Source organism: Amblyomma mixtum, chromosome 9 (assembly GCF_055824585.1).
Source record: "Amblyomma mixtum isolate Tamu chromosome 9, ASM5582458v1, whole genome shotgun sequence".
NCBI classification, from domain to species: Eukaryota; Metazoa; Arthropoda; class Arachnida; order Ixodida; family Ixodidae; genus Amblyomma; species Amblyomma mixtum.
Window position 1 is genome coordinate 91,008,471 of NC_143020.1, and position 144,179 is coordinate 91,152,649.

The following is a 144,179-nucleotide window of genomic DNA, read 5'->3' on the forward strand; positions in this document are numbered from 1 at the left end:
GCCTTTCCTTTCCCACTTGTGACACAAATCAGACGGAAGCCAATGTATTCAGAAAAGGCAGTGGAGAGAAAAACTTCTTGCCGAGGGATTAAGGGAATGCGTTATAGAAAACATTGAACTATGAACGGGATACAATGTAGAGAAAATGCTTACCAAAATACACAAGAGAAGGAAGTTTTACCCACGAAGGTTGGCACAAACTTTCGAGCGCAAAATATTAACTATAAAAAGTCGATTTTACGTTTTTATTTGCAAGAATTGATTCTTGTTTGGAGGCGGATGCATGCTTTGGGGACACAATGCTGGTTTCATTCTAAAAAAAATAATAAACAGGCTGAACAAGGTACGTGTTTCCAGTAAATTCAATCCGGCCGTTTTTTTTGAGCGTACCTCAGAAGCGATCCATTCCTTTTTAGCCCCAATGAAAACTTGAAAGAAAGAAAACAATCAGTGCAGAAAGAAATAGAAACGTTATAAAATAGAATGTTCGGCTTATCATGTCTCGCATGATCCCATTGCTCATGCTGGGCTGCAAGTTGCGCAATATTTATTCGGCGAGCCTCTCCAAGTAAAGCAGCAAAAAGAGTCATGCCGGATCTCTTTTCGTTGTCACGCAACTTTGACCTCACCGAGTATTGAATTTCATCAGCCATTTATTTCCGGCTTTTGATAAAGACATATTAAAATATGCTAGCGCAAAAGACAACGACAAAAAAGGCGAAAACCGTACTCCGCCACCGTTCAACATTAACATAAATATTATTTGCGAAAGACGAGTATTATATTTGAAATATCGCACCTGGGGCGCGGTTAAAAGTCCCCTACACTCAAAATCACAAAGAAAACAAAGGCACGATGCAGAGTAGTGCAGATAAGTAAATAGACTGTTGTGTAAGGCAATAGACGGCTTGTTGACAGATGCTCCTTGCGGCTTGTTTATTTCGTATGCCTGAAATATCTCCCTGGACCACTGATCGCTGTGGCGAAATACTGCAGCTGTTTTCTCGAACATACGGCAGAAACCGCCGATTCGGCATTAGATCGCTAAAAGGGGGCCCACTTTTTCCGTCAAAGCATACTGCCACGGTTTTAACCGTGTCCTTACGCAAAGTCCGGTCTGGCCGATTGCACACACGTGTCCGCCCGAAAAGTGAAGGCAATAGACGGCCCCTGAAGTGCATGAAACGAATCTAATGGCGGGTTTTGCCCTACAGCTATGCGCTGCATGATTTCTTTTTGCTGCCCACTTGCGAACGGCGGAGCGAATACTGATCAGCTAATGTAGAGACGAAAATAAAACGGCGGACCAGTTACGCGAGGCATTTTTTTTTGCAGTATGATGAACAACCCGACTGCATGTGGGATGACCGCTAGTTTTTTTTTTTTTAGCACTCATTCTTCTTCTAGGTTAGTACACTTAATTTTCGATATGTAGTTTTTCGCACGCAGAACAGATTGTGTTCTCCAGATAGCCCGGATCTTTCAATTTGCTGTGGGGCTTTAAGGCTGTATTGGACAGTGGGCTCGCGCAGTTTTGGAAGCGGGGCTCCGAGCTACTTAACAGTAATCACGTTCTTTAGAATCTCATAACCACCTCTTGGAAATCTTGGCATTTAGGAGTGTTGGGTTCGTAAAGCAAACTGGTGGGGTTTGAGGGAAAGTTGGACATGTGGTCTACGAACCGAAAAACATAGCTACGCATTAAAAGCTGCCTCGTAGTGCGGGGTCGACGGTTTATATTAGTGTTCCCATAAGCTGATTGGTACGCCCTCCGGGGTTTGCAAACGGACTGAAGAAAAAAATCACCCAAAGCACGGCTGCAAGGCAAAAAAGCCGTCCCATTCGAACCATGCAGGTCGAAAGTAGTAGCATTTTTGTTTTGCGTGGACACGTGTGCGTCGTCCAAAGCAGCCTTTGCGGAAACACACTGTTTAACAAGCATAAGTATACCTCGACCGCAAACGTAGACTCCCAAAATAGGAACGCTGTCTCGGAGCTGCGAATACTGCCATATGTTTGACAAAACAGCAGTATTATTTCGGCACATGGACGAGATGTCCAGAGAGATTGTTGAAGCGTGCAAAAACAAGAACCACTAAGATATTTGTGTCCGCAAACCATCTATTGTCTTAAAGGACAGTAACTTTATGTATCAGGGCCAGTGCGCCACGTGCCTTCCTCTCGGTCGTTAGTTGGTCTTTCTTGGGCTTTAACCAGCGCGCAGTTCCGATTATTCCCAAATGGTACTCGTAGTTTAAAAAAATCTTTCAGTTCATATTTCGATGCCAGCGCATAACGGTTTTATTCTTGCAGTTACATAATGCGCTACCCACGTTTCAGTACGCACCGCAGCTATTGAGACTAACTATACCTTCTCGTCAATTTTAACAATGCGCTGCGGTCGGATGGCGCCACCTACACGTTAGATCGGGAGGTCCGGGATCTCTTCTCACATAGGAACGAAAAATCCATCTCCGGGAATCTTTTGCCGTTTCCGCGAAATAGGGAGAATTTCTTCAGTTAAGTGGAATGGACGTACATTATAGGTTAGGAACAAGGCGTCTTGATTCCATTTTTGTTTTAGTTAAGCCCTTGAGTTATGGTTTATATGCGCTGTAGGTTCTGAAAGCATTATTCACTACGCTATTTTCTGCTAGATTATAGGTTAGTAAAAGAAATACGCCGCTCAGCATTTCGATTTCGTTTTGAGCAGATTGGATGTAGTTGCCTTATATATTTTTATCGATGACAGTATTTCAAGATGTCTTTAGGTTGCTGTCTTTCTTAGGCCGCAAGCATACTTTCTGGTAATAGACGATAACTGCCATGTTATACCGTTAAGGTCATCAGGGAGGGTTTAACTAAGTAGTACCTTTATTTCCGGTTAGAGGAAGTGCAAGAGAGGGAAGCGAGAAATACAAATATGTTTGGAAATTGGGAGGTTATCCTGCATGTCAAGGAAATGAAGGCTTAAACATAGTGTAGGCGCATTATCTTGCTATCATAACTCTAAACTCTACTTCGTACCAAAGTTAAGCTGAATATAAAGAAAAAATACCCACTCTAAAAAAGGTAAGTGCGTAACATTTCTCATTTTATCTTATTGCGTCTTTATTTGGACTGTAAATACGCTACCACAATTTTTCGTCTATCTTTGATGATGTTTTGGATAAATAACACGCAAGTGGCAACACTATTATTCGAGTGTTAAATCTACGGTGCCGTGAACGCAAGCTTGAAGCGGCGCTTTGCATATTTCAATATCCTCTCGGTGCGCTACACAGTAAAAGAGCCTGCCGTAAAACAACGAGGCATTGCCTAGGATTGGGAAGGCCAGCAGCTCTCATCTCTCAAAGTCGCTTATTTTTCCAACTAGCATGGATCGCTCTTTGACCGGTTTTGGGATTGTGGCTTGTCCCCTAGTGTGGAACGGAGGCCAGTAGTGTCGTTCTTAAAAAAACTCGTTCCTGCTCGAAATTTGAATGCTGCTATATCAGCTGAGTTCTTGACATTATCATCGCCTTTCCACGCCCTCCAATTATGTGGTGGACTTTTAGTGGAGGAGAGCTCTGGACTCAGTTTTGTCTCTTTCATTGCTCGCCTTTCAATGCAAAGAGATTTACCGATATTCGAATGAAATGTGCAGTCAGAATAGTTTATTCTTAGCATCTCTAGCGAGAGAAAACATGAAGGGCTTCTATGTCAAGCTCGTATTCGGGTCGCGAGTTGGAAGCGCGCTGTACTGTAATCAAGTTTGAAGTGTAGGCACAGATGCAGCCCTTCACTCTGTTTTTTTGTGCTTCTTGATTTATAGAAAACTAACCTAGATTTCTCGAAGTTCTGCGGCGAACCCAGTGTGTCACTGCAAGTGAAGGATAGAAATAAGGTACATGAAGTCCTCAAGGAATAATTTACTACTCCGCACTGTTTGATTCGTTATACCGACAATATTGCTGACTTATTCCGCATGCATTGTGGAAGGCTACAGTAAGCTGGAGATTTGGGGAGAAGAGCTTCCAGCTTAACATCCCTGCCAGTGTGTGACACTGCGTGCCGGGAACTGGTGTGGCGCTATGATCCTGTTATCAACTGTGCTTCCACGATTACACCGCTTTATTTTGAAATCGATATGTTCACGTATGGCTAAATACATATTAAGCAAACAAGGGAAGGGGAGAGGGGCGCGTTATAAATATGACAGAAGCCAACAGCCGCAGAAATCAAGGGGCACAGGGCATTTTTTAAAAATTTATTTATTTATTTTGTGGTGTTGATCAGTTTAGAATATTACTGAATATGTTATCGCTTAATGCTAATTGGTTAGAAAAGCAGAATAAAAAACAACCACATGCCGCCGGTGGGATCCGAACCCACGACCTCCGAATTACGCGTCCGGTGCTCTACCTCTGAGCTACGGCGACGGCTGTCGAATCTTCTGCTTTCGGAGGTATTTATGTTTACAAGTAACCTAACCTTGAGAGTGTTCATCAGCGCCATCGGATCCCACCGGCGGCATGTGGTTGTTTTTTGTTCTGCTTTCTAGCCAATTTGCTTTAAGCGATAACATATTCAGTAATATTCTAAACTGATCAACACCACAAAATAAATAAATAAATTTAAAAAAATCCCCTGTGCCCCTTGGTTTCTGCGGCTGTTGGCTTCTGTCATATTTATAACGAGCCCCTCTCCCCTTTCCTTGTTTGCTTAATTGCTTAGCGAGGGCCTCGGTTCTGGCAGCCTTGATGCCATAGGAAGCATAAGAGGGTTCTCACGCAGCTTCCGCCCTTTCCGTTCGATGACGTTCTACGTCACACCTGCGGTAACTCAGGACGTTCTACGTCCGCCGCTTATGAACGTGGGTGGCGCTGATGAACCCTCTCAAGGTTAGGTTACTTGTAAACATAAATACCTCTGAAAGCAGAAGATTTGACCGCCGTCGCCGTAGCTCAGAGGTAGAGCACCGGACGCGTAATTCGGAGGTCGTGGGTTCGGATCCCACCGGCGGCATGTGGTTGTTTTTATGCGAAGCATACTACTTTAGCTACCACTTCAGCCCTTCACCGTGGTTATGCGCCTCCAAATCACGTGATACATGACGTCACACCACGTGACACGATGACGTCAGGACAGTAGAGAAACGGGGGCCCACCTCGCGCCGTCGCTGTGGTTGTGCGCCTCCAAATCACGTGATACATGACGTCACACCACGTGACACGATGACGTCACAACAGTGGAAAAACGGGGGCCCACCTCGCGCCGTCGCTGTGGTTGTGCGCCTCTAAAACATGTGATACATGACGTCACACCACGTGACACGATGACGTCACGAGAGTGGAGAAACGGGGGCCCACCTAGCGCCGTCGCTGTGGTTGTGCGCCTCCAAATTACGCGACACGATGATGCTTCGCATTCTCCAGGCTTAACCAAGTTAAGCCTCAGCCATTTTTTCTTCTGCTTTCTAACCAATTTGCTTTAAGCGATAACATATTCAGTAATATTCTAAAGTGATCAACACCACAAAATAAATAAATAAATTTAAAAAAAATCCCCTGTGCCCCTTGGTTTCTGCGGCTGTTGGCTTCTGTCATAAATACATATTAGCAATTCCCGGTCAAAAATTTGGCGCTCACCCTACCTTCAGAGGCTGTTTTATAGCTACTGTCCACACTTGGAGTAAGTTAGTACTTTGGGCTGCCTGATGCATCTGAAGAACTCTAACACGTAGCGCCAGTCGTAATCAATATGCACCCTTCAAAGACAGTAGGCCAGCGTGAGAGATTTGAGACTGCTGAATGTAAGGGACACGTATATCAGGCACACCTGAGTAACCCGATCTCATGAAATCTATTTTCATCGGTGGCTCTTATCGTAGCGACCAACCAATATAGCGCTGCATCTCAGTAGCTAGCATGTGAATCGAGGTTTTTTTCGCGGCAAAAATTTTTGGTGAAATTCTTTCCGTCGTAGTATCAAAATGAGAAAGCTAGAATGTGCACAAAAACTGGAAAGTTCTTGAGCCGAAGTTAGTTAAGGTCTTCTACCTTCTTAACTGGATGACAGCTTTTAATGGGAGAAGAACTTGGTTTTATCTTCGTTGAGAAGTTCACTTGAAAATAGTTTAACAAGATGAAAGCGTATCATAGTATCAAAATGAGAAAGCTAGAGTGTGCACATAACCTAGAAAGTTCTTGAGCCGAAGTGAGTGAAGATCTTCTAGCTTCTTAACTGGATGCCAGTTTTCAAAGGAAGAACTTGGTTGGTTTTATCTTCGTTGAGAAGTTCACTTGAAAATAGTTTAAGAAGATGAAACGGACTCTTGTTTTTCTAGAACGTCGACTGGTTTACTGGAATAAAATCGAATCCTAAAAAGCAAGCAGAATGTTCTTAAAGAAAAAAGTGGCAGCGTATACAAAAATGGCCACACATCGGAAGCTTCTTAAAGGTAAGAGGATGAATTTGTTGCAAAAGAACGGATCCCGTCTTTGCACATTGTTTCGGAGTTTCATAGAATGAAAAACATTTACCTCGAACTTCTCAATGATCATATGGTAAGACACAGATGTGGATTATTTTGCCAACCAATACGCTGATATTGCACAATTTTATGAAAATCAAGGAAGTTTGCAGTTACTGGCAGCATAGAGATTTCAATGCGATAGATATAGGGCCGCACGTTGCTGAAAAGGCGGTGTCGTTGGGCGTGAACTAAAATCCGCAAAAAATCCTCACAGAAAGCCTAAGCACCAGATAGGCCACGGATGTCATGTAATCTTCTGACATCAACACAATCTGCCCACCGGATTTTGAGCAAATGGCCCATCGTGACAGGTGGCAGTTAAATTAATGATTTTTCGCGATAGGTTGCTCGCGAAAAGCAAGCTGAGTCTCAAGAGCCTCACCTGTGGCAGCACTTGCCATTGCCACTAATTTCGCATATATGGGCATTCACCCACCGATGCAATCGCGTCATAGAGTTAAGTAGGAGTTCAAGTTTCCGTTACAATTTCTTAAACTTTATTTCTGAATTCATGGGCAACATTGATGAAAAGACCAATCTGTTAGTCAGTATAGTACAAGCACATGGTGCAGTGACACACGCTGAGAAAAAATCAAGCAAAATAACAACAAACAAAATAGTCAAAATCTCTCTAGAAACACGAGAAGAAGTTTCTGCAGGGTAATCGTAATCTCTAGAAGACGGAATTAAAATGTGCACTAGCGAAAGAGGCGCTACTCTAGCGCTCAGCAAAACGTCGTAGTTGAACCGGACGGCCAGACAAATACGTAAAATTAGGTCAGGTTATCGTTTTCTTGCATGTTAACGTGCAGAAAGATTTAAAATGCACTTAGTTTATAGGAATTCACATACGAAAGAGCAAAAAAAAAATGACCACGTTGAAAAGGGATTTACAGGAATCTCTTTGAAGTTTCAGTTAAATTGGTTTATGGAAATTTGCGAGGCACGTGGGCTTTAAGGAGAGTATCGCAGACAGGAGCATAGAAACACAACAAAATATGCAAAGATAAGAAAACCAAATCAAATCAGTGCTACTGGCGATTCCAAAAGGCCTTCAGCGAGATATCTTCTTCATTCAGGAAAAAATGACTTGAAGCTCCTGCGCACATCTCCGTTTAGCTCATAGCCCACGCTCTGAACCAGTTCCTAGACAACTTGGTATGGATGGCGGCATCTGCAAATCCCGAATTTAATTCGCAGTGCGCTGGACATTATGCAGTTTTTTTTTCGAAATTTGCATTGGGTGAGCTTTTCAGGGGGTCCAGGTGCTTGTTCCCGGTCTCTTCTGCATATAATTGGAGGAAACGACCAATGCTTACCGAAGATAAGAGTGATTCAAAGCACTGCAGAAATCTGTTGTTTCTTCTGATTCTGCAAAAAAAAAAAAGAAAAGCTATCGAGGCGCGAGCCAGTTACATAACGTTGCCTCCACGTAGTCTCACGTTTTTTTTTGTTTTTTTTGCTGAAGATGGCAAAGGGAAGCGTGCGCCAAAAGATACCCAGCTGGCAATTTATTTTTGGCAGAGTGGTTGTTTTGGCGTGTTGGTGAGGTTGGTATTTTTGGGCTATCAGGAAGCAAACAACGCTGAGTGCTCTGAAAAGTTTGTATATTTAAAACCTTGCCGCTTCTTTCCTTGCGCGTTGATATGGGGGACTACTAGGCGCCCTATAATGAGTGTTTACGAGCTTCTAACCCCTCCAAACTTTGAGCTTGCTCGGACAAGAGCATTTCGAAAAGCTTGGTTGCAGTCCAAAATTAAGAAAGGGCAGTATGACACACAGACGTTAGAATCAGAGCTGCAGAAAAGGTTCTGGTTAGGTACAATGGCAAGACGCAGGTCGTGCGAGAGGTCCGAGTTGCTTTTTCTGTACCACTGAAAGCTTTCGATGCGGTTCATTTGAGAACAGCAAAAACTGATTATTTTGCTGGCTGCCTCTACCTCTTGCAATATGCATACTTTTCCGTGCACTTATCCTCACACATTTTATGTCTGAACTTTTTCAAATTGCTTTGATTAAATTTCTCTCGTAAACTTGTTGAGTGCCGTGCATCTTCGTTTGTCGTTACTATTGTTCTTTGGCCAAAACGTCATTTACGAGGACTGCGCTTGGGCAATCACCGTCTCCTCCTTCGCATGTCCTTTTTTACGGATATGAATAAATTAGAACCACACCCTGTTTTCTTCATGAGCGCTAGCGACATAAGGATCGCTAGCGACATAGGATTTGTGTCCACAATGTTTCTGAACCTGTTTCGATGTGTGCGACTCCAGTACGGCGTGTTTTTGCCACTATGTTGAGGACAAGACGTGTTAGCTTTTGCACAGGCATGAACAGGCTAAACTAAATCACGGATTGAAGACCAGGTACTCTTAATGGCTATATGAAGCACCGAGTTCTTGAATTATCAGGAAAATAAGGTTTATAGGTTTGAGGGGTTTAACGTCCCAAAGCGACTCACGCTATGAGGGACGCCGTAGTGGAGGGCTCCGGAAATTTCGAACACCTGGGGTACTTTAACGTGCACTGACATCGCGAAGTACACGGGCCTCCTGGATTTCACCTGCATCGAAATTCAACCACTGCGGCCGGCATCGAACCCGGGTCGGGAAGGGTTCGATCCCGGCGCGGAGGTCGAATTACGATGAAGGCAAAATTCTAGAGGCCCTTGTACTGTGCGACGTCAGTGCAAGCTAAAGTATTCCAGGGGGTCGAAATTTCCGGAGCTCTTCACTACCGCGTCCCTGAGAGCCTGAGTCGCTTTGAGACGTTAAACCCCTATAAACCTATAAACCTTAACTTCCTGATGATTCAAGAACTCGGTGCTTCATATAGCCATAAAGAGTATCGGATCTTCGATCTATGATTTAGTTTAGCCTGTCTATGACTCGACAAACGCTAACATGTCCGGCCCTCAACGTGCTGGCCCAAAAAAACGGCCTACTAGAGTCGCACATATCGGAACAAGTTGTGGAACATTTTGGACAAAAATTCTATTCCTAGAAAATTCACCGCGCAGGTATACGGCGGCAAGAAATTCTTGCCTGCGCCACATTGCGAGTGAAATAATAATCTGCTGTAACGCTTGCTACCTTTAGCCTTACGCCACCCTTTAACCTTACGCCACCCGCAGGGATTCATCTGTATTGTTTCCTGCAAATAAAAAGTCAATTCAATTCAAGTCACTTCGGAAAAGTTTGCTATATAATCAGAACATAATTTACAAACCGCCAGAAGCTTCCGCTCTATCCACTCGCCGAGGCACAAGATTATTCCTTCAGTTTTGCTCGGCGGGCATCGATGCCACGAAGATCTTTTACCCTGTTATTGACAGTTCTACGCTAATCGACGTGGGCAGCTTCAACAAGGGCGCTCCTTGTTCAGTTATTCAGCAGCGTCGAGTAGTGACGCGATCTACGAGCGCAGAGTGCGTTCGGACGGCTGCACATTCGAGGTGACGTCGAGGTGCTCGCAAAGAGTGCCAGTTCTGGTCTCATCGGTGGCGCTGCTAACTCAACACGACATCGCCGCCTCATGAAAAAGGTTCAATACGGTGGGACGGGATGCTTCTACATGGTCTGCCTCCGCATAATAGCTTTCCCTGTAAAATGCATACTAGGGCGAAGAGGGCTGTTCCCGCTGCTCATCTGATGTCAAAGCTCTCGCCAGTAGCATGTTAAGGCTGACATTTGCACACCAACCGGCCGTTAGTACAAGGTTACCACGATGTCGAAGGCGTTAGCGTGCCGGGTGGAGCGTGTCCTTCATCTCAGCTACGGTACATTCCCAGAGGCAGCCTTTCATTGTAATCTTCGTAAGTGAGCCTCAATCAAGTTCCCTCCTCGAGCGCCAGGTTCAGATAGCCCCGGGAAACTATCTTCGCCGTAACCAGAGCCATATATTGAGTGTGGTGTTTCCTTCATCTTGCCTTCCGGAGAGCACGTAAGTAGATTCTCACGTTGATGCTGCTGCTAACGCTGGCCATCTCCAAAGAGCTTTTTTGCCAGGAGTGTGAATGGGAGAAGGCATGAGTGAAGGAGCCGTGCAGGCTTGTCCCGTGGTGGCCACGTAACCGTGGTGGACAGTAACGGAGGCTGTAGCTGGCCGGTGGGAATGTCAAGGGTGATAGGGGAGGAATGGAAAGGGGTGAGCATGTCCGTGTAATGAGCCACCCGGTCGGTAGTGCTTCATCTCTATTATCCATAATGTTCAAGAGTATACTTAGTGCTCCGAAGGGCCTGGCAGTGAGGCACCGCGCGTTGAAACCTGCGGCGCGGCTACGTTCGAAGTTGGTCGATGAGTGCCGGTGCGGGCATGTAACGCCGGCGGCATTGTTTCGTTGTCCATCTCTGCTATCTTTGTTATTTAATCTCTGGACCTCGCGGCCACTGACGGCTCAGCGCATAAGACTGTGCGACACATGAGCTTCCGTGCATGTGCGTTTTTCTTTGTCCGATTACAAGTGACTGCTCTCAAGGCCGACAGGACAGCGCATGTTCGGACGGTGCATCTCCAAGTGAAATTAGTGCGCTCTCGATTGTGGCGGTGGCGTTTGATAAGCAGAGAGCCAGGAGCTGACAGAAGAGTTCAGAGTGAGCGCTGTTGCGGTACGGTAAGGCCGGACGTGGGCAGCAGAATTTCGACGACCGTCCTCGGAGACGCTGAGAAGAACTGTACAGCGCCTAGGCATGCGCCGTCTTTCTTGGTCTTGCCGTGAAGGTTCACTGACGGCTAGTACTGAGACGAGGCCGGCTTCGGTAACTGGCTTGAGCGGCTGCGACCAAAGCAGCCCCATCGCTTTATCACAATGAACTTTATTCAATGAAAGGTTGCAATTTAAAATTTCCGCAATGTTGCCCGCAATGTAGGATGGAGTTACGTGCATTGCATTGCTAGTTTGCTGAAATTGCTGTTTCGTACCTTGGCAGAGTCGTCTGCCCCGATTAAATTGACATTTGACTTGTCGGACGGTATCATAGCTCATGGACATAATTAAACAGAAGGCGGGTCCTTTGGCTCTTTTCCAAAGGAACACACCGGTGTGAGTGCACGAGGCCCAGCGAAGGGAAGATGCTTGGAGCCTTAGTTTAATCTGAGTGATGACACAGCGTTGCGGCTTTCTACTATCTTATTATTCTACCCGGAAGAAAGACAAAACACAATAGAAGCAGACAAGAAAACCAGACCAACACAACTTTTTCCGCCTGGCCAGGCTATGCAGTTTGAACCACCCTTAGATATTTGCATCGAATATGCTGGCCAACCTAACTGAACGCGACTTATCGCTATTTACCGTTTCCGAAGATACTCGAAGGAAAGCCGTGCGAAAGCTCATCTAACTGCAGCGCAAAGTCTGCTGCTGAGAACTGCGCTGATTGGGCGACGAACTTTGAAGCGAAAACTACACTCCAGGAATACATGTAGGCAGATTGTCAGCGGAGAAGAGAGAGTTGCTAGGAGTGTCCTCACTGATGCCGGACGCACTGGCCATACACATTTTCGATTAATATTTTTGAATATGTGAGTGTAAAACCCTCACTTATACATACGCCTCTCAATCTGTAGATCTCCGTGTTTGACTACCGGCTTACCTCTCCACCTTTTCCTCCTTAAAATTCCTTTCTCTCTCTCTCTCTCCGTCTTTGAACTACAGACTTCTTAGGAAAAAAGTGTGCACTGACTGTTGTCTCCAGTACACGAGTGCTGGAGCTGTGCTTAAGAAAGAAACAAAGAACTGCTTGCCCCTGATGCATCCGCCTAGAAACATGCATATGCAGTAAGCTGTATTAAATTACGTCTTCCCACCAGTTTTAAACAGTGAAATTTCTAAAAAGATGTGAACTGTTGTCGTATAGAGGCGGTGCTATAAATCCTGAAATATTTCACAGCCTTTTGTGCGCAGGGAGAAATACACTGCCGTTTTCTCAGAACCTTTAGCCGGCTATGAAACGAGCAATATTGCTTGCGGAAGAATGCGTAGCCTTCATACTGTGAACACTCGCACTATACAGATGAATAGCCGCCGCGGTGGCTTAGCGGTTATGGTGCTCGGCTGCTGACCCGAAAGACGCGGGTTCGATCCCGGCCGCGGCGGTTGAATTTCTTTGGAGGAGAAATTCTAGAGGCCCGTGTACTGTGCGATGTCAGTGCACGTTAAAGAACCCCAGGTGGTCGAAATTTCCGGAGCCCTCCACTACGGCGTCTCTCATAGCCTTAGTCGCTTTGGGACGTTAAACCCCATAAACCAAACCATAAACCAAACCTATACAGATGAATGAAGCCGGAAACAGAGCCCTAAATCTTTGAAACACATTTCCCGCGCAGACAATTACGAATTGTTCGGCAGCGGTGTTTTCAAATCAGTGGCAGAAAATTACGTTCCAAGCGCGTTCGGTAAGCTGTTTACACATCTCTCGATCAGTTTACATCTCTTTATCACTGTTTACTCATCTCTCTATCTGCCCGAAATTTAGTTTCTTCCCACGCAATCAGCATGGTGCTTGGAAATGTAGCTGCAGAATACCTGGGGTACGTATTATGACAAATAAGGTAATCGGGATTCACAGAAAAAGTAGGACACACGGTCGCAGGACAAATGTCATACAGTTGTGAAACAAAAACCGGTTAGAAGATTTTGGTCGCTATTCGCATACACCAACCTGTGCAGGAAGACTGTGACGGCAGCTCCCTCTGAACCGCATGCTGCGTTGTCATCGGTGATCAGCAAGTAAGACGCTTTTGTCGCGGTAATAACAGTAGGACTTTCTAAACATCCCGCAGGGACTAGCTGAACTCCACAGTGGACTGACTGATTGAAACCTTGAAAAGAAGGACCATGCCCTTAGCATGCAGATCGCACTGTGCGCCTGAGTACGGCCAGCACCTAGACAAGAAATATGGAATGCAGCGCCTTCTAAGCCCTCAAAAGCCGGCGTCTAACTTTTACTGCCCGGTTTCTCCCTCAAATATCTTTAATATACTGTGCCGTAGAGCTGTTCCAAGGTTTAGTACACTTCTTTCCGTACTGACTTGAAGCAGTGAAATAGTTTAGCTAGGAACGCGGAGTGTTAGGCGAATGAAAGACTGATTAGGAAGCTACTGCATCACATTCGAGTGTAGGCTGGGAAGTTTGTCTTGAACATGAAGCATGTAGTTCTTAAGCAGGAAGTTGGTCTGTGCTAAAGATGGCTGTTTGAATGTGCTTCTTGCGCAAGTCATGCAGTGCTGTCGCGCCAGTTTTGCTTTACTGGAAGATGTGTATGGTGAGACCGAGTTTTCCGTTCTTGAGCAGCAGTTCGCTGATCGTGCGGTAGCTTTTTTTTATTTCCGGAAATATCTGAAAAGCGAACACATTAATCATGGCTTGCAATTTTTTTTAAGAACCTGATTCGACGTATTGGACGGTGAACTTTACGGCGGGTTAATAATTACGAACGCGGGCAAGAGTCCCTCTCTGATACCTCGCGTGCAGGACATCCACGCTGTGCCTGCACAGACGGAAAGATCACACAAATGCTTTAAATTATTGTGGCAAATAACAGACTGACACATGAATTTATTACGACACGCAGGAGTGTCGGCCAGGAACATGTGTAAGTCATTATTCACAAGTAGCTTGCCATGCGCAGGGTGGTTGACTGGGGGGAGGGGGGGGGGTTGTTAAAAACTTAGCAAAGAACCAAGGACGCCAAAGCGCGAATCCGGATCAGGCAGATTTGTAAACGCATTCAATAAAGTGGAATGATTTCTTGAGCAGACTTGGGACCTAAAATGAAAGGCGCTGTCATTACTTTAATTGTGTAACAAAAGAAGCTTTGTGGTATTAGATGCACAAAGCGTCTACTCGTCCAAAAAGTGTTCGATGTCGACAATCTGTTGCTAAAGTCATGACACAAGTTTTTACGAGCTCATTGGAGAATATACTCATCGATTTCGTGCCATAATGGCCGATCGTTTACGCGGACGACTTCTTGCATCAACTGCAGCACCTGTGGCAGACAGCCGAGCTGAAACGACATGGGACAGTGGGAAACAGTGTGCTGTTACTGCACAAGGGACCACGCACAGTGCTACTTTTCTCGCCACATATTGCACATACTTCGTGACTCTGGCTTGGAGCTTGCCTAACATCCTCCGTATTCGACCGACTCGGCACCTTCAGACTACTAAATGTTTGATATTATGAAGGCTACGCGAAGAGCAAGCATTCCCCCAGTGGTGATGTGTTCATGGATTTTCGGTCTGGATAAATGCAATCGATCAAAATTTTGGTATGGGCTAGTCGGTGGCTCATCTTCAGGAAAGTAATATACAGCGCCAAAAACAGCGACAGAAGAGAAGACACAAACAACAGGACTGGCGCTGATGGCTCGCCGCCCAGGAACCACAATTTTTCACATGGGGTTGGGTAAGTTAGAGCTGCGCAGACATAAATATATTAAAGTTTGGGGAGACTAATAATAAAGGCCACAAAACTTCAGACTGATGGTCACAAATTTCCAGCTGATCCTTGTATGGAGTCCGGATCGTAAGCAGATTCAAAAACGAAGTCTAACCCAGGGACAGTATTTGCAGCGGCATACACAAAAGGAGAAAGGAGGGAATGTTAAACGCGCACCTAGTGACCTTTCAAAACGTTCACTAATGGCCGTTGGTAATGCTGCGCATGAAGCCAGTTGGAAGATGTCGCGTGTACCACGGGCTCGAATGTCGCCACATGCAGAGCCCAAAGCGAAGCCCAACGACCGGCTCGGAGCACTATTTCGCCAGCAATCCTGAAAAAGGCAAGGTGCGTCTGAAGTCTCTGGTACAAGCAAAAATAAAATAAATCTTGCCGTGATTGGGCTCCGTGTCCGCTTCGGGGCATGCAGATAGCTTCGCTGGCTCGTACACGAAAACACTATGGTATCGCCGCAGAATATCGCGACTCGAGTCAAATGGTGACTCCAGGGGTGACAGGGACACTTGTTAATAACGAAATTAACACAAGGATAACGAAATTTCTGTCCCATTTTGCGTCAGTTATCTCTAGCGGCCTCAGTTGAGTTGACACTTCTATGCAAAAAGCACTGCGACAAGGTAATATTAGAAAGTTGAGTTAAAAGGATTTATAGTGTCTGTCAGCCCTGCTTCACAGCAGCCGAAACGCGGAGCAAGAACGCATATTTTCTACAACAAAGAGGTAATTATAGTCGAGGGTTTGACGGCATACCGTCTGGTCAGGAATCATGGTGATGAGGATTGCTGGTCACTGGCCAAAGTCAATAAAGATGGAAAGACGTTTCGGGAGCGCTACGGCTCCCTTGTTCACTATGAAGCAATCGGCGCACGGATCCATCCTTTTGTAGCACTCAGTAGCGTTTTTAATGATTTGGCACAGATAGGATGTAGAGTCCCGTCATTCCTGTTTAGTGTGTTAGACGATGTCTCTATGATAAGCTACTCAAGATTCTGTCGTGCTGATGTGTTCTTTTCTGCTGTCAATATCTTTACTTGATCTCAGTTAATCTCGTGGCCGGATTCTTGCACATGCTCGGCGATGGCGTTAGATGTTGCTTTCTGGTTTCGGACGTCGTTCTGGTGCTCTCTCAGGCGTCTCCTAAAGTCCTTTGTCTCACCAATATATATTTATGAGCAATCGGCGCAGTCAATTTCATACACTACGCCTGGAAACCTTTCACGAGGGAGCCTGTCCTTCACATTCCCCAGTTCTGTTCGTACCTTGCCAGCGGGGACGTGCGCGATGTTGACACCATGCTTGCGGAAAATACGTGCAAGCGCTTCGCTAATTCCCGCAACGTATGGGACAGCAGCACGTTTTTCTTTTGATTTTTCTGTGCTCTCGATTTCTTCGGAGGCGGGCTGATTCGCTGGCATTCTTCTTTCGGTGTTCCTGATGAAGGAAAGAGGATAGCCGTTTCTTCCCAGATTGGATCCTATTATTTTCATTTCGCTCTTTAGATTGCCATCTTTACTGCAGACGGCTATCCTCTTTCCTTCATCAGGAACACCGAAAGAAGAATGCCAGCGAATCAGCCCGCCTCCGAAGAAATCGAGAGCACAGAAAAATCAAAAGAAAAACGTGCTGCTGTCCCATACGTTGCGGGAATTAGCGAAGCGCTTGCACGTATTTTCCGCAAGCATGGTGTCAACATCGCGCACGTCCCCGCTGGCAAGGTACGAACAGAACTCGGGAATGTGAAGGACAGGCTCCCTCGTGAAAGGTTTCCAGGCGTAGTGTATGAAATTGACTGCGCCGATTGCTCATAAATATATATTGGTGAGACAAAGGACTTTAGGAGACGCCTGAGAGAGCACCAGAACGACGTCCGAAACCAGAAAGCAACATCTAACGCCATCGCCGAGCATGTGCAAGAATCCGGCCACGAGATTAACTGAGATCAAGTAAAGATATTGACAACAGAAAAGAACACATCAGCACGACAGAATCTTGAGTAGCTTATCATAGAGACATCGTCTAACACACTAAACAGGAATGACGGTACTCTACATCCTATCTATGCTAAATCATTAAAAACGCTACTGAGTGCTACAAAAGGATGGATCCGTGCGCCGATTGCTTCATAGTGAACAAGGGAGCCGTAGCGCTCCCGAAATTTCTTTCCATCTTTATTGACTTTGGCCAGTGACCAGCAATCCTCATCAAAGAGGTAATTAACAAGCCATATATTAGTAAAGAGAGCTGGAAATTGTTGTAAGCTACAGCGGGTATAAGCATTGCGAATTATTTGTAAGGAAGCCATATGGACCTATAGCGAGCATGTTCTTCCGGTTTTTAGTGTCCCGTGCTTAAGATTAAAATTTAGTGCAATATATTTGCTATATATATATACAGTGCTTAATATACGAACGTGCATACGTAGCAGTTGGCAGGAAAGAATCGTATATATCGTTTTGCCCGCGAGAAAAAGAGCTAGTTCCAGTGCATTTGTTAATCTTCTAGTAAACCGCGCTCAAGGTATCTATGACAACTTGAGCGGCTACCTGATCCTTTGGGACGGAACAAAGCTGCATGTGACAGGATTATAGAAGTTTGGTCTTCGTATGAGGTTATCTGCTTGGTCTTTTATCTTTCTCCTACCCTTTTGCAGTACTTACGGTGCTGTAAGAAAATGCGAATGTATTAAGTTTCAAATTTCAAGCTCAGGTGCTGTATTCCATCTATAATCATGGTTTTATCGGCACATTTGCGCTGCCGCTGTTTTGTCTTTGCAAATACCTCCTACTTTTGACAATAATTATGATCCACAAACAAAACTGCGCCGTACTGAAGGGAACGCATGAAGCTTGCAGTTCTCAAAGATACACCCACCCTGCTCTAACCTCCACCACCCAGCGTCGGCATCACCAGCTTCCCGTTCGTGAAATCATATTTGCTTCGGTAGAACTAATTGAGCGGCTGTGATATCGAAAGGAAATAAAGTGCGAAACAACTGCATCAGCAAAAAGTTGAGATATAGAATGTAACGTTTGCAGCAGTAGATAACGCATCATTTTCATCGGTTATGCGTCTACGCGTTGACATGTGCTTCTCAACTATTTCGCCAAATATAGCGCAAAAAATGCAGGTCATTGCTGCTATTAACAAATTGCGTTTCCTTTTATTTCCACCTTTCGAATACAGCTTGTAATAACTAAGCCTGACAAATGGAGTAGTGTATTCTGCGGTGAACGATGTAGGGTACGTTAGTTTTGTAGCACCTCTACACCACCATTTTTTGTTTGCAGGCGAAAAGTTTCACCTTGGTTAGCTAGGCCACCGAATACAAGCAGAAAATTATCCTCGTGCACTTTTCTCATCGACAGAATCTGATATTTCGTGCGATGTTTCAATGTGAAGAAAGCAGAAGCGTTTTTATATTATCGAGTGATTGACAAAGTTTTTCTTTTGTTCGAAAAACGGTGATTTTTGATCCCGGTTAAAGGCGGCCACAAAATTTTGAAAAATCTATCCATTTTTTAGAAGATTTTAAGTATATTTTTGTATAAGAAGTTCAACGTTCCATAGCACCATGTGCTATGAGGGACGCACTGGTGGAGGGCCCCAGATAACTATCGATCACCTGAGCCAATTTAAGATCGCCTGACATGAGACAGTACACGGACGCCTTGCGTTTGGCATTCATCAAAATGGGGCCGCTGCCGCCGGAATCGAACCAACAACCTCGGGCTCAGGAGCCGGGTGCGCTAACCACTGATCTACCGCGGCCGAGGCTGAAACGGTTTGTCTCTGTTCAAACCCGAAAACGGAAATGAAGACACTGATTTGTGCCCCACCAGTTTCTTAAAGGCAATTTCACATTAAACTGAAGACGCGGGCCCACCCCTTCACAAAGGCAAGCCCTGCCAAGCATTTTCGCGATCAAAAGTCAGTGTAGTATATATATTTTTTTTTCTGTTGCCTGGCACTTCCCCCAGAGGTGGGACAACTTTAGCAATGAAATCTTTTCTGTAGTCATGAAGATACAGTGAAAATTTACTTACGTGAGTAAGGACCTGTCAGTATAGATTCGTACTAGAGTTGAAAGGAACTGAATATTTCTCTGAAATAAAGTGGCGTCCGTTTCCATGGCTTTATTACATTGCAGTTTGCGTAGAAGATCAATTATTGGAAGAAAGACAATCGGAGGAATTGTGGTTTGACGACGGGAATGTATTATCATTTAGTCGAGAAGGCGTATTGTTCTCTTTTATGGCTAAAAATGAGGAGACAAAAGTGGACATTAAGAAAAAAATTGGCGGGGGCTTAGCTTTGGTTAAGCCTGGTAGGTTGCGAAAGCGAAAGCGCGGCGCCTCCAACTGAAGGAACGCAGTGCGCGCGTCTACATGTCACGCGTGGCTACCGGCTGCCACTGCGCGACGACTGAAAGCGTCTTGGAACGCAGTGCGCCGCGTCTACAGGTCACGCGTGGCTACCGGCCGACGCTGCGCGACGACTGAAAGCGTCTTGGAACGCAGCGCACAGCGTCTACACGTCACGCGTGGCTACCGGCCCGGCCGCCGCTGCACGACGACTCAAAGCGCCTTCGGTAATTTTTTCATATTTTGTTTTATTGCAAAAGCAATACTGCTCACAGTTTGAGCCCTTCAGCGTAGCCCGGCCTTTAGCGTGACCTTAGACGTGACGTCATACTAGCTGCGAAAAACCAGGGCCCCAGCTCGGCTCGTCAGTGTAGAGCGGCGGTAGACACGGCGGGTGGTGAGCCTCTCGCTTCTCCCGCTAGGAGCGCTGCGGTCGGAGTGACGTCATACTATTTGTATAAACAGAGCTCCAGCTCGTGCCGTCGGCGCAAGGTGGTGACGAGGCGCGGCTTTGGCCACTTATCTGTTTTTTTTTTTTTTTGAGCCAGCGTCCGCTTCGGCGGACGCGGTTGTTGCTACGACGCGCGTCGTTACTTTTCTTTTTCTCTTTCCTCTGATCTTTTATCTTTCCTCTATCTGCACGTGGCAGCGGTGGTGGCTCAGCTGGAGCCAGTTGGGCAGGCCCGTGCACTTTCCTTTTCATCCTTCTCTCAGTCGCAACAACAACAACGTCGGCGCAGAGCGGCGGTAGACACGGCGGATGCGGGCTGAAGAAACGAATGAAGTTGCTTTCGCAATTTTCGGGCTTAACCAAGCTGAGCATGTGCCAATTTTTTGATGCTGTTACGACTGAGAGAAAGAAAACACAATCTACAGCTGGTATGACGTCACAGCAGCAGTAGCGCCACAGGTGCGCAGGGCGGTAAACACACCGTAACTGCAGTCGGGCTATCTGAAGGAGCGAGTTGGTCGCCCATATTCCCTCCGCTAAAGGTCAAACGTAACTGCGGCCGGGCCACGCGACGGCTTTAAAGTGCGAGTAGTATTGCTTTCGCAATAAAAACGGACAGGCACCAGGGAAGGAGCACAAAGAAAAATCTATCGTCTGCTGCCGTAGTTTACGATCCATCGGGTCTTTCGGATGAACGGCGCTGTGTACTGCAAACTTTTGCAACTGATGGTACAGCCGTAGCCTCCGGCATATTGCAACTTAGAGAATGTAGCCCAGCACTTAGGACAACACTGAAAGGCTTCCAAATAAAAACATTTTTATTGGCTCGACTTGCGCCCGCAAACAACTGAACTACTGGGCTGCGACGATAGAAAAAAGCGTGCTCTGAGGTAATAAAAGGACGGCTCCCCGTCGCTCTCGTCTGCGTTGACTTTAACGCAGAGGAACAAAATTGAACCTAAGGGGTTGAAAGACTGCAATAATATCAAACAACGTAAAAGCACGTGTGTCTGCTCCGCCGTGCAAACACTGCACCTAATGATGGTCGCATCTGTTTAGAAAAAAATTTATTTACATATGTACACATGCCAAGGTTACCAGATACATGGACGTTTACAAAAACACGCATCTATCGTCTTAAACACGACGACGAAGCGGAGTGCCCGCGGTGGCCGAATTTCGATGAAGGCGTAATTCTAGAGGCCCGTGTACCGTGCGATGTCAGTGCAGGTTAAAGAACCCCAGGCGGTCGAAATTTTCGGAGCCCTTCCCTGCGGCGTCCATCATAGCCTGAGTTGCTTTGGAACGTTAAACCCCAATAAACCAAACCGAAGCGGAGTGCCGGGGGCTTTCAGAATAAAGAAAGGAACAATATAAAGATTGGTACGGATATTACTTTGTGTTTTGTCTTTCACCCTAGTATATACCAACTTGCCATTCTTTCCTCTCACTGCAAAAGCTACGATACCTTCAGCCGGATTTTTTTGTGCGTTCCTCCTTTCGCTGGTACTCTTTCAGCTAGTTTACATTTTGTGGGAAATTGCACCACCTACGCCATCAAATACTGTCTTTGTAGAGTACCCGATACGTAGAGTACCCCATGCGGGTTTCGTTCGGCGTCATAAATCTCGCAATACCTTGTCGCATCTTTCCTCTCATGGTTTTTTTCATCAGTCAAGGGATGCTCTCGAGACTGCCGCTTCACTATAAAAAAAAATTACTGTTTAAGTTTGTTGTAGTAGACGGCTTTCTTCACAACGCCCTGTCAATAAGTGATAGGTTAGGTACAGTGACCTCAGGAGTCGTAAGCTTACTTCATATTGAAAATATAATACGATCTAGTTCACAGTTTTGTTCTTTAGGTGATGTGAGTGCGTATGCTCCGTCTTTTCTTCGCATGCAATTCTGCTTAGAGCAAGCCAGGAGTTACACTATTAACATTTTGTTTCAGCGATGCCTTTTGGTTCTTTCTCTTTTGTTATTGTAATTAACCGCCAAGCTGAGAAAGACTACTTCCTTCGACTTTTGGCTCGAAAGAGGGCATACGCTAATCAACCTTTCTGGCTGTATTAGTGTGCCGTTTCTTTATTTCTGTCTTTGATTTAACCAGTGCACTCACTACACTTACGCCATCTTGGATGCATATTATTGAAAAGGTGAGCCCGTCGTAACGTCACCTACCTTCTTATTTCCCCAAATATATTTATGTTATGCGTTCCCATATATGTCTGATGTTTTAGGCTGCCGGTGCTCTTCATTGTCAAGTTTTTATGGTTGCATTTTTCTGTATCCTGAGCATTCACCCTTAATTCGAAGGAGTTCTTTAGTGAAAGCTACAGTTGCCATTACTTAAGTATTTATGGCGTATCTTCTAACGTACCGCTATCGGAACTTAGGTGAAGAAAAATTTCTACAGCTGCTATGCATTTCTATGGAAGGACACAAAGGTATCTGCCATTGAATTCATGTCGAAGTAAAAAAAGTAAGCACAAATGCCCTGACATTCAGTTACAAATACTGTTGAATTTTTATTTGATTGTAAATCGTCTCATTTAGACTTTACCTTAATATTCTTATGGCATAGTGGAAAGCTGTACTGCATCCACAACCTCTATTTTAATTTATAAACTGCCCTAACTATACTTTACTATTAGTTTGTTTTATACAGTCATATGGACTTTGTACTCTATCGCAGTTAACGCTTAACATGTCAACAGGCTGTATTTTTTATCGGCCCCGAGCGAAGTGGAGCAAATTATCGCAGATTTTGACTTCATTATTGTCCGCAACTGTAGATCCGAATGTCAAATCCTGACATGATTAGAAAATTTCGAGCACAAGGTGCATCCTGCTTCGAAATTTCACATGACATCCTTTTTTGTGAGAATTGTTACCATTCGACGTTTCTTTTCGACTAGGCTTTGTTGATCACCCATGATGAGTAAGCCTAATCCAAAACTTGCGCACTCAAGCCTTAGAAGAAGTGATTTGAGTACTGTGCTTTTAGGAAGTTGTTCACTCGAGCTAATGAATTTAATACCGCTTCATCTAGAACGAAACACTCGGATAGTTCTATAAGTTAGGTGGCGAAATGCTGACATTTGCATTGAAACATTCAAACAACAAGGTCTTTTCGGAAATTTATATGTCCTCAATCGCCTAGAAATTGGCATAGGCTTACGAGTTTTTTCAATGAAATGAAAATAATTTGCGCAGAATGGTTCATTTTCTTATGAGGGACAAAATTATTTACTTATTAATTTCTAACTTGCTATGAAAAAATAGCCATCGCGAAAATCGACAGGCGAATCAAAAAAGATATTCTTTAGCTCGTCTCATAGATGGAGTTAGGTTTATGCCATTTATGTTCTCTAAGCCGCTCATGAAATATCAGGGACGTCGTTGCATGTGGAGGCTTAAGGATTAATGTGTCCTGACCCTGGTTCATTAACGTGGACTGACCTCGAACAGCACTCGGGCGTTCTTTGGATTTCTTCACAATTTAAATTATTCCCTGCCCCACCCAGCCAACGAATGCCACTGAATACATATCCGCCACATCCTCCCCGACCAATCAGCATCCCATTTGTTGTGAGGTCCGTGCACTAGGTTCTTGTTCAAAAAAGGCAGGAACATTGTCTTGCCCTTTGAAGCACGTGAATTAAATTTCGTCAACAGAGACCTGTTTATTACTGCAACGGTAGCCAAGTGGTTTGAGCATCAGCCTCGTTCGCAAGAGGTGCGGCGTCCGAATCCCAGTGCCGTCGGGCACCCATTGGCGATACAATCGGTAAATTTTTCCGATGGCCAAGCGGGTTTTCGGTTTCTTTTATTTATTTATTTATTTATTAGTACCTCACAGGCCCCGAAGAGCATTGGGTGAGGGGGGCAAATCGAAAAAAAGGGATATACAGATGGAAAAAACCGTAATATCCGTTTGGGAAAAACCGTTTGGGTGAAATACCTGCAAAAACGGTATTTCACCCATAGTTGTGTGGGTAAAAAGATCTTGTGCAATGGCGCCTATCGCTCAAAGCTGCACTTGCACTAATAAAGCTCATCACCATGATCAGAATACTATCTTAGTAGAGCGGTCCACCTGTGCCGTGTAGTGCAAGACGTCTTGAAATGTCTCGAGATAAAACGTAAGCACTGTATGCGTAAATAATTTTAAATGGTTCTTAAGTGGCCATAGTTGCTGTTTCATTGAAAGAAATCAGATAAAAAGCCATTATCAGCATCTCGTTTTGTCCAAAGTACGAGTTGTACCTTAGGAACAAAAACCAGCTAATGGGTTTCTTTTAACATTGCAAAGTTAAAAAAATATTTACCTGTTGCCCAAAACGAAACTGTCACTGAGTTTTGTGGTGTTGTCTCTCCGTCCCTTAAAAAATATTTTTAGACAATTTGTAAAGATTCATCAAGATTTCAAATGGACGCAGCACTTAAAATTCATAGAAAAATGCAGCATCACATTTCTCATGTGTGACGCTTGCCACGCAGCGATTAGCTGGAGAGCACACACTGCACCAATATCAAGATCAGCCATGCCTTCTTTTAGTGCGACCCGGACTACTCATACAGATAGCAAGGTCGTATTTCTCAATTCCAGTATATTGCTTCTGGCGAGGGATCGTAGTGTTGATGCAGTCGAGGGAGGAATCATGGAATGAATATGCAGCGCCTACTCCCGGCAATGATGTTGACATCGCGCCGGGTGTGACCTATATCTGTCAGCAAATAACGTGACACTCGTAGACTTCCTCTGATTGTTCACGAATTGATGAAGGCTACGTGGCTAGCCGGCTACGTGGAAAGATTTCGTAACGCTTCCACCACGTAATGCAAAGCGGAATTCGGAGTTCTATGAAAGCCTGTCTGGCGATTGATTTTCATACTGCGTGGAAAAATAAGGAAGATGCATTGTCGTTTCGGTGCCTCCATCGGTGCCGTATTCAGACTGAGAGAAAATAATTGAGGGGCTGTTGCGAAGTATTAAGATGGCGCACGGAAGGGATAGTTATTCCTGACAGATTACAGCAGGCCCGATTTATCACTTTGGTCGCGGCTTGCCCTTGAAAAGACGCGGAGATAAATGTTTTCTTTCGCAACATGCCCTGCATCCCGGAAAACGGTATGGTGTACTCTTTGCTTCTTCTTTGATAGTGTGTTGGAAGCAGGATTCCTTTTCTTCCCACTACGTCGGTGTTCCTTGAAACGTCTTTCGAAATATCCTGCCTCAACATCAATCGCACTGTTGAAGTCTTTGCCGGAATGTTGCAAGTGACACTGCGGTACCTTGACACCGTAATCGGGTTCCTAAAGCGTAAACGGCACTCTTTTTGTTAGAAAAAAAGCAGCATCCGCTTAGAAGGACAGATAAAAATAAAAAAGATGCACTGGCGCCAGAAGAGTGCTATTAATTTCAACCAGAGATATTGTAGCGCCATTCAACGAAACGAAAAAGGATTCTGATCTAATCTGATCTAAAAAAGATGTAATAAAGGACGTCTTATAAGGCGCTGCGCAACGAATAACCAGCAGTACAGTCCGGATCGAGACCAGCAGAAGCGATCAATCCAGAGCACGCACGACCGTCGGAGCGTTCAGCGCTTGTCGTCGTTCTTGCTTAAGTGCCAGCCGCTGAAGGTTCCAAAGCCTAAGGCCTGTCTTACAACTATTTATCCTTGTCGTAGTCCTATTACCTCCAGCGTCTCGACTTTTGCATATACCTTCTGCAGTAATTGCATTTATTGAAGCAGGGAGCCTGAACAATAAGTTTATATTGTAGCGAAAGCTACATCGGCCACGAACTTGCGATTTCGCTGTGGCGGTTCTCCGAGGAGGCACAGAGACCGACCTTGAGCCGTTGCCTAGCAACCGCCGCAGCTGGCGGGCGCCGCTAAAGCCCCTCAATAATTTGAAAGTAGCGACACTCTCCTCCACTCCGGCGTTTTCCTCCTCGAATATCCTCGCCCACCGGCTGCGCGCGCTGCACACGGCACGCTTTTTTGGGCGTCGCTCGCTCGCCGTCTGCGCAATTGTCTGGCACATGCGCGCGCTCTTAAGTTCGCGCTTTTTCCACGCTCTGTTATTGAATAAAAACGCGAGAAAGACATGCGACACGCGTGACTACCACGAGCCACATAAATTAGCGTCTCGTACGCGCAATGAAAGTGCCAATTACGAGCGCTTGCGGCACGAACAAAACCACTTTCTGCATACATCTCACATTCTTTTTGACTTTTCAGTACCGTAAGTCTCAACACGGCATAGTATATGAAGCATAATATTTACAATATATTTGAACATTCCTGAATATTTTCAGCATGTTTAGTTAAATGTATATTCACTTCGAACTAATTTTCGCGCAAGTACAGTTTATGAAGTTGTTCACGAGTGGAGTTTCAGAAGTGGGATAGTTGCTGGGAACAAGCTGGGGCATTTGCTTCGATGGCCGTTCTAAAATTTTTCATTAAGGTTCAGACTGAGTTTGGCACCGCGCAGTGCACATGCAACGGCTTAATCGTTTTTGTAGTTGAGAATTTTCGCGGTGGCTTAAAAACGAATATGAACTTTTCATATAAGCATGAAACGACTTCAGCTCCCGCTGTCGGCGACTTTGAGGTGATGTCGAGCCGAAGCTGAGAGCCAAAGATCCGCGCACCGATTTTCCATCATCCAAGGAAAGTGTCCGCACCCCAAAATTTGGCCCTCTCGACCACCGAAATTTGACCTTGTCCGAATTTCATCAAAATTGGTGTCAAGCCTAATTTTAATGTGACCAATTCAATGGTGAGCTCCAAAATTAGGTGGGCTATCCCCAAAATTTGTCCCTCTGGACCCCATAAATTTGACATCCATATTTGACCAACATTGGGGTCCAACCTAATTTGACTATGGGAAACTCAGTGTTGGCTTCGAAATTTAGGTAGACCGCCCCCAAAGATTGGCACACTTGGGAATTTTCCGCCCACATTCTATTCCTTTTTAAATCCGCTTAAAGAGATGTTTCGTTGGGAAAGAAAAAACTGATAGCAACGACCGTTACAAAACCCAAGAGAAAGTTATAGGGTCTTAGCAATTTGGTCAGCCACAGTCAAGGCTATCCTAAAGCAAGTGCTTGAATAATATAATTATGCCTTGAGTATAAATACAGTCACAATATGACACACAGTTTTTCAGATGCAATGTTTATTACAGATGAGTCGTGTAGTTTTACGCCGAAAATATACATAAAAACCACGAATAAGCCAGCTGTGGACATCTGTCACCCGTTGGGTGCAGTTCTCAAAAGAAAACACAGAAAACAAAAACATAATTAGGGAAATGAAACAGCTCAGATGTAGGCCTATAGTTTTTGAGCGGACGATGCATTCAACAAAAGGCTACGCGGCGATGCTCAACTGAAGCAAATGATCGCAAACTGCAGAAATGAATATACAAAAAAGGCATGCATTCGATATTTACAATACTTGAGTAGATTCAGGCAACGATGGAAAGCACTGAAGTTATTAAAAAATGAATTATTTATGTGAATGCAATGAGGTCTTTTCCGAGAATGTGGCATTGATAATCTCACCTGGGAGAAGCGTAACGGTTCAGCAAAACAACAAATAAGCATATATCGTTAGACAAGTTGCATTCATAAAAAAAAATCTAGGCTAAATCTCGCTCGGGACACGCGCCGCATTACTGCGATGTGTACCATTACCAGAGATGCGAAAGATTTACCGCAGCGCGGATACCGCTGCACGCATACCAACACTTTTGCTTCCACACTTGCTAACACATGCACACACATTGTATGCATCAGCCGCCGCTATTATAGCACGTTGAGCGGAACCATGAAGTGACAACAATAACACGCATAATGGCGCAAAATGATCAGTGAATTAAGTGAAGTTGTTGGCTTTGTGATGCGCATGCATGCAGTTTCAGTATACACAGTCGCTTGGAAGAAATGCACAGTTGCTCGCAGAGGTGCGCAGTCTTCGTCGGGGTAAAGTTCTTGCGGCCGATGTTGTGCAGCCTCTTTTTTCTTCTAATGCTGTCTTTCTTGCCGCTCGGAATCGCGAAAAGAACAAAGGCTTTTTCACGCTGGCTTGTGCACTGATATGCGCAGCAACTCGGCATAGCGCTGCTCTAAAAGAGCGCGAATGACGCGAAGTGCAAGCGCGCAATGCCAGGGAGCTCGGTCGTAGCAGCAGCGGCTGGCCAAAAAATGGCGCCGACGAAAAATGAAAACACAAAAAGAGCGAACTTTCCGCGCGCTTTTCCCGGAGACCGCCCGCGGAGCCAATCAACGTTGAGCAAAGCGCCGATGGGAGAGGTGAGACAGGAGGATCGGCGAGGGTGTGCGGCGCGGCGGCATAGTTCACAGAAAGACGCTACTTTCAAATTACCGAAGGGCTTTAGGCGCCGCACGCTCGCCGCGCCATCTGGCATGACGTCACACCGCGTGCCTCACTGCGGAGCCGCCGCCGTCATTTGGTATGACGTCACACCGCTTGCCTCGTCGTTGCGCTTGCCTCCGCTCGCTTCGCCCAAGGCTAACCAAACTATGACTTAGCTTTCGCTACGTATGTCCTGGCACAGCCGAGCTAAGCCAGTGTGCATTTTTTAACATATTTTCGATAACCAGGGCTGTCTTATCAAAATGTTTTGAGGCACAGTGTCACATTGCTCTTTTGTGAAGGAAAAAGGGGCGCTATGTTGGACTATCTGAAATCATTGAGCAACTTCAGGGCTCCCGTTTTGTGAGAAACATTAGGGAATAAGTTGGGAAAAATTGGTTAAACGAAAAATAGTTTACTGTCCATGGCCTTTCGAGATTGCATGCATTTGTCGTAACCATTAGGTTGAAACAGTTCTTGCTTATATAATTTGTTGGTTTCTTCCAGATAGGGAATTGGCATCATTGAGCACGTGCACTGGCTTTAATTTGCCCAAGAAAATATAGTGAAGCTCATTCTTCACTACAAGTATTGCGTTTCGGTTTACACGAACTCTCCATCGGAAGCTTTAAGAATATAATTAGGGAGAAAAAAAGCGTTTTCCTTCCGAAAATATTGTGAAGCTCCTGCTGCTGTAAAAAAAGTTAAACTGCAGGATGAAGCGGGTATCTCATTTCGATGTACAGAAAATGAACTCTCGCAAGTAAAAGCAGTTTTGAAGACCGTGTACACGACAATACCTGGCTTTTCATTCGGCAAACACTTCCCTTTTCTAAGCCTACCAAGCCCTTTTCTCATCTCTCAGAAGGGTCTAAATAATTATGCTGAAAGGTGACACCAATTATCGAGGCACAGAAACAAGTCTTCTCAAAACATCAGCGAGCGGACTGAAGCTTCCTTTTGTTTCCACAGTTCAACTTAGAGCTCCGACGCGCTTGTCCCACATGGTCTTCTGGGGTGAGCTGCACGAGAGACCACGACAATTATGAGCCACACTCCTGTACGTAATCAAAAGTTGTCAGCCGCTCAGCATGGCAGCAATGATGAAAGGAAGCAACATAGATATTGTGACTACACTGCCATGGTCAAACAGATTCGGCCTGCCACAAATACAATCAGCATCTCTACTGAATCGAGGTCAACTGTCTTTATAGCACTAGTTGGGAATCACGGCCTTTCAGTTCGTCTTCCTCACAACTTGCACTAGAGGTACAAAATGAACCAAATATCAGTGGTAGTGAGTTCGCTACATAACAAGTTCCGAAATATGAATGGGCGAACGATCGCTTAAAAGGCGCCGTTCACGAGAAAATTTTGGGTGGTTTTATCGGTGTTGGCGTTGTGAGCGAAAAATCGCAAGTAGTGCCCTTGTAGGTGGTCCTGCGACAGCAACCTTAGAGGCAGGTGGGCCAGCTAGGTCACGTGACCTTGTGGCGTCAGCACATCTGGCCACCAGGTAGTTGTGCAACTGTCCACCATTGCATGTGGTCGTTAAACTAGTGATTGGTCGCTAGGGAAGAGCAACCCGGGCCGCGTAATGCCCACCGCTAGGAGCCGCTGCCATCACTGGGCAGTGGCGCATCGCTTAACCACTGAACCACTGCACCAAGAGGGGCATAGGGACTACCAGAGACATATAAATGTAAAGTAGAGAATGACCTTCTGCATATATGGCGGAACTTAAGGCCCATAAGGCGTAGCTTAGTTGTCCTCTCCAATGTTTTGACAATCTCTTGTAACTCTGAAAATTTAATAGAGCAATGCAGGGGAAATTGTTTCTTAATTCTTTCATAATTGCGGGTTAAACGGCTGTCACTTCAGTCTGTGAGTAAGAAAGATGTTGTTATGAAATGCATTCAGAAAATACAGTAGCGAAAACTTACGAAAGTTTCTTGCCTGCGACGGAAATAGCCAATTAATTCTCAGAAGCTAACGACGAGCATCTATAAAAAGTGACCTCGGTATTAAGAGCATTGGGGGCTCTTCGATTAATGCAGAATATTGCGCATGATTTCCCTTCTAAGTAATAGGAGTTGGTGGATGGCAAGCAATAAACACAAACCTAATAACGTGAATAGAGCGATTATTATAGGAAGTATGCAGAATATGAGCTGCTGGTCACCAATTCCAGTCACGACACTTTTGTTTTGCGTTGATGAATAGCATTAAGTTTTGCTTATCTCAATTATAAGAGCTCTTGGCCACGCAATTTCGCCATTTTGTCTCAACACTTTTATCTGCTTTTATAAGGACGATTTAATTTTGATAACTCTAAATATGTTAACAACCTGAGCGGACCGCTCACTTTGTGCTTGGCGCTGTTTGGCCTGATATGCCCTTGCGCCATTAAAACCCACCATCATCATCATCAATTGTAAACATTTCTTTCTAACTGTTGGAATCCGCGCTTAAAATACCCAGAGAGGTTTCTATGCTCTCTGGGAAGATTGAGTGTAAATATAACCGTATTTGTGTGGTAGAAAAAAAAAAAGACATTGGAAGTTATTTCCTCATAGCTGGCATGAGAATGCAAAGGATGCGTTAGCTGAATTCCGGAACTGACCTTCACATGACTTAAAGCGACGTCCCCTCCCCCCCCCCCCCCCCCAAAAAAAAAAAAAAAAAAAAAAACGAACGGAAAAGGCCACGACAGGAAACAAGCGAAGTCGCTTTAGGGGCCACACCCAGGGCATCGGCATAAGGTACATGAGGGCATAAGGTACACTAATGGCCACGGCCTGCAAAGTGCCGAGAACTATGTGTGAAATGCCTCACTCAAGCATGCTGCTAATAGCATTCTGTGCCGATAATGGCTCAAAGAGGTTAGGCATTCATACTTAGCAGCGCAAAAAAAAAAACGTGGACCAAAGCGAACAAGGAGACACAACACAAGCGCAGCTTGTGTTGTGGAATGTCGCGTGCATTGAAGTGTCGCGGAATGTCGCGTACATTCCGCGGAATGGCGCGTACAGCGTCATGTCCCTCTCTCTGCTTCGTCCCCGTTAGCGCGGTTTTTAGCCTCAGATCGCGTACATTGTTCCCGCCAACGCTCATTAGGATAAGAGTTGTAGCTGTTTTCCAAAAAATACTGCTTCAAACTTTGCGCAATATATAACATGACGGGCTTCTGTCCCGACCTGGGAACCAGCGCTAAACACAAAAGTTCAGGGGGCGCTTTGACTGCCTAAAGTGCGCGGAGGCGAAAGCGTTTTCAGCACCACTTTGCCTCTGTGGCACTGGTAACGTCGCTACTGGATGACATCACACATAATTAAGTACTAATTACTATGAAATGACAAATTACTAAATAATTGAAATTACTGAGTAATGACTAAAACTAATTACTGCTAATTAATGACGCTAAGCTTCGCTTTAGGAGTGGAATGCGACAGCTTTTGTAGCGCGGCCAGGGAGTCCACGTAACACCACCACCCGATCGGCGCGATGCCTTGCTCTTTGAACGCAACGCTTTTTGAGGAAAGGAAACGGCGCAGTAATTCTCGGTCATCTCGGTGGACACCTGAACCGCACCGTACAGGAAGGGAGAAAGTCGGAGTGAAAGAAAAAAGAGAAAGAGGGGCCGTAATGAAGAAAAAGAAAATTGTATTTGAGAAAAGGAAAATACGCAGTAACTGTCTCACATATCTCGGTGGACACCCGTCATCCGTTTGTAGAGGAAGGGAGGAAGTGGGAGTGAAAGAAGAGAGGCCGTAACGAAGCAAATGAAAACTGTATTTGAGCAAAGGAAATTACGCAGTAACTGTCTCTCATATCTCGGTGGACACCCGTCATCCGTTTGTAGAGGAAGGGAGGAAGTGGGAGTAAAAGAAGAAAGAGGGGCCGTAACGAAGCAAATGAAAATTGTATTTGAAGAGAGGAAATTACGCAGTAACTGTCTCACATATCTCGGTGGACACCCGTCATCCGTTTGTAGAGGAAGGGAGGAAGTGGGAGTGAAACAAGAGAGGCCGTAACGAAGCAAATGAAAACTGTATTTGAGCAAAGGAAATTACGCAGTAACTGTCTCTCATATCTCGGTGGACACCCGTCATCCGTTTATAGAGGAAGGGAGGAAGTGGGAGTAAAAGAAGAAAGAGGGGCCGTAAGGAAGCAAATGAAAATTGTATTTGAAGAGAGGAAATTACGCAGTAACTGTCTCACATATCTCGGTGGACACCCGTCGTCTGTTTGTAGAGGAAGGGAGGAAGTGGGAGTGAAAGAAGAAAGAGAGGCCGTAATGAAGCAAATGAAAATTGTATTTGAGGAAAGGAAAATACGCAGTAACTGTCCATCCTATCTCGGTGGACACCCGTCAAAAGCGTAACACCTCTGCTGACAAGCTTGTGCTGACAGCTTTCTGTCGACAACAATGGGGCTTTCGCCTTAAAAAGAAGATAGCGCCAAGCAGTGACATTATTTTGGGTGGAAAAAACAGCGCGAAAGGGACGGAAGACAAAGATGAAGGAAACCACACGGACGAGCGCTGACATTATACACAAATAGGAATTCTCGGCTGTGATCACCTTACAGCGAATCGCTGCTGATGTCCGGAGAATGCGTCGAGTGCTGTATACTTTGCTTCAGCCTAGACACACTGCGTTCTTTCGTTATTCACTGTGTACTTAGAAACGGTCTTGTCACGGGAAGAAGAATGAAAGGGGCATTCAAGACTCATTTGGAAGCAGGCCCGTTTTACTAGGACTTGATTATGGTCGTTTATGATGGTTTATGGAAAATGACGCTTCCTGAAATTTTCTTGGAGATCAGAAGTTCTTCGAAGGGAAAAGGAAGGGAAAACTTTATTTTCACTAATGGTTTTTCCTGCGGTTTGGGGGCATCTTCAGAGACGTCTTGGTTCTACCCCCAGGAGCCTTCTCTGTCGAAGTCGTCCGCCTCTAATCAGTGTTCGGCTGCCCTCAGTCCAGGGCTCCGCTGGCCACTGCCGCCCGTTCAGCTCGCTGTACCAGACCTTGTTGGTCTTCACAGCGGTCGCTGGACAGCAGAGTCTCCCACTGCTCCGCACTCGGGTTTTGTAATTTGGGGACCGCGTGTATGTTTTGGCAGGCCCATGTGAAGTGGTATAGAGTAGGTTTTTCGTCGAACCAGGGACATTTGTCCGCGTATATCGTAGGGTGCATTTTGTTTAGTATATGTAGGTTTGGGAAAGAGCCTGTTTGTAATTGTCTCCAAGTGACAGCTTCCTCTCTGCTGAGAGATTCGAAGGACATTTTAGACCAGCAAATTTTGCACACGCTTTCAAGGTCGCAACAACTGATTTATGGCGTTGTTTTTTAAAAAAAATCAGTGTGCTGCAGTGGCAGTGCTTCTTTTGAAACAGTACAGAGTGCGCACATTCTTTTTAAGCCCTTAAGTTTGGGCATATAGCCACAACCAGTGAGGGTTCGAGATTGAATTCAGCGCTATAATATGGGAGCATGCGGTGGCAGTAACTCACCAATATTTGAAACAACCACGAAGACCTTAATTTTTCTACCTCGTGCTGTAGAAAAAGCAGTCGATGATTTACGGCGTCATTTCAGTAGATTGAGGCCGTTCGGTGCAGAGAACATTTGCTGCCTCGCTTCGTTAGAGCGAATATGAATTGCTTTCGAGTTGTGTTATAACAGCTTACGGCTACAGCCTGTTCGGAGTTTTTCGTGGTAAAACTATCGAACGAGCCACGTCTCGGTAGGGTAATTTCTAGCTCGCGATTACTTTACAAGATCGCGAGTGAAACGTTCCGGAGATGGGCACTGAGAACTATTTGCTTCTGTGCTCAAGGAAAATAGCTAAGGTTTTAGTAGTATCATGTTAAATAAAATAGCATAAAGTTGTCAGTAGCCCGCAGCTTCTTACCGCGAAACGTCAGGAGCCTGAGTAGCAAAAACGATGGCGTCTTTGTTGGCGTCCGTTTCCGGAGTCTTTTGTCGGTGTCGGCGCCGGTGTCGTTGACCACGAGCCACCAAGATTGCAGGTAGAACAACTAGGTCCCATGAACTGGTGACGTTATCACAATCTGCCTATCGGATTATCTGAGCAAAGAGTACACCGTGGCAGGGGGAGGTAAAATTAAGGATTTGTTTCGAGAGGTTGCTCAGGAAGAGAAACCTGGGGAGCAGATTAAGTAGAAAATCGCAGTTGTTATCGTAAAACACAATAGCACTAACTAATCTCAAGCAATCGATAACAGCCCTTCAAAAATACATTTCCTTGAAGATTATCGCTACAGAGGGACGTTTTATTTTGGGGGGCTATTTCGATAAGCGCTTCACTGCCATGTTTACCTAAAGCACAGTTTTTAGCTTGACGAATCCGTGCGTGATTGCTGGTTGCGCTCCGTCGGCAATCAGATTTCATGGACATGTTACTTGAAGCAATTCTGTGGCAATGCTGCTAAGGTACGAGCAATTGTACACGTAAGAGTAGAACCGCACCAAAAACGTAGCGGAATATTCTTACAGAGGAAGAAGCGCATGCTTCCGACATAGTATATCTCATACTCTCAAAAAGGTTAAGGCTGTGGCTTACATAGGAAAGAGAGAAATCAGGCGAGCGTTTGGAAGAATTTTATTACCCTCCAAAATAAAGGAGAGAGAGAGAGAGAAAAACTTTGTTATGTCAAGTGTGTTTAGACCCCCTTGGGTCTCTGGACTACCGCACGGTCCCACTCTACGTCGGAACGTTCATGTGGTGTTTGTTCATGACGTCGGCACCCCGAAGCGCCGCAGCAAGCTGCGATGGCGGGTCCAGAGACGAGAGCACGACCTCCCAGTCCTCCCAACGTGATTGTGCGGGCTGTCCCTGCGGGGGAGGATCAGCAGGGCAGCCGAAAAGGATGTGGGAGAGTGTGGCGTGATGGTCACCGCACAGGGAGCATGCAGGGGAGGTGCCACAGTAGTGAGATAGCAGCTTAGGGGATGAGAGAGAGAGCGGGTCTGGAGGCGTCTCCAGAGGGTCTGTTGGGAATGGGTAAGAGAGGGATGTGGAGGAGGGTAAGACCGAAGGTCCAAGCTTGACATTGGCGTGAGCTCTGCAAAGGTGTGCGCCCGTTCTCACGGTCCAAAATAAAAGAATGCATGAATGATTCAGAAATTTTATTGCTCCATAGGTCTTGGTTACCTTGATGGGCAGAGCCAATAGTCCAAGGCTTTGTGGCTGCTGCGAGGATACAGGTCGGGTCTGTTAGTCAGCATTCATCTTCCAGGTGATTCCTAGAGAAAGATGCCTCCGACTGCTCCGTTGTAGGGCTTTATGTGCAAGGTGGTGCCGTTACTTGTTGGCATCCCCATTAAGGGTGGACAGGTCTTCGCGCCAAGAGCACGTTTCCCAGTGTTGGGTGGGATGAATTTTGTTCAAAATAACGTGGTTTTAGAACGACCTGTGGAATCAGTTTGGAAATAAACAGATTTGAAAAAAAAAGTGAAGAAAATAGTTTGGAAGCCGGGCACTAAGGCATCCCCTCGTTCTTTGGCTGACGTTAGAGACTAACCCGTGCTGATAATTAAGCAATCAAATGTTTGACGGCCGCTGTATATCTTCTGCTGAGATCTATGGACTTGACTTGAAGTCTTAATCCCCTTAGGGCAGTTAAGTGGCTATTAAGGTTCTCCGTTATATATGAGAAAACTAACGTACAACCATACATAAACGGCACAAAACAATGTCTTGCTTAGGCTGCCGCGATGTTTCAGCAACACTTCCATCGTTGCCATCGGTACACAGACGTTGTGATGTCCCATACTCTCGTTCAGTTCCGTGCAATTAACAACCCAGCGACAAATTGAGAGCCCATCTTTTAAAACTGAACTTCCAGTTGCGTTTTTGTCGGCCGGCTCCATCGTTTAACATCCGTTGCAATTATTTAATGCCAATAGCAGCTCGTTCTACAAGTACAGCTCTATGAATAAGCATTTGCGTTATGTTTGCTTTTAAACCTACTGACAGCGCAGCCAAAAAGCTCAGGCCACACTCTGAGCTGGCTTTTTGACCGCGCAGAAATACCATATTATATCCCAAAAGAAAACAGTAATTCGATCGGAAAAAAATAATATTTAAAAAATAAAACAACCACAAGCTGCTTTCTGAAATAAACACTGAATCGCTGTTCTCAGATTTCTGAACAATTATAAATCGCAAAGTAGAAGCTTTGTTTTTAACTACTCTCGCGGACGCGCAGAACATACAGACGCTACTTACCAAGCCGGTCCGATTTACAGAGAGCAGTGCGTGAAGTAAAAAGTTTTAAACTGTGCGGGAGTGGAACGAAATAGGCTTTTGGTATGCAGACTGAAGGAGACCATGGAGACATCGCCATGTTTTCTCCCCTTTAATGATGCTTTAATGGTGACGGGTATGCAGCACCTTCAAATGTTCATAGTAAAGATGTGAGCGAATAAATGTGGCCGACTGCAGGCCCCACGAGAGATGACGATACTGTTTCTTTAAGGTTCTATACAACTGCCCTTTTTGCGACATCTATTTCGTTAGAAAGTACCCCGAGAATCAACTTTTTCGGAAAACCACATTTTGCTCAGGATAATTATACCAGTAACGCAGGTACCGACTGAAGATTACAAAGAATCCTGTTTGCTGCAAATTATCCTGATGTCAGTTCAAATTGGCGCCAGTGCAAGTTCAAACGTCATTTCTCCCATTTTTGAATTTGTGTATTTGGTAATTAGACGTGACAAACCATAATCCTTAAATCCGAATGATGCTTGGAGTGCTCAGTTATTCCATCCAATTAAGAAAATTCATCTAACTAGAAAGAAACCTGCTTCCTGTCCGATTTTCGACCGAATCTTCCGAGTGTACCGACATGACCATATTTCTCATGAAAATTGTGCCGGAGTGTATTGGGAACAATGTTCTCCAAAAAACCCCGTCCAGACAGGCAATTCATAACCGCCGATGTGTGGTTGCTATATGATCGAGGCCAGTAGGACCAAAGCTAAGGAAGCCACAGGAGAATTCTTCGCACTTCGCTACAAACGATACCTCTTTTTCGTACCTTTGGGATGAACCACCAGCTCTTCTGTCGGTCCATTCGGAAAGTAATGGTGGTGTCCCTCAGTTTTTTTTGAAGAGCGAAGCCCGGAATTCAGTTTCTGACAATGAACAGTTCCTATATAGCACTAGCTGGCCCCATGGCTTGTGAACCGCCTCGTAGAATTTCTTGGCGGTTAATTGTGTTCCTGTTGATGCTTTTAGGCACGTCTTATATTTTCTTATTTTGATTACAAATACAGCAACCACTTCGTTTCGGACGGATGAAGGAGTGGTTACGACAGTAAAAAAAATGAAAACCGATGAAAGAACAAGGAAAATTAGCATAGACACTAATAAATGCAAGATAATTCATCATTACGAGGGTGTCAGTGTTATAATGGGGCAAAATTTATTGCAACTAACATCTTCTTTGAAACGCTCGACCAGAGTGGGAATCCAGAATAGTGGTGGGAAGGTTACTCCAGTAAGCAAAGGCTGAAGGCAAAACCCACATTCGCAGAAGCATTCCAGGGGTTGATGAGGTCTTTTGATCTCAGGGACGATAGAATCCTGACATTCGCGTGAGATAGAGTCCTTACCTCCTTCTCCGAGGCACCTGTAGTCTGGCGGACAGTTGATGGAAACGAGAAATATTTATGTGCAATTCCGACTGCTGACCGTTTTCCTCGCGATCGTTGGAAGGCGTTGCGAGCGAATAAAAGGCAGGCGGAAAAGGTCTGACTACCAAGGCAAGGCGGCCTCCTCAAACCAACTTCGTCCGTGTCAGATGTGCACGCAGCTCGCATCAGATGAAGCGAGAATTGCATTGGGTTGCTCGCAATACCATTTTTTCTCCATGAAATAAGCATACTTGAAACACGCCATGCTACTCGCGTACACTTCGCAAGCCAGGAACTCATTTTCCAGCCGGGTCCATTTTGCAAAGAGGAGATTCGTTGTTCTGTCACGCAATTTAGATAGCGGGGGAAGATGGAAGCGCTTGCGGTTTTCCATCGTGGTTGCGTGTGCAAACCGTAATGGAACGGAGGAGCCCTCGGATACAGTCGGCGCTCTGAAAAGGTAGGATCTGAGTGTCCGCGGCCAGTTGCAAATCCTGAAACGAAATGAGTTTAGCTCCCGCGCTACCGTTTCCCTGTCGCGAGATTCGAGGCTGGTAGAAAGGTGAAAACTGTCATTAGAGGCTTATGCAGCGTAACTAGACCCACCGAAACTTCTTTTTTTTTCTGATGCCCCTCAACGTTTTTTTAAATGCATTCAGAAATCGTCTGAAAATAACTAAAAGAAATATGCTATACCAAAGTAGATCTAAAGATAGGCAAATTCAAGTGCTGGACACATGCACGTGATGTTCCACCTGCCTGTTATTTCCCGAATGGTAGAGCTGCCACGACGGCAACTACGCACAACCACGATTTGTATGCGTGGTCGGACATGAAAAAGGGCAGCGTTGAAAGCCCTTAGGTTTTTGTGCCTTAACGCTACTACCCACACTGAATTATTCTTTATTTAGATTCTTAATGGCACTGCCAACTTATTTCAGGTTGGATATTTTAGAAAAAGGAGAGTGAAAGATAAGATAAAGACATGGCATTTTAAACAAATTCACATGCTCCGGGTGAAATGTTTGCAAGCCAGAAGTAGCGCACCCTATTCAAATTTCCGCATTTATAGACTTCAAGAATGGGGAACATGAGGCACTTAATGTTCGCCTCATGTATATATGCAAACAACCGAATACAAAATTTCTAGCTTTAACAGGTGACGCGATGACATCTTACTGCTTGCAGTTGTCAGACTAGCATTTCGGTTCACTGCAGTGACATTTCGTGTTTCTTGAGATAAGGAAAATCACGGACACGCGATCATTTCGTTGACATTGTTGTCATCTGTTGTTTATCTACGAAAATAGATTAAAAAATGAAGTAAAATGTTTTTGCTGGCCGAAGCACCCACGCAGCACTAAGACAGCCTCGCAGTGCACTCACAGTGAGAAATCTCTCGCATTTCGCGAGAACTGCCTCAATCTTTGCCTGTATTGTTTACAAATGAACCTAATCTGCGCACTTGTGAGCGTATTTATTTCACAAGAGAGAAATCTGTAAATGTGGATGTGCCACAACCCGCAGATAGACGCAGATAAGGTACCCACGTTATATTAACCCTATTTGTGAAAAAAATGAAAATTTTATGGCCTGAGTAGTATATACTCTCAAAAAAATTCTATTAGCAGTTCTTTCGTCTCGCTGTGGCCGCATTTATATAAGGGCGAAATTCATATACATTCTTGTTGTGATACTCTTCGGCATTTTGCTTAAGTGCTTATGGCTGAACCCAACAGAAATATCTTTAGTATGCACACTTCAAAGGTGAAGCCTTGGTACAACTCACTCAGTCCCCATGAACCATTAGAATTCCGCCGAAAAAGCGATCTGAAAGCGTCCTACACAACAGTTTCTTCCAAACTTTCTAATTTTGCACAACTCGACAATGCCAGTTGTGGTGTCGAATTTGTACTTCCTCACCAAATGTTCACTGCTAAATTCATTCAACTCCAGTCTCCGCCGAACGCATGCATCCCATCTCTGAGCAGTTTCACAGCAATTGTTACATGATACAAGAGCTTCTAAGTGCTTAGGTGCTTTAGCTGTGCTTCTATTGGTTCCAATACATTGTAGCGCAGCAAAAGACAAGGACACAAGAGACGAGAGACGAACACCACGAGCGCTAAATTCCAACAATTTTTATTCCAATAAAATTTGTTGGCATAGGTGCACTTTTGTTCATCTGCCGCCTCGGACGTAGTGATTGTCAAGCACTGACTGAGAACTGCTAACAGCGAAAAGGTTAGAGGTTACTGTTCCTCAATTTCCGCTCAAAGTATATCTAGCCGCTTACTTATAAGTAATCTACAGCCACCGCGGTGGCTCAGTGGTTATCCGCTTACTTACAAGTAATCCACGGCCGCCGCGGTGGCTCAGTGGCTATGGCACTCGGCTGCTGACCCGAAATACGCGGGTTCGATCCCGGCCACGGCGGTCGAATTTCGATGCAGGCGAAATGCTAGAGGCTGGTGTACTGTGAAATGTCAGTGCACGTTAAAGAACCGCAGGCGGTCGAAATTTCCGGAGCCCTCCGTACGACATCCCTCATATCTTTAGTCGATTTGGGACGCTAAACCCACATAAACCATAAACAAGTAATCCATGAGCGGGCCTGTGGAGGGAGACATTAAAGTGGAAAGTGGAAAAAAGTGGAGACATAATGCCAAGTGGAAAAAAAACAAATGTATTAAGAGTTCAAAAGCGTAGCTTTTTGGGCTTATTGGTGCACAATCATAGCGAGAGAATATAGCGCAGAGTAGGACAGGACACAAGAAGACACAAACAGCACAAGCGCTGTACTACTAGCATACAGCATTACTAGTAGGGCAATTCGCGCGCGTCGCTGCATTACTTGTCCTTTCGGGCCAGTGTGCCGTACGTCTGGCTCCATTACTTAAAGAGCTCAGTTTTTTCTCATAATGACGTCAATGTAAGGTACCATGTTCCCGTTCCTAAGCCAGAAAAGTTGCTATCGCTTCTGATTTTCGCGAAGTAAAAAAGCTTAATGGGTATCTCTACACTTCAAATACCGCTGCAGCTGCTCTATTCCGTGCTGAATATTTAAACGATTTTCGCAGACATACATTATTGAAATGGGCTGCCTGTGGAAGATAAAAAAAAATTTTCGTGCCCTGTGCACCCAGCGTGTCGTAAATGAGACCTGCTGCAAGTTAGAAAAAAAGGCAGGAGCGTTCGTCTTGAATGTAAGAAGTGAGAATAATGGCGAGTAACTTTCCTGTTTATTTTCCCGCTTATACTGTGAACGAAATCCTATACCCGGGTTACTTCCGGGTATTTGCTCTTATAAGAGCTGCATCTGAATCATTTTACAGCACCCAGAGAGCAACGCAGTAAGCAATATGGAAATGTCAAGAAAAGCTCTCAGCCAGATATTTAATTTGGCTGACACAGCCCTATGAAACCGGATTCTTGATGAACTGGTATAAACAGTAAAAAGCCAATATATGTGTTTCGCGGATTGTGCTTTCGCGGGGCAAAATGTTTTTTTTTTTTCGTTTTCCCATTCTCGCTTGAAGACAGACGAGTGAAGAAATGAGATCCTGCTATGCGGGAAACTGATCTCTAATTGTACCAAGTGTGCTCGATTGCTCTGGGCCATGCGGATGTTTCGGGAATAACGGAAATTTTGTAGCTGCCTGTGACGTACTCGGTTGGTTTTAAGCCAAGACAAGATGCGTTGGCACATTAAAGAAGAAGAAGGAAAAGAGTGTGATGTTTTTTTTTTGTTTTTAAATGCGAGATTAATGTTTCCATCCCTGTTAGGGGCGACAAAAACTGCGTCATTCCGAAACCAAAACTGAAATAAAAACTTCATTAGTACAATGTGATAGCACATATTAGTGGATTTTAAGGACTATGAAATTAGGTGATATCAGGTTATGAACGCAAAATAGTGATTCACAAAAAACGCCTCGGCATCTTGCAAGCGAGCTTCAGTCGCACAAATAATTTCAGCTATGAAGTATAATTCATTTTATTGCGAAAGCAATACTGCTTGCACTTCCAGCCCGTCGCGTAGCGAGCCCGGTAGCTACCAAGCGCGGCCTAACTCTTGCTCCTGCCACGCGCGGCGCGCTTAGCGGTCTTACGTCACAGCTGCAAGAGCGAGGCATGTTTATCAACAAGAAAGGCAACAACACCAATACCATAAAGAAATTAGCCACATATGCAGACCAAGTGGTAGGCATATTCAGGAGGGTAGCGGTAAAAGGGCGAGGACTAGAAGAAAGGAATCTCCTGAGAATGTCGCAGGCGTACGTAATAAGTCGAATCTGCTACGCGACGCCGTACCTAAACATGAACAAGGCAGAAATAGAGAAGGTAGATAGAATATTGAGGAAATGCGCCAAGCGAGCTCTGGGACTTCCGATATCTACGTCGACGGAGCGGCTTGAAAAAATGGGGGTACACAACAGATGGGTTGAGCTGGCAGAGGGGGTGAGGATATCCCAATTAGAACGGCTCGGCAAGTCTGAAACGGGCAGGACAATACTCGAATGGGTAGGAATCCGGCCAGAAAGTAGCACGCACAAGATGGTAAACATCCCGGCAGGAATCAGGGCCAAGATATGCGTCCCACCTATGCCGCGGAACATGCACCCCGTGTATAACAAGGAAAGACGAGAACATAGGGCTAAGGCCTACGAGAGGAAGATGAAGGAGCGACCGGCAGACCAGGTGGCGTACGTAGACGCGGCGTGCGGACAGCACGGGGCGGCTGTATCCGCTGTGGTCGACGGGGCAGGAGTACCAACGGTAGCGGCTTCGAGCCGCACGAGAGATGCCAATGCGGCGGAAGAGTTGGCGATAGCGCTCGCTTGCGTCGGTACCAAGGCCACGACGATTTTAAGTGACAGCAAAACTGCAGTAAGAAACTTCGCGAAAGGAAGAATCTCGGAAGAGGCCAAACACGTCCTCGAGGCGAGGCCGATAGAACGTAACATAGAGATAATATGGATCCCAGCGCATGAGTCTATTGCAGGAAATGAGGCTGCACACGAGCTTGCCCGAGCTCTCTATCACCGGGCGGCCGCAGAGCAGCCCTCCCGCATAGACATGAAAGATAGCCTAATTTCATACCATGAGATCAAGGAACATTATAAGCTGAGCAGGAGGGTCTATCCGCCGCCCGACCGTTCCCTCGCAAAAGAGGAGGCAATTGCGTGGAGAAGATTGCAAGGGGGGAATCATATAAGCCCCTTCTGGGTATACATAACAATCTCCAAAGAGGAGAAAGACCAATATTGTATAATGTGCGGGGAGAGGGGCACTCTCGACCATGTCATATGGGAATGTGCTGGAAGCCCGGGCGCCGAGCAAAATATAGAAGATAGAGAAGCCTGGGAGACCTTGCTGCGGAGCGAGGACCCCGCTAAGCAGCAACAAGCCATCCGCCTGGCGGCTGAGGCCGTGAAGAGACAATGTGTCTTCACCAGACCTTAGTTTGCGAGGCTCCTAAGTAGGGCTCCCTTAGGCCTGCGTGCCGGGGGGTCCAAAAAGGAGTCTCATTTCGGTGGAAATAAACGTTTTGATGATGATGATGATGGGCTCCAACTCGCGCAGTCGCGTAGCGAGGCCGCAGCTATCAAGCGCGGCCTAACTCCCGCTCCTGCCACGCGCGGCGCGCTTAGCGGTCTGACGTCACAGCTGCAAGAGCGGGGCTCCAACTCGCGCCGTCGTGTAGCGAGGCCGCAGCTATCAAGCGCGGCCTAACTCCCGCTCCTGCCACGCGCGGCGCGCTTAGCGGTCGGTTCGGGTGTCCACTGAGATGACAGAGAATTACTGCGCCATTTTCTTTCCTCAAAAATCGGTGCGTTCAAAGGGCAAGGCATAGCGGATTAATTCTCTGTCATCTAGGGGGACACCCGAACCACAGGAAGGAAGGAACGCCACCACCCGTTCGGCGCGATGCCTTGCCCTTTGAACGCAACGCTTTTTGAGGAGAGAAAATTCTCTGCCATCCCGGTGAACCCCCGAACCGCACCGTACAGGAAGGGAGGAAGTGGGAATGAAAGAATAGGGAAGCTTAGTATTAAGGGCTTTGCGTAATTGCGTGCATAGCGGAATAGCGGCTTCAGAGTGCGCATGCGCAGAACGCTAATGGGGAAATAGCGTTAGCGTACGCACGCAATTTTCAGAATTTAGCGTTGCGGCAGTTGCGGCTTTTGCGCCCTTAGTGTGGAAACATGGCGGCGTCCTTTCAAGCGACAGCCGCCCGCTTCAGCCGATTCGGCAGCTCTTGCAATTCCGGTCGGCATGTTTACCGGCAACTACTGGTGTTTTTGCTTTTCGCTATGACTTACCTTGCTTCGACGGTAAAGTTTAAGCTGCATTTCAGCCCAGTTTTTGAGATACGCTCTCGATTCTGGAGCGCGCAAGCCTAATGGAACCTCAAGCTGCACTGCTACCGTCTGCAACGGCCCGAAACGCAGCAGAAACCTAGCAAAAACGTCTGGAACGAGACAAAAATAGATTTGGAGGTTTGTAGCGGTGTTTTATGTACCTAAATTATGTAAAAAGAGTTTATAATAAATTTACAAAAGTTTTTTGAACATTAGACGTCATGTGATGCCAAATAATCTTGCTCCAACAGCGTGTAGTTAACACTGCCTTTACTAGATGGCGCCACAGTTTTACGTTTTTATTTAATTTTATTTCAATTTTGAGGTCATTTTGCAGACGAAAATGAACGCTGCACTAAAAATTAGTTTAAAAAACACGGAAATATACTTTGCCAAGTTAGCGGCTAATGTCGACCATTTTAGAAGGACCGTTGGCATCCATGTCAAGCAGATGGCGTTTAGCGTTTTCAAAACGCTACACTAAAACTGTCTGTGGGGATAAGTTGCTTGCGGCACGCTAACGTAATTTCCCTTAGGTCCGCTATCACGCTAACGCTATACTAAAACTCTCTAATCATCCGTTAGCGTGAGCCGCTCGTTTTGGCGACCGAGGCACGCACAAATCTCCCAGCACATGGGGGCCCTCGTGTGGTGAGCATAATGCCATGTAAAACAAATGGGTAAAACTTTCATAAATAAGCTTTACTAAGAGCACTACAAAGACACACCACCAGGCAAACCAGGCGCAGCCAGGGCTTTTGCTTTCGTAACTTACCGGGCTTAACCAAGCTAAGCCTATGCCAAATTTTTTGCACATCGGATTCATCATTCATCTTTCTGTTTCCGGATGAAAAGAATTTCGCATCTTTAATACTGGAATTCGCGGAAAGCGGCACACTCGCAAAAATTCTGCGATACAATTTGTTCTCTCGCTTAGCCCTTTACCTTTTTATAATTTGTAAATGTCTTTCTGTGATATCAAATGTAGGGCTAGATTGCAATTGCCGTGGAGTATTCGAGTATAAAGAAGTTGGCGCTGATGGAATGGGAAGAAGAGAAATGAAAAATTGAGGTATAATGTCGTCCTTCCTTCCACCCGACAAATTCGATTACTTCTGAAATTGCCTACAACAAGCAATTTCTCCTGTTTACAACGGCGAGAGGTGGGACTAGGAATGACGAGACCGTAAACAAAGGCTCGTACATAATAACTCTGAGTCCAAAAACTTCTCACCTTTCTACAATGTTTTTGGCATGGGAGCCAAAGTGCGCTTATCGCCAGCTGTGAACAACCTGCTGCTACCCACGCGCTCTAAGTAGCGCACTTTCGAATGCCCTCACATATATAACAAGGCGTCTAGCAGCCACGCGCAAATATCTTGTGCCTCAACTTTGTAAAGTTGTATGAGCATCTGTTTCGTCCACAGTAGTGACGAAATAGGAAACTAGACGTCAAGGCGTCTTCGAGAGAGGGTACGGTTGTAACGTCTGGTACTGTTGATAAAAGGTCCGCTGACACGCACACCGCGTTACATAAGCCGTGAAGAAATACGGCTGCAGTGGAATAGAGGAGGAACTCGATTGGAAACTGACTCAACATATCTGTAAGTTAAATTCTACGCTGAAACCGCCGAGGGCATATGCTACAAAGGACTAATTGCAGGTAATGCTTCGAGAGAGAAATGGTTGCCAGCTTTGCTGAACTGAATATAAGTTTTGCGAGATCATTGTGGCAATTTATTTGGGTGGCGAAATTCGGTGATTTCCAGGCACGATAACATCTTTCCTGGAGAACGCTGCAGGCTCTTATGACCTTATGCACGCGAGTACGGATTAGGAACGGCAGCCTTTTTACATCAGTTGAAAATTTTCACGCTTGTGGGGGAGAGACTAAAAAAATGGGCAGACGATTACAATAATCGCTAACGTGAGATTTGAGCGGAGCTCTTCAGACACCACCTCCCAACGCTGACAGGTGGCGTGTTACACCCCAAGGGGCACTGAAACTGCCCTGGACGCCCCATGGATGTCCTGGACATCCACAGAACATCTAAGGAAGTTTCAGTACCCATTGGGACTGCTTGCCAGCCTCTGGGATCCTCTCGGGGAAGCCACCTTCCAAGAAGCTTTTCGCTCTGCTACTTGGACAACCGGTTACGTCGGCTACGACATTGGAATGGGCGCCTAAGAGCTGCTGCCTGAAATATATGGCAAAACAATGCTCAAAGCAATGCCAAGAATATCTCAGCAAAACGTTCAAGCCATTGTTCAGCGAGTGCAGAGCTTAAGGTAGTAATAAATAACGATACACGCGTCACATAACAGTATTTATGATTCGTTAGAAGGGAACTGAGTGCGATAGCCCAACACCAGTTAATTTTCCGGATATGAAAATGGCGTTCCTAGATGAGTATATGCCTTGTCGTCGTCGTGAAAAAAAAATGGGTTGCAAGTTACCACTGTGCCCTGCCTCTCTCAGGTCCATGTCTTTGTTGAGGAAAAATTTTCGTCAGAATAAAAATGACAGGTGATCAGAGCGCAAATCTGACGTAAATGTGTACCTTTAGAATCTCGTTCACCTTCGGATAGTGCTATATGTCATCATATTTTTATTCTTCATCATTATGCACACATAGCTTTTTCAGTTGCTTTACACTTGTATGCTTTTACTTGTTCTCCACTCGCGAGCAGGATATCCGGTCTGTCGCTGGCATGCTCTTAGGGGGCTGGTATTTGGCTCGCTGGCCAAGCAGCATGGGTAATAATCCCAATATTGCAAATGGATGCCTTCACACTGGTGCTTTGTAGCGCCTACCTTTGCCAATACCTTTCCAATATTGGGCCAATTACCTGTGCATTTAGGGTGGGCCCTTCACACGTTATCGGCGCTTTGTACGCTGCATGTCGAAGGCGCAGCTTCCACGAGAGCTACTCACAAGCACCTTACGCCGCCAAAGTAAAGTATCAAGGGAAGCTCGCACACAGCCTCTGCAACGAAAGAGTTGCATTCGGCGAGCGCGCACCGCTCTGATATCTCCGCTCCTCTTCTTGGTTAACCTCCATCTCACCCTCCAGCTTGCACGGTAGCCAACCTTCTGGCTGCACCCGGGGTAACCACGCTAGGTAGCGCATTCCTCAGCAAGCGTCAGAACGTCTCTCTCCACGACAGCCGCCCTAGTTGTTCTTCCCTGGACATGCACCTTCCGTCCTCTCCCTCGTCTCACTTAGTAGTGGAAAGGAGGATCCCTCTCTCCACTTTGCTACGCGCCTACCGTGGCTTCGGAAAACATAGCCGACGACACTTTTTCCGAACTGGGTCCTCTATTGGTGAGCATTATTACTGTTACGGGGCTCTGATGTTTACAAACTCTTTTAAAGTGATAGCATTAAGGAACTCGTGTCACGGAAAAACCGGTCTTTTTGTCGTCGCTAAGGTAAGCGCAATTGACTGTGAGCTAAAAAATCCGATAAAAATTCCCACACAGTAACTAGGGGCAGGTGGGCCACCTAGGTAAGGTGACCGTGTGGGGCCATCTCAACCTTCCCCAGTGTATTGTGAGTAAAGTGCCCACCGGGGCAGGTGGCAGTTAAATCATTGATTGGTCGCGAAGGGTTGCTCTGGTCGAGTAATCTGGGTCGCACGAAGCTCACCGGGGGCATCACCTGCTAATGCAGGGCAGTGGCGCTTCGCTTAAACGCTGCACCACTATGCCAGGAGTGATATGAATGAATGGTAAATACAGATAGACCGATTGCGCATATAAGGGCATTAACCCAGTAATGCTATAGCCTCAAACCGTGTAGACGGAGTTTAAGATTCCCCTCCAATTTTTTTTAGGAATAGTCTTTTGCTTTTTGCACGCCAGCTTTTTGCTTAGACACAGTACCTGCTTATGGAATATGCTGTAGTAAGCGGATTCTTGCTTTTAAATGTGAAGTATACAAGAATTTCATTTCAGGTAAAAAAAAAACTGTCTAGAGGTTACATACTACGCTTTTATGCACAATGTTTACCTAGGGAGACGAGTTCAAAGCAATGCTTGCCTCCTCCTGTTACGATGCGATGTTCAGCGCCAAAACAATTTGCAATGTACAGCGTGTTCCTAGAAACCTCGGGCAAGCAGTGTACTGTAAAAAGCAGCCCACAAGCGAAGCTTTAAAAAAAGATATACGACCAGAGGGTGGTGTATAACTGCAGGCACAACCTCACGAAAAAAGCAAAAACAATAACGTGCTCTCCATGTCTGGCGTATGCTAGAAGGACTAAATGCAAACAATGGCAAATTAATTTAGATTACTGTTTCTGGGGTTCCACACACCAAGCAAGTCTTAAAATAAAAGGAATGCCGGAATGAAGAGCCGAAACATAAATTCACGCTCATGGAGTTCCTCCCATCATATATTAATACACTGGAGTGTTTTTCCATGCCAAATGTGCATACCAGACTTCTGCTTAAACCTCATATTTAGAAAAATATATCTACCTTTGGCCGCGTGACTGAAGTTTATTTCAGGAAATATTTAAGTGATGTATAACCTTGCTGCAAGACAGCGTCCCACATCTGCAATTATGTATGAAAGTAGGTTTATGTGAAACCAAAAAATTGATACGTCGTTTATTATAAAACGTTGCAACTGGGCAGGAGCACTTGTTGAGAACAACAATTAGTTGCGCTGTACAGCAAGAAAAAAATTTCTTCTCTAGGAATTACATTACTACCCGCGAAAAGGATAGAAAAGTCCTGGCACATGACCTTTTTCTTTTATTAGCGATGAAGTGCTAGATAGAAGTTTAACTGGTTGGTAAGCATATTCCAGAAGATAGAGAAATCAGACGAAAAAATGACGACACAGTTGGCATGAAAACAGAATTACTCCCGTCCTGCATTAACCACACACTATTCTGTACTTTCAAGCTGCTGAGGTTATCATGAGAGAGCCAGTCGTCAAGTCACAGCAAGTAGCTACGAAATTCAACTCAAGACCCTGTTGCTGCGACGGGTATTTCAGTCGATAGAAGAAGATCAGGTCCCAAAATTCCGCAATAATAATCGTTTTGAAGAGACAAGCCTATATTTTGCGCTTTTAAACAGGGTTCTCAGATTATACAAATAAATCTCAAGACATGCGAAGTTTCCTTTTTGGTGGCAATGCCCCAGTGCAAACTTAGCCCTTTCCTATCAGGGAAGCGGAACTCCAGGTTTCACGTGCGCGATACAAACCTGGATGGCATGACTGTAATGACCACTTATCAAGAGCATCCGCACTCCGTACCATTAAGGTAAAGTAAGCCTACCACTTTGCGCAGCTTGAAATTTATGAAGACCGGTACCATTACATCACAATGGGATGAAAAAGACCACCATTAGGGGCGTATCGTCGTATCTGCTTAATACGCGCCGGCTGAATTCGTTGGGTTTATTATTCTACACGTTCCATTTCTTTGGTTACTGCTTTACTATACTATTACAAGACGTCATCAGGCGGTCGCGGGCTTTTCTTCTCAGATCGGATTCTATTATTTTCATTTCGCTCTTTAGATTGCCATCTTTACTGCAGATGGCTATCCTCTTTCCTTCATCAGAAACGGCTATCCTCTTTCCTTCATCAGGAACACCGAAAGAATCAGCGAATCAGCCTGCCTCCGAAGAAATTGAGAGCACAGAAAAACCAAAAGAAAAACGAGCTGCTGTCCCATACGTAGCGGGAATTAGCGAAGCGCTTGCACGTATTTTCCGCAAGCATGGTGTCAACATCGCGCACGTCCCCGCTGCAAGGTACGAACAGAACTGGTGAATGTGAAGGACAGGCTCCCGCGTGAAAGGTTTCCAGGCGTAGTGTATGAAATTGACTGCGCCGATTGCTCATCAACATATATTGGTGAGACAAAGGACTTTAGGAGACGCCTGAGAGAGCACCAGAACGACGTCCGAAACCAGAAAGTAACATCTAACGCCATCGCCGAGCATGTGCAAGAATCCGGCCACGAAATTAACTGGAATCAAGTAAAGATATTGACAACAGAAAAGAACACATCAGCACGGCAGAATCTTGAGTAGCTTATCATATAGACATCGTCTAACACACTAAACAGGAATGACGGTACTCTACATCCTATCTATGCTAAATGATTAAAAACGCTACTGAGTGCTGCAAAAGGACGGATCCGTGCGCCGATTGCTTCATAGTGAACAAGGGAGCCGTAGCGCTCCCGAAACGTCTTTCCATCTTTATTGACTTTGGCCAGTGACCAGCAATCCTCATCAAAGAGGTAATTAGCAAGCCATATATTAGTAAAGAGAGCTGGAAATTGCTGTAAGCTACCGCGGGTATAAGCATTGCGAATTATTTGTAAGGAAGCCATATGGACCTACAGCGAGCATGTTCTTCCGGTTTTTAGTGTCCCGTGCTTAAGATTAAAATTTAGTGCAATATATTTGCTATATATATACAGTGCTTAATAATCAAACGTGCATACGTAGCAGTTGGCAGGAAAGAATCGTATATATAGTTTTGCCCGCGAGGAAAAGAGCCAGTTCCAGTGCATTTGTTAATCTTCTAGTACACCGCACTCAAGGTATCTATGACAACTTGAGCGGCTACCTGAGCCTTTGGGACGGAACAAAGCTGCGTGTGACAGGATTATAGAAGTTTGGTGTTCGTATGAGGTTATCTGCTTGGTATTTTATCTTTCTTCTACCCTTTTGCAGTACTTACGGTGCTGTAAGAAAATGCGAATGTATTAAGTTTCAAATTTCAGCTCAGGCGCTGTATTCCTTCTATAATCATGGTTTTATCGGCACATTTGCGCTGCCGTTATTTTGTCTTTGCAAATACCTCCTACTTTTGACAATAATTATGATCCACAAACAATACAGCGCCGTACTGAAGGGAACGCATGAAGCTTGCAGTTCTCAAAGGCACACCCACCCTGCTCTAACCTCCACCACCCAGCGTCGGCATCACCAGCTTCCCGTTCGTGAAATCATATTTGGTTTGGTAGAACTAATTGAGCGGCTGTGATATCGAAAGGAAATAAGTGCGAAACAACATCATCATCATCATCATCATCAGCCTGACTACACCCACTGCAGGGCAAAGGCCTCTCCCATGTCTCTCCAATTAACCCTGTCCTTTGTCAGTTGCCGCCACTGTATCCCTGCAAACTTCTTAATCTCATCCGCCCACCTAACTTTCTGCCGTCCCCTGCTACGTTTGCTTTCTCTTGGAATCCACTCCGTTACCCTTAAGGACCAGCGGTTATCTTGCCTTCGCATTACATGCCCTGCCCAAGCCCATTTCTCCCTCTTGATTTCAACTAAGATGTCATTAACCCGCGTTTGTTCCCTCACCCACTCCGCCCTCTTCCGATCTCTTAACGTTACACCTATCATTTTCCTTTCCATAGCTCGCTGCGTTGTTCTTAACTTAAGCTGAACCCTCTTTGTTAGCCTCCACGTTTCTGCCCCATAGGTGAGTACCGGTAGGATACAGCTGTTGTATACTTTTCTCTTCAGGGATATTGGTAAGCTACCATTCATGATCTGAGAGAACCTACCATATTCGCTCCACCCCATTCGTATTCTTCTAGTTATTTCCCTCTCATGATCCGGATCTGCGGTCACTACCTGCCCTAAGTAGACATATTCTCTTACTTCTTCCAGCACCTCGCTACCAATTGCGAACTGCTGTTCCCTTGCTAGGCTGTTGAACATTACTATGGTTTTCTGCATGTTAATTCTTAGCCCCACCGTTCTGCTCTGCCTGTCTGCATCAGCAAAAAGTTGAGATAAAGAATGTAACGTTTGCAGCAGTAGATAACGCATCATTTTCATCGGTTAATGTGTCTAAGCGTTGACATGTGCTTCTCAAGTATTTCGCCAAATATAGCTAAAAAAATCCAGGTAATTGCTGCAATTAACATGTTGCGTTCCCTTTTATTTCCACCTTTCGAATACAGCTTGTAATAACTAAGCCTGACAAATGGAATTGTGAATTCTGCGGTGAACGATGTAGGGTACGTTAGTTTTGTAGCACCTCTACACCACCATTTTTTGCAGGCGAAAAATTTCACCTTGGTTAGCTAGGCCACCGAATACAAGCAGAAAATTATCCTCGTGCACTTTTCTCATCGACAGAATTTGATATTTCGTGCGATGTTTCAATGTGAAGAAAGCAGAAGCGGTTTTATATTATCGAGTGATTGACAAAGTTTTTCTTTTGTTCGAAAAACGGTGATTTTTGATCCCGGTTAAGGTGGCCACAAAATTTTGAAAGATCTAGCAATTTTGTAGGAGATTTTAAGTATATTTTTGTATAAGAAGTTCAACGTTCCATAGCACCATGTGCTATGAGGGCCGCGCTAGTGGAGGGCTCCAGATAACTATCGATCACCTGAGCCAATTTAAGATCGCCTGACATGAGACAGTACACGGACGCCTTGCGTTTGGCATTCATCAAAATGGGGCCGCTGCCGCCGGAATCGAACCAACAACCTCGGGCTCAGGAGCCGGGTGCGCTAGCCACTGATCTACCGCGGCCGATGCTGAAACGGTTTGTCTCTGTTCAAACCCGAAAACGGAAATGAAGACACTGATTTGTGCCCCACCAGTTTCTTAAAGGGAATTTCACATTAAACTGAAGACGCGGGCCCACCCCTTCACAAAGGCAAGCCCTGCCAAGCATTTTCGCGATCAAAAGTCAGTGTAGTATATATCTTTTTTTTTTCTGTTGTCTGGCACTTCCCCCAGAGGTGGGACAACTTTAGCAATGGAATCTTTTCTGTAGTCATGAAGATGCAGTGAAAATTTACTTACGTGAGTAAGGACCTGTCAGTACAGATTCGTACTAGAGTTGAAAGGAACTGAGTATTAAGGCGTAAGCCTTTAATGTCTCATCGTTGTAAGCAGCAGTTGTCGACAGAAAATGTCACGCTTTTCAATTGGTGGAAACGGTCGTGACGTCACAGTGCGCGCATTTCAAACGGGGCCAATTGCACTTCGGCTAGTAACCATACAACCAATTGAAGGGATCGTATAGTGATGCTCGAAGAGGGACTGAGCTTAGTTAATTGCTTAATTACCCAATTAGCCTACCTAGCTTTACTAGTCAGGCCATATAACTAAATAAAATCGATTAAGAAATTGGTCGAGCTCAGGAATCGAACCCCGGTCTTCGGCGTGAGAGACGAGCACGCTATCCTCTGCGCCATGCCAGCTCGATGGTTCGGAATGAACAAAGGCGCGTCTAGTGAATACGGTGTCTTCACTCACTCTCATCCTCCTCCATTCCCTTCCGTCGAGGTTTAGGTGCCCACCGACAAATCAGAGACAGATACATTTCCTTTCCTCAAAAAACAATTTACCGATGAGTGAGGCGTAGAACCGAATGGTCGATGGCGTTCTATGGACTCCTTGGCAGCGTTGCAAGACGCTGTCGCGTTCCACTCTTAGGGGCGAAGCTTAACATCTTAACCACACATCAGTGACCACACTTTAGGTCAAATAAGTGCCCCCCTGAATTTTGACGGGTGTCCACCGAGATATGTGAGACAGTTACTGCGTAATTTCCTTTCCTCAAATGCAATTTTCATTTTCTTCATTACGGCTCCTCTTTATCTATCTTCTTTCACTTCCACCTCCCTTCCTCTACGGTGCGGTTCAGGTGTCCACCGAGATTACAGAGAATTACTGCGCCATTTCCTTTCCTCAAAAAGCGTTGCGTTCAAAGGGCAAGGCATCGCGCCGAACGGGTGGTGGCGTTCCATGGACTCCCTGGCAGCGCTACACCGCGCTGTCGCGTTCCACACCTAAAGGCGAAGCTTAAGCGACATTAATTAGCAGTTAATTAGTATTCAGACATTAATCAGTAATTAAAAATTACTTAGTGATTTGCCATCACTTAGTAATTAGTACTCAAATATATGTGACGCCACCAGTGCCACAGAAACAGCGAAGGTGGTGCGGAAAACGCTTAAGCCTCTACCCACTTTAGACAGTCAAAGTGCCCCCTGAATTATTTCTCTGAAATAAAGTGGCGTCCGTTTCCATGGCTTTATTACATTGCAGTTCGCGTAGAAGACCAATTATTGGAAGAAAGACAATCGGAGGAATTGTGGTTCGACGCCTTGAATGTAATATCATTTAGTCGAGAAGGCGTATTGTTCTCTTTTATGGCTAAAAATGAGGAGACAAAAGCGGACATTAAGAAAAAAATTGGCGGGGGCTTAGCTTTGGTTAAGCCTGGTAGGTTGCGAAAGCAAAAGCGCGGCGCCTCCAACTGAAGGAACGCAGTGCGCCGCGTCTACATGTCACGCGTGGCTACCGGCTGCCACTGCGCGACGACTGAAAGCGTCTTGGAACGCAGTGCGCCGCGTCTACAGGTCACGCGTGGCTACCGGCCGACGCTGCGCGACGACTGAAAGCGTCTTGGAACGCAGTGCACAGCGTCTACACGTCACGCGTGGCTATCGGCCCGGCCGCCGCTGCACGACGACTCAAAGCGCCTTCGGTAATTTTTTTATATTTTATTTTATTGCAAAAGCAATACTGCTCACAGTTTGAGCCCTTCAGCGTAGCCCGGCCTTTAGCGTGGCCTTAGACGTGACGTCATACTAGCTGCGAAAAACCAGGGCCCCAGCTCGGCTCGTCAGTGTAGAGCGGCGGTAGACACGGCGGGTGGTGAGCCTCTCGCTTCTCCCGCTAGGAGCGCTGCGGTCGGAGTGACGTCATACTGTTTGTATAAACAGAGCTCCAGCTCGTGCCGTCGGCACAAGGTGGTGACGAGGCGCGGCTTTGGCCACTTATCTGTTTTTTTTGAGCCAGCGTCCGCTTCGGCGGACGCGGTTGTTGCTGCGACGCGCGTCGTTACTTTTCTTTTTCTCTTTCCTCTGATCTTTTATCTCTCCTTCATCTGCACGTGGCAGCGGTGGTGGCTCAGCTGGAGCCAGTTGGCAGGCCCGTGCACTTTACTTTTCATCCTTCTCTCAGTCGCAACAACAACAACGTCGGCGCAGAGCGGCGGTAGACACGGCGGATGCGGGCTGAAGAAACGAATGAAGTTGCTTTCGCAATTTTCGGGCTTAACCAAGCTGAGCCTGTGCCAATTTTTTGATGCTGTTACGACTGAGAGAAAGAAAACACAATTTACAGCTGGTATGACGTCACAGCGGCAGTAGCGCCACAGGTGCGCAGGGCGGTAAACACACCGCAACTGCAGTCGGGCTATCTGAAGGAGCGAGTTGGTCGCCCATATTCACTCCGCTAAAGGTCAAACGTAACTGCGGCCGGGTCACGCGAAGGCTTTAAAGTGCGAGTAGTATTGCTTTCGCAATAAAAACCGACAGGCACCAGGGAAGGAGCACAAAGAAAAATCTATCATCTGCTGCCGTAGTTTACGATCCATCGGGTCTTTCGGATGAACGGCGCTGTGTACTGCAAAATTTTGCAACTGATGGTACAGCCGTAGCCTCCGGCATATTGCAACTTAGAGAATGTAGCCCAGCACTTAGGACAACACTGAAAGGCTTCCAAATAAAAACTTTTTTATTGGCTCGACTTGCGCCCGCAAACAACTGAACTACTGGGCTGCGACGATAGAAAAAAGCGTGCTCGGAGGTAATAAAAGGACGGATCCCCGTCGCTCTCGTCTACGTTGACTTTAACGCAGAGGAACAAAATTGAACCTAAGGGGTTGAAAGACTGCAATAATCTCAAACAACGTAAAAGCACGTGTGTCTGCTCCGCCGTGCAAACACTGCACCTAATGATGGTCGCATCTGTTTAGAAAAAAATTTATTTACATATGTACACATGCCAAGGTTACCAGATACATGGACATTTACAAAAACACGCATCTATCGTCTTAAACACGACGACGAAGCGGAGTGCCCGCGGTGGCCGAATTTCGATGAAGGCGTAATTCTAGAGGCCCGTGTACCGTGCGATGTCAGTGCAGGTTAAAGAACCCCAGGCGGTCGAAATTTTCGGAGCCCTTCCCTACGGCGTCCATCATAGCCTGAGTTGCTTTGGGACGTTAAACCCCAATAAACCAAACCGAAGCGGAGTGCCGGGGGCTTTCAGAATAAAGAAAGGAACAATATAAAGATTGGTACGGATATTACTTTGTGTTTTGTCTTTCACCCTAGTATATACCAACTTGCCATTCTTTCCTCTCACTGCAAAAGCTACGATACCTTCAGCCGGATTTTTTTGTGCGTTCCTCCTTTCGCTGGTACTCTTTCAGCTAGTTTACATTTTGTGGGAAATTGCACCACCTACGCCATCAAATACTGTCTTTGTCAATACGTAGAGTACCCCATGCGGGTTTCGTTCGGCGTCATAAATCTCGCAATACCTTGTCGCATCTTTCCTCTCATGGTTTTTTTCATCAGTCAAGGGATGCTCTCGAGACTGCCGCTTCACTATAAAAAAAAATTACTGTTTAAGTTTGTTGGAGTAGACGGCTTTCTTCACAACGCCCTGTCAATAAGTGATAGGTTAGGTACAGTGACCTCAGGAGTCGTAAGCTTACTTCATATTGAAAATATAATACGATCTAGTTCACAGTTTTGTTCTTTAGGTGATGTGAGTGCGTATGCTCCGTCTTTTCTTCGCATGCAATTCTGCTTAGAGCAAGCCAGGAGTTACACTATTAACATTTTGTTTCAGCGACGCCTTTTGGTTCTTTCTCTTTTGTTATTGTAATTAACCGCCAAGCTGAGAAAGACTACTACCTTCGACTTTTGACTCGAAAGAGGGCATACGCTAATCAACCTTTCTGGCTGTATTAGTGTGCCGTTTCTTTATTTCTGTCTTTGATTTAACCAGTGCACTCACTACACTTACGCCATCTTGGATGCATATTATTGAAAAGGTGAGCCCGTCGTAACGTCACCTACCTTCTTATTTCCCCAAATATATTGATGTTATGCGTTCCCATATATGTCTGATGTTTTAGGCTGCCGGTGCTCTTCATTGTCAAGTTTTTATGGTTGCATTTTTCTGTATCCTGAGCATTCACCCTTAATTCGAAGGAGTTCTTTAGTGAAAGCTACAGTTGCCATTACTTAAGTATTTATGGCGTATCTTCTAACGTACCGCTATCGGAACTTAGATGAAGAAAAATTTCTACAGCTCCTATGCATTTCTATGGAAGGGCACAAAGGTATCTGCCACTGAATTCATGTCGAAGTAAAAAAAGTAAGCACAAATGCCCTGACATTCAGTTACAAATACTGTTGAATTTTTATTTGATTGTAAATCGTCTCATTTAGACTTTACCTTAATATTATTATGGCATAGTGGAAAGCTGTACTGCATCCACAACCTCTATTTTAATTTATAAACTGCCCTAACTATACTTTACTATTAGTTTGTTTTATACAGTTATATGGACTTTGTACTCTATCGCAGTTAACGCTTAACATGTCAACAGGCTGTATTTTTTATCGGCCCCGAGCGAAGTGGAGCAAATTATCGCAGATTTTGACTTCATTATTGTCCGCAACTGTAGATCCGAATGTCAAATCCTGACATGATTAGAAAATTTCGAGCACAAGGTGCATCCTGCTTCGAAATTTCACATGACATCCTTTTTTGTGAGAATTGTTACCATTCGACGTTGCTTTTCGACTAGGCTTTGTTGATCACCCATGATGAGTAAGCCTAATCCAAAACTTGCGCACTCAAGCCTTAGAAGAAGTGATTTGAGTACTGTGCCTTTAGGAAGTTGTTCACTCGAGCTAATGAATTTAATACCGCTTCATCTAGAACGAAACACTCGGATAGTTCTATAAGTTAGGTGGCGAAATGCTGACATTTGCATTGAAACATTCAAACAACAAGGTCTTTTCGGAAATTTATATGTCCTCAATCGCCTAGAAATTGGTATAGGCTTACGAGTTTTTTCAATGAAATGAAAATAATTTGCGCAGAATGGTTCATTTTCTTATGAGGGACAAAATTATTTACTTATTAATTTCTAACTTGCTATGCAAAAATAGCCATCGCGAAAATCGACAGGCGAATCAAAAAAGATATTCTTTAGATCGTCTCATAGATGGAGTTAGGTTTATGCCATTTATGTTCTCTAAGCCGCTCATGAAATATCAGCGACGTCGTTGAGGAGGCTTAAGGATTAATGTGACCCGACTCTGGTTCATTAACGTGGACTGACCTCGAACAGCACTCGGGCGTTCTTTGGATTTCTTCCCAATTTAAATTCTTCCCTGCCCCACCCAGCCAACGAATGCCACTGAATACATATCCGCCACATCCTCCCCGACCAATCAGCATCCCATTTGTTGTGAGGTCCGTGCACTCGGTTCTTGTTCAAAAAAGGCAGAAACATTGTCTTGCCCTTTGAAGAACGTGAATTAAATTTCGTCAACAGAGACCTGTTTATTACTGCAACGGTAGCCAAGTGGTTTGAGCATCAGCCTCGTTCGCAAGAGGTGCGGCGTCCGAATCCCAGTGCCGTTGGGCACCCATTGGCGATACAATCGGTAAATTTTTCCCATGGCCAAGCGTGTTTTCGGTTTCTTTTGGGTGAAATACCTGTAAAAACGGTATTTCACCCATAGTTGTGTGGGTAAAAAGATCTTGTGCAATGGCGCCTGTCGCTCAAAGCTGCACTTGCACTAATAAAGCTCATCACCATGATCAGAACACTATCTTAGTAGAGCGGTCCACCTGTGCCGTGTAGTGCAAGACGTCTTGAAATGTCTCGAGATAAAACGTAAGCACTGTATGCGTAAATAATTTTAAATGGTTCTTAAGTGGCCATAGTTGCTGTTTCATTGAAAGAAATCAGATAAAAAGCCATTATCAGCATCTCGTTTTGTCCAAAGTACGAGTTGTACCTTAGGTACGAAAACCAGCTAATGGGTTTCTTTTAACATTGCAAAGTTAAAAAAAATATTTACCTGTTGCCCAAAACGAAACTGTCACTGAGTTCTATGGTGTTGTCTCTCCGTCCCTTAAAAAATATTTTTAGACAATTTGTAAAGATTCGTCAAGATTTCAAATGGACGCAGCACTTAAAATTCATAGAAAAATGCAGCATCACATTTCTCATGTGTGACGCTTGCCACGCAGCGATTAGCTGGAGAGCACACACTGCACCAATATCAAGATCAGCCATGCCTTCTTTTAGTGCGACCCGGACTACTCATACAGATAGCAAGGTCGTATTTCTAAATTCCAGTATATTGCTTCTGGCGAGGGATCGTAGTGTTGATGCAGTCGAGGGAGGAATCATGGAATGAATATGCAGCGCCTACTCCCGGCAATGATGTTGACATCGCGCCGGGTGTGACCTATATCTGTCAGCAAATAACGTGACACTCGTAGACTTCCTCTGATTGTTCACGAATTGATGCAGGCTACGTGGCTAGCCGGCTACGTGGAAAGATTTCGCAACGCTTCCACCACGTAATGCAAAGCGGAATTCGGAGTTCTATGAAAGCCTGTCTGGCGATTGATTTTCATACTGCGTGGAAAAATAAGGAAGATGCATTGTCGTTTCGGTGCCTCCATGGGTGCCGTATTCAGACTAAGAGAAAATAATTGAGGGGCTGTTGCGAAGTGTTAAGATGGCGCGCGGAAGGGATAGTTATTCCTGACAGATTACAGCAGGCCCGATTTATCACTTTGGTCGCGGCTTGCCCTTGAAAAGACGCGGAGATAAATGTTTTCTTTCGCAACATGCCCGGAATCCCGGAAAACGGTATGGTGTACTCTTTGCTTCTTCTTTGATAGTGTGTTGGAAGCAGGATTCCTTTTCTTCCCACTACGTCGGTGTTCCTTGAAACGTCTTTCGAAATATCCTGCCTCAACATCAATCGCACTGTTGAAGTCTTTGCCGGAATGTTGCAAGTGACACCGCGGTACCTTGACACCGTAATCGGGTTCCTAAAGCGTAAACGGCACTCTTTTTGTTAGAAAAAAAGCAGCATCCGCTTAGAAGGACAAATAATAATAAAAAAGATGCACTGGCGCCAGAAGAGTGCTATTAATTTCAACCAGAGATATTGTAGCGCCGTTCAACGAAACGAAAAAGGATTCTGATGTAATCTGATCTAAAAAAGATGTAATAAAGGACGTCTCATAAGGCGCTGCGCAACGAATAACCAGCAGTACAGTCCGGATTGAGACCAGCAGAAGCGATCAATCCAGAGCACGCACGACCGTCGGAGCGTTCAGCGCTTGTCGTCGTTCTTGCTTAAGTGCCAGCCGCTGAAGGTTCCAAAGCCTAAGGCCTGTCTTGCAACTATTTATCCTTGTCGTAGTCCTATTACCTCCAGCGTCTCGACTTTTGCATATACCTTCTGCAGTAATTGCATTTATTGAAGCAGGGAGCCTGAACAATAAGTTTATATTGTAGCGAAAGCTACATCGGCCACGAACTTGCGATTTCGCTGTGGCGGTTCTCCGAGGAGGCACAGAGACCGACCTTGAGCCGTTGCCTAGCAACCGCCGCAGCTGGCGGGCGCCGCTAAAGCCCCTCAATAATTTGAAAGTAGCGACACTCTCCTCCACTCCGGCGTTTTCGTCCTCGAATATCCTCGCCCGCCGGCTGCGCGCGCTGCACACGGCACGCTTTTTTGGGCGTCGCTCGCTCGCCGTCTGCGCAGTTGTCTGGCACATGCGCGCGCTCTTAAGTTCGCGCTTTTTCCACGCTCTGTTATTGAATAAAAACGCGAGAAAGACATGCGACACGCGTGACTACCACGAGCCACATAAATTAGCGTCTCGTACGCGCAATGAAAGTGCCAATTACGAGCGCTTGCGGCACGAACAAAACCACTTTCTGCATACATCTCACATTCTTTTTGACTTTTCAGTACCGTAAGTCTCAACACGGCATAGTATATGAAGCATAATATTTACAATATATTTGAACATTCCTGAATATTTTCAGCATGTTTAGTTAAATGTATATTCACTTCGAACTAATTATCGCGGAAGTACAGTTTATGAAGTTGTTCACGAGTGGAGTTTCAGAAGTGGGATAGTTGCTGGGAACAAGCTGGGGCATTTGCTTCGATGGCCGTTCTAAAATTTTTCATTAAGGTTCAGACTGAGTTTGGCACCGCGCAGTGCACATGCAACGGCTTAATCGTTTTTGTAGTTGAGAATTTTCGCGGTGGCTTAAAAACGAATATGAACTTTTCATATAAGCATGAAACGACTTCAGCTCCCGCTTTCGGCGACCTTGAGGTGATGTCGAGCCGAAGATGAGAGCCAAAGATCCGCGCACCGATTTTCCGTCATCCAAGGAAAGTGTCCGCACCCCAAAATTTGGCCCTCTCAACCAGCGAAATTTGACCTTGTCCGAATTTCATCAAAATTGGTGTCAAGCCTAATTTTAATGTGACCAATTCAATGGTGAGCTCCAAAATTAGGTGGGCTATCCCCAAAATTTGTCCCTCTGGACCCCATAAATTTGACATCCATATTTGACCAACATTGGGGTCCAACCTAATTTGACTATGGGAAACTCAGTGTTGGCTTCGAAATTTAGGTAGACCACCCCCAAAGTTTGGCACACTTGGGCATTTTCCGCCCACATTCTATTCCTTTTTAAATCCGCTTAAAGAGATGTTTTGTTAGGAAAGAAAAAAAACTGATAGCAACGACCGTGACAAAACCCAAGAGAAAGTTATAGGGTCTTAGCAATTTGGTCAGCCACAGTCAAGGCTATCCTAAAGCAAGTGCTTGAATAATATAATTATGCCTTGAGTATAAATACAGTCACAATATGACACACAGTTTTTCAGATGCAATGTTTATTACAGATGAGTCGTGTAGTTTTACGCCGAAAATATACATAAAAACCACGAATAAGCCAGCTGTGGACATCTGTCACCCGTTGGGTGCAGTTCTCAAAACAAAACACAGAAAACAAAAACATAATTAGGGAAATGAAACAGCTCAGATGTAGGCCTATAGTTTTTGAGCGGACGATGTATTCAACAAAAGGCTACGCGGCGATGCTCAACTGAAGCAAATGATCGCAAACTGTAGAAATGAATATACAAAAATGGCATGCATTGGATATTTACAATCTTGAGTAGATTCAGGCAACGATGGAAAGCACTGAAGTTATTAAAAAATGAATTATTTATTTGAATGCAATGAGGTCTTTTCCGAGAATGTGGCATTGATAATCTAACCTGGTAGAAGCGTAACGGTTCAGCAAAACAACAAATAAGCATATATCGTTAGACAAGTTGCATTCATAAAAAAAAATCTAGGCTAAATCTCGCTCGGGACACGCGCCGCATTACTGCGATGTGTACCATTACCAGAGATGCGAAAAATTTACCGCAGCGCGGATACCGCTGCACGCATACCAACACTTTTGCTTCCACACTTGCTAACACATGCACACACATTGTATGCATCAGCCGCCGCTATTATAGCACGTTGAGCGGAACAACAATGAAGTGACAACAATAACACGCATAATGGCGCAAAATGATCAGTGAATTAAGTGAAGTTGTTGGCTTTGTGATGCGCATGCATGCAGTTTCAGTATACACAGTCGCTTGGAAGAAATGCACAGTTGCTCGCAGAGGTGGGCAGTCTTCGTCGGGGAAAAGTTCTTGCGGCCGATGTTGTGCAGCCTTTTTTCTTCTAATGCTGTCTTTCTTGCCGCTCGGAATCGCGAAAAGAACAAAGGCTTTTTCACGCTGGCTTGTGCACTGATATGCGCAGCAACTCGGCATAGCGCTGCTCTAAAAGAGCGCGAATGACGCGAAGTGCAAGCGCGCAATGCCAGGGAGCTCGGTCGTAGCAGCAGCGGCTGGCCAAAAAATGGCGCCGACGAAAAATGAAAACACAAAAAGAGCGAACTTTCCGCGCGCTTTTCCCGGAGACCGCCCGCGGAGCCAATCAACGTTGAGCAAAGCGCCGATGGGAGAGGTGAGACAGGAGGATCGGCGAGGGTGCGCGGCGCGGCGGCATAGTTCACAGAAAGATGCTACTTTCAAATTATCGAGGGGCTTTAGGCGCCGCACGCTCGCCGCGCCATCTGGCATGACGTCACACCGCGTGCCTCACTGCGGAGCCGCCGCCGTCATTTGGTATGACGTCACACCGCTTGCTTCGTCGTTGCGCTTGCCTCCGCTCGCTTCGCCCAAGGCGAGCGCCACCGTGATCGGCTGTGCGCACACCGAGCTCCAGCAAAATCACGTCTACGTCCAGGTTCCTGACCTCGGATCGCCACCAACCGTTCTACAGGAGCGCTACTTCATCGCCTGTACGCCTGGTAACCAAAATTCCAAGCGTTCTGCGCCGTTTTTTGGCACATCAGCATCTGGCTGGCCGCCCACGCCGGGCGCGCTAAGCCAAGCCTACATCTGCACCGCCGGGGCAACGCCCCCCGCGCTCGCCAGCATGCTCGCAGCCGGAACGGCGGGGAGCTCGCCTAGCCAGTCAGCAGCCCAGGCGCTGAATCACAAGCACTGTGCTCCCGCGGCGCCCCGGCAAGCCACCGCAGCCACGATCGTCATGAAATTTGCGAACCACCTCAACCTCGGCAACACTTTATTCCCTGTGCTCTGTCGGTCCGTCATGGATTCCGCCCGCCTAACCAAGACTGAACGTGACAATACCTACATCAAACTCCGCACCTCGCAAAACATCCTGGCCATCGATACCCACCGCCCAGCCGCTGCGGACAAGCTGCTCCAACTCAAGCAAGTTTCACTGAACAACATACAGTACGAAGTCACCTCGTACGTAGCTAACGACCCCCTTAACGCCCGTGGTGTTATACACGGCATCACCATGGACTTTACCGAAGACGACTTTGCCGCTAACCTTCGTGTTGACGGCACCCGACTCCTAAGCGCCCGCCGTCTCGGACGTACCAACACACTTCTGCTCACCGTCGAAGGGCCCCGTCTACCACGCTATGCCGTCTTCTACAGCGGAGTGTACCGCGTCTACCCGCAAAAGCCGCACAGCAAACAATGCACGCATTGTCACGCCATAGGACACCGTGCCGACGTCTGTCCTAACAAGCCTAGCCTTGTTCGGTGCTCGATTTGCAGCCAACCGTTTCCTCCTGACCAAGACCCAACGACTATCCCACACGAATGTGAACCACACTGCTGGAACTGCAAGGGCGACCACACACCGTCTCATCCTGAATGCCCCGCAAGGAAAGACGCCGACGCTGCAGTCCTAAAGTGGCACCGCGCCCAACGACGCCATCGCGCCCGCGCCGCCCCTCCACCCCCTAAAGCCGACGCGACCATCTGGCCGCCCCTGCCTACCTCGAACCGCTACGAGGCCCTTCAGCTCTCCTGCAGCAGCAGCAGCAACAGCCCGGGGCACGAGACCGCGCAAAGAAGTCAATCTCGAACCAAGCCCTCTGCCAAGCGGCCACCGTCCACCACTTCTGGTGCGGCAACCAGCACCTCCACCTCCTCTACTAAACCGCAAGCTTCCGTGATGCAGTCACAGACTCCACCAAGTCACCAGGTGAGCGGTCCATCTCCCACATCCATCGCACCCCCTCCCCCGTCCTTCCAAAACCGGTTTTACTCACGCCCCTCCACACCTACTCCACTTTCACCCCTCCCTACCGACAACGCTATTGCTCTCATACAGCAATCCCTTGCTCCCGTCCTATTGGCCTTACAACAACTGACGGCTCGCGTCGAGCAACTAGAGCACCATCTCCTCTCCCTCGCGTCCTCTGCCCCACCCTCTCCCGACGCAGACTCCAATGCTCCCCCTCGAAAGCGCGCAAGCGCCCCTCTAGTGCCTAACCTCGACACAATGGAGGAAGACCGGCATGATGAGTGATATCATGCGACACACATCCCCACCCCAAAACCCTCTAATTATTTGGCAGTGGAACTGCCGCGGTTTTCGTCGCAAGAAAAATGCCCTCTTGCAACACATGCAGATTACTGGCGTTAACCCAGACGTCATCGCACTGCAGGAAACGCACGGTGCCTTTTCTCTGCCAGGTTACGACCATTTTACTCAGCCAAGTATAGTCATGAAGAGAAAAGGGCATCAAACGCCCCCTCCTCCGCCGACTTTGACGGTTACATACATACGGCGCACGATACCCACCATTCAGGAAGATACATCCCACCTCAACTCCGGGACGAAAGAGCATGTCCTGACACACTCCACCTATCAGGGTCACCGTATCACGATTTTAAACTGCTACTGGACTCCCTCCGACTCCAAAACCAGCATCCCACCTTTGCATACGGCCCTTCCTGCATCTAATGTCCCTACTACTTTCGTCCTTCTTGGTGACTTCAACTGCCCACACCCTGCATGGGGATACGACCGTACTTCAGCCTCCGGACGAAAACTCGACCGCTTCGCCAGTATTCATCACCTCACCCTCCTGAATGACACGTTCATGCCTACACGTCTAGGATGTGGAGCACAATCCGACACAAACCCCGACCTCGCATGGATTCGCAGCGATCTCCGCGCTTCTTGGAGTAATACGGGTGACACGATGGGGAGTGATCACTGTATTCTTCAGATAACGCTCACGTCCCAGCGACCCTCCAGACCACCCGGAACACATCTACCTCCCACTATGCTCGTAGACTGGCCAAAGGCTCGGCCGGCCCTCGACTCCTTATCAGTCTCACTCGAGGACCCCGAAAAATGGTGTAGCGCCATTATGGAGACCGTCTCCCAACACACCAAACATATCCACCGATCTCCCGACTATCCATACATTGACACACACCTACTTGGGCTATGGAAACAACGTCGCCGGGCCATAAAAGCTTGGCGCAACTGTAGATCTAGCCACGCATTGAAAAGAAAAGTTGCTGAACTAACGCAAGCAGCCCAAGAATACGCTGACCAACTAGCCACGAACAACTGGCTTCAGCTCTGTGATGACATGGTCGAGAGACTCCACACTCCAAAAGTCTGGCACATTATGCGCACCCTACTTGGACAGGGTAAACCTCGTAACACACTTCAAAAGCTACAGTTGGCCCTCTCCGTCTCACAAGAAGAGCTGGTTGAGCAAATCCGAAATCAATTTTACCCATCCTCTACTTCTCCTGCCAGCTCCCCGTCATACCCTTACACCGAAGAAGAAGCAGACGAACAAGGAATGAATTCCGACTTTACATTCGCCGAACTTCAGGCTGCTCTACGCTCCCTTAAGCGAAACACAGCACCCGGCCCAGATAAAGTTACCTATGGTATACTCCGTAATCTCCCCGATTCAAAACTAGACGAACTTATTCAGATTATTAATACTGTTTGGCGCTCCGGGAAAATTCCCGCTGCATGGAAAGAGGCACACGTAATTATGATTCCGAAACCAGGAAAATCCTCTGCGCTCATCACTAACCTCCGACCTATATCCATGACTTCTTGCCTAGGGAAGCTGATGGAGAAGATGGCCCGTACCCGCCTCGAATGGCACCCGCATACCAATCGCTGTCTTGCTCCCACTATGGTCGGATTCCGCGCCCACGTATGCACACAAGACATTGGACGGCAAATCTATGAGGATTTGTACGCCTTCCCAAGCAGCGCACAGCTTCGAGTTTTGACCGGCGTGGATATCAAAAAGGCTTTTGATAATGTCGCCCACTCCGCAATTCTCACCAACCTGGCAGACACTCGCCCTGGGGTCCGCATGTTCAACTACATCAAAGACTTTCTTACAGACAGGACCCTCCGAATCATTGGCCCCGACGGCACACCTTCCGCCCCCTTTCCCCTCACCGCAGGTACACCACAGGGATCCATTCTTTCACCTATGCTTTTCAACTTGGCAATGAAAGAACTGCCCCGAAAACTCGCTGAAATTCCTGGCCTACGCCACGCTATATATGCGGATGATATCTCTCTCTGGTCTACCACAGGAAACGCCGGGGAACTAGAATCCACTTTGCAGCAAGGCCTCGACGTCGTTCAGGAGCATGCACGCCGCATAGGTATGAGTTGTTCCGCCGAAAAGTCGGAATACATCGTGGTTTCTAACGCTCCTCAAAAAAACGCTTCTTCCTACCGCGAACTCATTCAACTCTCTCTCGCGCAAACCCCTATTCCCCGACGGAGCCACATCAAGATCCTTGGCTTCACTTTTCAACAAGATGGCAAGTGCAACGTGTGGCTTAGCCAACTCCTGCAACAACTGAACCAAATTCGCCACATGCTGTCCCGCATATCTCGTCAAAAGCGTGGACTCAGAGAACACGAACTCCGTCGAGTTATAGAAGCACTCGTTTATTCGAGGGTCATGTACGCCTACCCCTATCAACGCCTCACATCCTCTCAAGTAAGCAAACTGGAAGCCTCTCTGCGTCGCTTCACTCGATTAGCCATGGGAGTTCCCATCTACGCCGCAAATGCTCTGATCGCAGACGCCGCCATTTTCAACTCCCTCGAAGAACGCGCAGCAGCACACCACCGAGCCCAGATACACCGTCTCTCTACCTCCGAGCAAGGCAGAGACCTCCTCAGCCTTTTCGGACACACCATTTCCCAACTACCCCCGCTTCAACCATCTGCTCCCCCGTGGAAAAGCCTCCCGCGTCTTACTGTAAAACCCATTCCACGCCACATGTCTCCAACAATAAATCCCGGGCGGCGTGAAGCACTGGCGAACCATTTACCCGTACTGGGCCACGACACTTACTATACCGATGCCCATATCCTCGAGCACCAAGTAGTTACTGCAGTAGTCGGCCCTCGAAGCACCTCCACACATCTCCACACAGGAGTGCCCTCCTCAACCGACGCAGAAACTCTGGCCATAGCAGAGGCGATTACGCTTCACGACCACCTGTCCTCCACCATCACCATACGTGCAGACTCTCAGGCTGCCATACGCTCATTCGAATCTCAAAAACTCCCTCCCCATATCCTAGACACTTTGCTGCAATACCTAACAGCCCACCCTACGCTCCATGTCCGCCTTGAATGGATTCCTGGTCATCAAGGTATACCGGAGAATGAGCTTGCTCATGCTCTGGCCCGTGAAAAAATACCACCGGGCCCTCCGACTGCCTGGCCAGCCCATTATAATCCCAAGGCAGACCGCGCTACACACCGACAGGACCGCCGCGAACACCTTCGCAATTTGCGGCACATGCGACGAACCCTTCCGTCACCCTCCCATTTCCTTTGCCGTGCTGACGCCTCTCTAATTCGACAGGCACAGACTAACTCCCTTCCCTGCGAACTGTATTCCCACTATATCCTTCATAAACCTGGCAAACCCGCCTGTCTCGTGTGCGGAGAGCATCCCTCCAACATTCATACATATTGGTTATGCCCCCGCGCAACTAACTCTCCCACCATACCTTCCTCGCATACCTTGCCTCCCCCCTTTCACCTCACGTGGGCCCGATGGACCGCTCCACCAACCTCTCTGCAGCCCACCCTCTGGCCGCTCCTCGCCGCCCACATCCGACGCATCCAAGGGACACGTGGCCCTACTCTGCCACCGCCGATAAATAGCGCCCACCAAACGGGCAACTAAGAAGGCTCGGACTTGAGCTGAAAAATAAAAGTTATCTCTCTCTCTCTCTCTCGCCCAAGGCTAACCAAACTATGACTTAGCTTTCGCTACGTGTGTCCTGGCACAGCCGAGCTAAGCCAGTGTCCATTTTTTAACATATTTTCGATAATCAGGGCTGTCTTATCAAAATGTTTGGAGGCACAGTGTCATATTGCTCTTTTGTGAAGGAAAAAGGGGCGCTATGTTGGACTATCTGAAATCATTGAGCAACTTCAGGGCTCCCCTTTTGTGAGAAACATTAGGGAATAAGTTGGGAAAAATTGGTTAAACGAAAAATAGTTTACTGTCCATGGCCTTTCGAGTTTGCATTTGTCGTAACCATTAGGTTGAAACAGTTCTTGCTTATATAATTTGTTGGTTTCTTCCAGATAGGGAATTGGCATCATTGAGCACGTGCACTGGCTTTAATCTGCCCAAGAAAATATAGTGAAGCTCATTCTTCACTACAAGTATTGAGTTTCGGTTTACACGAACTCTCCATCGGAAGCTTTAAGAATATAATTAGGGAGAAAAAAAGCGTTTTCCTTCCGAAAATATTGTGAAGCTCCTGCTGCTGTAAAAAAGTTAAACTGCAGGATGAAGCGGGTATCTCATTTCGATGTACAGAAAATGAACTCTCGCAAGTAAAAGCAGTTTTGAAGACCGTGTACACGACAATACCTGGCTTTTCATTCGGCAAACACTTCCCTTTTCTAAGCCTACCAAGCCCTTTTCTCATCTCTCAGAAGGGTCTAAATAATTATGCTGAAAGGTGACACCAATTATCGAGGCACAGAAACAAGTCTTCTCAAAACATCAGCGAGCGGACTGAAGCTTCCTTTTGTTTCCACAGTTCAACTTAGAGCTCCGACGCGCTTGTCCCACACGGTCTTCTGGGGTGAGCTGCAGGAGAGACCACGACAATTATGAGCCACACTCCTGTACGTAATCAAAAGTTGTCAGCCGCTCAGCATGGCAGCAATGATGAAAGGAAGCAACATAGATATTGTGACTACACTGCCATGGTCAAACAGATTCGGCCTGCCACAAATACAATCAGCATCTCTACTGAATCGAGGTCAACTGTCTTTATAGCACTAGTTGGGAATCACGGCCTTTCAGTTCGTCTTCCTCACAACTTGCACTAGAGGTACAAAATGAACCAAATATCAGTGGTAGTGAGTTCGCTACATAACAAGTTCCGAAATATGAATGGGCGAACGATCGCTTAAAAGGCGCCGTTCACGAGAAAATTTTGGGTGGTTTTATCGGTGTTGGCGTTGTGAGCGAAAAATCGCAATTAGTGCCCTTCTAGGTGGTCCTGCGACAGCAACCTAAGAGGCAGGTGGGCCAGCTAGGTCACGTGACCTTGTGGCGTCAGCACATCTGGCCACCAGGTAGTTGTGCAACTGTCCACCATTGCATGTGGTCGTTAAACTAGTGATTGGTCGCTAGGGAAGAGCAACCCGGGCCGCGTAATGCCCACCGCTAGGAGCCGCTGCCATCACTGGGCAGTGGCGCATCGCTTAACCACTGAACCACTGCACCAAGAGGGGCATAGGGACTACCAGAGACATATAAATGTAAAGTAGAGAATGACCTTCTGCATATATGGCGGAACTTAAGGCCCATAAGGCGTAGCTTAGGTGTCCTCTCCAATGTTTTGACAATCTCTTGTAACTCTGAAAATTTAATAGAGCAATGCAGGGGAAATTGTTTCTTAATTCTTTCATAATTGCGGGTTAAACGGCTGTCACTTCAGTCTGTGAGTAAGACAGATGTTGTTATGAAATGCATTCAGAAAATACAGTAGCGAAAACTTACGAAAGTTTCTTGCCTGCGACGGAAATAGCCAATTAATTCTCAGAAGCTAACGACGAGCATCTATAAGAAGTGACCTCGGTATTAAGAGCATTGGGGGCTCTTCGATTAATGCAGAATATTGCGCATGATTTCCCTTCTAAGTAATAGGAGTTGGTGGATGGCAAGCAATAAACACAAACCTAATAACGTGAATAGAGCGATTATTATAGGAAGTATGCAGAATATGAGCTGCTGGTCACCAATTCCAGTCACGACACTTTTGTTTTGCGTGCATGAATAGCATTAAGTTTTGCTTATCTCAATTATAAGAGCTCTTGGCCACGCAATTTCGCCATTTTGTCTCAACAGTTTTATCTGCTTTTATAGGGACGATTTAATTTTGATAACTCTAAATATGTTAACAACCTGAGCGGACCGCTCACTTTGTGCTTGGCGCTGTTTGGCCTGATATGCCCTTGCGCCATTAAAACCCACCATCATCATCATAAATTGTGAACATTTCTTTCTAACTGTTGGAATCCGCGCTTAAAATGCCCAGAGAGGTTTCTATGCTCTCTGGGAAGATTGAGTGTAAATATAACCGTATTTGTGTGGTAGAAAAAAAAAGACATTGGAAGGTATTTCCTCATAGCTGGCATGAGACTGCAAAGGATGCGTTAGCTGAATTCCGGAACTGACCTTCACTTGACTTAAAGCGACGTCCCCCCCAAAAAAAAAAAAAAAAAACGAACGGAAAAGGCCACGACAGGAAACAAGCGAAGTCGCTTTAGGGGCCACACCCAGGGCATCGGCATAAGGTACATAATGGCATAAGGGCATAAGGTACACTAATGGCTACGGCCTGCAAAGTGCCGAGAACTATGTGTGAAATGTCTCACTCAAGCATGCTGCTAATAGCATTCTGTGCCGATAATGGCTCAAAGAGGTTAGGCATTCATACTTAGCAGCGCAAAAAAAAAACGAGGACCAAAGCGAACAAGGAGACACAACACAAGCGCAGCTTTTGTTGTGGAATGTCGCGTGCATTGAAATGTCGCGGAATGTCGCGTACATTCCGCGGAATGGCGCGTACAGCATCGTGCCCCTCTCTCTGCTTCGTCCCCGTTAGCGCGGTTTTTATCCTCAGATCGCGTACATTGTTCCCGCCAACGCTCATTAGGGTAAGCGTTGTAGCTGTTTTCCAAACAAATACTGTTTCAAACTTTGCGTAACTTATAACATAACGGGCTTCTGTCCCGACCTGGGAACCAGCGCTAAACACAAAAGTTCAGGGGGCACTTTGACTGCCTAAAGTGCGTAGAGGTGAAAGCGTTTTCCGCACCACTTTGACTGCCTCTGTGGCACTGGTAATGTCACCACTGGATGACGGCACACACAATTAAGTCCTAATTACTCTATAATGACAAATTACTAATTAATAGCTAATTGCTTAGTAATGGCTAAAACTAATTACCGCTAATTAATGGCGCTTAAGCTTTGCCTTTAGGAGTGGAACGCGGCAGCGTGTTGTAGCGCGGCCGGGGAGTCCACGGAACATCACCATCCGATCGGCGGATGCCTTGCCCTTTGAACGCAACGCTTTTTGAGGAAACGAAACGGCGCAGTAATTCTCGCACATCTCGGTGGACACCTGAACCGCATCGTACAGGAAGGGAGGAAGTCGGAGTGAAAGAAGAAACAGAGAGTGGGTCGTAATGAAGAAAATGAAAATCGTATTTGAGGAAAGGAAATTACGAGTAACTGTTTCACATATCTCGGTGGACACCCGTCATCCGTTTGTAGAGGAAGGGAGGAAGTGGGAATGAAAGAAGAAAGAGAGGCCGTAATGAAGCAAATGAAAATTGTATTTGAGGAGAGGAAATTACGCAGTAACTGTCTCTCATATCTCGGTGGACACCCGTCAAAAGCGTGAAACCTCAGCTGACAAGCTTTTGCTGACAGCCTTCTGTGGTGGTGGTGGTGAAAACTTTTAATTACAGAAATAGAGTTTGGGAGCCACAGAGTGGCCCCGCTACATGGTCGGCGTCCCTAGTCCGGGACACCGCATGACAATGCCCCGTCTCTCGCCCGTTTCACCAGAGCCCTTTGGAACTCAAGCGAGGAGCAGTTGAGGAGGGCAGTCTCCCACGCCTCTCTGGAAGGGGTAGGAAAAAGGGGGAGGTGGGGATTTTGAGTACATGCCCACACCATGTGGAAAATATCACAGGTCTCCCCACAGTGCGGGCATCGCCCATGCGTGTTAGGATCGTAATGCTTTAAGATTGCAGGACAGAGTAGAGTACCTGTCTGCAGGCGCCTTAAAGTTCGCTCCTCCGTCTTACTCAGCCCCTTTGCAGGGGCCGGGAAAAGGCGGTGGATGTCGCTATAATGCCTTATAATTTCCCTGAATCGCAGCAGCGGCTGGTTAGTCTCCGAGCCAGAAGAGCTGGGATGAAGAGCCCGGTGAGTAAGAGCTCGGGCAGCTGCGTCAGCGGCCTCATTACCTCGTAAGCCCTGGTGGCCAGGAGCCCAAATGATTCTTTTGGGTGTTGGATCAGTGGCAGTCAGCTTCATCTTAACCACACATCAATGACCACACTTTAGGTCAAAAAGTGCTCCCCTGAATTTTGACGGCTGTCCACCGAGATATGTGAGACAGGTACTGCGTAATTTCCTTTCCTCAAATACAATTTTCATTTTCTTCATTACGGGCCCTCTTTGTCTTCATTCACTCCCACTTCCCCCCTTCCTCTACGGTGCGGTTCAGGTGTCCACCGAGATGACAGAGAATTACTGCGCCGTTTCCTTTCCTCAAAAAGCGTTGCGTTCAAAGGGCAAGGCATCGCGCCGAACGGGTGGTGGCGTTCCGTGGACTCCCTGGCAGCGCTACAGCACCAGTGAAGGAAAGAGTTTTGAAGCCGGGCACTAAGACATCACCTCGTTCTTTGGCTGACGTTAGAAACTAATCCGTGCTGATAATGAAGCAATGAAATGTTTGATAGCCGCTGTGTATCTTCTGCTGATATCTATGGACTTGACTTGAAGTCTTGATCCTCTTAGGGCTGTTAAGTGGCTATTAAGTTTCTCTGCTATAGATGAGAAAATTGACGTACAACCATACATAAACAGCACAAAAAAATGTCTTGTTTTGGCTGCGGCGATGTTGCAGCAACACTTCCATCGTTGCCATCGGTACACAGACGTTGTGATTTCCCATGCTCTCGTTCACTTCCGAGCAATTAACAACCCAACAAGTTGAGAGCCCTCCTTTTAAAACTGAACTTCCACTTGCGTTTTTGTCGGCCGGCTCCATCGTTTAACATCCGTTGCAATTATTTAGTGGAAATAGCAGCTAGTTCTACAAGCACAGCTCTAAGAATAAGCATTTGCGTTATGTTTGCTTTTAAACCTGCTGACAGCGCCACCAACAAGCCCAGGCCACACTGTGAGCTAACTGAGCTAACAACTCTCGCGGACGCGCAGAACATACAGACACCGCTTACCAAGCCGGTGCGATTTACAGGGAGCAGTGCGTGAAGTTAAAAGTTTGAAACTCTGCGGAAGTGAAACAATATAGGCTTTTGGTATGCAGACTCAAGGAGAACATGGAGAAGTCGACAAGTTTCTTTCCTTTTAATGATGCTTTAATGGTGACTGGTATGCAGTATCTTCAAATGCTCTTAGTAAAGTAGTCAGCGAATAAATGTGGCCGACAGCAGGCCCCACGAGAGATGACGGTACTGTTTCTTTTTTTTTTTGCGCAAAGGTTCCAAGGAAACCATACAACTGCGCTGTTTGCGACATCTGTTTCGTTAGAAAGTTTCCCGAGAATCAACTTTTTCGGACAACCACATTTTGCTCAGGATAATTATACACGAAATGCAGGTGCCGAATGAAGATTACACGGAATCCTGTTTACTGCAATTTATCCTGATGTGAGTTAAAATTGGCGGCAGTGCGAGTTCAAACGTCTTGAAACGTCATTTTTACAATTTTCGAATCTGTGGATTCGGTAATCAGAGGTGACAAACCATAATCCCCAATTCCAAATGATGGTTGGAGTGCTCAGTTATTCCACTCAATTGAGCAAGTTCATTTAACTAGAAGGAAACCTGCTTCTTGTCCGATTACATTACATGGAATACATAGAATACATAGATTACATAAAATCCTGTTTACTGCATATTATCCTGATGCCAGTTAAACTTTGCGCCTGTGCAAGTTCAAACGTCATTTTTCCCATTTTCGAATCTGTGGATTCGGTAATCAGGGGTGACAAACCGCAATTCCCAATTCTGAATGTTGCTTGGAGTGCTCAGCCAATCCATCCAATTAAGCAAACGGTTCGAATGGTTCGACCAGAGTGGGAATCCAGAGTAGTGGTGGGAAGGTTATTCCAGTAAGCAAAAGCTGAAGGCTAAAACCCACATTCGCAGAAGCATTCCAAGTGTTGATGAGGTCTCTTGATTTCAGGGACGTTAGAATCCTGACATTTGCGTGAGATCGAGTCCTTACCTCCTTCTCTAAGGCACGTGTAGTCTGGCGCTCCGTGCTGGTACGGCTCGTGCGGACAGTTGATGGAAACGAGAAACATTTATGTGCAATTCCGACTGCTGACCGTTTTCCTCGTGATGGTTGGAAAGCGTTGTGAGCGAATAAAAGGCAGGCGGAAAAGGTCTGACTACCAAGGCAAGGCGGCCTCCTCAAACCAACTGCGTCCGTGTCAGATGTGCACGCAGCTCGCATCAGATGAAGCGCGAATTGCATTGGGTTGCTCGCAATACGATTTGTTCTCCATGAAATAAGCATACTTGAAACACGCCATGCTACTCGCGTACACTTCGCAAGCCAGGAACTCATTTTCCAGCCTGGTCCATTTTGGAAAGAGGAGATGCGTTGTTCTGTCACGCAATTTAGAAAGCGGGGGAGGATGGAAGCGCTCGCGGTTTTCCATCGTGGTTGCGTGTGCCAACCGTAATAAAACGGAGGAGCCCTCGGATAGAGTCGGCGCTCTGAAAAGGTACGCTCTGAGTGTCCGCGGCCAGTTGCAAATCCTGAAACGAAATGAGTTTAGCTCCCACGCTACCGTTCCCGCGTCGCGAGATTCGAGGCCGGTACAAAGAAAGATGGAAACTGTCATTGGAGGCTTACGGAGTGTAACTAGGCAAACTCACCGAAACTTCTTTTTTCTGATGGCCGTCGACCTTTTTTTACTGCATTCAGAAATGTTCTGAAAATACTGAAAGAAATATTCTATACCAAAGTAGATCTAAAGATAGGCAAGTCCAAGTGCTGGACAAATGCAAGTGATCGCACAAGCTGATGGGCGAGTTGGTTATTCATTGTTTGATTTGAAGCAGCGCAAGGCCGAAAGCCAAAGAAGAGAGCAGAGAAAGAAACGGACAACACAGCGCTGATTGTCCGTTTCTTTCTCTGCTCTCTTCTTTGTCTTTCGGCCTTGCGCTGCTTCAAATCAAACAATGCAAGTGATGTTCCACTTGCTTTTTATTTCTCTAATTGTAGAGCTGCCACGGCGGCAGCTACACACAACCGCGATTTGTATGCGTGGTCGGACATGAAATAGGGCAGCGTTGAAAGCCCTTAAGTTTTAGTGCCTTAAGGCTACTTCCCACACTGAATTATTCTTTATTTAGACTCTTAATGGCACTGCCAACTTATTTCAGGTTGGATATTTTAGAAAAAGGAGAGTTAGAGATAAGATACAGACATCGCGTTTTATACATATTCACATGCTCCGGTTGAAATGTTTGCAAGCCAGAAGAAGCGCACCCTATTCAAATTTCCACATTTATGGACTTCAAAAATTGGAAGCATGAGGCACTTAATGTCCTCCTCATGTATATATGCAAACAACCGAATACAAACTTTCTAGTTTTAACAGGTGACGCGATATCTTACTGCTTGCAGTTGTTAAGCTAGCATTTCGGTTCACTGCAGCGACATTTCGTGTTTCTTGAGATAAGAAAAATCTCGGACACGCGATCATTTCGTTGACATTGTTGTCATCAGTTGTTTATTTACGAAAACAGAATAAAAAATGAAGTAAAATGTTTTCGCTGGCCGAAGCACCCACGAAGCACTAAGACAGCCTCGCAGTGCACTCACAGTGAGAAATCTCTCGTGTTTCGCGAGAACTGCCTCAAGCTTTGCTGTATTGTTTACAAATGAACCTACTTCCCACACTGAATCATATCTGCGCACTTATCAGCGCATGTATTCCACAAAAGAGAAATATGTAAATGTGGATGCGCCACAACTCGCCGATAGACGCAGATAAGGTACCCACCTTATATTAACCCTATTTGCGAAAAAAATGAAAACTTTACGGCCTGAGTAGTATATACCCTCAAACAAATTCTCTTAGCAGTGCTTTCATTTCGCAGCGGCCGCATTTGTATAAGGGCGAAATGCATACACATTCTTGCTGTGATACTCTTCGGCATTTTGCTTAAGTGCTTGGGGCTGAATCCAACTGAATACCATTATTACGCGCACTTCAAAGGTTGAAGCCTTGGTACAACTCACTCAGTCCCCATGAACCATTAGAATTCCGCCGAAAAAGCGATCTGAAAGCATGCTACACAACAGTTTCTTCCAAACTTTCCAATTTTGCACAACACGACAATGCCAGTTGCGGTGTCGAATATGTACTTCCTCACCGAAAGTTGACTGCTAAATTCTTTCAACGGCGGTCTTCGCCGAAAGCATGCATCACATCTCTGAGCAGTTTCACAACAATTGTTACATGATACAAGAGGTTATAAGAGCTTAGATGGTTTAGCTATGCTTCTATTGGTTGCTGTAGGGATATTGTTCAGACGATTCGTCCACAAACGGACAATGTGATCTCTCTTCCAGTAGGCGCTGATCACTCGTTGTAATAAAGGAGTAATTACTCATTGACGTCCACCTGAGCGCAGCCATACGGCTACAAAGGAAAGCTATACAGCTTTCTCAGAAACTTCGCAGTTAAAGAAAAATTCGTCCTGGTCCGGGGTTCGAACCCGGGACCACCGCTTCATCGGAGCTTCACTAGAACATGCGACAACGTTCTCCGCATGGTCGTTCTGAGCTCGAGTTCTAGTTTTTTCCTCCTAGTTCACGTAGGTTTCGTATTTAAGCGATTGTGATACCAAAAGAAGCACCATTGGGATTCTGGTCGTAGCCCCGAAAACACTATACCGAAGACAAGATACATGCCGATGTGAATAGATCTTTGTCTATTTGTATAAATAATGAGTGCTATCGCAAGAATGTACACATAAACATAAACAATGATGCATTTCACCTCGTCAGATCTTAAACTGCTATATTTGCATTGCATTTTACTAAAGAGATGGAGATTTTTTGGGGGTCAGATGAAAAAAAAAACGAGAAAAGTTTTGTATTTTCCCAGTGCACAGCAGTGTGGCACAGCAACGCATCAGGATGTTTAAATAAGAAAATTAAGTTCTCTTCTTGATTGCGAAGCTCATCTTATTAAAAATAGCCATGTGCGACCACACTGCTAATTTATCGAGCTTTTGATAATGTCATTAACGTCGGATAATGGCTGAGAGGATGGATTCCTTTGCTGAAGGTTGAATATATTTAGGTTTAATTTACTTTATTTTATTTAGTAGATTTCAAGTGTCTTCAAAGGCGTTGCACGTGATTAAGCTTATAGGCTCTTATTCTTTATTTCCTTTTCTGCGGAAGAAATAATGCAAAGGCTCTTCCAAAAGTCATATTAAAGAGATAGTGAGGCACAACATACTATTTATACTGAGCTGCTAACCCATGCCATTTATTATTGCACCAGCATACGCGCACACGTCTGGTTGACCTCTGTGCAAATAGCTGCCGTTTAAATAGCATTCCATAACTCCTCCACATGTACATTTCTCAAGTTGCAATAGATGTAACAAATACCAAAGTACGCAGTGGCGTTGGTGATCGACAAGCGTTCAGTTAAACTTTGGAGTGCCGGCTTCAGCGACCGAGTTGTGATCTATATCTCTCTTCTGTTCGCTTATGTCTATTTTTATTTCTCTCCATGCGTTGAAAGTACCGCCTAGTTACGCCATCTGAAGGTAGTGCTGTTGGCCCTAGCATTTACCCCAAGAAAACACTGAAAAAGAGAACACAAAAATAAATAAATATGTGTAAAACATCAGTGGAATTTCAAGCATTTATATCAGTGAGATTTCACGAGGAAAACAAGAATAGAAACACTGTAAATATGCAGTTGATGTGAAAAAGAAAAAGTGGCATGGATTGACTTTCTGGAACAGTTGAAAATCGGCTAACAATAGCCAGATTTCGCTTCGCAGTGAAAAAAATCAAGCAGGTCTTGGGCAACAAACTCTGTATTAATAATGTGTCTCACCATATCGAATCGCAAGGTTTCGTGTCTTCAGCTGCATACGCTTATGGTGCCCAGGAATATAAGTTCTAACGAGGTGACACAGTTATGTGGAACTTACTGTTTTTGGAAGAGGCAAAAATATGAAATAACACTGAGGAGAAAGTCAAAGAGGAAAAAGTATATTGATATATATAGATATATATTTATTTTATTTATGTACCCTAAAAGCGATCAGTGGGCTTACATACCGGGGAGAAACAGCATGGGATCTTGACAATCGGAAAACACAACTGTACAGACATACTTCACTGCAGTCAGTAGCCAGTCTTCATGAATTGGCTATCATAAGATACCGATTGTTCCGTAGTCAAAATTCTACACGTAATAACTTTGAGAATAAATATTTTTTTAGAAAGTAGAAGCGATTATAAATGACAACGATTGAAGGGCGTTAGGAAAGGACGAAAGGTCAGTGATCGTAGCTACATCAGTGGGGAAGCTTTTCCAGTCCATAATAGCAAGAAGTGGTAGTGAATAATTAAACTTACTGGAGCGCGCAATGTAAGCGTTTATGTCGAAAGGATCATCCGCACGTGAAGATATAAGGAATGCTGAGCGAAAAAAATCTCCACGAAACGAAGAGGAACTATGATATAGTTTATGTATTTTATTTATTTATTTTTACCTCAAGGGCCTACTAAGGGCATTACATGAGGTGTGGGCTTATATATCATTTAATCAGATTAATGATGAATGTATAAAAGAGTGGCCAGCATTACGTCGTCTGATATGAAGAGGTAATAAATTTAAACGGCATTTCATTCTTGTGATCGTAGACAGAACGGTGTAGTCTCGTAGGCAATGAATCAAGCTGCTTTCTTTTGCAACAAGGCAAAGTTAGTAAAAAGAAAAGTTCTGTCTATAACTTTTATACTGCTACAAATGGTCAAATCTCCAATCTGCACTGACGACATCCTCTCATGGGCACGCTTACGTGCTCGTCAATTCATTTTTTTTGCACGATTTGTTAGATATAACTTATCTCTGCTGCCTCTTCTTACTGTCTTCGAAGTGGTGAGGCGTAATTCCCAACGGAAGTTGCCCTCAGCATCTGCTCTTCAGTCGTTTCTTGCCTGTCGAGCTTTGTGGAGGCGGCGAAACAACATAAGAGCATGGCATTAAGAGATTCCTGGGGAAGGTGGATGTTGAGCTAAAATCCGCCTCGGACATAGTGATTGTCAAGCACTGACTGAGAGCTGGTGACAGGGAAAAGGTTAGAGATTACTGTTCCTGAATTTCCACTCAAAGTATATCTAGCCCTTTACTTACAAGTAATCCACGGCCACCGCGGTGGCTCAGTGGTTATCCGCTTACAAGTAATCCACGGCTGTTACGATGGCTCAGTAGCTATGGCGCTCGGCCGCTGACCCGAAAGACGCGAGTTCGATCCCGGTCATGGCAGTCGAATTTCGCTGCAGGCCAAATGCTAGAGGCCGGTGTACTGTTAAATGCCAGTGCACGTTAAAGAACCCCATGTAGTCGAAATTTCCGGAGCCCTTCACTACGGCGTCCCTCATAGCCTGAGTCGCTTTGGGACGCTGAACCCACATAAACCATAAACAAGTAATCCCTGAGCTGGCCTGTGGAAAACCTCGAAAAAAAAAAGCACAGAGACATAATGTTAGGCGGAAAAGAAACAAATGTATTACTAGTTCAAAAGCGTAGCTTTTTGGGCTTGTTGGTGCGTGATCATAGCGAGGGAATATAGCGCAGAGTAGGTCAGGACCCAAGATGACACAAACAACACAAGCGCTGTATTACTAGCATACAGCATTACTAGCAGCGCGATTCGCGCGCGTCGGTGCAGTACTTCTCCTTTCGGGCCAGTGTGCCGTACGTCTCGCCCTTACTTAAAGAGCTCAATTCTTACTCATAATGACGTCAATGTAAGGTACCATGTTCCCGTTGCTAACCCAGAAAAATTGCTATCCCTTGTGATTCTCGCGAAATAAAAAATCTGAGTGGGTCTCTCCACACTTCAAATACCGCGACAGCTGCTCTATTCCGTGCTGAATATTTAAACGAGATTCACAGACACACAATATTGAAATGAGCTGCCTGTGGAAGAAAAAAAACTGTCGTGCCATGTGCACCCAGCGTGTCGTAAATGAGACGTGCTGCGAGTTAGAAAAGGAGAAATGAACCTTCCTCTTGATTGCATGAATTAAGAATAATGGTGAGTAACTTTCATGTTCATTTCCCCGCTTACACTGTGAACGAAATCCTATCCCCGGGTGACTTTCGGGTATTTACTCTTATAAAAGCTGCGCCGGAATCATTTTACAGCCCTGAGGGCGCAACGCAGTAAGCAATATGTAAATGTCAAGCAAAGCTCGCAGCCAGATGTTTAATTCGGCTGACACCGCTCTATGAAACCAGATTCTTAATGAACTTCGTAAAAACAGGAAAAAATAGAACAGATGTGCATGGCGGATTGTGCTTTCGGGGGACAAATGCCTTTTTCGTTTTTACGTTCTCGTTCGACGTCGTACGAGTGAAGAGCTGCGATCCTGCTATGCGGGAAACTGATATCTAATTGTACTAAGTATGCTCGATTTCTCTGGCCCTTGCGAATGTTTCGCGAATAACGGCAATGTTGTCGCTGCCTGTGACGAAATCGACTGGTTTTAAGCAGAGACAAGGTGCGTTGCAACATTAAGCAAGGAAACGGGGAAGAGTGTGATGTTTTTCTAAATGCGAGAAGAGAATTGCTATCCTTGTTAGGTGCGAAAAAAACTGCGTCATTCTGAAACCTAACAGCGCATATTAGTGCATTCTAAGGGTTATGAAAATAAAAGATAGCAGGTTATGAACGAAAAATAGTGATTCAAAAAAGAAAAACTCCTCGGTACCTTGCAAGCGAGCTTCTGTCGCACAAATAATTTCAGCTATGACGTTTAATTTATTTTTGCACATTGGATTCATCATTCATCTTTCTGTTTCCGGATGAAAATAATTTCTCAGCTTTAGTACAATAGTTCTCGGAAAGCGGCACACTAGCGAAAATTCTGCGATACAATTTTTTCTCTCGCTTAACCCTTTACCATTTTATAATTTGTAAATGTTTTTCTGATATAAAATTTAGGGCTAGATTGCAATTGCCGTGGAGTATTCGAGTATAAAGAAGTTGGCGCTGATGAAATGGGAAGTAGAGAAATGAAAAATTCAGGTATAATGTCCTTCCTTCCACCCGACAAATTCGATAACTTCTGAAATTGCCTACAATAAGCAGTTTCTCCTGTTTACAACGGCGAGAGGTGGGACTAGGAATGACGAGACCGTAAACAAAGGCTCGTACATGAAAACTCTGAGTCCAAAAACTTCTCACCTTTCTACAATGTTTTTGGCTTGGGAGCCAAAGTGCGCTTATCGCCAGCTGTGAGCAACCAGCTGCTACCCACGCGCTCTAAGTAGCGCACTTTCGAATGCCCTCGCATCTATAACAAGGCGTCCAGCAGCCAAGCACAAATATCTTGTGCCTCAACTTTGTAAAGTTGTGTGAGCATCCATTTCGTCCACAGTAGTGACAAAATAGGGAACTGGACGTCAAGGCATCTTCGAGAGAGGGTACGGCTGTAAGGTACGGTTGATAAAAGGTCTACTGACACGCACACCACGTTACATAAGCCGTGAAGAAATATGGTTGCAGTGGAACAGAGGAGGGACAGGATTGGAAACTGACTCAACATATGTGTCAGTTAAATTCTACGCCGAAACCGCCGAAAGCATGTGCTACAAAGGATTAATTGCAACAATGCTTCGAGAGAGAAATGGTTGCCAGCTCTGCTGAGCTGAATATGTCTTGCGAGGTCAATGTGGCAATTTATTTGGGTTGTGAAATTCGGTAATTTCCAGGCACAATGACATCTTTCCTGGAGGCTGCAGGCTCTGACGACCTTATACACGCGAATGAATATTACGAAAGGCAGTCTTTGCACCGTCAGCTGAAAGGTCTAACACTGGGGGGGGGAGGCAAAAAAGTTGGACGATTAAGGTAGTCGATAATGTCAGATTTGAGCGCTTTTCTTTAGACGCCACCTTCCAACGCTGACAGGTGGCGTGTTAAAGTGTTCGCCAGCCTACGGGACCTTCGCGTGGCAGTCATTTTTCAAGTAGCGTTTCGCTCTGCTACTTAGACAACCCGTTACGCCGACTACAACGCCAGACCCTTTTAATGGGCGCCTAAGAGCTCCTGCCTGAAATATATAGCAAAATAATGGTCATAGCAGTGCCAAGAATATCTAAGCGAAACGCTCCAGCCATTGTTCAGTGACTGCAGAGTTTAAGGTCGAAATAAATAACGATGCACGCCTCAGATAAAAGTATATATGACTCGTTAGAAGGGAGCGGAGTGTGAAAGCCCAACACCATTTAAATTATCCGGATATGAAAATGGCGTACCTAGATGAGTATTTATATGCCTTGTCGTCAAAAAAAAAATGTGCTCTAAGTTACCCTTGTGCCCTGCCCCTCTCAGGTCCATATCTTTGTTCCGGTAAAAAGTTTCCCCAGAATAAAGATGAGAGGCGATCGGCGGGCAAATCTGACGGAAATGCGTACCTTTAGACTTTCATTCACTTATGCATAGCATGACACGTCATCACATTTTTAGTGTTCACCATTAATGCGCACACAGCTTTTTTCATTTTCTTTACACTAGCATGCTTTTACCTGTTCTCTACTAGAGAGCATGATATCCGGTCGGTCGCTTGCTTGCTCACAGGGGGCTTGTATTTGGCTCGCTGGCCAAGCAACACCGGTAATCTGCCCAGTATTGCAAATGGATGGTTTAACCCTGGTCCTTTGTAGGACAGGCATTTGCCAATACATTTCCAATATCGGGCCTATTAGCTGCGCTTCCTGGTTGGGTTCTTCGCACGTTATCGACACTTTGTACGCCGCATGTCGAAGGCGCTGCTTCCACGAGAGCTACTTACAAGCACTGACCGTCGCCGCTAAATTAAAGTACCAAGGGAAGCTCGCACACAGCCTCTGCAACCAAAAGGTTCCATTCGGCGAGCGCGCTCCGCTCTGATATCTCCACTCCTCTTCTTGGTTAACCTCCATCTCAACCTCTACCTTGCAAGGTAGCCAACCTTATAATTGTTGCCGTGATAACCACACTATGTTGCGCATTCCTGAGCCAGCGTCAAAACCCCCTCTCTCCACGGCAGCCGCCCCAGTTGCTCTTGCTGGGACATGCACCTTCCTTCCTGTCCCTCCCCTCACTTACTAGTGGAAAAGGGGAACCCTCTTTCCACCTTGCCACCTGTCAACCGTGGCTTCGGAAAAACACGGCCAACGGGAACTTTTTTTCTGAACTGTGTCCTCTAATGCGAAGTAAAGCTTTTTGACGGGCTAGTTGGTTCATATTCATATTTGAAAGGGTGTGCGCTAAAAAGACGTTCACAGGAAAAAAGATAGAGACGACGTCTCTATCTTTTTTCCTGTGAACGTCTTTTTAGCGCACACCGTTTCAATTAATGCGAAGTTTGATAACTGTTGCGCGGCTCTGACGTTTACAAATTCTTTTAAAGCGATAGTATTAAGGATATCGTGTCGCAGAAAAGTCGGTGCCTTCGTCGTCGCTGGCGTAAGCGTAATTGACTGTGAGCGAAAAAATCCGATAAAAATTTCCAGAGAGTAAACTAGGGGCAGGTGGGCCACCTAGTTAAGGTGACCGTGTGGAGCCATCTCAACCTTCCGCAGGGTAATGTGAGCAAAGTGCGCACCGGGGCAAGTGGCAGTTAAATCATTGACTGGTCGCGAAGGGTTGCTCTGGTCGAGTAATCTGAATCGCACGAAGCTCACCGGGGGCATCACCTGCTAATGCAGGGCAGTGGCGCAGAATGAACAATTCCGCATATAAGGGCATTAACCCAGTAATGCTGTAGCGTCAAACTCTGTAGACGGAGCTTAAGATTCCCCTCCACTTTTTTTAGGAACAGAGTCGTTTGCTCTTTCTACGGCCGCCCTTTGCTTAGACACAATAACGGCTTGTGAATTATGCCTAGTAAGTGGTTTCTTTCTTCTCAGTGGTAGCTAACCATAGATTCCATTTCAGGTAAAAAAACTGTCTCGAGGTTTCATACTACGCTTTGATGCCCAAGGCTGACCCAGGAAGACTTTAGTTCAAAACCATGCTTGCCCCCTCCTGTTACGTACGATGTTCAGCGTAAAAACAATCTGCAGCGTACAGCTTGTAACTAGAAACTTCGGACAAGCAGTGTAGTTTAAAACGCAGCCAGCAGGCGAAGCTTTAAATAACGCTATAAGACACGGGGGGGCGTTTAATGGAAGGCACAACCTCAAGAAAAAAGACAAATCACTAACGAGCTCTTAATGCCTTGCGTATGGTAGATGCACTAAATGCAAATAATGGTTAATTAAATTAGATTAATGTCTTTGAGGTTTCGCATACCAAGGAAGTCTTGAACTAAGAGGAACGCTGGAATGAACAGCTGAAGAATAAATTCACGCTCATAGAGCTCTTCCCTCCACGTATTAATACACTGGTGTTTTTCCATGCGAGGTGTGCATACCAGACTTCAGCTTCAACTTCATATTTAAAAAACACTATCTTCTTTGGCCGCGTCATTGAGGTTTATTTCAGGAAATATTTGAGTGATGTCTGTTGTTGGTGCAAGACAGCGTCTCACATTTGCAAATATGCATTACAGTAGGTTTATGTGAAAGTTAAAAATTGATACCTCATTTACCATAAACTGTGCAACTGGGCGGGCGCATGTGTTGGGAGCAACGATTAGGGGCGCTGTAAGGCTGGACAAAAAATTATTCTCTAGGGATTAAATTACCACACACGAAAAGGACGAAAAAAGTCCTGGCACATGGCCTTTTAGTTTTATTAGTGTCGAACTGCTAGAGCAAAGCTTAACTGGTTGGTAAGCATATTCCAGAAGTTAGAGAAGTCAGAAGAAAAAATGACAACATTGTTGGTATCAAAACAGAATTAGTGCCGTATGTGCTAACCACACACTGTTCTGTAGTTTTACGCAGCTGAGGTTGTCATGAGAGAGCCAGTCGTCAAGACACAGCAAGTGGCTACAAAATGCAACCCAAGACGCTGTTGCTGCGACGGGTATTTCAGTCGATAGAAGAAGATCAGGTCCCAAAATTCCGCAATAATATTAGTTTTGAAGGGACAAACCTATAATTTGCGTTTTTAAACAGGGTTTTCAGATAATACAAATAAATCTCAAGACCTGCTAAGTTTCCTTTTTGGTGGCAATGCACAAGTGCAACCTTTGCCCTTTCCTATAACGGAAGCGGAACTCCAGGTTTCAGGTGCGCGATACAAACATGGATGGCAGGACTGTAATGATCACTTATCAAGAGCATCTGTACTCCGAACCATTAGGGTAAAGTAAGCGTATCACTGTGCGCAGCTTGAAATTTATGAAGACCTGTACCAGTACATAAAAATGTGATGAAAAAGAGCACCGTTAGTGTCCGTATCGTCGTATCTACCTAATGCTTGCTGGCTGAATTCATTGGGACTTTTATTATTCTACCCGTTCTATTTCTTCGGTTACTGTTTTAGTGTAGTATTGCAAGACGTCATCAGGCAGCCCCGTGCTTTAAAAATAAAACAGCGAACCTCTCGCATGCAAATCAGCTGTAGTGGTAGCTTTGTCGCTGTGTGGGCAGGCAGTCTTCACGTCATCAACAACCAAGTTTCTCTCGAAGGAAAGCAAGACTGTTTTCGTTAGGCTCTGATGAACCGCCATTCTTGGGCTTATAGGTCAGGATAAGTAGAAAGACGGGCAAGGCACCAGCCACTGACAAGCCGCACTAGAGATTCAGTTTCTCCATTCATAATGCAGGCAAGTGACTGGCACTTTTTCTTCAGCATTCACAGCACGAAACCGCAGATAAGAGCACGATATATTTAGCCTCCGCTACGTAGGTGGCACAGCGAGTATTCTGCTGCATTTAGAAACATCTGCCGAGAAACATCTCCCGCCTTATAAGAGCGAAAACACGTTTGGAAACTTGACACGTGATCGTTATGTGTTCTTTTTTTTTTTTTGGTCCCTAAATGTCTTCGCCGAGCACCCACGTTCGTATGCTGAGACGTGCTCCGCCAGCGTTTGGGTTCTACCCTCCATACACTCGGAGAGAAATGTCGTAAAACCACTGCACTTGCAGATCAAAGCCCCTGCCTCTTTTCCAAAGCTTCCTGTTACGGTGCTATAACGCACTTGGGAAATATCGCGAAGGTTCCCGAAATAGCGCGCTGAATAGGATTTACGGCAGAGCTGTCGACTTGAAGAGGTTTTATTCAGAACTGTGCTCTGTGAACTTATTTATTGAGAGCGCTATTCATAGCACGTTCGATGCCCAGGCACGTCTTCCATTCTGACCTGCCGTCGGCGGTCACAATGCGTAGGCGTGTGTCCTAGTGTTGAGGCCCTATCTCCGCATACAGACTCAAAATAGAGCCATAGGCTTTCGTTGCATTTTCATCAACGACATGATTTGTTTTACTCAATCAGTTTGCAGCATCACCGTTTAGACCGCGACATGACGACCTTTGCCAATAATGTTTGAATAGAGGACTTCTGGAATTCTTGCAAGCATTTCCACAGTGAAGTAACCTAGAACGCCCTAACAGTTCCAACTAATACAGGCTCTCGAATAGCCTAAGGATGTTCTATAAGAAAAAAGGAACAAACAGTGAGGCCTTAATGGAGCGGTCAAGGTCGTTAGAAAACGCGATGTTAGAAACCATGACGCAAAACCTATCAGATAATGCCACATTTGCTATCTTATGACAAATAATGTAACCAGAACGAAAACAGCTAGGAACAAGGGGCACATTTTGGATGCATTCTGTATGGTGTAGAAAACCTGATACTAGAGCATTCCTTTTGGTACTGGCTGGCATCGGTTAGAGCACCATGTTCTTCAAGGACGAAAGTTGTGTTAACAGGGCCTGAACATGCCAAACAACCGACTCTATTGAAGAAGTGCACATTTATTATTCCTTTTTCACTCACCCTGTACCGCTTCTTGTAAAAGCTGAACATCGCGTATCAAGACTTTATTTTTTATTGAATGTTCAGTTCAAACAGTATCGTGAAAGAACCCAAAACATGGTGGTGAATATACTTATTGAATGGAGCATAACAAAATTGTTCAGAAGCAAGGAGAAATAGGTATATTCTTTTTTTTTGAACCATCTAAATTAGAATGCGCTCATCCATTTGATTTATCCTCCTGGAGATTATAAGTGAACCCTAATTTTTACGACGCAGTAGTTCAGCAAGTTCGCAGTGAAACAGTTACTTTTCTGATAACCCATCGCTCTTTGAGAAAACACGGACTGCAGTCGACAGCGGGATGGAATACATTATATACGACATTCTCACTCTGCAACGAGCAATTTGATCGGATCTGGAAACAAAACATCAGGACGAATTAAAACTGCGAGCATCAAGGGCATGCCCAGCTTCTGTAAATTTTAAAATACAATCAGGCAAAGCAAAGAAACACACACATTTCATTATAATGTAAAGACGACTGCAGTACTTCTATGGCTTCACCGTTAATACTGGCAGGAACTCTGATCAGTGGGCGTCTCTTTAGGACGACCTTTTTGTTTTCTCTGCTTACTGGTGTGCATGTTAAACCCGAACAATTTACACAGTACAAGCTCCGGGCGCTGTCTGGCGAAAATCTGATGGTTCTGTGGTTCCTACTGGATGAAAATTCTTCTTTAACCCGCATTCACCCGCGTTTTGTGTCAGAGGCGGTTTGCGAGTTGGGGCGGCAATACCTTCAAGAAGGCTCTGATGCTAGAACATCCATTTCTAGCTGTTCACGGCCGGCAATAGTGTGAAATGATATACTTCTTATCCTCTCTTCAAAGAAGTAGTGCTTCGAACGCAATAAAACCTTATGCTGCCCGAATCTGTAGAGGCGGGAAGAGGATCAGTTTGACGAGGCTCTGAGTAGACCTAAACTCTGGGTCGATTCGACATGTAGGCGCCGTCGCCACCTAGCCGCAAAATAAGCCTCTGCTTTGTACATGAACATCTCAAGGGATGGAAATGACCGCTTACAGGGTGACTTTGCCGCAGCCAGGCTGCAACCATAATCCTACCATAGGCGACTTTCTCGGCTCTAATCAAGTGGTCCATCACAACGCTCGCGCACAAGCCCGTGCCACCCTTTGAAAGTGACAGTGGTCATGCGGCATTGTGTTGCGGCGGCTCGCACCTCCACGACTGTGAATGAGCGCGCAGCGGCACGCCCAAATATTGCGCACTGTTTAGTAAACATCTGAGAAGGGCCTTAGAGATTGACAACCTTGATTTTAAAATCCGGTTAATTTGCACAAAAAGTAAGGCTGTAGGACCTAGATTCAGTAGAATTACAATTTTCTTACCAAAGTTTTATTTAGAAAGGATGTATTTCATCGTGAAGATCGCTAGGTAGCCCTTGGAATTGGCCGCTCCTTGCCCCTAAGCGATCGCTACAGTAGACAATATTTCTTCACTTGGCAATTTATAATATTCCCGCCTGTCCTCCCCCTCCCCCCCCCCCCCCCCCCGTGGTCCATCTGGCTCGCCTCCCTGGACCTGAAGCTGCAACGTGCCATCGTCGCCTTGGCCAAGGACCTATTGAACGCCTAATAGAAAGGATGTTCTAATAAAGGTGACACATCACCACCGCCACCACTACGAAAACCGTGTTAATACGAAATTACGGCCCACATTCCCATCCGACGAGTTCGAAATGGTTAAGGAGTTGTTGCCACATGTCGCATCATTGTGTCTCGTCTTCATTCGGCTATTTCAGGAGCAGCTAATATATGCGAAAGAGGAATGGTTGTGCGCTCTATATATTGCCTAGTGCAAATCAGCTCGAAGGCGACGATATCGTCTCTGCATAGCGCCCTCCACAGAGCTGAGATAATTAGCTCTGGTGTTATCAGCCCACTAACCAGTCAGAAAATGAGGGAAGAGCAATTATTTTCTCTACGTATACCAACACACAGCCCAAACGCTGCCAACACACTCTGTAACACAGAGAGACAAACGAACGTAATGTGAAGTTCGCGCATCAGATCAACACACTCAAAACAAGACTTGTCGTCCCGGAAAGTAGCACACCAGGTTACTGAGAGGAAGGATGAAACGTATTAGAGATTGAATGGACTGCATCTAATTTTCCATGGCCCCATTAGTGCGCACGAAATCCCAATTTCCCTAATTACTCAAGGCGCCTCTAGCGTGAGAAGCAACGCATAGCGACTACCACCTGAAATAGAAACTCGGCTGTAATAGACTGCGGCTGCATTTGTTCACGCTCACGCGTTTTACAAAGAATCCGTTGCAATGGCTCGTACCACCGCGAACCGCATTTGATTGCTCTGGCGTTTCTGTCAGCACAACTGGGTCCGAAAAGTTTTGAGCCGGCCACTTCTGTTGTCCAAAAGCCCTCTCATTAGCATACAAATTGGGCTGCATAAACACCACCTTTTCATGGAGGTGAAGCGAAACTGCGGAACACTTCTTTTTTACAGGTTTGCTGGAAAGTTAGTGTGGGTGATGAAGTAACAATGGTTACAACTTGAGGTGGTATTAAGTTCTTTGTCTTTTCGGTTGCGTTTCTGGTGTATTCTTTGTGCCACACACATAGTGGCCTAGAAACTGGCAGTCAGCGGTGAAACAAAAGATGGACAAACAAAAGCTTTTATATTTGCCTTGTTTCGCATTAGAAGAAAGCCGGGCATCAGCATTCTCAGTCACTGAACGTGACATCGTTCCAAGCCAGGGGTATGACATACGTGACTGCGGTCAACATTCTGGCCTTCGTACGTGCATTTCTACTGAGCTGGCAAAGAACGAATCTACGTACTTGTTACCACACTTTCTGAGGCTGTCATCACTGCCGCACACTTCCGGCCTCCTCGGTCTAAGATACACACTAACACTATCCTAGAAACTCTACTGCTAGTTTTCAATCGTCATATACCCATGGAAAATTCTGTGCGCAGTTGGCGGTGGTCTGATTTGCATTGTATGGCTTCTGTACCATGTCGGTTACAAACCATAAAAGGCCAATCTTTTTCGGTATTCGTTAGTTATTAAATTTAACCTCTCAGAGTGTTGTACAGAAACTATTTTCCTTAACATTCCCCCAAGTAAAATTCTAATGTCTGCTGCACGTGGTGCATAGAGTAGCCGTTAATAAATTGTCGACGAAGTCGCAATTCTCAATGATGCTTCTTACAATTTTATCGTTCCTTTTGTATGCATGAATATGAGGGAATGAGTCTGGAAATGTGTATCAATTTTGATTATTGATGGCTGCTTACGCATTTTTGCCCGCGCTGCATTATTCTAATGAATAGGAGAAATTAGAACCAACGGCTTATTTCAATTTCATAACAGTACTCAGTGTGAAAACACTTATACCAGTAGCGTATTGTTTTTCAGTACAAAACGAATATAACAATGCCTTCCTGAAAGCCAGAACTCGCACACTGCGTTTTAGTTTCCGCAGACTCCCAGCTCTAAAGACTGTACTGTGAGTAATTCTTAACGTGTTTTTTTAATACAAAGAAGCCGTTCTAAAAGTAGTAAAAAAATAGTCAAGACCCTGATTTGAAAGTGCAGGTTCATTTCAATCATGTTGCACCGCTGCTCATGGGAAGAGAACCACAGAATTAAAACATCCAGTAGGGCTTACAAGACGGTAGACACGAGGGACCTTGTTTACAGGCCGGCATAACACGCTATTCGGTGCTCGGTTCCGTTGTGAGCCTGGATATCAAGGCAGCCTCAACACAAAAGATTCTCTCAGTGGAAACGTCCAGCCCTGGTTTTCGGCAGTTCGTTCACCATTTCACGGGGAGTAGTTGAAGCAGAAGGACATAATTCTCAGCCGTCAGTGAGAGACCTGGTAATAAGGTGGTGTATAGCCCCGGATAATGACACACAACAGTAGCGTAGAAATTCTCTACCGGTGCACACATGGAAAGGAAGTGCTCGACCAGTTTGTTATTAGGAAGAATAATTAAATGGGTAGGAGACCATCACAGCGCTCGGGATATGATTCTGGAGAATACAACCCAGCATTGGGCGAGGACCCAGGAATTTACTTTCAATGTAGTATCTTGGAACAAAGCGCATCCCCGCAGTGTACTAATTTCGTAAGGAGTTTCAGTAGAGGATAAAGTATGAACTGCTTTAATACTTGTGTTCATTGAAACAAATTGGCTGTGGCTTAGTGAAGGTTAAGCCTGGGTATCTCGAAGCGAAAAACTCTCGCTGCTTTCAGCCAACTCCCACGCTACCACTTCTGGATCGCTGTTTCTGCGCCGTCCGACTGTTGCTTCTTCTTCTCCTTACATGGCGAGTGTCTGCGCCTGTTCTATGGGCAAGCGCGCCTTATATGCCCCTCCTTTCAAGTGCGCACGGCTGCGGCGAAATGTCAAACGGTGGCGAGGAGGAGAAGCGGCGGCGCACATGCGCAGTAGAGCGCGGCGGCGACGACGGCTGCGGCAGCAGTGGCCACCTGCGCTCCGCGTGACGTCATTCTGTTTCGCACTTCTGCAGCTGTGGCAAATCTGTAGTGTGGTTCACGCGAAGCGCGGTGTAGACGAGACTAGTGAAGCTTTTCGCTTCAAAATTGGCAGTGGCTTAGCTCTCGTTAAACCTGGAGGATTGCGAAAGCAACGAGGAGAGAGAGAGAGGCGACGGAGAACGCGCGGCAGCGGCGGCGGCCCCGGCACGCTAGCTATGCGCCGGGGCCGCATGCGGAACTTGCATGAACTACGCATGTGGAACTTGCGAGCGCGGCGGCGGCACCTCTCAGTCACCTGCGCAGCGACGGCGGCACGTCAGCTGTGCGCCATGTGAAGTCACTGCTCCTCGCGCATGCGCAGTATGGCCTTTCGTCAGCTCCCCGGAATGGCTCGGCGACTCGCGTAGTGTTGCTTTCGCAACAAAATTTTGAAAAGCGAACGGGAAGGAATGGCCTGTAAAACTAAGCCAACATTTGCGGCAGTAGTGAGCAACAATGCAATGATGAGCAGCTTAGCTGTAAACGGCGTACTACAAGCGACGTATAATCTTTCGGGTAATCTCTGGCATTGGCAAACTATTCCGCACCTATTCGTCGCCGATACTGCTTAACTGACGGACTGCTTCTGACACAAGAAGGAAACCGAGCCCACGGGGCCGCTGTCCTTAATCGGAATATTACCTGTACGTTTCTATATCGCTGTTTCAAATTTTTTACTTGTTGTTATACGTGGAGTGCGCCATGGTTGTATGTGAGTACAAATATTAGTCAAGAAAAACAAGTCATATTTTTACGAACTGACCAGTTTTGTAATAATTATTTGTGCTTCTTAAGAGCCTGCTTTACTATGCTAGTTTATTAAGCCAACTATGTCACAATTATTTTTCGAAACCTCTGTAGGAACACCTCAGGAAAGTTTAATAATGCGTCCAAGTTGTAAGCGACTGACTACGGTACTGGCTCCGTCTGCTTCCATTCTTTAAAATAGGCCCACATCTCTTGTTGCGCAGTGACTGCCATAGAGACGAACATCAAAGTGTCTCAACTAAAGAAAAAAATCAGCTAATTCACAGTCACGCTTATGGTAAAACACTCTCGCCGACACATAATGAAATATTACGCACTGTGTACGCTGGTCAGTACACCTTACTCTTTGAGAACAGACAGGTGGGCGCTGCCTGTCAGCGGACCGCAGTTGATCCTGTAGTCCCATCGAATGCATTGTCAAATTACTCTATGGTGGCAGCGAAGCATCTGGCCCTTTATTCATATTGTCATAGACGTAGAAGTGGATGATGATGAGAGGAGTACGCGAAACCCGTCCCATGATACATGCGAGCGCAAAAAGAAAAAAAATGAATAAATAGTGTGCATGTGAACTGAGTCACCTTAATCTGCCGCAGAAGCACTGAAAGAGGGTATTAACCTACTGACAAGCGCTGTTTGACAAGCGCTGACAAACAAGCGCTGTTTGTTTGTTTGTTTGTTTGTTTGCGTGTGTCTTCCCCTGTTCGTTTTTCGCGCTGTACATAATGTTGAACGTTCACCAACTTGCCCAGTTTTCGGTTCTGCTTAAGAAAGGGACACTTGAACATTTGTTTATCTTCTAGGACGATGCGGGTATTGCGCACATTTCTTTGCTAGCTGGGGATTCAAGGCGGCAGTGGAATCTTTGCCCGTATAACGTCTATGGGGAGGCAAAGACTTCCCACACACATATCATGCCCACATCCTTTACATCGATGCTCTCCTCTTTATGGCCTTTTTGTACATATGCAGGAATTTTGACCTTATGACACACGGAAGGTGTTCACTCTGTGCCAATAGCGTGCGTTCCTGCAGAAGTACAAATTTTTCTCTAGAGGTACGCGGATTCGCATCGTTTCTGTTTTGTTTGCACGATGACAATGAGGCTACGCATCGAGAGGCACTGGGGACCACACCATTCAAGGATTGCTGCCATAAAAATACATTATCCAACATTTTGTGCCTGTGTTGATGTTGACCCGGCAGTAAAACCTGCATTCAAGGCCGTCAAAATCTGATTTATCGCACCATTTTTCACCCATCCGTTAAAGGTCGTGATTTCGTTACTGGAAAGTTCGAAGTGACTCCGTTCTCCATTGACTAAAGGTGCAGTGCAAACTGTAGGACCGGCGACAAAGAAAAAAAGGAGCCGACGGCGGCATTTTGCTTTTCGAAACTGTCCGGTGAAAGAAACGGTTTTGTTTCGTTTACAGGTCTTTTCTAGCTTCCAGAGACTCACTGTTTCGTCCCAGAGTCTCTTTCTTGTTAACATACGGTATCCTATTGATTCAGGCGGAGTTCTGTTTGTCCAGAGTATTCCCCTAATGAACGTGTCTCTGTCAGCTTTGTTTTTATCTCTGCATACGAATATATTGTGTTGTGGTGGTATGGTTTGCCTTGCTGCGCGCAGCGCTGTGCTATGAACCGGTAAGCCGCTTGTTGTGTAGCAGTGTAGCTAAGTCTAACTACGCAATCAGTGCTGTTTGACTTCCTTAAACTGCAACCAATAGAGATATTTTCTCCGGAATGCAATATCTGCGCCATGAAATGTGTGTGCAGTTACCCATTAACCATTTCTTTTTAAAGACAGCATCGGCATCATCACCAGCCTGACTACGCCCACTGCAGGGTGAACGCATCTCCCAATTATCTACAATTAACCCTGTTCAAACGCTTCTAAGAACAAACCCGTTAATTACAGCGCTAAAGCGTCTACTGGAATGTGTCTGAGCGGAGTGGGTAGGAACTATTCAATGCGAAGCCTTTCTAAACGAATACAAAGCAAACAAAAGTTCTTGCATGAATGTAACATTTGCCGCTACAGTCTTATGCAGAATAGGAAATTTGCGCTTCTCTTGTTACCTACTGCCATTTTGGGCAAGTTTCTTTGCGTCTTACGCGCGACCGAAGGAGAAAAAAAAATTGGTACACTTAAACATATATTTATATGAGCTATGAATAAAATATTACGGGCACATCTAATGGCGACCAGAAATGCTTGCAATTCCACCCTTCGAGTTTAAAAAAAAAAAAAGGATTTTGGTTTTCCACTACCCCGCGCGGATCCGCTTTTTCGTTATTTGCCGAAGAGTAATGACACCGTCGGACGGAACCTCTCTGAAGTGGAACAAAATGACGCAAAATTTTCGGCTGCACTACAGGCTTATATTCCACAGTCACGCTTCAAGAGCCTGAAATTTTGTCTTTCTCTTTCCAAGGAAAACTTCAACGGAGCAAAGTAATTTAGTCAAGAAATATGGTCGCCTTTCGTCCTGTTCGGGCTTCGTCCTTCAACTATTCCCCCTTTATGACATTCCTGAAAGACTTGAAAATTGCCATGGGGCGAGGAGCGCGGTCCCAAATTAGCTGTGAATGACCAAAGCTGTCAAGACATGTTTACAGCACATTTTCGGCTAAACTACACTGACAGCCTAAATAATGGTACAGCGTTACTTGAGAAAAAATGTCGACATAGGGCGTGGGTCTCCCCAGGGAAACTAACTTCGTAACTCCATGCCGGAAGTATATCCTGGCGCCGGGTTAAACTGAGCGCCGCAAAGTGTTGCTAGGCCGAGATATACAGCACGGCAGTAATGCAAGCTGCCGCCAGCATTAAATTACGGTTTGATAAGCGTTTTGCCTTTCAAATCTTCAACGAATATCGCACCGTCCTTGTTAGAATCGAATTACAGGGAGGGCTGTGGAAGTTACTTACAGCACTAATAAGAGGAGGGAATACTCGTGCAGATATGTACTGCACCGTAATTCTCATTTACCAGGATTACCGTTCCATTTGATGTAGCGGGACACTGCGACACATTACGTTGTGAATTCTCACACAGTGTTATTTCTTTTGCTTGAAAGTGGTACCTTGAAACAATCTTTGTGCACGCGCTTCGATGGCTGATTGAACCCTCCAAATTAAAACCCGTTTCCATGCAAAAGGCAGCACGGCCACTTTTGTTACATTTAAAGGCTCTGGAAACGGCTGCTTTGTTCAAGCGCTGTGTCAATTGTAATCTACACCGATGACTTTTCCAATTACATATGAGAAGGATTGAGCGTTTGGTTATCATTCTTTTGAAATTCCCAGTTTTTATCATCTCTTCATTACAATGTATAGTTGCGTAGCAGGATTATAGCAGCACCGAAATTGAAGACCGAGCTTTTGTATTTCCCGGGTTAAAAACATTTGCACGAAGATCGCAGTCTCCCATTGTTTTGTTTGTGCCTAGGAAAGGAAAGTCTCACTGCATAATTATGCCCGAATTCCACCATTCAACATAATTCACTTTTACAGGCCGTCAAATTTAAAAGTCTAATCACGCCGGATTTTTATGAAGTGGGCGACAGATTTTACACTCGCTAGCACATGACGCACAGACACTATAAAAATTTAGTTGAGGTTTAGCCTGGGTTAAAGCGGGCAAGTTGAGTAAGCAGCATCGAGAGCGCGCGATTAAGCGCGCGGCAACGCAGCGACGCCAAATCGAGCGTCACTGTGTAGTTTAATTCGAGGTGAAATTATGGTAAAAGGATTTCACATAAACAGTTGCTACAGAAGAGCGGATACATACATGGTCTGTTCTGAAAGTAGTAGGACTGATTTTTTTAAACAAAATTTATTCAAGAGAATAGTACAAACGATTACAATTTTTCAAGGTGGCACCCTTCCGCACCTACACGCTGCTGCCAATGAGTTTTACAGTTTTCGTACGCCTCCAGGAACGCCTGGACCTGAATGCTGTTTAGCTCCCTCGTCACGGCCTGCTGAACCACCTCTACCGATCGGTGATGTTTCCCCTCGAGCGTTGATTTTATTCTCTGGAATAGCAAAAAGTCTGGCGGGGCCAAGTCGAGGCTGTAGGGGTGCTGAGGCAGCGTTGCCGCCTTGTGCTGGGGAAAAAATCGGGGTCCTCATTCACATGATGAAGAAGATCCTACCGGTTGGCCTTTTTCTCCTCTGACAACGCTCCCGGCACCAACTTCGGAAACGCTTTCCTCATGGATAAGTTTTCTGTCACGATCTCAAAAACTTGGGTTTGAGGAATGCTGAAGTCATCAGCAATCATTCTGATACTCATTCTACGATCACTGTTAAGTAAATGTTTCACTGGCTACACATTTTCGTTGGTCTTACTAGTCGAAGGGCGTCTGGAGCGGTCGTCTTCCTCCACTCTTTCCGTACCTTCTCGGAAAAGCTTGTGCCACTCAAAAAACACCTGATCTACCCATGGAAGCGTCACCGTAGGCCTCCTTAATCATGTTGTGAGTCTCTTTGACCGTTTTACCAAGATTTACTCAAAATTTGATCGAGTATCGCTGACCCAGTAAACGCTCGACGATTCTGCGCGTTACGAGACGTTTCGACAGGGGTTCACAGTACAAGCGACCTCCTCTCTTCAACGGCCGAGAGCCGACTGCCGATTTTCCCCAGCATTCCCAATATCCCCCTTCAACGATCCTGCACGCGCAGACAGCCTCTCGTCCGCCCGTTCGCCCAGGAAAAAACCAGTCCTACTACTTTCAGAACAGACCCTGTATGCCTCTTTTCTGGGCATGACATTTCTGCTGAAAGCTAATAATAGTAGAGTGCAGATAAAAGGTAATCCTAAGAAGCCCCTACTGTAATACCGCAACCGTTCTGAAGTGCCATGCGACAAGACAAGTCATTGCTCTTAAGAACAGCAAAAAGAAGTTCACCGTGTGGCTCTGAATAGAACAATTCTTCAATACCTACCGACAAGCCATTGTAAGCAGTGCGCAAATCTTCATAGAGCACCTGAACCACTTGGTCTCCTCTGCTCACTTTCAAGGTGTCTTCAATTTGTAGCTCGCTAACAAGGACTTGAACGAGCTTACTCAATTCTACTTGCCAAGAGTCCTGCCTGTAAAAATAGCTCTAGAACGGCACGGCGGCTTTTGTGTGTTGACACTGCAGAAGTCATTCAATGCATGGCCTTCGCTCTTCTGGAGAATCTTGATCAGGCCGTCGAAATTTAGCTCATTGAAGAGTGCAATGGCCTTAGTATTGACTGTTCGGCGTCTTAACAATGTTTATTTAGTATTTTTCTGCTTAGAAAGCAAGGTCCCCTGGTCAAAGAAGCCCGGGGGCAAGGCGACAAACCAGCCTACATTATCCGCAAGCATTAGGGCAGGGCCTCACTCACAGAAGTATTTCTCGATATCACGCAGCCCCGACTGGCGCTCCTTCTATCGACCGGGCCTCTTTCGAAGCATCTCGGGAAGAAAGGCAGCTCCGGTTCCTGCCCTGTTTTAGGGGATGCGTCTGTCCCTCCGTTCAGCCAGCATGTTTTGCAAGGAGGATCTATGTTTGCATTAGAGACAGCTGTCGACAAGAACGAGTGGTTGATTTGTGTTCGCAAGCTCGCAGCAAAAATGAAGAATAAAGACATAGCTTGGGGCCATGCTAAAGGCGTTGAGATTCTTCGAAACAGCCTTGGTCGATAGCACAGTCAGCTGGTGATGCGTGACATCGCAAGATACTTAACTGAGTATTACCTTTCCGCTTTGCTTGCGGGTAAAAAAGGGTAGTCTTGTAGGGCCCAAAACATTTTTTGACCTGAGGGCTTTGTTTGAAATACAGAAAACGATTAAAGACCTTTAAAGAATTATAAACAACCTGAAAACCCAAAAGAGTCAAGACCAGGTTCGCTGCACTCCTAATGTACTAAGTTTGGAAAGCCTGATAAAGAGTGCCCAAAAGAGCGAAGGCCACGTTTTTATAGGCTTCTTCAGTGTAAAGACATATAAACTGCATTGTCCTCTTAGAGCGATTGTAACAGAGGGGAACTCTGTACAAGTTAGTAAGGTATTAGTAGTAGTAGTAGTAGGAGACCTTTATTCGACCATAATTTACAGTTCGATCATGTCGACCGCCTGAGCGACCAGAAGTCGCTGTTCTTCCTCCCCTTCAGCGCCAAGCCAGTCTAGCCAGGTGGTGATGGATAGAGAAGGTGGGGGGCAGGAACCAAACTGCTGAGCAGCCGGGCAATAGAAGAGGCAATGGGCCTGGTCCGCATAGATACAGGGGCAGTTAGGACAGGAACGGTCCGATTGATAGCGATACAGAAAGAGGCGGACAGAAAGAAATCAAAGAGATGGCGGAGAAAGAGAATGTCATCACTCTGTGGTGTAAGGTATTATAACTCCCTCTTAACAATCATTAAACTCAACATCCCTTCAAAGTAAGCAGCAGGGACCAAGTGATTGAAATGCTTTGTCGAAAATCGTGTGGTACGAACAGAGGCTTCTCTGTATATATAGAAAAGCAGCTCTATTCAGCGCCAGACAATGTTAATCTTGTTACAGTTCCTGACAGCATTGACTTGTCTCGCAGTGTGGCCCTTAAGAATGGTTGCGGTTACATCATCATCTTCATCATTATCATTAGCCTGACTACGCCCTCTGCACGGCAAAGGCCTCTCCCATGTTCCGCCAATTAACCCCCTCTTTTGCCAGCTGCGACCATTGTATCCCTGCAAACTGCCTAATCGCAGCCGCCGACCTGGCTTTCTGCCGCCCCCTGCTACCCTTGTCTCCTCGTGGAATCCACTCCGTTACCCTTAAGGATCAGCGGTTGTACTTTAAGGACCAGTGGTTACCCCTTACAGTGGAGCTTTTATTAGAAAGAACTTGCCTTTTACCTGATCTTGAAGAATATTAGCTTTCAGGAGAATTGTTATGTCCAGAAACAAAGCAACTGCATTGGTTCATGTGAGCGCCTCTTTTTTGAGAAATCTGCTTGCAAAATATGAGCGGGAGCTAAATCACAATGAAAGTGATGAATGTGTGGCTCATGTTTTTAAGATTCGTGGATAATTTCCTGGTCCTTTTGTTACAAGAAGAATATAGCATTGGTCTTATTGCTGATTTGGTCTTGGAGTGGCTTTCGCCTTTTTCAAGCCCATATATTTTACTTTTGAGCTTCACAAAATAACTGGTATTATTTTTGGAATTAAGGTTGTTTCGTGACATGACAAACTACATATGTTGGGCCTAAATGGCACTTTCAAGGAAACCTCCTCCACCATATCTTTTTTAGAACCCCGCTTTCAAAGCTGTGTTTTCCCAAAGTGAAATCCAATTTTGGACATCAGGTTGGAGACCTCAAGAATGCTGAGTATCTTCATTCGGGGTTTACTGCTGTCACCAAAGGCTTGTGTAAGCAGTTACGTAAACAAGAGAACAAGAAACCCGTTTCTAACAGTAGCATGGAAGAGAAAGAGAAAAAGAAATACGAGGTGGTCTTTTGCGTACACCGCGAATCTCAATTGAAAAGGAGAGCAGCAAAGACTGGTGTAGATGTCGTTTCAGAGCACCTCGAAAACTGGTGCGCTGTTATGCACTTTCGTATCGAAGCCATTAAAAACCGCTTGTGCAGTATCAAGCATGTTACTAAGTTCGTTGACTGCAAAGTTCGTGTTGTCTGCGAAGTCCCTCTAGGTGGTTGTGTCTATAATTGGCAGACCGGTCGCTGCCTCACTGAACGTTTAAGGGAACGCGGTGCCTCTTATAATTCAGCCACAACAAAGAGTCTGCATAAGTATGTTTTAAGTTGACATTGTCATCCGCTTTTGGCAGGAGCTGAAGTTGTTGACCGCTTTAAAGGAAAGCTTGAAACGGAAGCTGTTGAGGCATCATTATTTCATAAGTTGGGAGGGGAGGAGTCTATTTGTGACACGTTGGTTGTTTTTTTTTGCGAAAAGAATCTGTTTGCAAAATACTGAGTAATATCTTTAGTCTTCCTGTTTGAAGGTGGGATTAGTGCTGCCTATTTTTTTATGCTCCATTGATTACTTCGGTAGATGGGATCCGTGGGTAGTATGTTGTGCCTTTTAGTGCCCTGCGTTTCAAGACGGTTGCCGATTACAATAGGTGCCAATACGCTTCCCTACTATTACACAAATTACTGTGAAGGTCACTTCATTGCAAAAACATTATTTGTATGATAGTCGTACAAGCAAAATTTTAATGTCAGCTACCGGAGGTTCAGAAAGAGCATCGCAAAATATTCAATGTAAAAGTCCTCCCCCACCCCCCTCCCCTCTAGTTAAGCTGTTGAAAGTATATTAGGCGTCCTTGTGGGCGAGGTGTGGCACAATGATTCTGAACACCGATATTGATATGCAACAATTCCTGATTTCCTCTCGTGTATTAGTGCGTGCTTTGTCATTCTCAGACCCAGAAATGAGGCCACTCTGCATTATTTAATTGCATGACAATACGGAGCCTATAAATAAATATACAAGTTAGTTGAAACATGGGAGCTTGTTTGTCTTTTTTTCGTTGTGTGTCCTGTCATGTTTACGCTAAGTACTTTGTCAAAAACAGCAAGCAGTTAATTGACAATGCATGCCTCAAAGATTTTTGATTGCGTAGCACAGCAGCTAAGCAGTGAAGTTTTCAGGACTTCTCCACTCACCATGGTGCATTTTCGGAGCATACCAAGCTTTGAACTTCGTTCTTCGAGCTCCTATGCAACAAGCGATCACTTTTACGCGAGTTTGCATGCGATGCACAAAAGGTAAAAAGGAAATGAAGTGAAGCTGGTAGTTCGGTGACACATTCACTACAATTGGACAACGCTTCCTTTGTATTTGTGAGACAACTGTGCCAGCAAGTCAGAGAGCTAGGACAAACTCACGAGTGTGTTTCTTTGTTTTCTCTTTTGTGAAGCTCCACATTGTTTTGTGGGCTCATCGAAAGAAGCTCCGCCAGGTCTTGAGCGTATAAATGTTTTAAGATTTGGCTCCTGCGCCTAAAAGAGAGCTTAAAATGAGCATCAACTGTTGCAGTAAGTTAAGAACTCCTCAGCACTACGAATGGTGATGAGTGGGCATTGAGAGGCTGAATCAGATTGCCGAGCAAATACTATCGGCCTCATTTCTTTCTCAAGTTTCTTTCTCGAAGTCTCTCAAACTTCTTTTCAGTTTTTTGAGCTATGAATTGTCTAGATTATTGTTGTCCTGTGCACAGCCGCTTTGTGAAACGTTTATCCTTTACCCTGTATTATACATGTAATGCCCACCTGCTAAGGTCTCAACCAGAGACTGGCAGTATTTCAAATAAATAAATAAATAAATTTCTCTTGCCGAAGCTCCGAGTCAAGTCTCCTATTTATACGCGCTAAGGGAAGAAGAAAATTTTTTCTCAGTGCGAAGAGCCTGAGCCCGAGGTGCATTTCACCTGTTTACTATGTGCATTACCTCGAGCGTCTGGTGGTTGATTTCTCTTTAAAGCATCTCTTATTATCGCGTTCCGTGCGGGCTATAGCCTTTGAGCCGCGAAGCATAACTCTGGTTCATTACTGATGCGAAGTTCAAAAGCGAGCTCTTAAAAGCCAGCGCGCGTCTCCCTTGTGTGGGAGTTTTGTTGAAGAATAGTGTACGTTGGCACTCGTGTACAGCTCACATGGTGCTCAAAAACCTGCAGTGGTCGATCTAAGGGCACTGTTCTTTAGACCTGTGAAGCTAGCTGTTTCTTGGAGAGACATGTGTCGCTTCGAATGGAAGCCGTTTTTAATGCGAAAGCTTTTCTAGGCTAGGTCAGCGCTGTTGTGTCAACAAAACGTGTCCGCAAAACGTGTCCACAGCAGTTGTGAGGTTCTCAGAAGAGGAAGCATCAAAAAGAGGTCGTAACCAAAAGAGGATGATGTGAGGATGCTGCGCAAAAATATTATGTTGATAGGATGATTAGTTAATTAATTAGAGCCAGAAATGTTGGAAAACATCGAAATACACGAACATCGATAAAGAGAGTGGACAGGAAAACCGCCGTGGACGAAAAAATAATAAAAAAGTTAGGCAAACGAGTGAAAATAAAAGTTTAAATGAATTGAAATATATTTGATTAACGATAATTAATCAAATAAAAAAGTTTAATTGACGTAGAAAAAAAATGGATGAGGCTTAGCTAAGGTTAAGCCTAGTCAGATGCGAAGCATATTGATGGCTAGGCTTGGTCGTCGCTCAAATCAGCCCTGCTTCTAGGCGACATCCCAACACCTGGCCGCCTCGTAAGTGCCCGGAGAGCGAGGCAAGCTCAGCTTTATACCGCTGCTGTAGCGTTACGTGGTCAGCTGCAGCGCCTCTGATGTGGAGCCTCCACCGCCGCGGCCGACCGCGCGAGCCGGCAGCCCATCTCTCCTCTGCTGTGACGTCATGTTGTCACGTGGTCAGCCGCCGCGCCTCTGATGTGGAGCCTCCACCGCCGCGGCCAACCGCGCGAGCCGGCAGCCCATCTCTCCTCTGCTGTGACGTCATGTTGTCACGTGGTGTCACGTGGTCATGGTAGCTCCACCGCCACGCTCGACGGGCTGTAGTGTAGCTCTAGTAATATGCTTCGCATAAAATAAGTTAATGAATTATCAGAAAAAAGCCATTGGGCGGTTGACTAGGCTGCATGAGGATATAGTAAGTGGACGAGAAAGCAGCCACGGCGCCAAATTTTAAAAACCAAAATTGTTGATCGAGATAATAAAAGCTGTAATCAGAGTAAATAAATCGATATTTGATTAAAGCATGAAATAATTGCGGTAATTGAGTGGTTACATTAATAACAAACAAAAAGGCAATGATAAAGAGAGGCAAACAGAGGCGACGATTGCGAGGAAGCGTCAGTGCGTTCGCATTCTCGCAATGCAGGTGGCCACAGTGGTCTCTCAATTTTTTTTCAAGCTTTGTGCATTTTGCTCCGACGCCACACTTTCGAAAAGTATGGAGTACTTCTGCATGAGGGAGCGTCAACATGGAAGCTCATTCACGAAACTTTTCTTGTTGTGCGGCCGAGAACTAGCATCAATGCTGAGAATACGAAAGAACTACTATTGCGCAACTTTTCCATCTTAGGGGAGGAAGCAATGTTTGGTAATTTTCGCCTTTCAGGAGTGACCGCCAGCCTGGATTTGCTAAAGAACGCAGAGTACCGTTACTTAGCTGTTTCTAGCTATTTCCTTAGCGGCTGTTAGCTTAGTCCCTCAGACCGATGGGAAAAAATACAAAATGCTAGAATTGCGAACAGGAGCTGGAGAAAGCAGTCTTCTGCCTCAACGTTTCATTTAATGATAAATATAGCAGTTATTGCTCACATACACTTTGCGCAAGACGAAGTTCGGTTCAAGCAAAGCCAAAGTTGGAGCACTTGTGAATCGGGCGCTGACGAATTAGGCGCCAAACATTTCTCGTGGAAGATTTTCTAGGAGAAAGGCAGCTCACAGAGAGACTTAAAAATGGGGTAATTTGGAGGGAATCTAAAATGCCCTTTGAAGCCTCCAGTATGCCTGAGAACACACACACGAGAGCAAACAAAATGCTACAACCTAAAACAGGAAATACAAAACCTCAGCCTGGCCGGAGCGTTAAATCTTCCTTTAATCTTCCTGCAGTAATCCCCTTAGGTGATTCTTCTGTAGCTCTTCCATAAAGAGCTTACAAGCCAGAGAGATGAACACAAGCTCCCTTCTAGCAAAAAGAGCACGCACGTTAAACAAGCTGACATGACCACTTTTTGTTGAAGATTTATGTCTGGTGCTTGTGAAGGACTGGAGCCGAGCGTGCGACATGAATAGAATTAAACTCCATATTGGCAGTCGAGATCAAAGGCAGTCTAGCGCGGCTTGTGGGGCTTGTATAATGCGTTGTGCGGGAACCAGGGAAGCTGCCAGAAACTCCCCCTTCAGAGCCAACCGCCGCAGAAAAGCGCCTTTGCTAAACCTAATCGGCAGCGAGAAAGGCAAGCGTATTGCCCGGCGCGCTTTGCAAACTCGGCTACTGAACAAGCCGAGAAAATGCACGGAAGAGGTAGCTGGCACTCTTCCCTCTTTTAAACTGTCTCAAGAGTGTCTGAAGGCTTCTAACGAGAGCTTACGTCCGCTGAATCAAGAGCGTCAGAGTTTCTTTTTTTTAGACATGGAAGCGGTAGAAGACTTTATCTAAGTCGTTCAGTAAGAAAACAACGTCGCAGGGGCCTTGGCGTTACTCCGCCTTCCCACAAATGCTCTTGAGGTGGAACCAGCGCTTTGGCTCAGTGGTTAGAGCGCTAGTTTACTGAGTCGGAGTATCCAGGATGGGACCGTGTTTCGATGGAGGCGACACGAAAAAAGCGCCCTTGTGCTGTGCGACTTTATTGCGCGTTAAAGATTCCTGCTGGGTCTGAATTATTCCGAGGCGCTCCCCTACGGCACCTCTTTCTTCTTTGCACTTCCATCTTCCTCTCTTCCTTGATGGCTAGGTTTAGTTGCTCACCAAGAAGCGAGACAGTTACTGCGTCTTTCATTTCCTTATAACCAATCTTAAGGTGGCCACAACTGGCACTTTTGCGGCCATCCTTTCTATCGGCGCTTTAGGAGAGCCTGCAGAAACTAGACCACCTTCTGAGGTCGCGACAGCTGGACTACAAGGACTAGTTGGTTCACGCTGCCAAAATTGAACCTGCTCCGCTGTGACGGCAATGTACGCTCCACAAAAACGTTCAGCTGAACACAATCTACTGTTTTAATTACTTTAGGACATATGCTCACTATTCCGGTAGCAAACGCGTATGTCGGCATTGAAATCTCCGAAACGTCATATGATAATGGCATTGGTAGCTTGAAACAGCTCCTCGGCATCGAGCAGCTCCTCGTGCAGCGATAATTCGCCAACCTCCGGACGCTCGAGCCCGAGAAGTAACCTGGCCAGTCGGCTGCTTTACGCAGTGCACGGGAATACGTTCCCGCCAACATAAGGCGGCTGCACTTGCTTGGCGTGCCGGAGCTACAGTTAAATTACTCTGTAGAGATCCTCACCAATGTAATAGAGGGGCAGATTGTCATCGACTTCGACAAGGTCTTTTAGCTTCAAGTCAAACGCATCGAGGCGGAAGTAGGGGGTATGGCAGGCTTACTCGCCGGCATGAAATGAAGCTTTCAATAGGAGGGACACAAAGTACGGCACAATAACCTCGGAGCATCCAGCTTTCGACGCTTGCTCCACACTGTGACGGATCACGCGAGGCGAGTGATCCTTGTGTTGCTTTTTTGAGGACACGAAAACACTGCACGACGAAATGCGGCTGATGTTTCAACAGTGCAAAAAACAGTCATGAACGGAAACACTGTCGCCTTAACGTGCGCTGTTTGCAGTGCGAAGGTAAGCATGCGGCCACCACGTGCAACTCGACCTAGACGGCGAAAGAAAGTTGTAAAAAACAGAAGCACAAGACTAAGGTTGTGTATTAATGAGCTGCATAAAGAAGCTGCCGAGACATTTCTCCAAGGTGCGCCGAATCAAAGAGGCTTTCAATACGACAGCATTTCTTGGCTTATTGCGCTAAAGCCCGGATGCTCGCTAGACACCCATGGCAGAAACGCGAGGCAGAAACGTGGTCCGCGAATGACGTCATAGCCTTTCCATGTGTGATAGGCTATCACAAAGCAGGGGTAGATCGAGAGAGGCAAGTCGACTTCCGCAGCGAATGGGAACAGGTTTGGAGTTGGAGGCGCCTCTCCTCTTACTTCGGTGCTACACAATAACCTACCAGCTATATAACAAAGCAGACAGCGTTCGTGATGGGGGCGAGGGGTCAGCCTCCTGACAGATTTGATGTGGTACATGTACACAGTGGCGTGTCGGCTTCAGGAGATACGCCAGAAAATGCAATGCCCACTGTCGTATCACTGTCGTTTTCATGCTACGTGCCATATGGCGTTTTCATCATACGAAGTTGTATCGCTCGCGTCTTTATAATCAAGCGAGATAGCAAACTTCAGTCGGAGGTGTCAGTTCACTGCCGACGAAGTATGAGACCATCGCAACGCAGCGAAACACGCGAAGCGAGCTGCTGCATCGAAACAACGTGCACCCCCTAAGTTCCCGACCATACTCAATGACACACACAGCGACGGTTCTCGCATTTACACATAAGAATTGCGTACGTGCTCTATAATCTTTTCAGCATGCCGTAACAAATTCTGCTGTATCTTGGCCGCATCGAGTTCATGACTGGTGCTCAAACGACTGGGTGGATCCTAGTGTTCGAGACCATCGATATAGCTGAAACGCATCGGGGAGGAGAAGACGAGAATTTTGTGTCGTAGGTGATAAAAGCAGAACCATACACAGCGAGTAGATTATCAAGGCTCGCTCCATGCTTCTAAAGCTCAGTGCGCTATCGGCGAATATGTATTTCACAACAGTTTACCTTTCTCGTACGACATAAGATTTTCGTGTTATCGTGTGAAAGAAATTGCCTTGAGCTGCCTTTCATTACAAATTGGTGAGCAGGGCCCGCTGGAATTGTTAGGCTTGGAAAGTGATCGCACTAATTTTGCAGTGTTCAACGTAACATCTATATCAAATAAGAGCACTAGAATGGCTCCGATATCCTTTTAATAAGGCGCTGAGGCTTCTGCTGTTTTCAGCGCTGTTGAAGTCGAGAGTGTGACGGAATCCCGTCTGGCCGGGGGGATACATTTCAAAACAAAGAGACGCCGACCAGTAAAATGAAAAAATTGTATTGACGTTTCGGCGCCCAGAACGGGGGCCTTGTTCACAATGGAATCACACCAAGAGGGTTCGTCTTTAAAAGCTATAATAATCGCCGTAAGGATCGCGCGTAAATCCGGTTAAGATTGCCCTCGTTACGATTAAGCGTGTGAGCCGTCGTCTGTATCACCAGGGACTCGAGATGTAGCCGTGATGTTGCCAGTTTCTCTTTTTCGATGATTCTTGCCTTGTCCCAATCTATATTGTGATTTTTCGTCACCGCGTGCTCTGCCAAGGCGTTATTGCGGGTATCTTCTTTCTGCACATCACGAGCATGTTGCTGTAAGCGCTTCTTGTAACTTCCGGTTTCGCCGATGTAAACACCGTTGCAATCTACGCAAGGGATGGCGTAGATAACTCCTGGGAACTTCTCTTTTGGTGACTGGTCTTTGACGTTCATCAGTTGTCGCATTTTCTTGGCAGGAACATGGGCAACTTGCACGTCATACTCTCGTAATACACGGGCGAGGCACTCACTTGTTTTCGGCACATAAGGCGCTGTGCCGAAAACAAGTCGAAAATAGGCGCTCTCGAAACTCTTGTGATAACTTTGTGAGAAGACACATCTTAGTACGCTGCTACTATACCTTCCACAAAAGTTTTTCACTTAACATCAAAACTAATCTAGTAAAGGGGTATGAACGTTGAGAGTTTTATTGCTGTGCACCTCCTATGAGTGTAGGCTGCACTCGGGAGAACGTTTCATATACCAGGCCAGGTCTGGAGTGATAAATGCATTTCATCATATCTTGGTTTCTAAATATTTAATAATCGATTTAGTATTTTTCGCATTCTTTGTTGATAGCTTTGGTTTCTAAATATTTAATAATCGATTTAGTATTTTTCGCATTCTTTGTTGATAGCTTCCAGCTGTGTCGTCATCGTCCCCATTAACAAGCTTGCGCTGTCTCTGGAATATAATGAAGGGGAAGTCGATGCCAATGCGGGAAATAAAGGGATTGCAAAAATTATTTTTCAAAATATTCTCAGAACTAGTCTGCCTCCAAAAAAACACCGTCAGGCAGGACCTCCACCATGCCATTAAAGCGTTACAAATGGATGTATGCGCGCGAATTATTACGTTGGCTCCCCGTTCTTTTCGTGTTCACTCCGTAAAATAGGTGAGCGTAATCAGTTTCGAATTCGGGATGGAGAGCGGGAGAGCCAAACGCAGGAACAAATCCTGCGACACACCGACGCAAAAGGTGTATGCTTTGTGTTATAACACAGGTGTAGCAGCATCTCCGGTTGTTTTGCTTCCTTGAGGTTCGCCACAAAAAAACCACGAAGGCTTACGCTCTGCGCTTTCTAGGAATGCCGAAACTTCTAATTACCCATTTACTGGTCGGCACAAAAATCGAAAATGGAGGCTTTCCTCCTTTTTTTTTTACTTACGGCTGAGGAAGCAAAACAGCTCTTCTGACCGGAACACGGCTTTTTGCATTTTCTATAGGCAATTAAAAATTATTTCATAACTAGAATTGCATGCTTAAGTTTCCCCTTCACGCCACAGCACCTGCTGCACTCTCTAGTGCAGCTATGAAGATGCAGTTTTCTGTTTAACAATCAGTGGCGAGAAGCACAGGATCCATCTTATATGTCTCTCTTTGCTCATTCTACGCACCGCTTACCATGCCCGACCTGCCCGAGGAATATAGGTTAAAAACGTACAGCGCTTGGTGATGGTTGCTTTGTATTCGTTAGCCTTTAGAATCTTGTAATTTACGTAAGCTTGGGTGAGCAACTCTTCGATAAGAAAGATAACTGCCACTGCACGCAACTTGAGCAAAGACAGGCAGCTCTTTATAAAAGACAACATGTAGGCTTACATCAAGAGCGATTTTTTGAGTAGGTCGCGGCTACAGCAACAGCGGCCGCGAGCTTGATGTCAACGTGAAAGTTGAATGTGGTTTTGAACGGGACAACTTTTTTAATACAATTTCTGTTACAAGCAAAGGACACTCTGATTTTAAGGCATTTAGAAATAGCAAGGAGAGCAAAAAATCCTGGAGAGGTGAGACCCTTGCTATATCTTTATTAAAGAAGCTAATATTCTTCGAAGAAAACTTTTGTTCAGTATTTCTTGCTTGTATTAAATATTCAACATGGAGTACAAGTCAACTGTAAATTTAAAAAAAAAACAGAAAGACGAGCAGTTACCTCGCATTTTGTGGGAATGTCTCCCACGACGTCCGCATATATATCGTTGACTTTTCTGAACCTAGTTGCGGCGCGACCGCCAGCTTTTTACTTCCTAAAACTGATTTTTGTTTCCATTTGAATGAGTTGGCCACCACCACACTAAGACATAGATGCTGGTGCGACTGGTATGTGTGACTGCAGCATTAGAATATGCCATAACAAATGAAATACACTTATTCGACAAAATATTACGCTTTAAACACCATGCTCAAAGTTTTTCGCTCAGGGCCTCCGTAAAATTCCAGCTTCCAGGTGCACTGAAAATAACTGAAAAGTCATGGAGCTTCTCACATACATACATTTCTTCGTTGTTCAACGACACTGCGAACTTCAAGCCCTCCTTTTGCTCTTATCATCTTTGCGACCGAGTCTAGAGAATAAAGTGATGAAGCACTTATCTATAACTGTAATAAAACATACTTTTTGTCGTCCCTTGGTTTTACAACTTCTTTGTCCTTCCGTGGTTGGTATTCAGGTGATGGTTTAGTCAATTTAATGGGGTTATTCACCTTGGCACCAATGTTTAAAGGCTGTTTACTGCATTGTAATACAATCAATTTTTTAAATTGAAAGTGGCAAAAGAATAACAACAAAGACATAGTATTAAAACAAAAAAATTCCAAGCTATATAGCCGATAACAAACAGGTTTCAGTCAGTTCAGTTTTAGCAATTTACACCGCTGTATTTTGAAAGTAAAACAGCATGATATTGGTTTGTGCATTGCGTTCAGCTTAAATGTTTGCTATAGTAAGCGGCATACTTTGTAGAACTGTTTAGTTTTTTTTGTTTTTCGAGATATTCAGCACTTATTTGGCGTTTTGATATCATCCTAGAAGCCGTTGACTCTTCCTGAAAAAAATCCGTGGAGTTCATTGACGAGCTTGTTTAATGAGATTGTAGAACACAATTATTATTCGCCGTTAACATTAGGCACCGCCTTTTGGACAGGAGCATAAGAAAGAGGAAAAGAATTCCTGCAATGCGCAATCCGAAAATCTGTCCTTTACTTGCACGACTGTAACCGTTACGGCGCCGGGAAGGAGGGAATGCTAGCAGAGTTTAAGTAGTTTTAGCTTCCGGTTGACTTTAGGAGCAATACTTCATTAGGCATACCTCTCTGCTCTTTGTCTAATCGTCATTAAAGAGAACGCTGCTAAATCACAAAACAAAGTTAAGTTACAACTACTGTCTGCAAAGGAAATACCTTGATGTTAAGGGAAGTCAAAAGAATCTGCACGCTTCAACATTGGTGTTTGTCCACTGTGTTCAAAGTTTGATCAAGACTTCATTAAATTGGAAAAGTCATCAAGGAAATGAACGGGGCAACTCAACCTCACATTTGTGCCCTCTTCTTAATTAAATGCTCATTTAAAAGAAGTGTGTAGAAACTTTTTGTTAGAAAATTAATCTGGGACTCGCGCTTGGACTTGAAAATACCTGTATTTCACTTGGGAACTATAAGTATTTTTGGAAGGACTTGAATGTGTTTTGCAACTGCCTCGCCCCTGTCTAGAATTGAGTGAAATAAAGGAAGGAGTATTTCTAATCATAACTACGTTCAAATTCTTTTGTTTACTCTTTCAGACGTGGTAAAGCCACGTTTTTTGCGCGTTTCATTGTAAGCATATCGACAGAAGAATTCAAGAGGTTCATGAGACTTATCTGGAAGAATGGGCTATTTGCCTTCTTTAGGAGATAATTTGAAATGTGTTAGTGGTACGGCACGTGACTTCATCAAGAGTACATGGGTTCGATCCCAGACAGCTTTGGCAACCCGCCAGTGTTTTTCGAAGGAAAGCATTCTCAGCCGGGGTGCGCCTCTTATTATGTATTTACTCTGCGCTGAAATTTCTTTCGGCTCGTTTGCACGACACTTGAATTTTTCTTTAACACTGAAACGTTCCTACATACCCCTTCGATGTGCCCTGACCATTGTCAAATGATGTCATATTATCTTTGCTTCGATTACCTTTTGTGTGTTCTTCTCTGTTGCCTTTCTCTCGAACTCTGTCTTCAACGCCGACAAGCAGGTCAGCGTTTTTCATATGGCAGCATATGGCAGCTGAAGTTTCTTCTTTGGTAAACATCCTCTCTTTATCTTTTATCTTCCTTCATGAGCAAAAGTTTGCGCTTTCTCCCTCTTTCTGGAGTCTGAAATATCAAAGGCTGTGTGTTGCAGAGTTTCGATACGGGGCTCACATGAACGACATTATTTACTTCAAGAGAAAGGTTGGTGGAACTCGTACATGAAGGTCGTTAAGTTTCCACTGATTTGGAATATTGATGCGGGAAACGAGGAAACTACACAACCAATATTAATGTGGATTTAGGCTGGCTAATTCCTAAACAGACGGTAGTGTAGATAAAAATTGACGCTCTTTAGAGCAGATGAAGGTAAGTTTATTGCTAGAGTGGAATTAATTAGGGTGCGAGACGGATGCTTTTTGGCTCTCGGAACTGCGTTTCCATGTAATAAAAATGTCTAGGCAAAGCAGGAATTTCAGAGGTTTTTTTAAAAGCGATTTTAGCAGTTTAGACTCGAGTAGTCGCTTAAAAATATTTGCGTAATTCGGTGCGAAGGAAGTGCACATATTTGTTCCAAATAGTTGAATGTAATAAGAAGAATGGAACTCAAGATAGCAGAGTGTGAGTATCAACTGATGTAGCGAGATATACACTTCAGATTCTTGCGTTTGTGGTTTTAAATTAGAGTCGAGATGGCGTTGATCCCTTCATTTATGGGAACACCTGTGACGCAGCGGCGGCGTCATCGGTTACAGTATGCTATCTGCTGGGATAATGGCTGCGTGTTTGAGCGACTCCATTATCCAAAGAAAGTGCGATGTGTCATGGACAAAGGAAGGAAGGAAGGAAGGAAGGAAGGAAGGAAGGAAGGAAGGAAGGAAGGGAGGGAGGGAGGGAGGGAGGGAGGAAGGAAGGAAGGAAGGAAGGGAGGGAGGGAGGGAGGGAGGAAGGAAGGAAGGAAGGAAGGAAGGAAGGAAGGAAGGAAGGAAGAAAGGAAGGAAGGAAGGAAGGAAGGAAGGAAGGAAGGAAGGAAGGAAGGAAGGAAGGAAGGAAGGAAGGAAGGAAGGAAGGAAGGAAGGAAGGAAGGAAGGAAGGAAGGAAGGAAAAATGACAACTTCTCTCTGAGCGTAATTATTGTTTGAAAAGATGGGCTCGCCCCGGATATCTGTTGTAAACAATTCTTCTGCAGAAACCATATGAATTTTAGTGAATAAGTAGAAGCGTCCTACTTTTTTGTTCGACACGTTTATGATGTTGTAATCTGATGTCGTTGTTACTTTCCTGGATGATAGATTTGCCAGTTTCCTCAAAACAACTTTGAAGAACCTTAAAGTGGGATCATAATCTAATTTCTTGTAATGACGAGGGTTGTTGATTTGCGTGATGGCCTATTTGTGTATTTCTCAGCTGGCAACATGACTAATCTACCACTTTTGGTGATTGTCTTAATGACATCATCGATTCTAGAAGCTAACTGGCGCAGTGTAGCTTGTTTTTTCAAGGAAATGTTTCTTCGCATTCCAGCTTGCTTTGTTTTTTCTATAATTTATTGCGAGATATAGTTATTACACAAGTCTACTTCGAGACTCCGTTCCGCTGCCAGTGTCCACATACTGTGGGCTTTGAGAGCGATAGAACTAAGGCTTCTACTTAGAGCTTGGTGAGCACTTGTTGACCACGTGTAAGAGGCTCCAGGTAAGTAAAGCATCTCGTTTTTCGTTTTTTTCCCTTAATGTGCTCCTTAACCCGCATTCTTCGTGAAAATTATATGATATTTCATTGAAGTTCATACACGTCGAAGTTATTGTCAGGGGAGCTAAACCCTAGGCCGCACTTTGAATATTTTTGTCACTATCATTCAGGATTTCGAAATATATCTTGTACGCGTGTTCCGCTTCAAAAAAAAAACAATAACTCAGAACTTAACATTTCAGGCAGCGCAGAGATGCGAAAACTATGATTTGCTCGCTTTCTCTTGCGATGCATTCGGTTTCGTGCTATGCTGTTCAGTCTGCTACGACGGCTCCGCGGAGGGATCCTGGAATACTCGCACCGCTGCTCGCTGGATGTGGCTGCTACAAAGCGAGTACGGCGGTTCCTAACGAATGCCCGTTGCCTACAGAGCACGCTGTCATGGTCTATGAGCCGTACTACAGTAAGCTATTCCTTTCCTACACTCGCGGAAGGCCAATAAGGTATAGGGAATTTTTATGTTGATCAATGAGAAAGTAATTGCGTAATCATTTTCATCTGAGAGAGAATTGATAAGAAAGCAGAAGGAAATACGACCAGATGTCTCGGCCGGAATCCAGACGCTCAACCTCCGCATGTGACCCACTACACAGCTCTGCAAAAGAGCAATGGCAGCAGCTGTCCAGTTGGGAATTTTAGAGTGTAGTGTTCCCCACTACACTCTAAAATTTTCAGTGTTCAGTGTTCACCAGCGGAGCACTCCGCCATAGCAGAGGACGTGTAACGCATGTTCGACTTTAAACGTGACCGAACAATGAGGGCGGCAGCTATGCCGCAAGCATCTTATGCTATTAGGCATAAACTCTTCCAGAATCAAAGCCCTTGTTATTTTAATGAGCAAAAGATGGTTAGGAATTTAGGGCCTGGCTGCACCAAATATTCGAGAGAAGCAAACAGTCACTGAAATCAAAGAAAGAAAGTGGGATATCCTGATTTGTAATGCCCTTGATCAATGAATCAGAACTATTTAGTGCACTGATATTTTCACAAAAAGATTGACAAGTAGAAAAAAACGCGGCCGCAATATGTAAGGACGCATTCTAACCCACTACCTTCGTATGTTACGTTTGGTGCTCTTACATCAGAGCGACGACAGCGGCTGAGCAACATACTACTTCGATTGCGTTTATGACAAGTGTAGCCCACTCAATAAAGCGCTCCGTTTGGAAAGTGTCTAGATTGCTTCAATTCCTCTTTAGGTCCTAGTGCCCATAGGTGATTTGCTATCAAGCAGTAGCTAACTGGTCCATCCCGCTGTTTACAGATCTGCAATATTTCATGCCCTCAGGACATATTGGATTGGGATCCAAAATGCTTCACAGGAAGCGGCTAACACATTCTTAGAGCGCGCCACCAAGACATGCCAGGAAGCAGCATTTCTTCCTTCGCGTCAAAGAAACCTGAGACGGAGACGATCCGATTTTTTTGTCGTGTTCGGATACGACGTCGTCGAAATTGATCTCCGGGCCGATAGAACTATGGTAGCTGCTTGCCTAGCAATAATAAAAATGGTCCTGAATACGATACACATTTATGTACGGTTGCGGTTGCTAGAAATTGTTTAGAATTTTTTGTTTGCACCCTTTGCAACCAGGGTATAATGTTTAATGTGTTTCTTTTTAATGGTCTTTCGAGACCAGGAGTAGCTAGGGGCCTTGGTGTGGAAAGCGTAGCGAGAAATACGCCTGGCGCGATTTGACTGCGGATATTGCAATTCTGCCTGCCACAAACGAGGCCTGCCGTTTCACAACAACTAGTTGCTCAAGCTCTCGGTTTACACGTGTCCACCTTGTGTTATCGGGTTACAGCAATTATCTCGCCAAAGCGCTTTGGGACAAGAAGTTTATAAGTAATTTTAGTGCGCCTCGTCCACCTGCCTGGAGTATAGCTTTTCAGCCTCCTCGTCACCATATCCTGACTGACATTTCAAAGGATGCCGCTATGATGGAGTATTCCATTGCATTCTGCGTAATCCCTACATCGCATTTTACTGAAAGCTATCGATTTTCGCTGACGAAAGAGTTAAATATATTCTTAGTGTTAGGAAGATCGCGCCTTTACATATTGCAAGCCTAGGCGCAATTCCGATCTATTTCTTGTTAAATGGCTGACACAACAAGCATTTCCGGGGAAGCGGCGCTTTAAAAATTGAGCAATCGTTCTCATGTTTTGCCCTTACCCAGCATAACTGAAACTAAAATTTCAATATTTCCCAATGCTTGACGTTCCGCATGCTTGACTGCTAGCACTTGCACAATCTCACCGCCGCGAAGGCAGAAATATGGTGAGCACTTTTGTATTAACAACTACTAGAAAAATACTGCTGCTTGAAATACAACTAAAAAGACTAAGAGAGAACAAAGTTCGTGAAATGAGGGGCTCGTTGTGGCATACAAATAAACAAAGCCACTAGTAATCGAAACCAAAACAAGCACCCAGAATGTTTTCATTTTTTTGCGTTTGTGTGAACCTCATTACTTCGAAATGTACACTTATTATTCAACAGTTTAAAGATAATGGGCTGTAAATCTGAAAAAAAAAATTGAATTGGACGTTTATGCCCCGCCTCAAGGGTATAACGCTATAGCTTTAACGCGTTAATGCCCATATGTGCAGAATTCGTCATTGTCTACTTAGCATTCATAGATCTCTGGGAGTCTTCCTACCACTCCCGGCGCCGTGGTGCAGCCTTCCCGAGCAAACTCTCGCGAGCAAACTGTCCTATTCCACGGTGCGCAGATTGTTCACAATCCGGTGGGCAGGCTGTGATGAAGCGACAAGGTTGCGTGACCTAGGTGGCCCGCCAGACTTCTAGGTTCCTCTGTGGTGATTTTTCGTGGCTTTAGTGCTAATGGTCAACGACGCTGACAACGCCATGCCGCATTTTCGACGACATGAGCTTCTTAACGTTATCGTGTTAAAACTACCACACCCCGCCGGTGGGGTCCGAGGCCGTTGCCTCCGAATTTCGCGTCCGGTTCTCTACTAACTGAGCTGCGGCGACAGCTGTCCAGTCTGTTTTCGGGGGTACTTCGGGGGTAAATAACCTTTAGAATGTTCACCGGCCCCAGCACCATACATAGCAGCAAACGTGATATGTCACAATCACATGGAAATGATTGAGCGGTGAGGGTGGAAGCTCTGCGAGCACTCTTTGCCACCTCATAGTGACAAGACCTCCAGAATCGAGGCCCTTGTTAAACTACTGAGCAGACAAGACTGGTAAAATGATGGCTGTCGCACCACTTAGTCCCGTTCGACCCTTGTCGAAATACAAGACGTGCTACGACCGCCACTATGGATGAAGGTGGCGCTGGTGAGCACTCTCAAGGTTAGGTTACACACAACGTAAATAACCTCGAAAGAAGATTTGGCCGACGCCGTGTAGTCAGGTGGCAGAGTACAGGACGCGGAATTGACCGTGGGTTTGGATCCGAGCAAGGCATGTGGTTCTTTTTCCTTCTGATTTTAATCGACTTTCTTCAAGCAATAAAATAATGATAGTATTAGTTTATATTCATCAACACCACAAAAAAATTTAGAAACATTCCTCTCTGCTCCCCCTGGTTTTCATGACTTTTTTATAAATCGCCGCGTTTCAAAACGCGGAGAGATTTTCATACATGGTAGTCTGAACAACGTACTGAATTGTCTTACAGTACACGGGCCTCTAAAATTTCTCCTACAAAAAAATTCAACCGCCGCGGGCGATCCCGGCCGCGGCGGCTAGAATTTCTTTGGAGGAGAAATTCTAGAGGCCCGTGTACTGTGCGATGTCAGTGCACGTTAAAGAACCCCAGGTAGTCGAAATTTCCGGAGCCCTCCACTACGGCGTCTCTCATAGCCTTAGTCGCTTTGGGACGTTAAACCCCATAAACTAAACTAAACTATACCTAAATCACAGACGAAAATATTTTTCGAATGCCTTCATTATAAAGCGGTAGCGATATCAAAATTTTTCGCCCAGGTCTCACTTACTCTTTTGTGCGATTTGTGGAATTCTTCTCGAGAAGTGTCGTCAATATATCACTTTTCCTTCACACAAAAGAGTAGAAAGAAAAGAATTCGTGCAGTGATTTTGCCTGATCTGCAGTATAAGCTCCTAAAAAGGCGTCCGTTTGGCCATTGGGGTCTGAAAAGAGAAGAAACTATCAAGACGAATCCGAAACTTCCACTGGAAGCAAAAGCGCTTCCTCATCGCTTGTGAGCTGGCTTGCTGCTTTGAACAGGCCGCAACAAAGCTCGGCTTCTTTGAACCCATCAACATCGATAAGAGCTGCAATAACGTGACGTAGGCGGTCGAGTCTAGCCGTCGGTGGCGATAAGCGCTCGCACACTTGCGTCATACTGGACTGCTTCTTTGCAGCAAACCCACTGCCTCTTGCTTTTTTCGGCAACAAAATGTTAGGGAATTCTATTTCCATTGCTTTTAATTCCTTTTTGCTGCGTTGGAAAGTAAGCGGACAATTATAGTCCTTGGCTTGAAAAAGTATGAGACCCGGAATTTGTCTTCAAGAAATGCTGCCTAAGATTTTTTGTGCGATATTATCGCTATTTCATGTATTCAGCAATGCTCAGGCTTTGCTAGACTGTTTCATGAATTGATCCCTCACTGAGCCGGTGTACGACGCTTGCTCTTTCTTGGCCCCCTTTGGGCCTCTTCACTGTCCTTCAGCCACCAGTACAATATTTAACCCTGATTTCCTTTCGATGTTTTATTGCGTTTTCCCAAGTTTGGAAATCTTTTCTTATTTGTTCAGCAGTGTCCTATACAAGCTTTCTTTGGACTTCAGCGATGGGAAGATACCCTCAGAATGGGTTTCTCTGACCAGGGTTTCATTTGTCTATCGTCGTCTATCCATTGAGCTAAGCTGTTTCTCCGTTTAGAAAATATCAGAAAATAAAAGTTTTTTTAGAGGTGATGTTCTCAGGTTAACTGTTTTTTTCTCTGCGACATAGCGTTCTTTTTTGCGGTGAAAACTTTCGCCGTTCTTTTTACGGCAACGTTATCCATATGTGCGTTTCATTGTCTTACCTATTTTGTTTAGCCTGCGTTAAGATACGTGATGACCACCAAGACGTTCCATTTCCAGGACTGAACAACCTAACCTGAAAAAAAAACTTTTTGCCGTATTTCTCAATTGATTATTGGCACGGTGCAAGTTAGTTTTGTTGAACTTTCTCTCTTGGTTTGGTTTGGTTTGGTTTATGGGGTTTAACGTCCCAAAGCGACTGAGGCTATGAGAGACGCCGTAGTGGAGGGCTCCGGAAATTTCGACCACCTGGGGTTCTTTAACGTGCACTGACATCGCACAGTACACGGGCCTCTAGAATTTCTCCTCCAAAGAAATTGTAGCCGCCGCGGCCGGGATCGAACCCGCGTCTTTCGGGTCAGCAGCCGAGCACCATAACCGCTAAGCCACCGCGGCGGCCTTTCTCTCTTGGAAATGTGCAGCTTGCATAGTTGTGATTTTTGTTCATTTTGCTTGCTAACCTGCTATTTTGATTTCCTCCCATAGAATATCCAGAATTTTAGCACTTTAAGAGCTTGGTCATATCCATAATTCACGTTTTACAGTTTTTGACATGTTGATGTAAAATTACAGATGACTAACAAAAAATAAACCATTTTAGAGCCGCAACGAGAACGTTATGAGTCTAATAAAACATTAAGATCTAAACAATATGCTGCACTGAGCTTTAAAAATAAAAATATGAACAGGACTCACAAGTTTTCATGAGTCGCGACGAAAGAAAAGCAGTGAGTTCTGCGCCGGAATGTAACTGAACTACCTGCTTTATTCACAGTAATTTGAATTTTCTGCAGTTTCCTTTGAAGTCTAACTATACTGCACCTGAAACTAGGTTTTGACTTCGGCTGAATGATGCATGACGGAAAGAGCTAAAAAGTGTAATGACAGGACGAGAGAAAGGAATTTAATATCACCCAAAAATCCGCACAACTCATCCGTTTTCCTTAAATAAGAACCGCTTCTCTGCACACGCGCTATAAATAATACACAACAGGTTTCAAATCACCACCCTCTTCAGAGCACAGTTTCTGAAGTCAGTTGAAAAAAAGAAATTCCCTGTAACCTCCCTAACTTTTTTAAGCCAAATAACCAAAGCGCACGCCTTTTACGGTAGTAATATGTCTTAAACCTCTTTTTTCCATCTTATCCTTTCTTCTTCGGCAAAAACACCGCTTTGCTTATGCAGAAATTCCTGTAGATTTACTAACTCAGGTTTGCGGCTTGTTCAAGAATGCTTTGAAGTGTTCGCTGGGTTCTAAAAGGTCGCATGTACGCGCTTTTTCTTAATAGAAGCAACTACTCGCTAACCTTTCCAACCCTACTCATTCGCAAACTGCACCCTTTGTCCACTTCTCTACTGGTCTGATCAAACAACGCTCGCCACACTACACATAAAGGAGTACAATGCCTGAAGTTCTATACGTATAAGGGTATAGATATAAGTATAAAGGTTATAGTACAAATTTAGTATCCGTTATAGTATAATGGTATACGTATAGTTTAAACGTAGAACGCGTTTTTGTTTTGTGTCCTTTAGCCTGATCTTGACAAGAACATCGCGGTCGGAATACGGACAAGAAAGATTGGATTGCGAAGAGAAAACATAGCTTTGCTCTAGCAAATATTCTAGTCCCTTTACTGAGATATGTTTAGGCCTCCTTCAAAGAACTCATTCAAGTGTGCTCCGGCTTTTTATATAACGCATGTAGATGCCTCCTTTAAGTCTGTTTTTCTCAGTGGAATGAAATGTTTCGCGAACATTTCAAACTTTGTTTATTTTATAGCTGGACCATTGCCCTGCTTTCCAATCACTTGAGAAATCCAAGCCATCCGACCATAACACCGAAGGGTTCGAAGCCCATATTTTACCAAACAATGGGCGGGAGTATTGCTTTTGGAAGGTTGAGTCTATTTTGTCTTAGTTGATCTTTGCGGTAGAGCAACCAAGTGATGTTTAAGGCCCATACGAATGAATTCCTCGAATAAATAGTCTCGTTCGTTTGGCATAAAGAGGAGGTCTGTGGTGGAAGATGGTTTTCAGAATGAATGTGCCAGTTATGCGAGCTATACACAGAGCACTGATTCATTTTCCTCCTTGAGTGAGTTTCAAAAAAGAAGACCTGAACCGCATGAACAGCTTCTGGGGCCTCCTTGTGCTGGATTTGTTGAATTCTGAGTTTTTTTTTTTCAAAATGGTGACCCATGCCATAACATTTTCAGCATTCTGTCTTGTTCACGGGACGAGAGTGAATGCCTGCCAAGTACCATTTTATGTCTGATTCCGCAGTTTCTTTGTGATTTCTTCCGCGCCGCGGCTGTTTTATCGCCGTGACGACGAAGCCCATCTTTGCATGTTGTGTGCTTGTTGTCTACTTTCCTCTTTTTTTCGTTTCTTCAGTCTCCGGGCTCTCCAACCACCGCCTTTCTATTCTTTCTTTATTCTGCTCTATCTTGTTTCCCTATTATTATCTTTTTAATTTTATGGGCACTTTCTTTTCTGTATTGTGGGAATTTCGCACGCTTTAGAAAGCCAAATTGAAGGATGTCACCGATGTCCTGACGCAGGCCAGCCCCTGACAAAATGTCGACAGGAACTACGAAATAAAAAGTATTTGACTTCTTTAACGTTCCCCTGCCGGCCCCACAGCCAACAATCTTTGTGTGTGTGCAGGTGCGGACATAAGTACACGGCGAATGCTGTTCCATTGAAAGTGCAATAACGACAGGCGTTCTCCAGCGCAGCCATGCGTTTCCAGCTTCGCGACTTACGAAATTGTTTCAATACGACATCGCCTACTTAGATATGAAAAACAGTCGAAAGGGCCTCGATACCTTGTTCCGATTTCTTAAGCGACGCGTGGTCGATGAAGAAGCCGTAAATAAAGTCACACGCCGCGGCACAACCGGTAATTTCGCTGATCAGTTAACGCTAAGCAGAAGTTCCATTATAGGAGATCGTGGTACACCCACACACTGATGTCTGCAGGTAATGAGGTGAATGTGCTATCAACTTAGTTGCCCATTAGAGACTACCGTCATCTTTCGGCAGCGAGCAGCCAACACCACGTAAATCAATTGGGTTATTTCCACTTCTAACAGCGAGAAAAGAAGAGAGTTAGGTTAGATATTGAGCTGACGTATTTATATTGTAAGCACGATATGCGACCTTCGTCTTCATCTGTACATATCCATCATCATCGCTCATCTTCTTCTTCGTCGGGTTGGTCGCCACATTTGCGGGTGCCATTAAAAGGTCGCTCCATCCTGCGCTCTGCCTCCCGTCTCACAAGTGGTGGAGTGTGCTCTCGATCCCTGCGTCCTCTCCGCCGCCAGACTGCAGCTACGTTCCGGTCGCCACCTGCTCGTACCATCCGCACCGATGGATACCGTCAGCGACAACACCACTCGTACTCCCGGTGGGCCCCCCGTTCTTCTTCCTCTCGATTCGAACCGTCTGGAGCCAGCAACGATGACCCAACCCGGTCCTTCCCAACCTTCTGTACACCCCACTTGGACCATCACCACACTCCAGCGCGAGCCTCCTATTTTTGCTGGTCTTCGTGAGGACGATGTCCAGGACTGGCTTGACCAATATAACCAGGTCAGTGCCTATAACCGTTGGGACTCAGCGATGAAACTTGTCAACGTGTCGTTCTACCTCACTGCCGTGGCCATGACTTGGTTCGTCAACCACAAAGATGCCATCCCGGACTGGGCTCACTTCTCGGCACAGATACGACAAATTTTTGGCACATCTGGTGCAAGTCCCGCTGTTTACAAAAAAAAGCTAGATACGCGCGTTCAGCTACCCGGCGAGTCCTACACATCCTACATTGAAGGTGTGCTTGCCCTGTGTCGACGTGTCAACAGCGCTATATCAGAGTACGATCGGGTACGTCATCTTCTGAAAGGGCTTGGATCATTTGCTTTCAATACGCTTGCTGCTCAGAATCCAACGACAGTCCAAGACATCCGAACAAGTTGCCATCGTCTTGACGACCTTCAGTCCCTTCGCTTAAAAGACACCTGGGACACCCCAATTTCACCCGACGTGGACTTACGCTCCCTCATTCGCTCCATTATCCGGGAGGAACTGCACGGCTCCACCGTACCGCCAGCCGACTACCACCCGCGCCCAGCCCCGTCGTCCTCGCCTTTGCGTGAGCTCATCAAAGGCGAGCTCGCTTCGGTCACTCGTCCCTTGGCTGCGGAACCACCTGTACCACGTTTTGGACGTACAGTCTTTGTCAAAAGTTTAGAGCCCAGGGGGTTCACTTCCAAGCTTTATACTGGGACTCCAGGAGCATTCATGGAAGTCCTACCTATTGCAGGGGGCAGTACCAGAAATCTTCTCATGGCCAGGAAATTTGGAGCGCTAGAGATCCATTAAGAACGACACAGTGTGGCTCGAAAGGAAACCCCCTGGGCTCCAAACTTTTGACAAAGGCTATACCTATGCCCAGGTTGCTGCGACACCTCCTGCTGCTGTTTATCCGTCCCATCCACAGCCCGTCCAGCAAACTCCGGTCTCTGTGTCCCCAAGCCCCGCAATGTGTCCTGTTTGGAGTCCGCCTGCACGTCGGCCGGTGTGTCACTACTGCGGAATTCGCGGACATGTTGCCCGTGTATGCCGTCGGCGTCAGCACGACGAGCGTGAGTGGTACCCTCACTTTCGCAACGGAGCTACGTACTCGTCACCTGCTTACCGCCCGACGTTTGCCACCAGTCCTCCTCGTCGCCCATCGTACGGGGACTTCTCCCAAGACGCTCCACACACGTCGTACGCTTACCGCCCCACGTTTGCCGACCATACTAACTATCGTCCCTCCTCTCCGTCTACCTCTCCGGACCGCTCCTTGACAGTCAGGTCGTCGCGCCGCCGCTCCCCATCGCCTTTCCGCCGCTCCTCGTCGCCTCTACCTCCACCATCCTCCCAGACAACTGGCCACACGGAAAACTAAATTGTGCAGTTTCCGGAGGTAAAACTGCACCGCACGCCGATCTCTCAATTCCTCCTGCACAGCCATCGAACATGTTAACCGTTGATATTGAAGGCATTGTAGTAGAAGCATTGATCGATACGGGCGCCGCCATTTCTGTAATTAGTTCTGCTTTATGTTCTCGTCTTCGCAAGGTGCGCACGCCTTACAGTGGTCCTTCTCTCCGTGCTGCCAATGATGAATCAATGCGTCCTTCCGGGTTGTGTACAGCACGAGTCACTATCGACGGCATCCTGCACTACATAGTATTTGCTGTGCTTCCCTCCTGTGCCTATCCCCTCATCCTCGGCTTTGACTTCCTCCACTCTGCGCAAGCTGTAATTACCTGCTGTCCCCCTACTCTACAAGCTACTGAATCCGACCTTTCTGCCGTTTCTGTCCTGCCTTCTCATCATCTGGTTACCACCGCTGATCATGTACTTTACCCCGGCTGCGAAGATGTCCTCCCTGTTGCTTCTGCCCACGTCAACGCTGGGGACGTTTTCGTCACACCAAGCCCCCGTATTTTCTCAAGGGGCATCTTTCTCGTCGCGTCCCTGCTCCGCTTCACCAATGGGTCTTCCCTACTGACTGCCTTCAACACTACGCCGGAACCCATTCTTCTGCGTCAAGGCACAGCCATCGCTTCTGTGGATACCACGCAACCTGTAACCGTTCTTCCCTCTGCCCCATCAAGCTTCGCTCTTTCGACCCCTGCTTCTGCCTCTGCATCTATTTCAGCTGCTATCAGCCCCGGTCTCACCCCGGCTCAAAAAGATCAATTGCTTGCCGGCTTAAACAAGCATGCCGCTTCCTTCGATACCCAGACAACAACCTTGAGCCAAACCACCGCAGCTAAGCATCGCATCTACACAGATGGTTCGGGCATCATTCGCCGTCGCCCGTATCGTGTATCGTCTAGTGAGCGCAAGGTTATTCAAGATAACGTAGCCGACATGCTCAAGCGCCACATCATACGCCCATCTTCGAGTCCTTGGTCTTCGCCTGTTGTGCTGGTTCAAAAGAAGGATGGCTCAGTACGCTTTTGTGTTGACTATCGCGCCCTTAACAAGATCACTAGAAAAGATGTTTATCCGCTGCCTCGGATTGATGACGCCCTCGACTGTCTCCAAGGTGCACAATTTTTCTCTAGTCTCGACATAAGATCCGGATACTGGCAAATACCGATGCACGAAGCCGACAAGGAAAAAACTGCTTTCGCCACTCCCGATGGATTATACGAATTCAACGTTATGCCGTTCGGCCTATGCAATGCTCCGGCCACGTTCGAGCGCATGATCGACACCGTTCTCCGAGGACTGAAGTGGAAAACGTGCCTATGCTACCTCGACGACATCGTTATTTTTTCTTCGACTTTTTCTGAACACCTTGTTCGTCTCGATGAAGTGTTAAGCGCACTTTCTGAGGTCGGCCTTCAGTTAAACACCAAGAAATGTTACTTTGCTTCCACTTCTATCAAGGTCCTCGGTCACGTCGTTAGTCAGAAGTGTGTAAACTTTAAAAGGGCGCAAACACACACGACCACAAAGTACAAGAGACGAGACACAAGCGCCACGGCGCTTGTGTCTCGTCTCTTGTACTTTGTGGTCGTGTGTGTTTGCGCCCTTTTAAAGTTTTCAAATATGAACCAACTTGCCCAAAAAGAAGTGTTAAAGAAGTGTGTAAAGCCTGATCCCGACAAAGTGGCTGCCGTTTTGCATTTTCCCCGCCCATCGCGCGTCAAAGACCTGCGCAGTTTTCTGGGGCTAGCGTCATACTTCCGGCGCTTCATACGCAGCTTTGCCTCTATTGCAGCCCCTTTGCATAAGCTCCTCTGCGCTGGCACGCCGTTTATTTGGTCTGAGACCTGTGAGGTCGCTTTTACTACCTTAAAGAAGGCTCTCACATCTGATCCGATACTGGCACATTTCGACAACAATGCTCCAACGATTTTACACACGGACGCCAGTGGACACGACATCGGTGCCGTTCTTCTGCAGCGGCAGCACTCCTCGTGCGAGCAAGTCATCGCCTACGCCAGTCGTACATTGACTGCAGCGGAACAGAACTACACGATAACTGAGCAAGAGTGCCTCGCTGTTGTCTGGGCCATTCAGAAATTTCGCCCTTATCTGTACGGCCGCCAGTTCACAGTTGTCACTGACCATCATGCCCTGTGCTGGTTGTCCTCGCAGAAAAATTTGTCCGGGCGCCTCGGCCGCTGGATTCTCCGTCTCCAGGAATATGACTTTACCGTCACCTATAAATCGGGCAAGAAACACCAGGACGCCGATGCGCTATCTCGTTGTCCTCTCGCCCAAACCCAACCTACGTGCGTGTCCTCCAGATCCTCCAACTGCCAAACTACCCCTTCGACGGCTATCTCAACCTTGACCGCCGCACCCATTGACTTGATGCCCGATCCCAGTCTTGGCGATCTCGCTTCAGCGCAGCGGGCCGACCCTTACTGCCGGACTCTTATCGACCGTCTGAGCGGTGCTACGCGGCCACCGAATGCCCGCCTACGTCGCCAACTTAACTCTTTCAAGCTAGTCGACAACATCCTTCTTTGGCACAATTGCAGCCCCTTCGGTGACTCATGGGTGCCTGTTGTGCCCCGTTCTCTTCGCCGAGAAGTTTTGCAGGCCTTTCACGATGACCCCACGGCTGGCCACTTAGGCTTTCAGAAAACGTATGACCGCGTCAAGCGCCGTTTCTTTTGGCCTGGCCTCTCAACCGCTGTTGGAAAATATATTGCGTCTTGCATCGGTTGCCAACGTCGCAAACGGAGCACGTCTGCCCCTGCGGGCCTTCTACAGCCTCTCCCCTGTCCTTTCTCCCCTTTTGAAGTTGTTGGGATTGACCTCTACGGTCCCTTACCATTAACACCAACGGGCAACCGTTGGATCGTCACTGCCATCGACCACTTAACAAGATACGCTGAAACGGCCCCTGTTCCTTCCGGCTCTGCTTCAGAGATCGCCCATTTCTTCCTGAACGCCCTCCTTCTGCGCCATGGAGCTCCTCGTGTCCTTATCAGTGACCGCGGCAAGTCCTTCCTCTCCAGCATCCTTGCCGAAGTTCTTCACGCCTCCCGAACCGTGCACAAAACCTCTTCAGCTTATCACCCTCAGACCAATGGGCTCACAGAGCGCTTTCATCGCACGCTGTCCGATATGCTAGCCACGTACATCCAGCCCGACCACACCAAATGGGACACCATGCTTCCCTTCGTTACCTTTGCATACAATACTGCCGTGCAAAGAACCACCAGCTTCTCCCCGTTCTTCCTTGTGTATGGACGTCAACCGACATTCACCCTCGAAGCGTCTTTCTTCTCCGCCCCCTCAACCTCTTCCAGATTCTCTCACGAACAGTTTACTTCTCGTCTTACCTACTGCCGTACCATTGCCCGCCTGAATACCGACGCCTCCCAAGCCTCCCGGAAAAACACCTATGATTTCTCCCACCGTGCCATATTTTTTCACCCTGGTGATGAGGTACTGCTGTGGACTCCAGTGCGTACCCCGGGATTGTGTGAAAAATTCTTGAGCCGTTATATTGGTCCGTATACTGTACTCGAACAAACGTCCCCGGTGAACTATCGCGTTGCCCCTGTTCATCCTGTTAATGATCGTCGTTGCCGAGGTGCCGAGATTGTTCATGTTTCCCGCCTCAAGCCCTTCGCCCGTCGCCCTCCTGTACTATAACCTGCGCCCGGGCCGGTCGCTTTCGTACGCGAGGGGACATAGTGTAAGCACGATATGCGACCTTCGTCTTCATCTGTACATATCTATCATCATCGCTCATCTTCTTCTTCGTCGGGTTGGTCGCCATATTTGCGGGTGCCATTAAAAGGTCGCTCCATCCTGCGCTCTGCCTCCCGTCTCACAATATTGATGGACCACTCTTTTACGCACTGCGAATCGTGAGGTGCAAGATGATTTCTGCACTCGCACCGACTTGTGCTGCCCCGAATTAAGAGGGGAAATAGTGTATCAAATTTTCAAATCACCGGCACTAATTATGGATGTTCAGAGCTTTGAGGCATCATGTGGCAGCCATACAGAAAGAAAGCGCTTGTCCAGATAATATGGTTTGCTTAAGGAAGTGTTCATTCTACTCTGTTAAGCGTATCAGCTTCCCTTTATCTGGGTGATTGATATTTTGTTCTCATTTAGGAATCCAAACCACAGGAGTGGTGGCATTATGCGACGAGTTTCTTATTGAGTCGAAGAATACTTATAAACCTGGTCAATAACTCTGGTGCTGTTGTTTTATGCTAGTTTGTGATTAGGCTACTGGTACTTGAGTTCGCTGGAAACTCTGAGAGGTTTGTGCTTCGAAAAAATTCGCTTTTGCTTGTTCGCCGTTGAAACGTTTCAATGTATTAAGAATAACTTTCGCAAGATTGGAATCGTTTGTATGGCCTGAACAGCCATTTAGAGATCAAACTGTCGCTTTCAAAGCGAGATTGCCGCCTTTCGTAGTGTTAAATGAACAGTACCCTTCAATGATGGTGTAATTAGAGCTGATATATTGGCCTGGGTCTGCTAGTCAGTTGGACACTCGCATTGATGTCGTAGTCTTTAAACTATAGATAATAAATAACAATAATAAAAGCGGTTGGTATTCTAATATGCTGATAATAGTGTACTAACTTTGAAATTACACATAGCCCGTTTGAGGCGAGACTCGAAGCTTAGATGGCCAATTTTAAGCCCTCAACCACAGAGAACACCTCCGCTGAAGTTAATCCAGGTATATTTCAGCGTTCTAGCAGGAAATCTAGGAAGAGGTGGACAATCCTTTGTTCACGACAAGAGCGTCTTCACATCGCCAATTTTTAAGCGTGTCTTGAGGTACCAGCGTCCGTGTTCAGCGAAGTGTCATGCAGCGTGCGTGTTTGTGTTCAGGCTGTACATGAGGCACAAAAATGAGTATCATAGTTCAAAATCTGCTTTCACTTTCGTCGCAATCCAAGCAGCTGTTGGCGATAGTTTTTATTTGTGCATGAATGGATGGATGCGAAGAACTTCTCCTTTCAAACGTGCTAAAGATGTGTAGATTTTTAAAAATAATTTCCCCGTTGTTCTTCAATTATTTCAACACTAAATGCACTATCCTGAAAATTAGCGTGCCTTAGATGCATATTCCGGTCACTCTCAAACAACCTGGCCTTTGAATGCTGAAGTTCTATCTTTACGTCTCCGTGCTGCTTTTCAGATATGAATCTTTCACTCGTTTTATTATCGGCTATCCAGGATGCATTTCATCAGTTTCGTTCTCTTCAAACGCTACTGCTTCACAAATGCTAATCTTATTAACAATAACATAAGCACAATTACTACTGCATCCTAACAAAACGCATTCTGTTCCTCCTTTATATCAACCACTCTGTGCACATGGGCCATAAAAAGCATGTATTGTTTTTAACCCTGCTCGTTCTTAAACACCATGATGCTCTTTCAAACAATGGAGCACTCTATCTTCTATAGTCATAAAATAATTTTTTTATCACTGCCAATTTCCTCTTTATTCAGGTCAATAGCAGGTGTTTTTGTCTCTTCCAAATGATCCACTTGCACAAACAGAATGTCGCAACGCTTTCGTGCAGTCATTAGCTATGACAAAGCAAAATAAGGCGTCAGATATTTCGATTGCCTTTAGGCAGTGCTAGTCCCAAGCCCGGTGCATCACTGCCTGGCGCTTTGCCGGCCTTGCTGTTCACTGTAACCTACCAGTACACATGCGCCGAAAACATTTCGCTTTTTTTTTCCGCAGAGAGGTTGGTATTGCCAAGATGGATGCTGCCTGCCTACGCAGAGACGATGGGAACACTGCGCAGGACTTGGCAGCGCATTGTTCACTTTTGTGGCACGGCATAGCTTATTAGCTCGGCAATTTTGTAGCGTCACATTCGCAAGGCCCATTTTGGCGTACTGCAAAACCACCACCCCACCTCCCCCCCCCCCCCCCCCCCCCCCCCCCCCCCCCCCCCCCCCGCCACAAAAAATAACAAAAGAAATTGGCAGGCTAATAAAAGTGGACGGGACGTTTTCAGTTCCGCCCACACGCAATAGAAATGGGTGGCTGTAAGTGCGTTCCTGTTGCTGTTTTTCTACTGAGTTTCAGGTAATGCACTATTCTTCCTAATGGACTTCCGCACAGACGTCTGCTTAGTTTATCCTAATAATGGCCTTAGCTGCCTATGTGACACAAAACTGAACGCAACACACAGCACAACACACCGTTTATCCTAATGGCCCAAAAACGGTGTGCGCTTCACATCTGGCCTTGTCTAGTCACGACATCTAGCGAGATATCGCGCACATGGAACTTCCAGGGGCGTTTCTAAGAGAGGAAGTAAAGGTATCGTGCTGTCATCACCCCCAAAGTAGAATAGAGTTCACCAAGTTTTTAACAGTTTTAATGCGTAAGTATTGTGCGGCTACGGAGGCGGTTTCAGCATGGACTAGATAATCCCGGTTCTATAACGGAGGAACTAATTGGTGTATCTGAGAAACAATGACATCGTCGGATAGAGCATCGAAAGAGGATGTGGAAGTGGCAAAATGGTTAAGGTGGGTTAATTAAATTATTACTTAGAGCCAGTTAAGTCGAAAAAACGCTTCTATGAACACCTGAATGGCGTGGACGGAAACTTGTCTGCGCAGTAAAAGTGTGAAAGAAGATAAAAAAATTGAACCACTAGAAAAATGGTCGATGTGCGTTAATTATGAACTTAATTAGAGCCAATAAATTCGAAAAACACTGTGGACATACGAACGGCATGGACGGGAACTTGTCTCTACTGTAAAAGTGGAATGGAGCATCAAAAAAACTTGAACCAGAACCAATATGGTCTATGTGTGTTAATTAGGTAGTTAATTAGAGCCATTTAAGCCGAAAACACACTATGCACAACCAAATGGCATGTACGGGAACTTGTCTGCAATGTAGGGGTGGAACACAGCATCAAAAAAAAACTTGAACTAGCACCAAAATCGTCACTGTCAGTTAATTAGGTAATTAGAGCAAACTAAGTGTATAATTTGGGTCCAAGATGGCCGCCAGCCGACTTCCGGTATCACTTTAAGACTTCCGGTCGCGTGATTTGTGAACGTGAATGAAAAAAATGAAAAAGTGTATTATGTCTACGTGGTGTGAGTCATATGGTGTCACCTGACTTCATGGGAAATTCCGGCGAGGGGAGCATAGGCGCTTATGCATTTCTCCAATGCGGGTGCCGCAGTGATCTCTACCATTTTTTTCATGTTTTCATAGCAAGCGGTTCAAAAACCACAAGGGGAAATACTTTGCGGCACAAGACAAATTTTGGTCGTACTTTACAACTTGAACTTGTACAGAAATACTTGTTGTAAGGATTAGTCCTTACAACAAGTGGTGGTGGTGGTCTCAGTGACATCTCCTTCTATTACGCTGCGAATTGACCTCTCCTAATCGAAAAACTTCGGCTTGCGTACCGAACGGCGCAGCACATCAAAGCATTTTGGTACGAAGCAGGATATAATGATTGTCGTATTTGGCGAACGGTTTCGTTGCACATTTAGATAGATAATTTTCAGATTTTACTGTCTTCTCAAATATTGAATAAAAATAAAGGTAGCCTTACGCGTGTCTAAGTTAACAAAAATGAGCAAACAAAGTTAACTGTTGGACTATCTTGTGTGACCGACCCCTTCCGCCATTTACGCACCTGCTGATGAAATTAAAAGTAAAAAGAAAATGTGTTTGAGTGACGTGCGGAGCGCAAAATATTTTTTCATGCTTTCACATGTGTATTCGCCATATTTTAGAGAAAATTATATTTTTTAAATAATTTTAACAGTGAAAAAAGTTTTAGTGAGCTCACTAATGCTGGCAGTTAGGTACCGTCACAGCCGCAGCAGTCTAGATGTGTCAGTCCGCGCTTTCAGCGCGCCGTACGGCCAATAGCGAAGAAGGAAGGGACGTCGAAGCAACTGTCAACGTCTTTCACGATAAGTTATCCACTGTCGTGTTATTTTTAGGGACACAGCCGTTGCATGGACAACGCAACGCGTCTCTCCTCCCTCCTCCCCCATCCTCTGCCATCCTCCCACTGGCACTCCCTTTCCCTCCCCTGCTCAGTATCCGCGGCAGCAGGAATTCGGAAGGGAAAGCCAACCACGGGGGAGCGGGAGAAAACATCTGGCTTCGCGCTGCGGTCGTTGCAGACCTATTTTCGGTCGGCTACCCGATGGCGCTGGCAGCTGCTTTCAAAGAGGGCGCTCCTGGAACCTGCACTCGAGGAGGCTTTGGGCGAAACACAAGGGCGGTTGATTGCGCTTTCCTGTCGACCCTGCCCCTGCCCTAAGATCTAGAGATCTCGTAAAAATAGAGATCTTTAGGGAACTTTTCATCCGGACATCTTGTTACGGAGTTTATTTTACTTAGTCAGTTACTTAGCCCATGGAGGTTCTTTTTCGCTTAGTTTCTTATGGATAGAGGAAACGCTGCAGTTGTCTTGCCTGATCTCTCGCAGAAAAACAACCAGATGCCAATTATTCGTGACTTCAGCCGCAAATATCTGTCTATTTTTGCTTTTTGCCTCTTAATATCTTCCACCGAGTCGCCTTCTCAATATCGTTGCCAGTTGCCCTTCACTAAGGGTCTGGTGCTGTGGCTGTTGCAGCTAGGGTATAAAGAATATTGTTCACTGAGGAACCTGTTCCAAATACAGTATATCCTCGCTATAACGAACCACTTTGAAACGACTTAACTGCTCTAATGAGAAAGTAGCCGTTCCCTTCGAATATTTCGTTGAAGCACTGGCATTTGGCACCACGATTAAGAACTAAAATTTACTTCCATCGGGATATAATGAACCTCTAATAATTATAACTGGCATTTAAGCTCTTAGTATAGCAAGTGGAAATGATGCCCCACCCTTATGTATCGATTCGATGTAGCGAACTGAAATCACTACGCAAAATATGCTCTGCCGAGCACGGCCCAAACCTACCATGCGAAAACTTTATCCCGCCTGAAGGGGAGCCAGCATGGAGCGTTTGTCTGCAGAATTCGTCAGTATCGGCATGTGTGTGGACGCTGGCGCTGATTTCGTCGTCTGAAAATGGGCGGTGGCCCGTTGGTCGATGCGACAATCTGCTTGCTGCGCACCGACAGGGTTGCAAAGGTAATCGCGGTTCTCCCGTTCTCCAATCTATCGCTGTAAACGGCTCACTGAAAACGCGTTCTGGTTTCACGGTTCAAATAAGCACTGTTTAGTTTCCGTTTAAAACCATGAGGTAAAATCGCTCGTCAGTTGGTTATTCGTGTGATTTTTATGTCGGTACTGAGGTGAAGCTGGTTTTGTAGGGTCGAGCGGCGGAAGAAGAGAGCGCTAAACAGTTTCCGTTCACGGGAAGCCCACTCGAAAAACACAACAGAAAAGTATCTGTCGTCACAACTGATTTTCTGTAATGTTTCCTACGAAAGACTTGTACTAACAACAAATTTTTGTAGTAAAAGCAGCACTTTCTGCAGTTACTAAATGAAATGGCTCGTGAAAAACAGACTGCAGAAAAGCACTACATTAAAATACTATAAAACAACAGAGGAATCTATCATTAAAGGCCACTAAAGGTCTTTTCACCGAGGGAAATCGATCTACACTTTCCGAGCATTGTTAGCAACTTCGAATCATTGTCCTGTGCGGCTGATTTCTCTAATTAAAATCGGAATAAACGTCCCGGCTCCCGCCTTTATTTGAACTCGCCGCAGACGGTAGGAGGAGACAAGTAATCCGTGGAGTGCCTTTCAGGCAGTCGCGTGGTGGCTTCGCTTTCGCTTTTATTTTGTTTTTTTAGGTTTCCGTGAATAAATAGATCCAGTCAGAGGCTACATCGCCGCAAATAAGGCCCACGGAAATAAAAATATGCGTGGACTCTTTCCTTTCGCCGTCGCTGCATATCACTCCGCCGATGCCAGAACGGCAAGCCGCCACGGGACTTGTGAAAGGTTGGTTGACTCCTCCTACCGTCTGCGGCGAGTTCGACGAAAGGCGGGAGCTGGAACGTTTAATCCGATTTAAATTGCAGAAACCGGCCGCATTGGACAATAATTCGAAGTTTCTAAGAATGCTCGGAACGTGTAGATCGAGTTCCCGCGGTGAAAAGACGCGTTCAGATTCTTGTTCAGCACACCTTTAAGACAGAACTACAAAGCATTCTGGCTTATTTTTGACGTGGTTCTGTCAAGTTTTCGGCGGTTAGGCCACCCCTTTGAAAGTATTCGGTATTGAGAACGCATTCTCTACCAGGAATTCCTCATCGTCGCTTAGGTGTTGAAGCCTGCGTCTTCATAGGCTGAGCGGCGAAGCCAGCCTTAAAGGGCAACTGAAGCGGTTTTAGAATTCCATGAGTTTAAGGTTGCCGAATGTGCGAAATGTGCTGGTAAAGCCTACGAAATCGTTTTGCTCTAGCATTTCAAATGGTGGCGTAATGACCGAATAAAGTCGTCGTCGGTGTTCAGGCTTCTCTGAAGTGCACAGCGACGGCCAGAGGCCCCGATAATGACGTCACGTATGACGGCACTACGTTTCCAACGAAGAAACGGTTATTCCATGGAAGAAAACCGACGCCATCGAAGGTGAAGCTCACAATGCATTCTTTGGCGCCATCTGACGACGCACAGCAGCATGCAGGCGTAAGCAGCGGACATCTGAAGTTTCGGCGATAATGACGTCACTGCCGAGTTTCCTCGCACTCCTCCAGCGTAGTGAGGAGAAGCCTGAACATCGTCGCGGTTTTAATCGACGATTATGTCACCATTTTAAACGCTGGTGCAAAAATACTTTGCATGGTTCATCTAGAATCTTGATAGATTCGAATTCTTGAAAAACCTCGAATTATCAAAAAATCGTTTCAGCTTCCCTTTAACCAGTACTAGGGGCGAAATCGTCGGCACACGCCCCAAGCAGCGTGGGTAATAGGCCCAATATTGTAAATGGATGGCCTCCCTCTGGCCCTTTGTGGGGCCGACCTTTTCCAGTGGAGTTCCAATACTCCGTCGATTACATGTGTTACTTGGGGCGCTTCTCTAAAATGCTGTGTATATGCTTGGGCCACTGGAAAAACAAAGCTAAATATACCTTTCCTCGGGTAAGACTTAGCGCTTTGTGTTTTGAAACATATCTATGAAAATAAAAATGTTTCAGCTGAAAGGGGGTTCGCGTACTAGTGACCTCAGCTATACAGTTCGCCAAACAGCTGAGCGGACGGCAGCAAAATCACAGTCAGTCTACACAGCCAGAGAGCTGGAGCCGCGCGCGCCGGCACACTTCGTCGTCAACTTCTTCGTCTGCCATCGAGGCAACCTGAGGCGCATTCATAATAGTTCAGGCGCGTTACTTGTAATTCACTACAATGGCCCCGGGATGGAAGAGGAGCCATCCTGGCGACCTATGGTGCTGGCAAGAGGAGCGGGTCGTAATAAGTCTTGAGGCGACTGACATGGACAAGCTCACGGCCGCGACGACGCAAGTCCGAAGAGGGTGTAAGCGGCTCTACAATATAATTAACAGGGGATGTTGATTCGACGACGCGGTAAGGGCCATGATGTTGTCTGCGAAATTTCGAAGACTGTCCTGGTGTAGTGGAGGGGACCCAAAGCCAAACTAATGAACCTGGAGAGAAAGCGTGCGCGGTTTGATGGGCATCGTGTTCATGCTTTCGGCGACCTTGGGAGTCCGAGGTGAAAGAACGGGCCAGTTGGCGACATTCCTCGGCGTGCTTGGCGAGTTCGGAAAGGGGCGTGCATTCGGAGGCGTCCGGAGTGTACGGCAAAACCGTGTCCATTGTGGAGGACGGCTCACGGCCATACAACAGGTAGAAAGGGGAAAATCCGGTGGTTGACTGGGTGGCGGTATTGTATGCGTACGTCACAAAAGGCAGCACAGCGTCCCAGTTACGCTTGTCCTGTGTGTATCTCCTCTTGTGTGCGAGACTGATCTGACGAGACGTACATGGTGAGCATATCGCCGAGAGTGCGATTAAAGCGCTCAGTCAGCCCGTTAGTTTGAGGGTTGTAGGCAGTGGTGGTCCGATGAATGATGCGACACTCTCTGAGGAGGGCTTCCACCACGTCCGAAAGAAAGACACGGCCTCGATCACTGAGCAACTCGCGCGGCGCACCATGGCGAAGAACAAAATTGTTCAGCAGGAAGTGGGCAACGTCACGAGCAGTGGCAGCGGGTAGTGCGGCGGTCTCTGCATATCGGGTTAGGTGGTCGACGCCAACAATTATCCAGCGGTTCCCAGATAACGTGTAGGGCAGCGGGCCGTAGAGGTCGACGCCAACACGATCGAATGGGCGAGCCGGGCACGGCAATGGCTGCAAGGGGCCGCTCGTTCGGGGCGCGGGAGACTTGCGTCGCTGACAGGCGATGCAGGAGCGGCCGTATTGGCGAATGTACCCGTACATGCCCCGCCAATAATAACGCTGAGATATTCTTTGAAACGTCTTCAACACACCGGCGTGGGCACATTGTGGGTCAGCGTGAAACGAGGCACAGATCTCAGAACGTAAATGGCGAGGTATCGCGAGGAGCCACCGTCGACCATCTTGCGTGTAGTTACGGCGGTAGAGCAGGCCATCACGGAACGCAAAATGTGGTGCCTGGCGGCGTAGAGTGCGCGAAGGCACAGCAGTGTGAGCGTTGGTCACGACGTCGATGATCGACGCAAGCCACGGGTCTTTGCGCTGTTCCGCAAGCATATCAGAGGCGGTAAGAGGCGAGAGGACGGGTTCAGGCACGGATGAGCATGCAGCGGCGGTGGGCAGAGGAGATCGAGATAGAGCGTCGGCGTCCATGTGCCTACGGCCAGAGCGATATACAACGCGGATGTCGAACTCCTGAAGGCGGAGAGCCCACCTGGCGAGGCGGCCGGCCGGGTCTTTAAGAGACGACAACCAGCAAAGCGCGTGATGGTCCGTGACGACATCAAACTGGCGGCCGTACAGATAGGGTCGAAATTTCATGAGTGCCCAGACGATCGCTAAACATTCCTTCTCCGTAACGGAATAGTTGCATTCAGCCTTGCTGAGCACCCGACTCGCATACGCCACGACGTATTCCTCATAACCATCTTTCCGCTGAGTCAGGACAGCTCCGAGGCCGACGCCACTTGCGTCAGTATGCACCTCGGTAGGGGCTCTCGGATCGTAGTGGCGAAGTATGGGCGGCGAGGTAAGAAGACGGCGCAGTGTGGTGAACGCGTCTTCGCATTCGGGGGACCAAGCGGACAGGTGGTTGTCTGTTCCAAGCAGTTTCGTGAGTGGCGCAATGATCGACGCAAAATTGCGGACGAAGCGCCGAAAATAGGAGCACAGACCGATAAAGCTCCGAAGCTGCTTCATTGTTGTCGGCTTGGGAAACTCCGCAACAGCGCGAAGTTTGGCCGGGTCGGGGAGAACGCCTTCCTTAGATACAATGTGACCCAAGATGGTTAGCTGCCGGGCGCCGAAGTGGCACTTCTTCAGATTAAGCTGTAGGCCGGCGTCGGTGAGGCAAGTCAGAACCTGCTGCAGGCGCGTGAGGTGAGTGGAAAAATCTACCGAAAAGACAACGATATCGTCCAAGTAACAGAGGCACGTATGCCACTTCAGCTTCCGTAAGACGTTATCCATCATTCTTTCGAATGTAGCTGGCGCGTTGCACAGGCCGAATGGCATAACGGTGAACTCGTAAAGGCCGTCGGGGGTAACGAATGCGGTCTTCTCACGGTCAGCGGCAGCCATCGGGACCTGCCAGTAGCCCGAACGCAAGTCAAGAGAGGAGAAGTATTCGGCGCCTTGGAGACAGTCAAGAGCGTCATCGATGCGGGGAAGCGGATAATTGTCTTTGTGGGTAATTTTGTTCAGTCGCCGGTAATCGACACAAAATCTGATAGAACCGTCTTTCTTCTTGACCAGCACCACCGGAGAAGACCAAGGGCTGTGAGAGGGACGGATGACGCCACGGTGCAGCATGTCTTCAACGTGCTCACTTATCACTTGACGCTCAGCCGCAGACACGCGATAGGGGCGCTGCCGAAAAGGCGGGTGGGAGCCGGTCTCAATGCGATGAGCCACGGTTGATGTACGGCCTAAAGGCTGATGGGCTGCATCGAAAGCGAAGCGGAAAGTGTGGAGAAGGGCTGAAAGCTGCTGACGGTAGGTGGACGGAAGAGTATCGTCGATGGCGGCGCGGAAAAGTTCGTCAGGCTCAGGTTCAGTAGCGAGCTCGGAATGCATGGCGTTTAGAGAGGGACCGCTGGCTGCCTCGTGGACATGAAGGGCAGAGAGAAGGCAGACAGGTTGAATGCAGCCAGGGGACTCACCAGGTAGCAGGGTAAGGGCACACGAGGATGGATTGTAGAGCAGCATCTTCGTGACACCCCGCCGAACATCGAGGACAGCAGAAGGTAGCGGCAGGTTCTTCCGGCGTACAAAGGAAGCAGACGACGTAAATAAAACGGTGTCATCCGACGCGGCACGGCACGACAGGGAAACAAGGGCAGATGCTCCCGGCGCTACTTCAACATCTTCAGCGATAGTGACCTTGAGTGGCAAGGGGGCAGAGGTTTCAGTAGTAAGCTCGTCAAACAAAGGGGAAAATTCAACTTCAGCGCGGGCGCAATCGATGACGGCGTTGTTGTGTGACAGAAAGTCCCACCCGAGAATTATATCATGTGAGCATGAGGACAGCACCAACAATTCGACTGAATACAATATATCTTCAATGATGACTCGCGCTGTGCACGAGGCGAGAGGGGCAATGCACTGTTCACTAGCGGTGCGGAGCGAGACACCCGTAAATGGCGTCGTGACTTTGCGCAAGCGGCGGCAGAGTTTTTCGTGAATCACTGATACTGAGGCACCCGTGTCGATAAGCGCATGTACCGGCAGTCCGTCGACGATGACCTGAAGAACGTTGCGTGGGGAAAACGGAGGCCTTGAGCTTTTCGAACAGCGCGCAGTTCTTGCCTCCGGAACTGCGGATCTTAGTTTCCCTCTTCAGCGGGGGGAGGGCGACGGCGCATTGGTGACAGTGAGCGACGGCGCGGTGATGGAGAACGTCGGGTCTCGTAAGCACGACGGTCGGGGGCGTACGCGTCTAGCGGCGAGGATGGAGAAGCCGAATAAAACATCTGGGATGGATGCACAGGGGTTGAGATGGTCGGCGATGCCACCATGCGACGGCGACAGTGGCGGGCGACATGTCCCGCGTACCCACAGGAGTAACAGATGGGTCGGTTATCCGATGTGCGCCAAGGGTTGTAAAGCCGCTGCGGAGACGGCGAAGAAACCGGGGCTGGTCGTAGAGACGGGGCGGGGCGCAGGACGGGCTGACGAGGTGGAACAGTCAGGGGCACGGAGCGCGCCGCTGCTTCTGCGTAGGTCATCCGGGTGGGTATAGGAGATGGTTGGGGATACTGAGCCTCGGCGTAGGTTAAGGGAGCAACCGAAGGGACTGGATGTGCAGTAGGAATAGCCTCGGCAACTTCATGGCGGATGACCTCCTGCAATGGCGCCACCAGAGGAGTCGCAGCGTCGTGACTGGAGGGCATCGACGAGAGCTGACGCGCGACTTCCTCCCGAACAAACTGCTTTATCTGCGGTGACAGTTGCGCCGGGTCGGTGTCAGATGTGAGGGAAGCAAGCGATTCCTGCTGTGAGAGCGGAGAACGGGTGAGGATGCGTCGCTTCCGAAGTTCGTCAAAGTTCTGGCAATGAGTAATGACTTCGGCGACTGTGGTGGGATTGCGTGCCAGAAGCATCTGGAACGCATCGTCGTCGATTCCTTTCAAAATGTTCTCAATCTTGGGGCGCTCAGACATAGAGGCATCAACTCGTGTGCACAGGTTCACAACGTCCTCTATGTAGCTGGTGAAATTTTCACCAGGCAGCTGCGCCCGACTCCGCAGGCGTTGTTCCGCGCGCAGCTTGCGCACCGCAGGCCTGCCAAATACATCAGAAAAATTGGACTTGAAAGCTGACCACGTGGGGATGTCGGATTCGTGGTTTCTGAACCATAGGTTCGCAACGTCCGAAAGGTAGAAGATGACGTTGTTAAGTTTGAGTGCATCGTCCCACTTGTTATGGGTGCTCACCCGTTCGTACGATGCCAGCCAGTCCTCGACGTCATCGTCGCCGGTGCCACTGAAGAAAGCGGGATCACGCTGCCGCAGCGCTCCAGCGCACAGAACGGTCGGGGTGGGTGGGGCAGGACTGGGCACGGAGTCCTTAGGCATTGTGAGCGGCTGGAGAAGACGGCTGCGAAGGTCCAGGGCGTCAGACGACCGCAACCTCCACCAAATGAAAGGGGGTTCGCGTACTAGTGACCTCAGCTATACAGTTCGCCAAACAGCTGAGCGGACGGCAGCAAAATCACAGTCAGTCTACACAGCCAGAGAGCTGGAGCCGCGCGCGCCGGCACACTTCGTCGTCAACTTCTTCGTCTGCCATCGAGGCAACCTGAGGCGCATTCATAATAGTTCAGGCGCGTTACTTGTAATTCACTGCACAGCATTTAAATTAGGTCGTTCACGTCATGCGCGAGCGCGCAGATATCTTTTCTCATTAATATTGTTTCGATTCCCCATATAACCAAACTGCATGCTGAATTACGGAAGTGTTGATAAATACGTGGCCGAAATACGAGGTCTCTAGATAAGGAATTGAAAAGAAATTCATTAAAACTCAACTTTGCTGATGAGGAATACAGCAAAATCAGAACACAACACGCGTAGATGAACTGGAGTGCACTCGTGCGGAAGTGGATGTAAGGTCATTTTTCTCGCTGGAGAGAAAGTCCCTTTCCGGATGTACCGGAGACAGTAAGAGCAGAATTTCTATAGATGAAGCACTGAACGTCATCTGCAGAACAGGAGTTATCTTTTCACTTTCCGTAAATCTGGGCTTTAGTACGCTTTAGCCCACATGTTTTCGCTTCATGAAATACATGCAGTCCCTTTGTGGGCTTGTATTCGATTTTCCTGCGTTTTTATAATTATGAGCTGCAAGGATATATAACCAACCACTGACGTGCATAAAAAAAAATTCAAGGGGCACTTTGTCTCTCTAAAGTGCTGCGAGGCGAAAGCCTTTCCTTGCGCAGTGTTTGGCATTGACTGCGAGACTGTTTGTGCTGTGTTAGTGCTTTATTTGACTCCGCACTTTGACTGCACATTACCACTACACACTTTGACTGCCGACTTTCACTGCTTCTTTAGCACGACTCTCTCTCTGCTTCGATGAGTTCGGTTGTATCCATGGCTCTATTCGCAGTAATGAGGTATGCAATGTGGTCACCCACAGACGCCTTACGCCCGCTGTCGGAGCGGACGACAACAATTTTATTAGTTGTCGTCTGCTCCAAAAAGGGGCGTCAGGCAACCGTGGATGACCTCATTACTGACAATCCGCGCACTCTGACGTCATAACCATTTCGACCAACCGAAAAGCGTGACACCTCTGCTGACAACCTTCTGCTGACAACCTTCTGTCGACAAGCTTCTGTCGACAACGATGAGGCATTCAAGGGTTTCGCCTTGATACCACTTACACACAAGCGGAATGTGTGAATCGATGGGCCTTGTTCGGCCAGTTTGCTAATCCCGAGCGAGTAAACATTAGGTGCCACCTACGAAGGCGGGCCGTTCGCTCACTATCCGGTGGGCAGGTTGTGATGACGCAGCAAGGTCACGTGACCTAGGTGGCCTATAGACCCCCTATGTTGCTCTCTGGAAACCATCTGTCAGCTGCGGTCATGTGACCTAGGTGGGCCTACCGGCCTCTTATGTTGCTCTCTGGGCATCACCTGCCAGAGTCGTGCTCGTGGTTTTCCGCTCACTACGACGACGCCGACAACCCTGACGCCGGAATTTCTGCTTAACCCTCTAACTCTATCGCGTTAATGTAATGCGTAGCGCATTAGGACGACCCCTAATTCGTTACTTCCACCGAGGAAATAAAGCGACAATGGTTGATTTATTGAAGCGCATTCCCCTCCTATCCTTTTCATAAAGTATGGTACTGCTTATGTACCCTCTTCATTGACACCAGCACGACATTGTTGAAGATTCACCCCATTACGGGAGCAGCTGGATACGTTTCTAGTTCAGTTATTGATGGGCGTCATCAATTGTATTCTATGTTTTGCAGAGCGTCCGGCTGTGCTAGGAGAAACGAGATACATCTGCTTATATTCATTCTGTAAAGCATGCTCTGTCGCGCTATACGTATGAGACAAAGCTAACACATGGAGCAGTGCAGTACACTCTTCTGGTGTACAAAATAAAGGGGCTTTATACGTGCTCTGCCGCGTAGCACCGCGCGTGCACCCGCAGGGAAGATGGGAACTAGCTTATGGCCTCCGTGAGACATTATTCACCTAAATTCGGTATTGGAGTTTTCTACTGCGCCAGCTGATACTGCTAAAAAATGTAGCGCACGGGGCATTTTGTTGCATAATTAAGCTTGGCGTGGATATAAGTACTCTTTACATGGGGACTCATTTCTGCACATGTGAGTACCAAAATTATGAGAAATGTGTGACATGAGTGCGGTCGGTGTACTTCTTGGTCGTCAGGAAGTCCCATTAGGTGCGCATTATTCTGGAACCAAAAAAATGTGGGTAATGTGTGTACTCGTATATGGAATTCCATGGCCTGAAAATCGGCTTAGGATTAACACAAGCCGCAAGGAATCTGAATGAACTTCGACTAACTGGCATTCTTTAATGTGTACTAAGAAGGAATAATGTACGGACATTTACGCAATTCACCACCAGAAAAATACCACCGGAGAAGCTAGAATGTCGTCCACAACCTTGAAATGACGACGGGTTGCATATGAATTCCTCACGAAGGCATCGTCTGAAGAGTTGAATTGCAACATCCTCGTTTCAGTCTTGAAATTTGTGATCAACACTTTTCTTAATTTATATTGCCCATTCATTACCTTTCATGCTCGTTACCTCGTCATGCTGCTACCTGCTCGTGGCGAAGAGACAATGAGGAGGAAGATGATGGCTTGCGCTCCGTCAGGACAGCCATTAAGCATAAGGAAATCATCATCATCATCATCGTCGTCGTCGTCGGGACTGCAAAGCCTCTGTTACTGCACCACCTGTCCTCGGTTTCCGGAGTGTCACAATATTCTTCGGCAATTTTATCAAAGATGATGTAGCCAGTAACACATAACGCTTAGTTTAGTGAACTTAAAAGAAACGTACGCATTGAAGCGGAAATTAATCAAGCATCAACCAGCTAGCAAATACGATTTAAAACATCAAAATAAAGGGTGTGTGTCCTGAATAACGAAGATTGTTATGTTTTTTGTGCGTTGTTTGCTATTCCTTACATGGCATGCCCTGCTGTGGTTGCTCATGTAATGAACAACGGAAGAGCCGCCGCTTTGTAAACAGAAGTCCGTTTTTGTATGGTGCTCACACGAAAAGTCAATGTTTGGAAGGGAAATCATAGTCGTGTGGATTTGAGCCGCCTTTGCAGGGTCATAAATAGGTATAGTTAACACACGATATTCTGACACACACAAAAAGTTTCTTCTTTCCAAGCTGCAATCGCTGCACCTCTTTCAGAATTAATTGGCAAGATTAATGTGCTTCTTTCTAGTTCATTAATTTCTGATCAGGATGCATGCAACAACCCGCCCAACTTGTTACCTTAATATCTGCAGCAAAACCAGCCTTTTCCGCAAACTCGGGGAGAGACACCAGAAATTCGGTTATTTTTGTTAAATTCGAAGCGTGGGCAAAACATAATGCACATAACATAACAAGGGCTGATCTCTTGGAATGATGCACCATGTGACGCTTGTTGCGAAAGGGGCAGTGTTCAGATAAAATATATGGATGGTGAGCGAAGAGGACCAACGCGGCCAAGCATCAACGTTCCCTAATGATGAATCGTTAGCCGTCTTTTCAGTTCGCCGGGGTGCGAGAGGAGACGGCGCTTCTAACGAAGCCCTCGTAAGAACGCACCACTGCGTCTTTATCAGCAATGGAGAAAAAGCTAATGGAGAAAAAGCTTCGCAGCGG